The sequence below is a fragment of the Brassica napus genome, chromosome C7 (assembly GCF_020379485.1).
Source record: "Brassica napus cultivar Da-Ae chromosome C7, Da-Ae, whole genome shotgun sequence".
Lineage (NCBI taxonomy): Eukaryota > Viridiplantae > Streptophyta > Magnoliopsida > Brassicales > Brassicaceae > Brassica > Brassica napus.
This window is the reverse complement of record NC_063450.1, coordinates 29,204,975-29,348,756: the sequence shown is the minus strand read 5'-3', so window position 1 is coordinate 29,348,756 and position 143,782 is coordinate 29,204,975. Positions and strand designations below refer to the sequence as shown.

General features: G+C 36.7%; 12 protein-coding genes, 1 long non-coding RNA gene, 1 other non-coding gene and 1 pseudogene across 18 annotated transcripts in view; 8 read left to right on the top strand and 7 right to left on the bottom strand.

Moving 5' to 3' along the window:
- The window catches only part of LOC106395725 (precursor of CEP6), a 2,716-nt gene extending 1,989 nt beyond the window's left edge, over positions 1-727 (top strand). Inside the window, exon 1 of the mRNA XM_048762502.1 lies at positions 1-727. This exon is cut by the window's left edge and continues 1,989 nt beyond it. Within this exon, the coding sequence (XP_048618459.1) occupies positions 234-539 (306 nt within the window). The 5' untranslated portion in view covers positions 1-233 and the 3' untranslated portion in view covers positions 540-727.
- Positions 728-18,131: 17,404 nt separating this feature from the next.
- LOC125590818 lies at positions 18,132-18,238 on the bottom strand. Its single transcript, XR_007326820.1, has one exon. It is a non-coding gene; the product is annotated as a small nucleolar RNA R71 (small nucleolar RNA).
- Positions 18,239-46,531: 28,293 nt separating this feature from the next.
- Positions 46,532-48,789, top strand: BNAC07G16530D. The gene is made up of 2 exons (XM_013830803.3): positions 46,532-46,789; positions 47,204-48,789. Exons 1-2 carry the CDS (start codon positions 46,707-46,709, stop codon positions 48,642-48,644), a joined length of 1,524 nt encoding a protein of 507 aa, XP_013686257.1. The 5' UTR covers positions 46,532-46,706; the 3' UTR covers positions 48,645-48,789.
- A 9,430-nt stretch (positions 48,790-58,219) lies between these two features.
- On the bottom strand, positions 58,220-64,510 carry LOC125590540 (annotated as a pseudogene).
- Positions 64,511-64,709: 199 nt separating this feature from the next.
- LOC106390356 (mitogen-activated protein kinase kinase kinase 5-like) lies at positions 64,710-68,532 on the bottom strand. Of its 2 annotated transcripts, none has more exons than XM_013830801.3 (11): positions 67,661-68,532; positions 66,933-67,580; positions 66,749-66,836; positions 66,608-66,670; positions 66,342-66,508; positions 66,182-66,257; positions 66,016-66,075; positions 65,820-65,945; positions 65,506-65,733; positions 65,342-65,421; positions 64,710-65,210 (listed from the first exon to the last, which is right to left on the bottom strand). In XM_013830801.3, the coding sequence occupies exons 1-11, from the start codon at positions 68,089-68,091 to the stop codon at positions 65,141-65,143; spliced, it is 2,037 nt and encodes a 678-aa protein (XP_013686255.1). In that variant the 5' UTR covers positions 68,092-68,532; the 3' UTR covers positions 64,710-65,140. The 2 variants fall into 2 exon arrangements, with proteins under 2 accessions (XP_013686255.1, XP_013686254.1); XM_013830800.3 differs by having other exon boundaries at positions 64,710-65,181.
- A 101-nt stretch (positions 68,533-68,633) lies between these two features.
- LOC106390382 (50S ribosomal protein L25) lies at positions 68,634-70,308 on the bottom strand. Its single transcript, XM_013830833.3, has 3 exons — positions 69,814-70,308; positions 69,571-69,700; positions 68,634-69,099 (listed from the first exon to the last, which is right to left on the bottom strand). The coding sequence occupies exons 1-3, from the start codon at positions 70,198-70,200 to the stop codon at positions 68,870-68,872; spliced, it is 747 nt and encodes a 248-aa protein (XP_013686287.1). The 5' UTR covers positions 70,201-70,308; the 3' UTR covers positions 68,634-68,869.
- Positions 70,309-82,365: 12,057 nt separating this feature from the next.
- LOC106392396 (LOB domain-containing protein 36) lies at positions 82,366-85,484 on the top strand. Of its 2 annotated transcripts, XM_013833211.3 has the most exons (4): positions 82,366-82,876; positions 83,062-83,117; positions 83,404-84,496; positions 85,081-85,484. In XM_013833211.3, the coding sequence occupies exon 3, from the start codon at positions 83,426-83,428 to the stop codon at positions 84,434-84,436; it is 1,011 nt and encodes a 336-aa protein (XP_013688665.2). In that variant the 5' UTR covers positions 82,366-82,876; positions 83,062-83,117; positions 83,404-83,425; the 3' UTR covers positions 84,437-84,496; positions 85,081-85,484. The 2 variants fall into 2 exon arrangements, with proteins under 2 accessions (XP_013688665.2, XP_013688664.2); XM_013833210.3 differs by lacking the exon at positions 83,062-83,117 and having other exon boundaries at positions 82,496-82,876.
- Positions 85,485-88,989: 3,505 nt separating this feature from the next.
- LOC106390355 (serine/threonine-protein kinase SRK2I) lies at positions 88,990-91,157 on the top strand. The gene is made up of 8 exons (XM_013830799.3): positions 88,990-89,347; positions 89,563-89,637; positions 89,709-89,810; positions 89,893-89,946; positions 90,037-90,129; positions 90,192-90,284; positions 90,370-90,573; positions 90,648-91,157. The coding sequence occupies exons 1-8, from the start codon at positions 89,171-89,173 to the stop codon at positions 90,936-90,938; spliced, it is 1,089 nt and encodes a 362-aa protein (XP_013686253.1). The 5' UTR covers positions 88,990-89,170; the 3' UTR covers positions 90,939-91,157.
- On the bottom strand, positions 90,907-95,988 carry LOC106395130 (probable disease resistance protein At5g66900). The gene is made up of 4 exons (XM_013835652.3): positions 93,204-95,988; positions 92,759-93,111; positions 92,479-92,681; positions 90,907-92,257 (listed from the first exon to the last, which is right to left on the bottom strand). The coding sequence occupies exons 1-4, from the start codon at positions 93,324-93,326 to the stop codon at positions 91,413-91,415; spliced, it is 1,524 nt and encodes a 507-aa protein (XP_013691106.1). The 5' UTR covers positions 93,327-95,988; the 3' UTR covers positions 90,907-91,412.
- LOC125590539 (glutathione S-transferase T2-like) lies at positions 95,762-101,314 on the top strand. Its single transcript, XM_048764139.1, has 3 exons — positions 95,762-95,938; positions 100,499-100,991; positions 101,211-101,314. The coding sequence occupies exons 1-3, from the start codon at positions 95,762-95,764 to the stop codon at positions 101,312-101,314; spliced, it is 774 nt and encodes a 257-aa protein (XP_048620096.1).
- Positions 101,315-106,668: 5,354 nt separating this feature from the next.
- Positions 106,669-111,315, bottom strand: LOC106394490. 2 transcript variants are annotated; one of them, XR_001278878.3, is made up of 8 exons: positions 110,959-111,315; positions 110,531-110,772; positions 110,313-110,454; positions 110,004-110,089; positions 107,580-107,619; positions 107,330-107,465; positions 107,089-107,147; positions 106,669-107,015 (listed from the first exon to the last, which is right to left on the bottom strand). It is a non-coding gene; the product is annotated as an uncharacterized LOC106394490 (long non-coding RNA). The 2 variants fall into 2 exon arrangements; XR_007326063.1 differs by having other exon boundaries at positions 106,669-106,979.
- A 4,170-nt stretch (positions 111,316-115,485) lies between these two features.
- Positions 115,486-116,941, top strand: LOC106393538. The gene is made up of 3 exons (XM_013834230.1): positions 115,486-115,785; positions 115,832-116,320; positions 116,480-116,941. The coding sequence occupies exons 1-3, from the start codon at positions 115,486-115,488 to the stop codon at positions 116,939-116,941; spliced, it is 1,251 nt and encodes a 416-aa protein (XP_013689684.1).
- A 1,689-nt stretch (positions 116,942-118,630) lies between these two features.
- On the top strand, positions 118,631-121,370 carry LOC106390353 (L-ascorbate oxidase homolog). 2 transcript variants are annotated; one of them, XM_013830795.3, is made up of 5 exons: positions 118,631-118,943; positions 119,063-119,172; positions 119,359-119,726; positions 120,135-120,775; positions 120,873-121,370. In XM_013830795.3, the coding sequence occupies exons 1-5, from the start codon at positions 118,785-118,787 to the stop codon at positions 121,191-121,193; spliced, it is 1,599 nt and encodes a 532-aa protein (XP_013686249.2). In that variant the 5' UTR covers positions 118,631-118,784; the 3' UTR covers positions 121,194-121,370. The 2 variants fall into 2 exon arrangements, with proteins under 2 accessions (XP_013686249.2, XP_013686250.2); XM_013830796.3 differs by having other exon boundaries at positions 118,773-118,943; positions 120,840-121,370.
- A 2,907-nt stretch (positions 121,371-124,277) lies between these two features.
- On the top strand, positions 124,278-126,156 carry BNAC07G16440D (autophagy-related protein 101). Its single transcript, XM_013831606.3, has 7 exons — positions 124,278-124,425; positions 124,517-124,553; positions 124,833-124,918; positions 125,039-125,134; positions 125,291-125,444; positions 125,561-125,717; positions 125,909-126,156. Exons 1-7 carry the CDS (start codon positions 124,393-124,395, stop codon positions 125,985-125,987), a joined length of 642 nt encoding a protein of 213 aa, XP_013687060.1. The 5' UTR covers positions 124,278-124,392; the 3' UTR covers positions 125,988-126,156.
- Positions 126,123-127,414, bottom strand: LOC106391041 (dof zinc finger protein DOF5.8). The gene has a single exon (XM_013831605.3). It carries the CDS (start codon positions 127,005-127,007, stop codon positions 126,348-126,350), a length of 660 nt encoding a protein of 219 aa, XP_013687059.1. The 5' UTR covers positions 127,008-127,414; the 3' UTR covers positions 126,123-126,347.
- Between the last annotated feature and the right edge of the window lie 16,368 nt (positions 127,415-143,782).

Here is a 143,782-nt window from a genome sequence, read left to right as displayed (position 1 = left end):
TTACACAATGGATTTTCTTATACTACGGAAAATTGATACTGAACGGTCCAAGTTAAATCACTGGGCTCATTGTTCCACTTCCACTCATATTACACTTATAAAACGATCGCTCTTTCAAGTAACTTAAAAACATAAGCCAAAGTCGGGTGATCTCTTTTGTTAAAACACAGTCGTGTGATCTCAAGCGTCTTCTCTCATAAACCTAGAAACTAATCCCAGACATAAAAAATAACATGAAACTCTCAGCTTATATCATTCATACCATTCTCTTCATGTCGATTGTATTTGATAAAATAAAATACAATGAGGCAAGACAGTTGCAAACAGACGGTAAAGATCGTGATCATCAATTCACGGCCGGTTACACTGATGATTTCGGGCCTACTTCACCAGGTAATAGTCCGGGCATTGGTCATAAGATGAAGGAGAATAATGATACTGTTGAAGGGCTTAAAGATGACTTCATGAAGCCTACAGCGACACCAGGACATAGTTCCGACGTTGGACATGCTGTCAAGAACAGTGAGCCTAAGGCTTAAAAAGATTCATATAGTTTAGGGTACTGCTTAGTTGCTTTTACTAAATTACTATGTATGTATCCTTAAAAAAAAAGAATTACAATGTATCCTAAATTATTGTGTTAAGTGTAATTTCAATTTAGTCTACGTAGTTTATGATATGTCATTCATAAGTTGGTTGACTATGAGTTATTAGTTCATTAATAAAGTTAAATACGATTTGTGTTTTAATTCATTTGGAACCTTATTTCTTGCATGAATTTGCATGTTAATACTTCGTAGTGAGCTTCTTACTACTCGCCACCATGTGCAAATTAAAATGTAAAATTGCAAAGCATGGAGATCTTTTAGATTATATATATATAATATGTGTGTGTTTGTGTGTAAAAAGACATCTTATACAAAACTGGGACTTTAAAAATAATAGTTACAAATGGATGGCCGGCGATAGAAAAAGCAAGGTTTAAATATTTCCAAATTAGGGAGAATGAAATTAAAATGTCTTAATTGAGTTCTTTTAGCTATTACAATTAAGATAGCGCATTAAAAACTATTAATAGGAAAATATTATATTTCCTCTGTTTCAAAAGATAATAAATTTTAATTTTTTTACATATTAAGAAAAACATATTAAATTTTGATTATTAATGAATTGTTTTTTTTTAATTAACTATTTCTCACAATTTTTAACTAATAAATTTTTAATAAACATAATAATCATTTTTAAAGTTTACAATTTAACATTAAATAATGCATTGAAAAGATAAAAATAATTTTTTCCTAATTTTATTTTCTAAAACATGAATCTTTTCGAAACCGATGGAGTATTACATTTTTCTTCGGTCTCCATTAGCTGAAGTTGAAACTGTACAATATACATATAGAAAGTGATTGTAATAAATAATGGTTTTTCTTTGTTGCAGTTGCAATGGTGAACTCTGTTGAATAATATAATTTACATTAAACATTTCATATCATTTATTGGAAAATTTCCCAAGTACATATTCAAGGTAATTATTTTGTTGAATAGTAAAAATAATACATTTTGTAGGGTGGGCAAATACCGCTGGTGCAGGGTACTATTCTACCACTAGACACTAGTGCTTCATGCAGGGGCACTAACCAAGGTCTGGTAACTAATGTTGAATTTATGTGAGTATTTAATAAGCTTATTACTAATTACCATGGGAGAAAAATAACTTAGTGGGGGGCACATGCCACACCCCCTTCAGCCCTAGCTAGGTCCGACCATGGTTATAACTTAATTTTAATGAAATTTATATTATTAAATGACTTTTATGAATCTAGTAAACCTTAATGTAATTTGAGGCATTATCAAAATATAACCGTTTTTGTTTTGTTTACTAGAAATACTACAAGTTATTGAAAGATTTATAGAACATATAAGTCTGTGGTATCATATAAATTTTTAAAATTTGGTTGTAGTTCTGTTAAACATAAATGTATAACTTAAAAGGAACATCTAAGATAAAACAGTCGATAATTGTTATAATAGGTAGAACTTCTCTATCTGTCCATATATTTTTTATATAAAGCATTTATAGTTATATTATTAAACAATTCATGAATGGTAAAACCTTAAGTCTAAAATCGTCGAATCTGGTTCTTGCATTTTCAAATGGGAAATATTACAATGTGACATCCTAATACTAATAGTATAGCTAAACCTTTTTTGATTACTGTGAGGTTTTACTCAGCATAGTCAAGTATTATCAAATTGCATATAATACTTGAGGCACATACTACCCGTATTATCAAATTGCATATAATACTTGAGGCACATACTACCCGTTTACTACTTTAAATGTACAGAAATTAAACTATAATTAACACATTATGAGCACACTATGTCAAACTCATGAAGTTTTACTATATAAGTGTATAATATTTAAATTTACCCAAAAATGAATATATACACAGTAACATGCATATTATATAGCCGCAAAGCACCCGAACAGGAAGATCCAAAAACATTTCTTATGCATGTGCAGTAAAAACACTAATTTAGTACCAGTTGTAAAATCACGAGATCTCGTGAGAATCTTAAAAAGTTCTCTAAGAAACTAAAAACATTTATATAGTTAAAACTTAAAAGGACTTGGCTCCTTCTTGAATATTGACAGTCTAAACGTGCACTCATCTTCTTAATTAACACTTTTTAACGATGACCACATTCACATCAATTTGGTTCGAACTTGTATGGAGTCCGAGGAATATGCTTTTTATTATTCGGTGCAAATATTCACCAATCATTATATACGTTTTCCCTAATTAATGATAATATTATATACCGTATAAACTCTATAAATTGATATTCTATAAATTAATAAACACGGTAAATTAATAAAATCTTCCGGTTTCAAGTTAGGCTGGGGTAAAATATGACATAATTCGATAAAATAATAAGATAATAATATTTAGAAAATTTCTAAGCTAAATATATGGTCTCCTTAAAATCATAAATTAATAATTACGATATATATCAATTTTATATATACATAAATAAAGCATTTTATTGTTTATAAATCTTCAAAATGAATTGTATCTCTAATTTTTATTTTTTATTTCATTATTTTGGTGTTACTTTATCGAATTACATATAAAAACTGATTTGTATACTTCCATATGTATATGAGAAGTTAGAGAGACATTGCTCAAAGTGCCTCCGACTGGACCACGACATCAAAGACTGCTTAGTGGTAAAACACGAGGAGAGAGCTCTTAAAGCACAAGGCCCAACCGACAACAACTCATCACCAGGAGCTCAGGGAAGAGACAAGCCGCCAGGAACAGAGGTCTTCAGATTCTCAGCTTCAGACTTTGAAAACCGTACCCGGGAAAAAGCCTACAGATTTAGATCCTCTGAAGCTAGATATGATGCAAGACACACCATTGAAACCCAGAGACGATCCCGTTCCCTCCATGAAGAGAATCGCCATCACTACTCCAGAGAATCATCCAGAGATTGGCAAAGAGGACATGATAGTGGTTCTGTCCAAAGTCAGAGAGGGAGTCCTCAATATCGCAGAGACGAGAATTCTCGATCTCCACAGAGAAATGATAACGCCAGACGTAATTACAACAACATGGAGTCCAACACTGATATCGTAACCGCTAGGGGACGAGGGCTGAAGCGACGAGAAGGATCAGATTCTACTACAGGAGGAAGAATATTATCAGTAAGAGGGAATCCTCTTCAAAATGACAAAACTCCAGCACCTCAAGAAGCTTTCAATGAAGCACTTGAGGAAGTACACGAGGTTGTGGTCCAGTATACACAATGTGCTGACCCGTCGGAGAGTGCTGCCCGCAAGGAGAGGTTCCGGAGGGCAGAAGCAGAGGGTCAACTCGAAGAAACCGCAGCAAGAATGGTTCAAGCGTCCCTGGAAGATAATGAAGACGACTACCAAAATCTTAGAAGCGCAGAAGAAAATCTCTCAGCGGAAAGGATACCCGCCCAACTCAGACTCAAGCCTATGGCTCCTCCTTCGCTCCCCACTGATCAGAGTGTGATGACTGCGAGCGTAAAATGAAAACCAGGACGTCCCCCAGGAAGGAGAACAACACAGAACAGTCCTAAAACCAGAGGCACTACCTCCCTGAAGAGGAAGAGTACACAGTTGAAGCCGCCACACTAGCTCGGAAAACACAGAAGGCAGATGCCCCAACAACCCGGAACCCAAGAGCTAAAGTGGGTACATCCCGAGCAGGAAGAGAGAAGTCTTCATCGACAACCAACTCAGAAGACCAACCTCTGTGCAACATGATCCCAGCTTCTACACGAAGAAAGATGGATTTTCAAAATCCATTTTCTCTCGGTCCTTAAAAATCGGAAGTTGGAACTGTCAGGGGTTAGGGAATCCCCGGACAGTTCGTAGGTTAGGAGAGATGAAAAAACCATTTTCTCCGACGTTCTATTCCTCTCAGAAACCAAAAATCCCGATAGCTTCGTGCTCAAAAAGACGAAGCAGCTGGAGTATGAAAATAGTCATCTAGTCCCCCCGACGGGGCATGGCGCTGGTGGTCTGGCTCTCATGTGGAAGAAGGAAAGTAAATTAAGTGTACTGAGCGCTTGTGCTAATCTGATTGACACTTGCATCGAATATGAAGGAAATTTTTTTTATGCTTCCTTTATTTATGCTGATACTGACAAGCCAACGAGACGGATCTTCTGGGATCATCTCCTGTCCATAAACTCATCTCGTACGGCTCCATGGTTCATCACAGGCGACTTTAACGATTTAACCTGCAATGCTGAGAAAGTCGGTGGACCGGAAAGACCAGAAAGCTCCTTCTCAGACCTGCGTACATTCTTCTCTGAAGGTGATCTATATGACCTGAAACATTCAGGAGACTGTCTTTCATGGAGGGGAAAGAGAGGAGATTTCTTGGTCAGATGCAGATTAGACAGAGCGGTAGCCAATGGCGACTGGCGGAGCTATTTCCAAATGCGAGATCACAGTACCTGACCTATGAAGGCTCCGACCACAAACCCATTGTCTCCTTTTTCGAACCAGACAAAAGAAAGCGTAGAGGCATCTTTCGGTTTGATAGAAGACTGAGGGACAATCCCGAAGTGAAAGCTCTAGTTAGCCAGGTCTGGAACGAGGTGCATCACACATCTGTCAATGACAGAATCAGCGCTGTTAGGGCTGCCATCGCTGAATGGAGCAAACAACAGTACCAGAACAGCAGGCTCATTATCGAACAAAAAAAAGAAGAGTTGGAAGAAGCATTAACGAGTCCCGTCAATGACACTGACCTGATTACTAGAGTGTCAAACGAACTCAAATCAGCTTACATAGCAGAAGAAGCATACTGGAGACAACGCAGCCGTCTGCTTTGGCTTAGTCTCGGAGACCGTAATACAGGGTTCTTTCACGCTACTGCGAAGAACCGGAAGAGAGCTAATGCTTTTTCGGTAATAGAAGATGAAGATGGTACATCAATTTATCAAGAAGACCAGATAGGGAAAGTGATTGTCAAGTATTTTCAGAAACTATTCTCTTCAGTTGACGGGCAGAGAGAAGAGACGGTACAGCAGGCCCTATCGCCAATGGTGACTTCAAAGCAAAACGAAGGACTGATCAGAACCCCATCAGCGATGGATATTAAGGAGGCTGCTTTCTCCATTCACGTGACAAAGCGCCAGGGCCGGATGGTTTCTCCGCTTGTTTCTATCATTCCAATTGGGACACGGTAGGCATGGAGATAGTGAAGGAAGTGCAAGGTTTCTTCAACTCGGACAGATTGCCGGAAAAAATCAACGACACGCATATTCGGCTCATCCCGAAGGTGCAAAGCCCACATACAGTGGCGGAGTATAGAACCATTGCGTTGTGCAATGTGTACTATAAAATTATCTCGAAGATTATGACGAAGCGACTCCAACCTCTCTTATCTTGAATCATTTCCGAAAACCAGTCCGCCTTCGTACCAGGTCGGGCCATCTCGGATAATGTTCTCATTACGCATGAAGTCCTCCATTATCTCAAGACGTCAGACGCGGAACAGCGATGCACTATGGCGGTGAAAACCGATATGAGCAAAGCTTACGATCGACTAGAGTGGGAGTTCATTCAGTGTGTGATGCGTCGGCTGGGTTTTCACCCAGAATGGATAGCTCTTGTGATGCAATGTATATCTACTGTTACGTACTCTTTCCTCATTAATGGCACGCCTAGAGGAAAAGTCACACCGAGTCGGGGAATCCGTCAAGGAGACCCACTCTCACCATACATCTTCATCTTGTGTAGTGAGGTTCTCTCGGGCTTATGTAACAGAGCGCAATCGGAGGGTTCCCTACAAGGAATTAGTGTAGCTCGGGGGAGTCCCCGACTAAACCACCTTCTATTTGCCGATGATACCATGTTCTTTATAAGAGCAAGCAAATAAAGTAGCGAGGTCCTGAAAAGGATCTTAACTCAATATGAAGAAGCATCCGGACAATGCATCAACACCGACAAATCCTCCATCACATTCTCCAAAAGAACCCCATCGCTGCTCAAAGATACAGTCAAGGATATTCTCTCGGTACAAAATGAAAGTTGAACGGGCAAATACTTGGGACTGCCAGAACTCTTCGGTAGGAAGAAAAGAGATCTTTTCGCATCAATTGTTGACAGGATCAAGCAAAAAGCAGCCGGCTGGTCCAACAGATTTCTATCAACCGCCGGGAAGATGACGATGCTTAGAAGTGTTCTCTCCCCAATCCCGTCATTTGCCATGACCTGTTTTCAGCTCCCGGTTTCCCTTTGCCAGCAAATCCAGTCCGCCCTAACCCGATTCTGGTGGGATAACAGCAGCGGTAGTAATAAGATCGCTTGGATTGCATGGACAAAACTGATCCTCCCGAAGGAGCAGGGCGGATTAGACTTCAGAGATATTCAGAGCATCAATGATGCATTCTTAGCTAAGCTCAGCTGGAGAATTATTCGAAATCCTGAGAGCCTTCTTGGAAGAATCCTTCTCGGCAAATACTGCCCCACCGGTGACTTTCTGACATGTCATGTTAGCAGTGCTCCATCTCATGGATGGCGTGGGATCTTGGTAGGCAGAGATATCATATTAGAGAATGCGGGATGGGTTGTTTGTGATGGAGCAAACCTCAGTGTGTGGGAATCTCCCTGGCTCAGCCTCACCCAACGAGAAAGACCTATGGGATCGGCCCCGAAACACCTTACCAATCTCAAAGTAGCAGAACTTTTCCTGCCAGAGAAAAATGAATGGGATCTTGCAAGGATAAGCCAGTGGCTCCCGTTTGAAGAAGAGAAGATTAGAATGTTGAAGCCAAGCCTGAGTGGAGCTCCAGACAAGATCGTTTGGTTAAAATCTGCCAGTGGAGAACATACGACGAAGACAGGCTACGCGACTGCTCTTCTGCTCCATCTCGATCAAGCTTTGATACCTCAAGGAGAACCTGACTACAATTGGAAGCAAAATGTGTGGAACCTCCATACTGCTCCAAAGATTAAACTGTTTGTGTGGAAAACACTCCATGGAGCCTTACCAGTTAGTGAACAACTACTGGCGAGACAAATACAAGTTGATGGGAAATGCAATCTTTGTGGTCTTTCCGAATCTATTGATCATCTGTTCCTTCACTGCAAATTCGCTAAAGAGGTCTGGAAATCAGCACCGGTGTGGCCAAGCAGTGATTACAGCGGAACGGTAGATTTGAGAAGTGAATGGCGTAGTCTCTGCACTAGGAAAAATCTCCCCCCGACAGGACTCTCGTCGGGAGCTCTAGCGCCTTGGATTCTGTGGCAATTATGGAAAGCAAGGAACAGTTTGATATTCAAGGATAAAGGCTTCTCGGCAACAGAAGTTATCTCCATGGCTATAGCTGCAGCTCGGGAATGGAACGACAGCCAGCACAAGACCCCTGTTTTGAGCCGCTCGCAACCAATTAGAACGATCCCTCAGGAGAGGTGTGTCCTGGTAAGATCTGATGCTGCCTGGTCGGAGGCAAATAATATTGCAGGGCTTGGATGGATTGTTAAATCGCAGAGTAGAACATCTTCCTTTTCCTCGCCGAGGAGATTTGTAGGCTCCCCACTCGTAGCAGATGGACTGGCTCTGCGTGAGGTTGTGACAAAGTGCAAAGAGCTTGGTCTCACTAGGGTGAGATTCGAGTCTGACTGTGATCAACTGATCAAAGCCCTGACCTCAGACTATCCTATGGTTGCACTCTACAACATCGTCTCTGATATTAAGTATGTTGCTCTATCTTTTGAATGTATTTCATTTTCGTGGATCTCTCGTGAGAAAAACAGTGAGGCAGATTCATTGGCAAAACAAGCCTTGGTGGCTGAGGTTGCCTTAATGAACTCACCTAATGTTAGCTTTATCAATTAATGAATGAAAGTTTGTGTTTCAAAAAAAAAAATACTTCCATATGTATTCAACATACATAAAATCTATCAAATGATCTCATAAAAATAGATGAAACTCAAATATAAAGTTTTAATTAAATGTAATATTATGAAATAAAATATTCTTTCTTTCTCTTAAATAAAAACTATTTTTTAAAAATATAAGTTTAAAAATGGAAAATTTCTCTAAATTAATAATTATATAAATTAATAAATTATTATAGTCCCAACATTATTAATATATAGAGTTTTTACTGTATGTTGATTTAAAGGAAAACTTACATAATATAATTTATTTCAAAAATACTTATCTATATTATTAAAAGAGAAGTACCCATTAAAAAATACCCCTAAATATTCTAACTTATTTACCCTTCATTGCCAGTGAAAATTAAATTAAACTACCAATTTTAATGCTTGTCTTTTCCAGTTAGATTAATGAGGTTTCTTTAATCAAATTTAAACTTAATTTCATTAAATCAACTTCCAAAGGTGATTACGTAATGGTTAAGTACAACTTTGAAACTTAATGGCATTTAACCAAAATCAACCAAAAACGTACGAGGACGTCACAATAAAAATTTATTTTTATATATCGTATACAATTCTCTAATTACATGTATATGTTCAATTTTTTATATGATATCGAATAGCCGTCATAAATATATGGTTTAAGACGCCAAAAAAGTTATTTACTTAGTGAATATAATACATCAAATATTACAAATACATCATTTAGTTAAATAAATAATCAAAACCCGAAAATTCATACTGAGGCCTAGTTGAGTTTAAAATACAAGCTCACACGAAAAGTAATATGCCATAAACTACAAAATACCTGGTTATCTCAATTTTTAATGGGAATGTATATGGGGTTGTTTAGAGAGTTGTAGACAAGCAGAAGGTAATTTAAATGACAACATATCACTGATATCAACATAGATAAGAGACTAATTAGAGATCACATTCAAAATCAATTCAAATATACTTATCAGCCGTGATGTGGTTGGAAAATCCTGAACCATGTCGTGAGACATATGTATCTTCCTGTCCTAATTAAGGATGATTTTGGTTACATCTCGTACCCAAATTTTACAATTATAGCTAGAAGGATAATTAATTGTATATTTTTCTTGGACATGCATGTACTCATCCATACACTAATGCTATCTGGCACCGCCATTCTTGTTAAACGGTTTTTGCTATATGTTTGCAACTTTGAATATAATGAGCTCTATTCACAGAATATTCCTAGAAGCTTGACATTTATAACAAAACTCCTAATTGTTTTCCAGGAGTAAATATATTATGTATTATAAATAAATAATTTATTGCTTTATTTGTTGGAGGTTCACATGCATGGTCCAGCTAGTCATTTTTCTTCTCCATAAATAGCATCCAGAGTCGAAGTCATTGATACTTTATTTCAACTCTTACACAATAGTCTCCGTACATATATACTTCTTACGCTTATTGTTCGTTTCGTGCACTCTAAAAATTATAACTACCTCAGATAATTGTTATGGCTAAATGCACTTTGACAACCTTGGTTTTGCTATTAGTAGTGCTGATTCTCATCCAAGAGACTCACATCGTTGAAGGTCGACCACTGAAGTCTTTGGGGATCTCTAGTATCTCGAAGAAAGTTGGTCGTAGCCGTTTGAATACTTCAAGCAAGGTAGAGACAGAAGATCATTCCTTGGATGCGTTCCGGCCTACCAAACCCGGGAACAGTCCCGGAATTGGTCACTAGTTATATGTTGCTGTGACAAATTAAGAAGATGGAAGGGCTATCTTTTAGACATTTACTTGTGACAAAGTATGATGTTGTGGGTGCGTCGTGTATTGCCTGGGGTTTCTATGTATTGCTCGTTGTGACGTTGTGTTTCGCGTGATTGTAATCGATGACTCTTGCACTTTAGTTGAATTGCTTTGTGTTATGCTGCTTTATTTCTTTCCCTCTTGGTTTATCTAATATGAATTCCACCTTCAATGCGATGTATTCCCACATTACGATTGTCTGTGTACACGAATTTTGGTTTTTTTCCTCCCTTTCCATATACAAACAAAATGGAGCTTATGTATAGTTCGTAAACTAAAGGGTGCATGCATGCTTAAAATTGCAAGGCTCTTTACGTACTCCATGGTTTTTATTACCTGTAAATAATTCCATAATTCAACAGGTTACTAATAAAAATTGGAATTAATAAATTAAGAAAACTTATATTCGTTACTGATATACGAATTTTATCACTCGCGCACACATCAATCGAAAAAATTTTATTAATCATATTTAACTAATATATCTCAGATATTAAACGAAGTATATTTTTCCACATGCGAACATCGGTATCTTTACCACGCAACGGTGTAGTGACGGACAAGTTCCGGGTTGCTGAGTACGAAGGCACCCCACTGCACTTTATCATGTGGCCACACGAATATAGATCTATTGTTTAGGATCTATTTGAATACCGAAAAAAGATCCATATGTGGATTGCACCTCATTTTAAGAATTAGTTTGAGTTCTTTTATAGGTTTGGAATACCTACAAATTAATATATAGAAAAAATTGGTATATTTCTACCAACCATGAACATTTGCATCGATATAAAATAGTATGTTAATAAAGCATATCACATTTGAAAAAGACGTACAAGGAAAGGGTAACGCAGAAACTATGTGGATCCATTAGGGTAGCATAAACAAGGAGTTGTACCCTTAGAAAGGATGTTTCTCGTTGGGGTTGAACCAACTCTTAGAATCGTCTCAAAAAATGTGCTCACTTTCATGAGAGTTGACATTACTTCTTTTAATATTGATGTCTTAATCAGGCTAACTATATGCAATGCATCAACATAAAATGAAATTCATCCTTTTGTATAATCGTAATAGTAATTAGCATTACCAATTATTATATGTTCAGTATCCTGAAACCGGCTTGGATGCTGGGCAGTGATCACAGGTGCTCCACTTCTCATACAATATGGTGATTTGACACATAAGAGGCGTTATGTGACTTCCGCGAATTCTTAAACGGTTTCAGGCGGCTATTTTTTTTTAGAAATGATAAGATAACATACTTTGTGGATTTTGTATAGTTTATAATTTCCTATGAAAGAAACAGAAATATGTATATATTATATTCTTTATGATATATGAAAAATTAATGAACGTCAGCTTGTTCTAAGAGAACATATTAGCTCAAATAAACGTTGTACTTGTTAGGAATTCTTGTCGATTTTACCAGAAGAACAAAATTATTGTCGATTTATCTACACAACTCTACGGCCAAATTTTAGACACATTGGTTTCTATCGTTCTATGAGTGTTATTACCGTGTCACTTAGGTGATCTTAAAAAAAAAGGAATGTTTGAACAAAATATAAAAAATGAAGTCCGAGATTAATAATTTGAGATTAACAATCTGTCATAATCATGGTGGTGGGTCTGACCAAAGATTATGCGGTCTCTAGATCTTTAAATTGACGGTTGTAGCTGATTTGAACCTAAGAGCCAACTACCCTATTTTCCATATTTGGTTTAATCCTTAATTAATAATAAGCGGCCACAAGCAATAGTGGCCTTAGGGCATATGGAATAGTGGCAAAGGACACTCTGTTTTAATCTTATTATATAACGACAGCTTTTTTATGGTTATGTTTGATAACTCAAAGGTGTCGCTCTTGAGAAGTTTGAAGGGTGGTTTGAAGATAAGTTATTTATATTTTTACACAAAAAAATAGAATAACCACCCAGTGGTCTTGGAGTACTTAAAGCATGTTCTCGCTGTCGATCAATATGTACTTAGCCTTTTAACATTTAGTATAGGTCTCATAGGTAGGGTTTATTAACTTGCAAGTGTGGTTATATTATAATACTGTTGTTATGAACAATGTGGATTGCTAGTAACCATATCAAGGAAGAACGGACCGCGTCCAGGCCCAAGTCCAAGACCGCGACCAAGAATGAGAGAGAGGCGGCTAAAGATTAGACCGTCTATAGATTAGGATGATTTCCTTTTCTCTTCATGTTTATCTTTAAATAGATTTCCTATTTCCTTTAGGATAAGGATTTGTACTCTTTCTATTTATCTATTCCTTGTAATCCCTATATAAGGGAACACTTTGATTGAGTAATAAGAACACATGATTTCCCCTTTGTTCACAACACGTTATCAGCACGATAGCCTCTAAATCCCTGAGACCAAAATCGAAACCTAAAAGCCTAAACCGGCGATTCAAAACCTAAACCCTAATCCTAATCTTGTTCTTAGTTCATCCAAGAACTCAGAAGATCCATCTTGAATCCCAAAGCTTCTCAGATCACGTTCCAGCTCAGAAGAACCGCCATCCAGCTCGCGATCGAACCCGAAGTCCGCGATCGACCCGAGACGATCCGATCCCCGCACAGCTCGCAGCCGAGACGCCTCCAGCCCGCGATCGACTCCATCCGCGACCCGATAGGAGGCAGCAAGTGTCCATTCTCCTCAGCTCGAAGTTTCATCCATTCTCAGGTGGTCCGGTTCTATACCTCTACGAAATAAAGGTATAAACATAATCTGAGAACCTAGATAAAGAACATAAACCCTAATCCATCATTATGGAAACTATATTCTTGATGAAACCCTAAAAGAAACCATAAGATTAAAATCAACAAGTCTTAAAACTAGAAACATATGCGATTCCAATTAGAACTTTATTGTATGTTGATTGATTAAAACTGAAACATGACAAACCCTAATAAAGGAATCGAAAACCCTAAACCCTAAAGAAGCTAGAATCCGATTTTAAGATTGATCTTGCTTGTTTGATTTCTTGCTTGATTTGAGGTTTAGGATTATTAGATTGTTTGAAATAATCTAACTAAGTATACAAATACTTAAGGCCTTGAAACCTTAAACATAAGGTTGATAGAATTTAAAAGATTGAAAACCCTAGGTATTATAAGGAAGTAAGAATAAGTTTGATTGCTTTACATGAATCCGAACATGGTACTGCATTCATAACTGATTGTAACAAGATCGACCAGCATATAGATCACATGAATTTAGGTTGATTACATTAGTAAACCTATATAGCCGTGTGGCTCATGATTGATATCACCATGGTCGATTAGTATTGTTTTGAATATCATAAATGCTTAAGACGTGTTGTGGCCGAGCTTGCTTATATCCTGCGGCCACGTGATCACATTATGAATCTAAAATTTATATGATAATGTGAATCAGATGTCGAAAATAGCAAACAGAGACTACGCAGCCCTTAATCTCTCCGGAGACAATTACTTGCAGTGGGCGCTAGATACAAGGATTAGTCTAAAGTCCAAGGGACTCGGTGATACTATCACCGAGGACAACAATGAGAATGAAAAGAATAGATACAGGGCCATAAGCTTTATGCGCCATCATCTCATTGAAGGTCTTAAAGATCAGTACATGACGATTGAAAATCCACTGGATCTTTGGAATGCTTTAAAGCATAGATATGATCACCAAAAGATGGTGTTGCTTCCAAAGGCAAGGCACGAATGGATGCATCTCAGATTCATGGACTATAAGTCGGTGGATGAGTATAATTCAGCCTTGTTCAAGATAGTTTCAATACTAAGGCTTTGTGGTGAAGAAGTGTCCGATATGATGATGCTTGAAAAGACCTATACGACTTTCAATCAGTCGAATTCTGTGTTGCAACAGCAATATAGAACAAAAGGTTTTGCCACATATACTGATCTGATCTCATGTCTACTCTTGGCCGAGGCAAACAATGAGCTTCTTATGAAGAATAGTGGAGCCAGACCGGCCGGGACAACACCATTACCCGAAGCCCATGAGGTTGAAAAGAAAGATCCCAAAGAGACCTACTACACCCAAGACAACAGGAAACCATACGGCAATGGCCGTGGTGGGTACAAGGGGCGTAGGCGTGACAATCATAACGGTCGAGACAACTACTCAACCGGCCGAAAAGGAAACCACAATAACCGTGGTCATAGTTCCAATTACGGTCGGGGCCGAGGCAGTTATGGCCGTGGACGAGGTGGCATATCCAAACCATCTTACACGTCCAAGTCATTATGTCACAGATGCGGGATGGACAACCATTGGGCCAAGAACTGTAGAACTCCGAAACACTTGTGCGAACTCTATCAAGAGAGCCTCAAGAACAAGAACCCGGAGGCAAACATGATCCAAGAAAACGGTCATGATGACAAAGAATATGGATATGATGCTGACAATGAATCCGACAAGGATAACAAAGATGACCAAATGGATTTTGAGACATCCGATTGTCTAAAGGACTAGTTTTCGAATCACATTGTCTTATTGCTTTATGTCTTTGATTTGGTGTTTTTTTTTATTTTATGTAATGACATTTATAATAATAAGAATTTTAAAGATCTTATGAAGTCTCTAAAGTTTAGAAAATTTTATTTATAGAATGAATGATGAGATGAGTATACTTGTGGTGGATAGTGGCACAAGTCATACAATACTAAGAGACAGAAGGTACTTTATGAATCTCACAATGCAAAGTGCAAAGGTACATAGCATTGCGGGTGAGGCTAGCCTGATTGAAGGTCACGGCCAAGCCTATGTGTTAATGCCCAAGGGCACTCACCTAGAGATCAAAACCGTCTTGTATTCCCCAAACTCTAGAAGAAGCTTATTGAGTTTCAAAGATATAAGATTGAATGGTTTCCATCTTGAAACATGGGAAGAAGGAAACAAAGAATTCCTTAACATAACTTCGATCACCAAAGGCAATAAAAAGATCCTAGAGACTATGCCCGCAATGTCTACTGGTCTATACTATGCAAGGATCAGTATGATCGAGGCAAATGCCTCCGAACTATTCACTTTATGGCATAACCGGCTTGGCCATCCCGGAACAGGAATGATGCAAAAATTAATGATAAATTCACAAGGGCACACGTTTAAAGGAGTGATCCCACGAAATCTCACATGTGCAGCATGTGCACAAGGGAAACTCATAACTAGGCCATCACCAGCCAAGGTTAATAAAGAAACCCTAAATTTTCTGGAAAGAATCCAAGGAGATATATGTGGACCAATACACCCACCTTGTGGGACGTTTAGATACTTCATGGTCCTCATTGATGCATCGACCAGATGGTCGCATGTATGTTTACTATCCACTCGGAATCTAGCCTTTGCACGACTGCTTGCTCAGATGATAAGACTGAGAGCACACTTTCCAGACTTCCCTCTTAAGACTATACGTCTAGACAATGCTGGTGAGTTCACGTCCCAAGCGTTTAATGAATACTGTATGTCCATGGGGGTAAGAGTAGAACACTCCGTGGCACATGTCCATACACAGAACGGCTTGGCCGAATCCTTCATTAAACGTATCCAGCTGATAGCCCGGCCTTTGCTTATGAAGTCTCAACTTCCGGTATCAGCATGGGGACATGCGGTTTTACATGCAACGGGACTGATTCGCATCAGGCCATCTAGTGAGCATAGATATTCACCATCCCAACTACTTACGGGTCATGAGCCAGACGTGTCCCACATCAAAACATTCGGATGTGCCGTCTACGTTCCAATTTCTCCACCACAGAGAACTAAGATGGGACCACAGAAGAGGATGGGAATATACGTAGGATATGAATCCCCAAGCATTATAAAGTATCTTGAGCCAACAACCGGTGATTTGTTTAAGGCCACATACGAAGACTCACAGTTTGATGAGTCCATGATATCTTGCATATTTCCATTATCTTATCCATTCATCCATGTGCATTTTGATCATATAGACTAGGATTTAGCCATGTTTAGGTTACATTTTGCATACATGAGTCTCTATCAGGTGTTGGAGTGCCACATGGAGTTCTTGGGGCTATTTGGATGCATTTGGAGCTCAAAGGAGGTGAAATATGTGATCATTGGACGAGCAGAGCTGGGGAGCGAGATTACGCAGCGACGTCATGAGGTCGCTCCAAAGCACCTCTCAGAGCGACCTAGCTGGAGCGACCCCGTGAAGTCGCTCGCCATATTCACCCAGTGAAGCGACTTGCCCAGAGCGACGCGCCGAGGTCGCTCGCATCTCACACCCCTCTCGGAGCGACCTCCCAAAGCGACACCCCGAGGTCGCTCGCGTCTCTATGGCAAGACGACACGAAGCGAAGCCCAGAGCGACCTCTCAGACCGACCCACTGAGGTCGCTCCCGAAGGCCAGAGCGACCTCTCAGAGCGACATGCCGAGGTCGCTCCGCGTCTATTGTTGGGTCGATTTTCTATTTTACTTAAGGGCCTTTTGGTCATTTCATTATGCACGTTTTTATTTTCTAAACCTATGTTTTTTACTCGGGAAGCACCACCAGGCAGATGATCTTTGGATCTATTAAGAAATACACAAAAAACTCTCTTGAGAAGTTCATCTCTTGGATTTTGATTGTTATGTTCTTGTGTTATTGTTGATTTCTTATCTATTTCTCTACATGATTAATCTGAAATCCAATATGGGTTTAAGAGGAATCATGGAGATTAGTGAGTAATCACCTTTTGAATTCATGGGTTAGGGAGATCAAGGGTGATTAGGTTAGTTCTAGGATGTTTTAGTGTAGATCATTCTTGTTCCTTGCTAGTAGAGTATTCATAATGCATCTTCTGAGTTGGCCACTCAAAAGTTGATCAATAGGCATTTCCCACCCAAAAGGTGTTTGATGAAATGCCTGAGACAACTCTCCTAGGCTTTTAGTATACTTTGCCAAAGACATTTGTTGTTAAAGATGCTAAGATAGCTAATAGACTTGTTCGTAATGATTGCTTTCATATTATTCAACCAAAGACATTTGATGTTTGAGATATGTTAGCAAATGAGCATTCATCTAGACATAGAGCTTGCTTAGAATTGTGTCTAGGCTTAAGGTTGATAGTTTGATTGATCATTTGTCATCCTTAGTTCGATACTTGATCACCCAAGGTCTAATCCCTATGCCCATGAGTTCTCTTTTCCCTTAGTCAAGAAAGTATCATTCTGTAATTGCTTTCTAGTATTAGTAGTAATTTAAAACCCATCTAAATCATTGGTTGCACTTAGATTAAGTGAGTACTTGCATTCTCGGTGCTTTGATATCCCTCAGAACTGGTTCGACAATCATTTATACTACAACATTTGTCTTAGGAGCCTTGAAAACTCTTAACACCAAATTGGCGCCGTTGCCAAATTCTGAGTAGATTGAAACATTGAGATTTAGTCACTTGCTTGAGACTAAGTCATTTTAAATTTTGTTTTGTTACTGATTCTTCTTCTTCAGAGCTTTAGAGAGAGAGTGTGCTAGAGCTAGAAGAGAAGAAGAGCAACAAGCCCACTTGTAGGAATTGGACGTTGATATGGCAGATCCACAACAAGGGGCAGAACACCAACCGCGGGCAGCTCGACCCATTGGTACTTATGACCGGCCCAACATTCATGGTCATAGACTGGGAATCCGAGCACCGGCTGTGGCAGCCAACAACTTTGAGGTCAAGTCAGGCCTCCTCAACGTGATCGAGAACAACAAATTTCATGGCTTGGCTTTAGAGGACCCATTCGATCACTTGGACAGGTTCGACAGCTACTGCGGGTTGTCAAAAACCAATGGTGTGTCAGAGGATTCCTTAAAGTTGAAGTTATTCTCCTTCTCTTTGGGGGATAAGGCGCGTCGGTGGGAGAAGTTTCTACCCAGCGACTCTACTTCAAGAACTGCTAAGCTGAGAAATGAGATCTCCAGCTTTCAACAGAAGGGCTTGGAAGGATTCAGTGAAGCCTGGGAGAGATTCAAAGGCTACCAAGCTCAATGCCCTCACCATGGTTTCTCTAAGGAAAGCCTGTTGAGCACATTCTACAGGGGAGCTCTTCCTAAGTACAGAGCCAGATTGGATACAGCTAGCAATGGGTTCTTCTTGGGAAGAACTGAGGAAGATGCAGAGGAGCTGGTTGACAACATGGTAAAGAGTGACGCACTCTACAGTGGAGACCACGACAGAGGCAGTAGAACAGATGACAAGCAGACGAGGAAGGAGTTAAAGACTTTACAGGATAAGATAGACATATTCATTGCTGATAAATCCACCCAAGAGCAGCTGAACTTTGTTGGTAACTCAAACCAAGATGCACCACCTGGGATCAATGAGGTTGAGGGTTTGGAAGGTCAAGAAGAGATGTGTTTCATCAACAACAATGGCAGTTGGTACAAGAAAGAGCCCAACTTTCAGTACAACAACTACCAACAGAAATCCTATCCTAACAACCAACAGAGTGGTTATCAGCCTAGGAACAACCAGCAAGGCAACTATCAGCCTCAGCAAAACCCTCCTCCTGGTTTCCCCAACAAAGGGAACCAGTCTTCTCAACAACAAGTTAATCCTTCTACCTCTACTCCTCAGGAAAGCAGCACTGATGTTCTACTGAAACAGATCTTGGAGTCTCAAACTAGAAGTGAAAAGCAGGTTGGTTATGAGTTGAAGAACCTTCACTCCAAGATTGATGGAAGTTACAATGAGCTCAACAACAAGTTCAGGGCTTTGGAAAACCAGTTTGCTTCCATGACCACTCACCAGAATCGCCAGCAAGGGTCTCTACATGGAAAATCTGAGTAAACACCCAAGGAGTATTGCAATGTTGTCCTCTCTACCACTTCTTCAGGGATTGAATTGAGTAACCACAAGAAAGAGGTAGATGAAACTGAAAGATTGGTGTTTGGAACTGAGATTGAACAGGTTCAGCATCTGATTGTAGCAACAGCTGAAGCAAAGATTGTGGAGGAAGCTGACAAAATGGTTGAAGTAAAGATTTTGAAGGGAGATGAACCCATGGCTGAGAAACCAGTTGCGAAGAGAGCTAACCAGAAGCTGAAAGAGGTCAAGCTGGAGGACACCACTGAGGTTGAGCAGTCACCCTATGACAAGCTCCCATTTCCACAAAGGGTTCTCACCAAAGCTCAGAAGAAGGTGATTTCCAAGTTCAGAAAAGACCTAAGTGATATTGGAGTTAAGCTTCCAGCGATTTCGGGTATGCGTGAGGCTCATGTCCAAATGATGCTCATCAAGGACATTGTAGACCACCAAGCAGAAGTAGCAGAGCTTCTCAACATCTCAACTTTGAAACTTGATCCACCAGTCACACCAAAGTCTCTCCCTAAACAAGAATCCCAAAGGAAGTTCACCTTGTCTTGCTCTCTTGGTAAGCTCAACTTTGATGATGCTCTTGTTGATTCTGGTGCAAGTGTGAATGTGATCTCAATGGAGATGGTGAAGAGTCTTGAGATTGAACACATGGAGCCAGATACTTCCTCTCTCACGTTTGGGGATTCTTCTTCTACTACCCCTATTGGTCTCATCAAGGATTTCCCTTTGAAGATTGGATCTTGCACCATCCCCATAGACCTCACTGTCTTGAAGATGGCAATTGAGAAGAGAGTTCCATTGATCCTGGGCACACCATTCCTTACTACTGTGGGTGCTTGCATCGATTTCGCCAACAAGAAGGTCACACTCATCAATGTCAACGAAGCTGTCTCTTACCCAATTCAGTCTCCACTGGATGTTGAGTATTGTGGAACCATCACTTCTGGAGACCCCTACATTGAGAAGGATCCTCCTTCTCCACTTTCCACTTGAGGTACTTCTCTACTTTCCCTTGTATATACCATTTCATTTTTGCATATTAGCTTTCTCTTTTGGGTATCTCTCTCTACTTGACAACACATAGACTGTGTCATCTAAGTTTGGGGGAGGTACCAAGTATTTGATCATGTTTGCTTTGATGATTTTTCATTGAGTCCTGCATACATACCTTTTAGCATAAAGAAAAAAAACAAATCATATAGATTGCATCACTTGCATTTTTAGGGGAGTCTAGAGCATATAGGTTGCATTCACTTGCATTGGGAGTAATGATTTTAAACGCCTTGTAAAGAACACTACTTTGCACCTGAGTAGCTTATGCACCTCTCAAAAAGACTTGTATGCTTCGAGCCTTGAAAACTCTTCCTGAAACTAGTTGATTGTTGAAACTCAGTCTTTGAAGCCAACTACAAGCCCTATTTGAACTGAATGAACTTAATGTTTCTTGCTCATGGTCCCTTGTGTACTGAGTCATGGCTATACACACTTGAGTTGTCACATCCTTTATGCCAATCTTATTTTGACAAACTCTAGTGGTAGACCACTCCCAAAAATAAAAAAACCTTTCCCTCCTTTTAAGCTTTCATTGTTTGATGAGTGAGGCCTTCTTCGGAAAGTCTTACATGTGCATAATGTTGAGAGTATCGGGAACGACAATGCTTGATCTTCATTCTTGCTAGATTGGGCACTCTATTGTCTAGCTATAGGTGGGGGATGAGTGTTGTGATTATGATTTGGGAGCAATGAAAAAGGAAAAGAAATGACTCTTTGTGTTTAAGTGAATTGTTTTATTGGGATAAGTAGATAAACCTCTAGCTCATGAAAGTTTTGGGCCCCACCTAAAAAAAAAAAAAAAAAAAAGAAGAAAAGAAATAAAATATGAAAAGAAAAGAAAAAGAAAGAAAAAGGGGGCTACCAAAGTTGTTAGGAGCTAAGTAATGTTTTGAGGTTGTGAAAAATCCCTTGTAGATTTCAAAGAGAAGGAGTTAATGTTCTTAGGATCTTTTGGTGAGAGATGTGAGTTGGGTTTGACATTTGAGAATGATTGTGTAATTGTATGTTTGGGAAAAGGGTAGAACAATGGAGATTGAGCATTGTATGCATGAGTTGATCCATTTCTTAGATATATTATGTGCAATGTCAAGGCTACTTGTTTCGAGAGTAAACCACCTTAAAGATTTTATGTTTCGAACCTCTTGAATCACTTGAATAAAAGTCTTCCCTCACCCAACCAAATGACTTAGACCAACTGACTATTTGCAAGAATTCACCTGATGTTTTGTGCTTAATGAATGTGAGAGTTGGTTGATTTGAATGTGTGGATGCTTGATGATGAGTGTAAGGGCAAAAAGAGTTGAGATAGGCCTAGAGAAGCTAGAGTGTAATAAGAGAGTGTGCTCATGCTGGATTAGATGTTGAATCGAGTACTAGTTGTGTTTCTTTTGGCTATGAGCTCCCACCTTCAAACCTCTCTCCCTATGAGTTCTAGAAAGTTCACTTGTGGACAAGTAAAAGAACAAGTTTGGGGGAGTTGATATCTTGCATATTTCCATTATCTTATCCATTCATCCATGTACATTTTGATCATATAGACTAGGATTTAGCCATGTTTAGGTTACATTTTTCATACATGAGTCTCTATCAGGTGTTGGAGTGCCACATGGAGTTCTTGGGGCTATTTGGATGCATTTGGAGCTTAAAGGAGGTGAAATATGTGATCATTGGACGAGCAGAGTAGGGGAGCGAGGTTCCGCAGCGACGTCATGAGGTCGCTCCAAAGCACCTCTCAGAGCGACCTAGCTGGAGCGACCCCGTGAAGTCGCTCGCCATATTCACCCAGTGAAGCGACTTGCCCAGAGCGACGCGCCGAGGTCGCTCGCATCTCACACCCCTCTCGGAGCGACCTCCCAAAGCGACACCCCGAGGTCGCTCGCATCTCTATGGTGAGACGACACGAAGCGAAGCCCGGAGCGACCTTTCAGAGTGACCCACTGAGGTCGCTCCCGAAGGCCAGAGCGACCTCTCAGAGCGACATGCCGAGGTCGCTCCGCGTCTATTGTTGGATCGATTTTCTATTTTACTTAAGGGCATTTTGGTCATTTCATTATGCACGTTTTTATTTTCTAAACCTATGTTTTAATACTCTGTAAGCGACCAGGAGGAGAGAATCTTTTGGATCTATTGAGAAATACACAAAAAACTCTCTTGAGAAGTTCATCTCTTGGATTTTGATTGTTATGTTCTTGTGTTATTGTTGATTTCTTATCTATTTCTCTACATAATTAATCTGAAATCCAATATGGGTTTAAGAGGAATCATGGAGATTAGTGAGTAATCACCTTTTGAATTCATGGGTTAGGGAGATTAAGGGTGATTAGGTTAGTTCTAGGATGTTTTAGTGTAGATCATTCTTGTTCCTTGCTAGTAGAGTATTCCTAATGCATCTTCTGAGTTAGCCACTCAAAAATTGATCAATAGGCATTTCCCACCCGAAAGGTGTTTGATGAAATGCCTGAGACAACTCTCCTAGGCTTTTAGTATACTTTGCCAAAGACATTTGTTGTTAAAGGTGCTAAGATAGCTAATAGACTTGTTAGTAATGATTGCTTTCATATTATTCAACCAAAGACATTTGATGTTTGAGATATGTTAGCAAATGAGCATTTATCTAGACATAGAGCTTTCTTAGAATTGTGTCTAGGCTTAAGGTTGATAGTTTGATTGATCATTTGCCATCCTTAGTTCGATACTTGATCACCCAAGGTCTAATCCCTATGCCCATGAGTTCTCTTTTCCCTTAGTCAAGAAAGTATCATTCTGTAATTGCTTTCTAGTATTAGTAGTAATTTAAAACCCATCTAAATCATTGGTTGCACTTAGATTAAGTGAGTACTTGCATTCTCGGTGCTTTGATATCCCTCGGTTCGACAATCTTTTATACTACAACATTTGTCTTAGGAGCCTTGAAAACTCTTAACACCAGTCCACATATCCGTCCTTAGGGGGAGATAACAGCCGGTTGATAACAAAAGATTTGGAATGGTTTAGACCATCAACATCTTGGCAAGATCCTCGGACTAAAGATTGTGATTTAGAAGTCCAAAAGATTATACATCTTCAAGAGCTAGCTAATAGACTGCCAGATACATTTGCTGACCCAAATAGAGTAACAATATCACACATCCCGGCTTGTAATGCACCTATAAGATTAGACGTCCAAGATGGACAATGTCAAGTGGCTACAGAGTCTAAGCAACGTTTAAAACGTGGTAGACCAATTGGTTCCAAAGACAAACAGCCTCGGAAATCCAAGAAAGGTGCTGGATCCGAGAGCATCAAGGAAACCATCCAGGACATAGATGGATCGGTTGAGCCGACCAGGATGGTCGAGCCAAGCGTACCGACCACACCCGATGATCCAGCCGTTCCTCAAAGTGAGGTCCGGGAGGCTGGGCTTCACGGGACACAAGAGCCGGACAACCAAGAGATCTTTATAGACCATGTAATGTCTGGAAAACAATGGAACAAAAAAGATATCAACGTTGATGATTTATTTGCATACAAGGTAGCACTTGAGATCATGGATAAAGATGAGGATCTAGAACCCACGTCCATACAAGAATGCATGCTAAGATCAGATTGGATCAAATGGAAAGAAGCTATAAACGTGGAGTTAGAATCATTGAGAAAGAGAGGCGTTTTTGGCCCTATAATCTTGACACCAAGAGATGTCAAACCAGTGGGGTATAAATGGGTCTTTGTAAGGAAGAGAAATGAGAAAGGAGAAGTAGTGAGATACAAAGCACGGCTTGTAGCACAAGGATTCTCACAAAGACCAGGAATAGACTATGAGGAAACTTATTCCCCTGTGGTGGATGCGACTACATTAAGATATCTAATCAGTCTGGCTGTGAAAGAAAACATTGATTTGCGCCTAATGGATGTAGTAACTGCATACTTATACGGACCACTGGATAATGAAATACATATGAGAGTTCCAGAGGGTATTGAGCTCAAAGATAAGAAAGGTTCTCGAGAACAACATTGCATTAAGTTGAATAAAGCCTTATATGGTTTAAAGCAATCAGGTCGAATGTGGTACAACATATTATCAGAGTACCTAACGAAATAAGGTTATAAGAATGATCCAATAAGTCCATGTATATTCATAAAGAAATTCGACAGCAAGGGCTATGTTATAATGTCAGTTTATGTGGACGACCTGAATATAATAGGAACCCCTGGAGAGATTTCCCAAACCGTTGAGTGTCTAAAGAAAGAATTTGAGATGAAAGACTTAGGGAAAACTAAGTTCTGTTTGGGATTACAGTTTGAGTATAAAGCAAATGGCATCCTTGTGCACCAAGAAACTTATACAGAAAAGATACTCAAGCAATTTAATATGGACCAGGCTCATCCCTTACCGTGTCCTACGGTCGTGAGGTCCTTAGACATTGAGAAGGATCCATTCGGACCTAAGAAACCGGACGAGGAAGCACTCGGATCGGAAGTGTCGTACTTAAGTGCCATTGGGGCCTTAATGTACTTAGCTAGTCATACTAGACCGGACATAAGCTTTGCCGTGAGCTTACTATCTAGATTTGGTTCATGTCCAACCTTAAGGCATTGGAACGGAGTCAAACATCTGTTCAGATATCTGCAAGGAACAAAAGATCTTGGTTTGTTCTACACCAACCGGCCAGGAGAGAGCATGGTTGGATATGCAGATGCTGGGTACTTATCTGACCCACACCAGGCTAGATCTCAAACAGGATATGTGTTCACACATAGTGGAGCCGCAATATGCTGGCGTTCAACAAAGCAATCCTTAGTAGCCACATCATCTAATCACGCCGAGATCATAGCCATGTATGAGGCAAGCCGTGAGCTTGTCTGGTTGAGGAACATGACCGGCCATGTCTTAAGAGAGAGTGGTCTGGCCGTGGGACAAGAGAAGGAGGAGCCAATGATCATCTACGAGGACAATGCAGCGTGCATTGCTCAGCTCAAGGAAGGATACATCAAGGGAGACAGGACAAAACACATCCTGCCCAAGTTCTTCTTCACCCACGACTTGCAGAAGGCAAAGGAGGTCCAAGTAGTTCAAGTTCGATCCAGTGACAACTCAGCCAACCTCTTCACCAAGTCTCTGCCAACCTCAACGTTCAAGAAGCTGGTTCATCAGATAGGGATGCACCGGCTGAAGGATCTTCCGTGATACCTTCATCAGGGGGAGTGTCATGCGTTGTACTTTTTTTCCTGTCTACGGTTTCCATTTTTCCCACCTTAGGTTTTTGGTTTTTCCTAGAGAGGTTTTAACGAGGCAACATCGTGCATGATACGAGCCCATATGGTTATAGCATCCAAGGGGGAGTGTTATGAACAATGTGGATTGCTAGTAACCATATCAAGCAAGAACGGACCGCGTCCAGGCCCAAGTCCAAGACCGCGACCAAGAATGAGAGAGAGGCGACTAAAGATTAGACCGTCTATAGATTAGGATGATTTCCTTTTCTCTTCATGTTTATCTTTAAGTAGATTTCCTATTTCCTTTAGGATAAGGATTTGTACTCTTTCTATTTATCTATTCCTTGTAATCTCTATATAAGGGAACACTTTGATTGAGTAATAAGAACACACGATTTCCCCTTTGTTCACAACAACCGTACGGCTACGATACTATTTATTTGTTTTCTTTTCCGAACCGTACCGATAGCTAATATTTCGGGAATTTCTGAACGCACCACTATTATGTATTCAAACTGAACGAGCCAAAACGTATTTAACAACTAGTCATGTGTTTAGCTGCGGTGCTATTAATGCATAACTAGGTGATCACCCGCGCCCTGCGCAGGGTGAGGAAACTTAAATAAATTATAAGTTTGAATATATAGATATTAGAAATGTAAAAGTCATAGACACAAATATTACATGTTATTTATGTTAAGAGATTCAACGAAATTGTGGGTATGTAAATAAAGTAATCTTCAAAGTTTTTTTAAAACTTGTGTTATTTGTTTTGTGTGATTGAAGTATAGTTCGTGAAAATGAATATATGAAAGTAAACAAAAACGTATATAAAATTAATTATGAAATAAAGATAAAACGAAATATATGCAATATAATTATTGCTTTCAGAAAATAAAATATGAATATAAGATAAAACGAAACATAACGATAAAATAAAATAAAATGTGAAAGCATATCCTATATAATAAGGAAACAAAATAAATAAAAAAACTAAGAAAACTACGACTGCTGTGAAAAGTATCTTCAAAACTCTTCATTTACAATCCTATAAAGTCCGCCATTGGTGTACTTCTGGTTTTGTTAATGATGATTCAGAAATAGTGATGTGATGAGGAGTTGTGTTGCAGACACTGCGTATTTATATATAGTTTTAATGATGAAAAAATAGCCAAAATTATAGTAGCAAATATTTACTAATTAATATTTTCATACTTGCCGTACAATTTACTTTAAAACTGGTCTTTTCACATGTTGTTTTAAAAAACACAGCTCTCAAATTATGCAAAATTTGGATCTTGAATCGTATATGGAAACGTGTTTCTCAACGACTATAATTGAGGTAAATTACTTGATGGTTTTAAAAATTCATTTAGTGAAGATTATGAATTGATTATAAACTTGATAAATAGTATTGTACAGCAAGGTTTGCATTATGGCGAAAGAGAATATTCAGTATCCATATTCTTAGGTAATCCCAAATAAATTTAATTTGTAAAATAAGGAAATCTGAGGAGATAGAGTTAGCCGATGGCATTAATATTTTTGTAGTATATGACCAAATATTCACATTCCCTATAGCTTATAAATTACAAATATTTATACCATAAATAAGAAATTAATTCACACCATATAGAAATAGCTTAAATTTGGGACGTATAAAATAAGGAAATCTGATGAAGTAAACCTTGTCAATCTAAGCATTAAACTGTTTGTAGGCCAATGGAAAAATATTGACTTGATTTTCAAAATAATCGGAAGAAAATCAATTATGAATTGATTCCACACTTGACTCCAAAATTTAAGATCTGATTGATACGTTTGTAAAATCTAAACTGGCCAAATCCTTGATTTTCTTCCGATGATTTTGATAATTAATAATTTGATTGTATCAATTATGCATTGTTTACGGAAATGATAATTAATCATCGGAAGAAAGACATAATCAAATATTATGAATTGTTTACGGAAATTTAATGTATTTTCCTAAATTACTGTCGATTTTAATTGTTTTTCTAACTAAGATTAATAATTTTGAACATATATGTAGTTTCAAATATTGCATAGATTTATGCATAATTTGATCATGATCTTTGAAGTATTAAAGTATTAAAAAAATTGATTTTAAAGAATTCTTAGTTTAATATTGTTCACTTCATAGCTTTGTTATAAATATTTTTAAAGCAATATATTACATGTTTGAGAATTATTTTTTCGAATTTGATGTAAAACGGTTGTACTTAGTCTGTCACAAAATCAAACGATCTCTTCAACGAATATATGTCACAATATTTTGAAAAAAGAGTATTGAATTAAATATTGTTCACTTCATAAATCTGTTATATATATTTTTTTAAAGCAATATATGATCTGGTCACGCAAATTTAATGTAAATATATCCTCCGTTGCAAAAAATATGTATAAATCAACGATGGACAATCATGTATTCGTAATAACTTTGACGTGATGAAACCGTATTCAAATAACAACGATGCAATATCCGTTAAATCCCTTATATAGGAAACTCCTCTCTTCACGTCAATTTTGTTTCCATTATCACGCTAACGTTGCCATTGACAATAATTTATTTGATCTTGTTATTGACAATTCAAATTTGAATCATATATTATGGGAACAATTGAAATGGTAATGTATTAAATTGTGTTGCCTTGAATCTAAACTATCATAAAATGATCGTCGACTACAATTGCATTGATAATTATGGAAACAATAAACATGGTTAACATGCAATGGAGGAGATTTGAAACTATTATTAGCTCTTAAAAATATAATATATTGGATCGTTTTATGTCATTTAAAAAAAAAGTGTATGTATATATCTATTACATTTTGCCATTATGTAGTAAATTCTTGAACATTACGATTGTGATTGATATCTTTATCTAATATGGAGAAGAGTTGCAGCAACATATATAGAAGTAGATATGTAGATACATACATAGACAATGGATTTTATGTAGTCTAACTATATAGAAAGACATTGATATTTAAGTCAGGCTATATAACGAAATCGATCATTATGAAGAATCTCAGGTTATGGCAATAAAATCTCTGCGTATTTAAAGATCCAACCGTTTTTAATTGAACCGTAGAAAGCAGGGCGCAGGTTTATTTTTTTTGTTAGTCAATAAGCTTATAGTATATACCCAATTTTTAATGTAATGTTCAAAGGAAAATTTTGTAATTAGTCTAGTTAAAAAAGAGTTTTTGAATATATGAGGTGAAAAAGCTTGTGGTGCTGACACGTAGGAAATGACACACATGTAATAAACACATGAATGAAAGGTTAGTTATATACAATGCTCCTCAAATAATAAAAAAGGGATACGCAATAGATATTTCATGTATGATTACAAAAAAAATATCATATATAACGTTATGAACACACTACAAGAAAACACATGCTTAACGAGGAAATTTAACGAGGAAAAACAATCCTCGTAAATTTACGTCGATTTTACGAGAAACTTACGTGGAAAACTAATGTCATCGTTATTTCCTCGTAAAGTAACGACAAAAGCGTTTCGTCGTAAAGTGGATGTAATTTGACGAGTATTTTACGAGGAAATACTATTTCCTTGTAAATGCGACGTAAACTTCGCGTGTTATTTACGAGGAAATAATTTACGTGTATTTAGCGAAGAAATTTTGAATCCACCAACTTTGTAGGTGTTACACGTTTTTTTTGCCACCTAATTAATTTTCGCCGTAAATTCATAGGAAAATTACAACTACCAGATTCGAAATTTCCAATAAATATGGATGTTTGAACATCATTTTAAACACACCAACAACAAAAAACGTGAAATAAAAAAAATGGCTGGCTCCGGGACTATTTACGAGTTGCGGAAGTGGATGTATATGCATAGAGATGTTAACGGGAGAGTGACGAAAGAATACCTTGCGGGCCTGGAGACGTTTATGCATCAAGCAGATTCAACACCGCTTGCCCAAGAAAGTGGTAAGATGTTCTGTCCTTGTCGGAAATGCAACAATTCGAAACTGGCAAACCGTGAAAATGTTTTGAAGCATTTAATAAATAGAGGTCTCACGCTAAATTACTATATCTGGTTTCAACATGGAGAATGTTTTAATTATGATCAGAACGAAGCTAGTAGTAGTAATATCAATTTTCAGGAAAAAGAACCCGTTGATCATCATTTGCATAATGAACATATTTACCATCAGGAGGAGATGGTAGATTATGATAGGGTTCATGATATGGTAGCTGATGCATTCGTAGTTCATGATGAAGATGAAGAACCTAATATAGATGCAAAAAAGTTTTACGAAATGTTAAACGCGGCGAATCAACCACTTTACAGTGGTTGTAGAGAAGGTCTCTCTAAATTGTCGTTAGCTGCTAGAATGATGAATATTAAAACTGATCACAATCTACCTGAAAGTTGCATGACCGAATGGGCGGACTTGTTTAAAGAGTATTTGCCGGAAGACAATGTGTCTGCTGATTCTTATTATGAGATTCAGAAACTGGTTTATAGTCTTGGGTTCCCTTCGGAGATGATAGATGTTTGCATCGACAACTGCATGATCTATTGGGGAGATGATGAGAAGCTAGAAGAATGTCGATTCTGCAAGAAGCCACGATTCAAGCCGCAAGGACGGGGACGTAATAGGGTACCGTACCAAAGGATGTGGTACCTACCAATTACAGACAGATTGAAAAGATTGTATCAATCAGATCAGACTGCTGGAAAGATGAGATGGCATGCCGAGCATACTCAGACGGATGGTGAGACGACTCATCCATCAGATGCAAGAGCCTGGAAACATTTCAGCAAAGTACATCCGGATTTCGCTAGCAATAGCCGGAATGTGTATCTCGGACTATGCACAGATGGATTTAGTCCGTTCGGAATGTCAGGGAGACAATATTCATTGTGGCCAGTCTTTCTTACACCATACAACGTGCCACCAGAGATGTGCATGCAACGGGAGTTGCTATTCTTGACCATATTAATACCTGGTCCGAACCATCAAAAAAGGTCCCTGGATGTTTTCCTACAACCACTGATAAAAGAGTTGAAGGATTTGTGGTCAACAGGGGTGAGGACGTATGACTGTTCAACGAAGATGAATTTTACGATGCGAGCGATGCTTTTGTGGACCATAAGTGATTTTCCTGCCTATGTGATGTTGTCTAGATTGACTACACATGGGAGATTAGCTTGTTCATATTGTAATGGAACGACAGATGTGTTTCAACTGAAGAATGGTAGGAAGACAAGTTGGTTTGATTGTCACCGTCAATTTCTTCCCATTGGCCATCCTTACCGAAGAAACAAGAATATTTTTAGGCACAAAAGGGTTGTGAGAGACACTCCTCCTCCATATCTAACTGGAGAACAAATTGAAGCGCAAATCGACTACTACGGAGCTAACGAAACAGTTCGTTGGGGTGGTAATTGGCATGTCCCTCGTAATATGCCTGATTCTTACGGTATTCATCACAATTGGCACAAGAAGAGTATATTTCGGGAGTTTCCATATTGGAAGGATCTTCTTGTGCGCCACAACCTCGATGTGATGCATATAGAGAAGAATTTCTTTGAGAACATCATGAAAACAATATTGAATATCTCAGGGAAGACAAAAGACAACATAAAATCGAGGTTGGACTTGCCGGATATTTTCTCAAGAAGCGAGTTACATATTAAAAACAATGGACAAGTTCCCATTCCGATATTCAGATTATCTTCAAAAAAAAAGTCGGTGTTGTTCAACTGGGTGGCATCAGAAGTGAAGTTCCCCGATGGGTATGTTTTGAATCTCTCTAGATGTGTTGAAAAGGGTCAAAAGTTCTCCGGGATGAAGAGTCATGATTGTCATGTCTTTATGCAACGACTACTGCCCTTTGCATTTGCGGAGGTACTTCCAACAAACGTACATGAAGCACTTGCAGGTACGTAGTATATTATATCACAATAATTTTATAAGGGTCTAATTTGCAAAATAATATATGACTAACAATGTTTTTAATTTTTTTTGGAATATAAAAGGCATTGGAGCATTTTTCAGGGATATGAGCACACGCACTCTTAAAGAAGAAGTTATGGAACAGTTTCAGGAGAACATTCCCATCTTATTGTGCAACTTGGAGAAAATATTTTCTCCCGGATTTTTTGACGTCATGGAGCATCTAGCTGTCCACCTCCCATATGAGGCATTGCTTCGTGGACCTGTACATTACGGATGGATGTATCAGTATGAGCGAGCCATGAAATATTTGAAGGGAAAAGCAAAGAACCTCGCCAAAGTTGAAGGTTCTATAATTGCTGGAAGTTTGACGGAAGAAGTTTCTCACTTCACATCGTACTACTTTGCGTCAAAAGTACGTACCCGAAGAAGAGCTCCAAGAAGATATGATGATGGTGGTGTTGCGCCAACATATGCAGTTGCTGGTGTTCCAGACATCTTCAGCCAGATTGGGCGACTCGGTGGGAAGTCTAAAGAGGTTTTGTGGTCGAGTGAACAAGACGCTCATAGTGCACACACCTATATTCTACTCAATTGCGAGGATCCATTGATGCGTTATTTTGAAAGGTAACATATATTGACACTTCGAAACACATATAAGTATAATTAGTCATATAATTGCGAGAGATTCATTCCTATAAAATGTGATTTTACAGCCTATTTATTTCTCAAGTCGAAGAAACATTTCCTGGTATATCCACAAGTGACGTAGACAAAAGGAAAGATCAACACTTCATTAAGTGGTTGCGGAATCAGGTATTAACTCAAACTTTTTTTATACATAATTTGTATTTCATTAACATTCTCTTTACTTTTGCAGGTTGATTATAACGACGACGATGCAGATTATCCTAAGTGGTTACACGAAGTAATTCAATCTCCACTTGTAAAGGTCACCACATCACAGATGTATTTCACACGAGGCTATACTTTTCATACATATGAGTATGGTAGACAGCGGGCGACCAGTAACTATGGAATATGTGTGAAAGGGGAAACAGATTTCTACGGGATCTTGACGGAGATTATTGAAGACGAATTTCCAGGGATACTGAAGCTGAAATGCGTCATCTTCAAATGTGAATGGTTCGACCCCGTCGTCAACAGAGGTGTTCGGTCTAACAAATTTGGTGTAGTTGATGTCAACGGTGGACGAAGGTACAACAAATTCGAGCCTTTCATCTTAGCTTCACAAGCATACCAAGTTAGCTTCCTTCCATACCCTCAGATGAGAGATTCAGGTATAAATTGGTTAGCAGTGATCAAAGTTACACCTCGAGGACGAATCATCAGTGGAGATGAACCACCATTGCAAGAAGAACAGATAAATGAAGTCGAGGAACCTGAACAAGAAATTGATGACATCCTTCTCATTGATCCGCATAATCACGAGTACGAAGATCTTACCGATGATGCCACAGATGAAGCTGTAGAAGACGAGTTTAATGAAAACGATGATGTTTCTAGTGATGACGAGAATGTCGATGTATCCGATTGATGTATTTTATTTTGTGTAGTGTGTTTTATGAATAAGATGTGGGAGTTTGTTTTATGAATAAGGTAATGTGGGGTTTGTTTTATGAATAAGGTAATGTGGGAGTTTGTTTTATGAATAAGCAAATGTGGGAATTGTGGTTTGGAATGGAAATAAAGATGGGGTTTGGAATATATGAAGTAGAAAATAAGGAATATGGGGTTTGGGGTTTCGGATTCTAGGGATTTAAACATAACACTCGTTAATTCCACGTAAGAAAAAATCGTCGTAAAGGACTCGTAAGCCAACGAGGAAATAACGACGAAATATAAAAATAAAGAACGCGGGGCTCGTTAATTCCACGTAAGCGCAAATCGTCGTAAACACCACATATGCGCAAATCGTCGTAAATACCACGTATGCGCAAATCGTCGTAAACACCACGTATGATGAAATCGTCGTAAATACCACGTATGCGCAAATCGTCGTAAACACCACGTAAGCCAACGAGGAAATAACGACGAAATTTAAAAATAAAGATGGGGTTTGGAATATATGAAGTAGAAAATAAGGAATATGGGGTTTGGGGTTTCGGATTTGGGGTTTGGGGTTTGGAGTTTCAGATTTGGGGTTTGGGGTTTCGGATTTTAGGGATTTAAACATAACACTCGTTAATTCCACGTAAGCAGAAATCGCCGTAAACACCACGTAAAAGGATTTAAACAAAACACTCGTTAATTCCACGTAAGCAGAAATCGTCGTAAACACCACGTAAGCAGAAACCGTCGTAAACACCACGTAAGCAGAAATCGTCGTATATACCTCGTAGTGTGAAAACTAGCAAAAAAAGAAAAAGGAGAAAGATACCAGATTCACATGTGGCAAGACTTCCAGCAATTATAATACGTAAGTCTCGCCCACATAAATTCCAATATCTTCTCCTTTTCTTTTTTTTCAAATATTTATAATTTGAATAGGATTTTGCTGAAGAATGTGATTTGAGATAGAGTGTGATTTGGGATTTTGTGTGTGGTTTGAGAATGAGAGTTGTGGGTATATTTATAGGAAAGCAAGGCTCGTTAATTCCACGTAAGCAAAATTGTCGTTAATACCTCGTATATAAAAATACGGGCCTTTGTAATTCCTCACAATTTTTTCGTACAAAAAACACGGGCCTTTGTAACTGCTCGCTATTTCGTCGTAACCTTACGAAGAATTTGCGACGATATGTAATCTTATATATACCCCCGAACGCTCACTCTTTCTCTCCTCTCTACTTCCTCTCCACTTCCTCTCCATTTCGTAGCAATGGTAAGCCTCTCTAATTCCTCTCTAATTTTGTTAGTTTAGGATAGATTAGGTGGTTAGTATAGGGAATTTAGATAGGTTTACGGATTTTATGTTATTTAGTGTTGATTAGGTAGATAATGTTGAGAAATATACTGTTGATGTTAATTTTAAAAATTAAAAAATTTTCCCAGGTTCGAAAAGGAAGACTTACTGCCCATTACAGAGAGATGTTCGGTGAGCCGGGTAGTCGTTTAGAACCGGCCTCTTCTTCAGCTCCCGGTTCTTCGGGTCAGGAGACTGTCCCCGAGACTCAGTACACTCAGAGAGTTTCTGGGTCTACTTCTTCTAGTGCACCATCGGCTCCTCATGTGCCTTCCCCGATGGCTCATCCGACGATGCCTCCTCCTGTGCCTCCTCCGATGGCACCTCCGATGGCCGCCGATATTCATCCCGATTTGATAGTGCCTCCGAGTGCTCCTTACTCGCAGTACACTGTAGAGGACATTCTCCGTCTACCAGGCAGAGAAGGTTTACAAGTCATCGACCCCGACCGACTGGACGGAACTTTGTGGTATATTGCATTAAAAATTTTTTAATTCGTTTAAAATTTTTTTATAACATTAAAAAATAATTTATATTTTAAATTTGTATTTTCCAGGTGGGGGGTTGACAACTGTCTTGCATCGGACGTAACCGACACGATCAAAGGTTACTTCTCCATGGCACATCCAAACTGGAGTAAGACGCCTCACTACGTCAGAAAGACGTGGTTCAAAATTTTCGCTGTAAGTTTCTATTAATTAATTATATATACTTTAATTTTTTTCATGATTTATATATATACTTTCTAAAAAACTAATTGTTAATTTATTTTTTCCAACAACAAAAATATAATTGGGCCTTGGGGATCACTGAGAGGGTGAGTAAGAAGTTTAACGCGAAGGCGAAAGTTCGCTTGTTGGACACGGTCTCCAACTGGAAGGATGACTGGATCGTGAAGGGATATGAGTGTGGCAAACCCGCTGAGCTCACCACGGATGTGTGGGATTGTCTCATCTGTTATTGGCGTCTTCCTGATTCCATTAGAATCGCTCAGTCTTGCTCTAACTCCCGTAACACGGTCGATGAGCACGGAAACGGGCCGATGCTCCACACTACGGGCCAAAAACCCCACGCCGGTGTCCGTTTGGAAATGGTAATTAAATATTTTATTAAATAAATTTTTTAATATATATATTTTTATTCTAACTTTCTTAAATGTTTTTTAGGCCAAAGAGACGGGACATCTCCTGTCTCTTATGGAACTTTACGAGAGGACCCACAAGAACAAGGTGGGCGTATTTGTAGATGGCAAGTCCGAGCAAATCTACAACGACGTGGTTGCTCGGGTTGAAGACCGCCAGACCCAGCTGACCCAGCAGTCTACCGACGGATTACCCGTCACCTTATCCACACTTGAAGTGGATAAGATTTACGAGGAGGTAAATTTTCTAAACTTTTAATTTTTTATAATTCATTTAATTTAACTTTAAATTTTTACTAACAATATTTATTTTTTGTTTTTAAGGTTGTCCCTAAAAAAAGGGACGGACGTTGGGGATTGGTTCCGTCAACGATGTTCCGAGAGCGACATCGTCTTATGGTCAGCGACGGGATGATGAAGTCACTGAGCTGCGTAACGAGTTGGCCGTGACAAAATCTCGTATGGGTGGAGTCGAGGGTTTCTTGGACGTTATTGCGGCCACAAATCCGGAATGGGAGTCCATGTTGAGGAACATGCGACAACAACATCCCATTCGAGGCGAGTCATCCGACATACATACCAAGGCGGATGTTGCGAGGAGGAGTGATGAATTCTACCAGGCGATGAACGACCCTTAGTTCTTTTTTTTTCGGTTGTTGTATTATAAATTCAAAACTTATTTATATATAAAATATTTTTCGTTTTGATTTATTTTTATTTTAAATTATAATTTTATTAATAAATTAAATAATTTTCATTATTTTTTTAATTATATTTTTAAATTCTGTAAAATAATAAAAACGAAGTAAATTCGTAGCTAATGTACGACCTATTTACGTGGAAAACTTACGAGGAAATGACGAGAAAAAATAAACTAGTATTTTACGAGAAAACATTTTCGAGGAAATGACGAGGAAAGATAAACGAGTATTTTACGAGGAAATACTTTCGTGGTAGTTACATGTATTTTGCGAGGAAACACTTTCAAAGTATTTACGTGTAGTTTACGAGGAACTCGTTTCGAGGTATTTACGAGGAAATGTAGCGACCTCCTTACGTGGAATATTTACGTGGTCTTTACGACGAAATGATATACTTCTTCTTTACGACGAAATATTTTCCTCGGTAAGTTACGACGAATTGGCGAGGAAATATGTGTTACGACAGATGAGTAACGAGCAAACATGTTTCCTCGCTAATTCGTCGTAAAGTCTCTTTTACGACGAACTCACGAGGAAAACCGCCCCCGTTAAGCTTATGTTTTTTTGTAGTGACAACTGTATGAAATGACTTCTTCTCCCCTGTTGATTATTTTTTGCAGATTAAGTAACATAAGAGATATAGGTCAAATACTCAATCCTAATTGATTTTAATTCAAAATTCATGAAATTAAAAAAAAATTAGATTGATAATATAACCACTTTATACTTATTATATAAACACATTTTGACAAAGATTATAATGAACGCCAATTTTCTGTTAAATTTTTAGATATAGAGTAGATGACAAATCATTTTTGGCACGAATATGGTAAACAAGATGAAAAGTGAGATTAGAAAAGAAAAAGGTACTCATTTAACCTACATTCAATATATCCCCTATATATTATTTGTGAAACATTACAACTTATTTTTGTAGGCACGTGTCATCACTAGGATGATTCTTAGAATTATTAGAGAAATATGTTGGTCCATCTAATTATATAATAAGCTTTTTATTAAACTAATCATAAATTCATTATTAATGTCATTTATTATTTCCTTAAATAAAGATTACGGAATTGCCTAATGTGGCTAAAGTATATATGACAATTAATGATTTTGAACAATAAAGATCTGATAAAAAAATAATGTATCTTCTATCAAATTTGTTTAATTTTAAACTATTAAAATAATTTAAAAAAATTACAATAACCATATTATAAAAATTTAGATTTTTCTTTATATGTTATATTTTGAATTTTAAAAAACGACTATAAATTACTAAAACTGTTAAAAGTCTCACATTCAAATTTTGCGATCCATGGTTTAAAATTTTTGTTATGACAAAATACAAATGATTACAAAATCATATAAATAAAAGTTTAATTTAATTAATCATTAAGATTTAAAATATATATGTATATATATCATTCTAAATTAAACTATAAACCATATTGAATAAATAAATATTTTAATTTCAAAATTTACTTTGAATAATTTTTTTTGATAAAATTTTTGAACTAACATTGATAAATTTTTTTAAATTATAAATTACTAAAATTATTAATCACACAATGAAAATTTTGTTATCAGTAATTTAAAGTTTTTGTTATTAAAGATATACATGATCAAAAAAACATATGAGTAGCATCATTTAATAGACATTAATATTAAAAATATACTATGTATGTTAATATCATTTAAATTTAATTACATATCCTATCAAAATTTTTAAAAAATAGTTTGGATTAATAAAATTGATTTATACGTTCGCACCAATTTAATTATATATGTAATAGTTACTGACTTTTAATTATTCAATATATATTTATTATTTCATAATATGTAAGAACATATAATACATAAAATAATTTATATATATAATATTTATTCCGCGCAAGCTTAATGTAGTATCATGTTATAATTGCACATTTTCCTTCCTTCGTGGACCACATTAACCTGCACATTTTCCTTCCTTCGTGGACCACATTAACCTATAGTATGGGTAAGTATAATATAAAAATGAAATATCTCTACTTCCCTGATAGAAAATATAGCTATTTCAGTTCAATTTCGATATTCGGAAACTAAAAATTTACACTGCATCCATTTTTAAATGCGTGGCGAAAGTAGTCCAACCTGACAACCCTAAAGTTAAGTATCACAATAGTATTTTTTTCCATTACTTCATGTTTATTTCTTTATAAATTTATGACACTCATTGTATTTTTCTCTCTATATACTCCTTCTGTTTCTTATTATAAGTAATTTTAAAAAAAATCTTTTGTTTCAAAATGTAAACAGTTTAAAAATATCTAGATAATTTTTACATTTATTGGATATAGCATAACCAATTAAATAATATCAATTTTTTTATAATTGATTGAACTAATTAATTAAATATTATTTTTCTTAAAGTATCAATTTTCTTAACATTATTGGTTTTAGTCTAAAATAAAATAAGGGTAAGGAGGCAAAGGGGAATATAGACAACTAATTAAGCACACTGTGAAGTGGTGGCAGTGGTGGACCTTTTAGCTCATCTGAGGCGTTGAGAGCTAGATTCCTTCTCAAGTCACATGAGATATTATTATATTGTTTACATTAATTTGTTAATATGGACATTATAATTTAGTTTAAATATATTTCCGGAGAAAAAATAATATAATATGTGTTAAGTAGCCCCATACGTCTGAATGTGGTTAACATATTAATTTGGGTGCCTATATATAGACACCCTCACACCCAAGCTTCCTTAAACATTTTAAGATTCAAGACTCTCCAGACATCTCTTAACTACTATTTATATGTTTTTTTGTACAAGCTTAAAGACACTTGAAATCATCCTTTAAAACCTAAAGAAACGGAGAGGCTTATCGTTCTTGTGTACTTCTTTGCATTCATTATTAACATAAATCCATCATCAGCAATGGCGAAAGCTGTGTTCTTGAATTTTTGCATAGTTCTTCTTATTATTAACATAATCGTATGTCATGGGATCCTACCGACGGAGGCAAGACACTTGGGAACTCATAGAAAGCCAATCAAAAACAGAAAAGCTACTTTTAGTGTACACGACAACTCCAGTGGCTTGAGCACAACCGCCGTCGGCTCAGTGAAAAAAAGTAGCATTAGCAACGAAGAACACGGTGTTGATCAGTTCAGGCCAACAGCTCCTGGAAACAGCCCCGGCATTGGCCATTCCATTAAAACCTAATGAATTGAAGGATTTACACACTTGCATTGTGTCAACAAGCATAATTTGTTTCTCTTTTATATCAAAAAGAAATTGTTTCTCTTCTTCTCTTCTCTTTTCAAAATATTTGTTTCTTTAATTATTAGTTAATGTCGTCATCTCGTACATATAATCAAATGGTTATTCATATCAGTCTCCATCTGAATTTTACGTAATCATGATGTTTGCTAAAATAAGAAATCATTTTTGAGAGGGTATTTCTTTTTCAACTTAACGCGGGAGATATATAAATTTGTTTAAATAGTTTTGGAAAATAAGGTTTGGATTTTCTTACTACGATCTCAGTTATAGTTGGCTACTAAATATTAGTATAAATGTCCTAGATAGTAAAAGTGTTCAGTTTCTTCCACATGCCGTGATAAACTAATCTAGGTTTTGGTTCAATATCAACCGGTTATAAAAGACAGAAAGCTTAAATAAATAACCCAAACTTAATTAAAACAAGATTTGATACAGACAGAAAACATTCCGTGGACTATAAAACCAAAGTAAATATATAAGATCTAAAAGAAAAGAGTGAATCATGAGGTTGGTGGGCTCTTTGGTGTTATGACTGAGTGATATAAAAGTACAAGTTGGTTGATATCTGTATATAATAATACTACACACGATGATTAAAGCTGATTCCATCTTATTAATAATAATCAGTACTTTGTTATTTTGTAACGATCTTATAAGACTATGTTTTTGGAGTTTACTATTCCAATCGCCTTAACAATATATGCAGAAGAAACTGCGAAGTATATCAAGCAGGCGACAATGCCTTTCATGTTTGATATGCTTCTACGTTGATTCTTAATTACTTGCAATGACAATTTTTTGTTTACAAATAGGGCAAAAGTTACACATACAATTAAACTAACTAGTAACTGATGAATTATAGTAAATGGTTTCGACGGATATTTCCACTTTATTGCTGAAACTTGAAAATTTAGCTCAATCTTTAAGGGATTTTAAATCAAATTGGCTTGACTTTGTAATTAACTTAGAAAACTAATCTATATTTTCTTAAATTAATAAAGTAGGCTATAGAATTTATACCCCTAAATAAAATATCATATGCTTCATTGTCTTCTATTCATGACCGGTTTTGCCCTAAACACTAATACAAGATTCTGTACCGTAAAAATGAAGCTGTACATATACAAATTTGATATTTGTTAAGTTTAAAAACACGAGATAGTTTCTATTTTATAATTTACGTTCTATCCCAATTTATCCTACGAATTGATTTCTTTCCATAGTTGTTAGGTTGTTCCTCGGAAAATGTTGACAAAGTTTTGCTATCTTATAACCCGGATAATAATACTAATACACTTTGTTAGCCCGTTATTAGACGTGAAGGCCCGTTACAACCTAAATCGTGAAGCCCGTTAAGTTTGGTCAATGTGAGATTTTAGTAAAACCCATTAGTCTAGTATCTACATCCTAAACTTTCTCGTTTTCACTTGCTATGATACATCTTCAAGGATTCAAGTCTCGAGACTTTCACTATTCAGTGTGCAGGTTTCATCATTATATTTCAATTTTTCAGCTCTTTACAACTTCATAAATTTAACTCACATACTTAAAAAAAAACTAGGGATTTAATTCTTAAAATGATAACTATTTCATATCCCTAGTTAGTATTAATATTGTTTGTGTAATACTTACATAAACGAAACTTAAATTGTTTGTATATATTGTGGGCTGGATTCTGACTGACAAGACTTATAGGTCTGTGGGGCCTAGAATATTGGTCGCTGTCTTATACATGATTTAATGGCTCGGTTGGTGTAAGCAGTTAATTAATAATGAGAATCTTTGGCTACAAATTATTTCCACAAGTTATAAATTATTGATGTGTGATTATTAATACGTCAATACATTTTATTTTATTTTTGTTGGTCAGATGCACATCATATATATACGTCAATGGCCTTCGTTAATTTTAAAACGTCTTCATGGTCCACTTGATCTTCAGCCGTTCGATCATCATGCATCTTTAGAAAGATGTGAGCTTTTCGTGGGCCCAGAAACGCGAATCATAGCAAGTGGGCAACACGTCGAGAGGAATCTCTTAGACGACGATAAACGCCGTTAAGCATCGAGATTCCCCGTTATTAACTCTGTTAATGAGGCAACCGTTTCGCAACTGTACCGGACCGTACCGGTTTGTCGTACGCACAGAAAAGTCCGAAACACTCGCCTTGCACCTGTTTCATTACGATTTTACCCCCAAAAGTCCAACGATTTCCATGCCACGCCTCAAGCAAAGTGTTTATGCCTTTCTTTCTGAAATTGTTTTCTTAATATTACTCGTTTTACCACGGAACCTGGTTGAAAAAAAACAAAAAAGTTATTCACCAAACATGGTAAAGGTCTTAAAATATGTTTGTTGTAAAGTTCTACTACATAATCGGCTGACAACATAATTTTATATATGCGTAGTATACATTGTTTATGTCTACAAACTGATGGTTAAGGACTTAAGGTCTCTAGTTAGTTTGTAGCTTTTTTAATTTGTTATGTCAGTATATCAGTATACGCGAGTGGCAGTGGCAGTGGCGATGCTACATGGAATAAAGGAGGGGCAGTTTAAAATTTAATGTAATTCTTTTCCAGTTTTAGTAATGCCCCTATAGATATAGTATACTTGTGTTTATTGTTTCATTTCTGCTTCGGATCAAAAAAAAAAAAAAAAAATTCTAAATCCATCATTATATGGGAGCAGAACCGGGCTTGTGAAAATTTTGTTAAACATTTTAGTGAACCATTATATAGGGGTCCAATTTAAAATATATAAATATATGTGTGTGTGTGTGTGTGTGTGTGTGTGTGTGTGTATTTTTTGGTATAGCAACATAAACATAGCTATTGTAAAAATAAACAAAAACTTTAGTTATGAAAATGATAAAAAGTATTGATACGTTTTATGGTATTACGATTTAGATATAAATAAATAGTATACGTTTTATGGTATTACGATTTAGATATAAATAAATAGTATACTATAAAACTATGTTTTTAAAAAATCATCAACAAAATTTGTAAAAAATTTCAGAATCTGTAAATATTTTATTTCAAATAGGGCTTTCAAAATCTAATAATCGGCTTGGTATGCGAGACTCCAATGCAAGATGTCTCACTTTGAGTATTGATTGTTACTAAACAAAAATTATTCTCAACATATATATTTTTTGCTAGAGGATTCTCAGCATATGCATTCAGCAGATACGTTGTTTGTTTCGTTCTATGGCCAACACGCATTCTTGGATATAGAAAACATACAAGGAAGTTTAACACTCTACATGATGTATGCAATCTATTCGAGGTAGGTATAAGGTGGACTTAAACGTATTTCAGGATTAACAAACTTCCTCAAACTGGGAATGGACACATATCTAATTTTTAGTTATGAACCTACATGGTGATTTTGAATTTTTTTTTTTAATTTATCAAATATAAAAAACATACTCCCTCCGTTCCCGAAAGTAAATTTTTTTAGATTCTTTTCTTGTTTCATAAAGATAGATTTTCTATATTTTAAGGTACTTTGGTATACTTTTAAAAAATATTAATTACAAATATTTAAATTGATTAGATTTAATTGGTGGAGAGTAATTGGAAAGTGTATAAAAATAAATAATAAATTAAACTATAAACATTTATTATATTCTTAATAAGCGTGAAATCTCTAGAAAATCTTACTTTCGGGAACAGAAGTAGTACATTATAAGAAAATTAAGATTTACTCGATAAAACAATATATAATAAGGAGTAATAAAACAAAATGAAAAATACCATACGATAGCAATAAAAAGGTTTTTGTCACAAAATATAGATTCTAAGGATCAAAATGACCAAAATATTTCATTAAAAAGGTAAATACACATTTATACATCTAGGGTTAACTAATCCAAACCTTAGGGTTTAGAGTCAAGGGGTGGAGATTTGGGATTGAGGTTTAAAATTTTATAAAATAAAAATATATATTAAAAATTTGAAAATAAAAATTTAAAAAATAGTTTCAAAAAGTATTTTCGAATTACAAAAAGAAAATTTCATAAAAAAAATTTTATAAAAAAGTTCGAATTTGAAAACATATAATCTAAAACTATAAAAAAAAAATTATTTTTTATTTTTTTTATTTTTTTTGTTTTTTTATATATCTAGGGTATTAGTGTTATTTTACCTATTAAATGAAACATTTTGGTTATTTTCCTCTTTGTGGTCTATTTTTGTGACCAAAACTTGAAAATAGTCTATTTAGGAGAATTGCCAAAACAAAATTGAAGATAATATTCTACCACTTTAGTGATTAAATCAGTTGTCAAAAGAAAACTGGTTTGATATATAGTCTAATGAAAAGATAAAGTATATACGAACTATGTTTGAGAAGATGAGTGGTCAATGAATTGGAGGAATGCATATATTGTTTTATTATTGTTAAGAGTATGATTTTTTTGATAATGTAATTTTGTTGTCGTTTTTATTTTTTAAGAGCATTACTTAGTATTTTTAGTGTGTTTTATAGTAGTAGGTGATATATTAATATATTTTGTGTTTGCTTTTTTGAATAATTTTTTTTTGTGTGTATAGTACTTGTTAGTAGTGAAGTGAGCCTCTAACGTAAAAGAATATTTAATTTCAATAACTTTGTATCTACGCATTTGTTGATTCTAAGATTAACGGTTTCAGTATCAAAATTGTATTTTATTTTTATTTTTTTAATTATAACTGTGTTTTTTGCCCTATCCCCGTATTTTGACTTTGAGTTGTCACCGTCTATGTATTTCGTTACCTTTCTGGTGTGCGATACTTCTCACCATCACCGGAAAAATATTCACCTCTTTCTCTTGTTCTTCCTTGCCTTATTCACCTGTGAGATTATATGGTATTTGTTGTAGATCAGGTTTATGAGTTTTCAGTTGTTCGGTTGATTCTCACGACATTGTAGGCTGTTCTAATCAATATTGACAGGTCCTCATTTTCCTTAGATTTCAGCTGATGTTTGGAACTGTGTTTCTTTGGTTGGACCAGAGTTTAGTCGTCTTTGATGTTGTATTCATCGTTGTTGGCTTACCGTCAATAGTGTCTCTGTTCGTCTTGGTTTTCAAGATCTATTTTTGGTGTTCTGATTTATATGCTTTTTTTTATAGCTCGAGGACGGTTCTATAGTTTGCTGATTTCGTTTCGTCTCTCTTTCCCTCTCTATTCTCGCATCTCTTTGCAGCTTTCATCGCATCTATGGTGGCTCTCCCTTTCACCATGTTTGCCACTTCAGGTTTGGATAATGTTTTCGTTCGTGTATGCTATGTGGGCTTGGAAGGTTATTTCTGGTCTCAAGTTTAGTCCATGATTTTTCAGTGGTTGTCTTTTATTCTCTCTTTCTCAAGTTGTTTCTGTTTTTTCTATATTTCTCTTGGTATAGGTGTGCGGAGTTAGTCTCTTGAAGCTTTGGTCCCTTCTATCCAGTGCTTTATGGTTTTGCACTTGCATGGTCGTCTTGTATGTTCTTGTTTAGTTTGTGAGGTATTTCTTACCTTTTAGCTACTGGTTGTGATTCTGGTGCTTTAGGCATATATCTTCCTGCTTCTTAGTGGCTTTGGCCTTTCGATTATTATTCTTTCTTTGGCCCGCTTTCTTGGTTATTTGCGTTGATGCTCTAGTTTCTTATTCTTAGTTTGATTATCTTATGATATTAATAGTGAAATAAATATATAGTTTGTAAATGAAATATTAAAAATTAGTAAAAATAATTAAATGGCGAAAGTTTATGCTATTTTTATTTGTGAATAAATTAAATATTTAAAATATATTTATATTCTTTTATTTATTTCTTGAATTTTAGGGACCAATAAATATGAAAAAGATTAGGTAGTACATAATTAAAAATTGATAGAGTAAATTGCAATAATTTAAATGAAGAAAAATTTAAAATTATAAAACAAACACGAAGACACATGTCAACAAATTCCCCTTCCACATGTCATAAAAAGGGGAAAAACCAACTTTATATATATATATATATATATATATATATTAACCTTGGGCAATATTTGAAAGCATCCATATTGTCTATTGAGGACCGTTTGTTGAATATACAAGTGACACATTCGCACATTTTTGTTTGGTACTAAAACTATGCTTTCAGTAGGTCTATAATTTATACAAAAGAAACAAATCTTCTAAGTTAGCTAGCTGACGTATGCAAGAAAGGTTGTTGATATTTTCAAATATTCATAATAACTAAGATATTTTTAGATTTAAATTTGGCATACATAGATAATAATCATAACTCCGATGTATGTCTAAAGTTGATTTCTACAAACTAGAAAATGTTATAAGATCCGATGATAAAAATCTATGAAACTACTATCCAAACAAATATTCAGAAACTTGAGAAAGAAAAAGAAAGGTTTATTAAAAATAGCTATAAACATACTATAAATATGGGAATAAATATAAAAATAACCATATTCTATAATGGATAATCTATATGCTCTATTTTTTTAGAACTAAAACAAATAGCTTTTAAAAAATTTGACCATGAATTTTCTGTAAAAGTATTTTTTATCAAAATTTACAGAAATCATACTAAAAAAACTCCAAAATTATTATTGTAAACATATTATTAGTGTAAACATGTTACGGCGTAATAGAAACAAGATGGATTCTATCCTTTTGCGAATGGTTTTCATACAACTATTTATTTCATTTGGAAGGAGCATAACTTTCGTAGACATTTGGGTCTTTGAATAACTATAGAAGCGCTCACTAGGCAGATTGATAAAGCAATCCGTAATAGGATCTCTTCGCTGAAGTACACTGGAAATCACAAGTTGGAAGATTTGTTCCGACGATGGATGGAAATATATGTTCGACAATAGGAGCCGGAAGTTTTTAAAATGATCACAAAAGAAACTTTACTTTAGAGCTTAGCTTACTATTTTTGATTAATAAATATAACATTTAATAAATTAAAAAAAACATATTACTAAATCGCTTAATCAGTAAAGAAATCTGGACAAAGATTTATAAATTAAATGACAATAATGGTTTGGTCCCAAAAATACATGTCTGAAAATGCCAATTAAATTTTTTTTTTAAAGTAAAAGAAAGTAATTTGTGATGACAAACACAGACCATACTATTTACGAACGGACCAGCCTTTGAGGGATTTTAAACAGCTAGGTCAGTAGAAGAGGGCAAATAGGTAATTTCGTAGGAAGAGTATGTCATCTTGTTGCTCTCCTTTAATTTTACCAGTCTATTGGTCCTCAGCCTCCCTTCGCCTCAGGTGGCGTTTGCTCTCTCATCCCCACCCCACCCCACCCAACAAAATCGCTCCCTTTTTTTTTGATTAATTCTTACAAACAAAGGAAGAAAAAAAAACTGAAAAAGCTCCGAAATTTCAGACGAAAAGTCTCTGTCTGTAGATGATTCGATGCTTCGGGCAGACATGGACCGAAAAGCCCTAGCGATTACGCCTCCACTCCTACTCCTTTCCTCCTTCTTCTTCCATCTTCGGTACCATCCATTTCTATATAACTCACCTCTTTCTTTTTCTTTTTTTTTTCTTGCTCGCCAACCTTTTTACGATGATGGGTCACTGTTGTTTCTTACCGAAGCTCACCAAAGTTTTGATTTTTTTTGTTCTCACGAGCTCTGATTGTCGTGGGTTCATCGAAAAGTCTACTCTTTTATGCGCTCTACTGCTGGGTTTTTAGTTTCGCTATCAATAGGAATAGTCAATCTCTTCTTTGTCGCTTTACTGTTTCTAGAACGCTTCTGATTTCTTCAAATGACACTCTCTCTTTTTGGGTACTATTTTGAAGATTGCATTTTTTTTGGGTATGTTTCTAAGGTGTAAAGTAGTTTGGTGAACCCTCCCCCTGATTACATATGTTTCTCTCTTGTGTGTGTGTGTGTGTGTTTTTGCAGAGGAGCAGCATTTGGTTCATCAAAGGCCTTTCATTGTCTTCTGCTTCTCTCATGTCTCTTGCTCTCCTCAGTTAACACACTACATAACTTGGCTGACTATGACTCTCTTGGTTCCAACTTTGCTGAAAGGTTTCAGAGCTTTAATGTAGGGGTTCAGAATGTTTGCCCCAGTTCAAACCTCCTCTTCTCTTTGCTTCCGGCTTTAGGATCAGAGTATCATCAGTTTGATCCTGTTGTCACCTTCTTTAGTCCTGGCAAATCATGGAGTAGTAGCTCTGCTCTGACGAGTAACAATAATCTATCTGGCGTTGTGTGGCTGTCTCTAAAGCCTGTCCACATCATAGAGTTTCAGCCTTTTACTGGATTCTCACGCATAGGAGGAGGTACCAAACCTTTGTCCAAAGAGAACACAAGGGAGTGGAGTATCTCTGTCTCGGGAAATGGTTTGATGGAGCAGAAACGGTGTGAAGGGTTGTCTATAGAACCAGGGGACTCAATCAAGTTCCTCTTCTTCTACCGGACCGAACTCTCTTGTGCATCTGGAGTTGCTGTTTTTGCAGTGCCTATGAAGTCCACAGCGCCTGTTCTGATGCTTAGTCTTTACAAAAGGCCAGTCTCTTGGTGGCTGCGGGCCAAGAAACTCTTGATCGCGCTTCTTATTGCCGTTGCGTTGCTTGTTCTGATATTCTGCTTCAACGATCACTTCATCGAAGAGAGAAACAATGTTGCGGTTAGAAAAGCTGAGAAGCCATCTACAATCACAATCTCCCTTGAAATGGATACTCTGCTAAGATCCATAAGCAAAGAGACGTTGCAAGGGTCCAATGAAGTGGTTTCCGAGAACAGTATAAAGCCAGTTGCTTCTGTTTCTTCTTGCCAAGTAGAAGAAACATCAGAACTCACTGTAAAGACTGTGAAAGACAAGAAGAGAAGGCGTAACAAGAAGAAGAAGAAGAAAGGAGCAGTCAGCGAGTTAACAACAGATGTTTCAAGCAGTCAGAGCGGAAACTCAACTCCAAGATCTCCATTGTCACCAGAACCGCCAGCTGTTGTTGTTACTCAAGCAGCGATGAAGCCTGCTACTACTCCAAAACCTGTGCTATCACACTCAGCAACGTTTCCTGTTTCAGGTACCAAGTCAATGGTGATCATACAAGGAAGCTCTCTGGCTCCAAATGCGAGAGCTCCTGGAGCCAAGTCAAGAATTGAAGTGAAAGACGAAGAAGAAGAGTATAGGTATTATGATATATGGGGAGATCACTTGACGGGGCTACATTTGATGGATAGGTTTAAGGAAGTGAGAGAAGGTAGAAGCAGCAGCAGCAGCTCATGTTTTGGTGAAGAAGACGACGAGTTTGTGAGTCTTTTTGTTAAGGGTCCTCATCACAACCTTTTACCAGGCTGCTCTCTTGCCAAACCAATGGGTCTAATAAAGAAATAAAAAAAAGAAGATATTATTATATAATAATGCAAAGCCCAGTGGGCTTTATGATCAGGGAGCATTTTTTGTATGGAGTATCATGTTTCTCGTTTGATCGCTGTGTTTATGCTTGTAGTGGCAGTGAAGCTAAAATGCCTTCGAGACTCTTCATTAACCAATGATAGAAACAGTGAAAAGTCTTACAACGGTAGATCATATACTAAAGAACAGATTGAAAAACGATTTTTTCTTAAAAAAAACATAATTTGAAAAAGATGATTTCTCAATCATTTCTCCTCTTCCTCCACCTCCTCGAGAACAGCGAGTCCACCAGCAGCATTGAGCTTGGCAACAAGGTCTTCAGCTTCTTCCTTTGTGACATATTGTTTAACAATGGAAGGGACATAAAAAAAAATCTCATAACTCTCGCTCAGGTAAAACTGGTACAATAATGTCTTTTCTTCTTTAGTTTTGGCCCATGCAACTTCTCTAAGCACATCATCAAAATTAGACTCTTCAAACTTAATCAACTTTGGAGCACCGTTGGCTGCTTCCGTATTAGGCAACATGAGTTTCAACTTGTTATGGGGCCTTTTTTTTTAATTCGTAGTATTATCTAACGCAATTAGGTAATATAACAACTCAGAGAACGTTAACGACATATATAGAAAACAGTAAAGACATATTCGTAGTATTATCTATCTGAAAATGACCTCTTTGATCTAAAACATTCGGGAAACGTCTTCTCCTGGAGAGGTAAAAGAGGTACACACCTCGTACGGTGCCGGCTTGACAGAGCTCTGAGCAATCCAGAATGGATCGAGCTCTTTCCCTCATGCCGCTGTCAGTATCTCAAGTTTGAGGGATCTGACCACCGCCCCATCATCTCGTATCTCGACACAACAAAAAAGAAAGGTCACAACTTATTCCACTACGACCGACGCTTAAAAGATAATAAAGATGTCAAAGCCCTAGTAACGGAAGTCTGGAACAACTGTGATTACCTGGGAATGCAAGCAAGGCTGGCCTTATGTCGCAAAGCCATCTGCAAATGGTGCAAAATGTTCCACGAGAACAGTAGAAAGGTAATAGAGGAGCTGCGGGAGGAGCTGGACGAGCAAATGTCCAAGGATGAACCTAACGAAGAGAGAATCCAAAATATAAATAAGCTCCTCCTAAAAGCCTATCTATCTGAAGAAGCCTACTGGAAACAAAGAAACCGCCAACTCTGGCTGACCCTTGGAGACTCAAATTTAGGATATTTTCATGCAGTGACAAAGTCTAGGAAAGCAAGAAACAAACTAACGGTTTTGGAAAATGACCACGGCGTACCTTATTTCGAGGAAGAACAAATCTCAGCTGTTGTCTGCTCCTATTATGACAGGCTCTTCACTGCAAATCAGATAGAAGATAACAGTGTCACGGTTATCCAAGCACTCAAACCTTGTGTAACAGAGGAATGGAATGATACCCTTACCAAGGACCCGTCACCCACAGAAATAAAAGAAGCACTCCTTGCTATTCACGCAGACAAGGCACCACGTCCCGACGGCTTCTCTGCGAGTTTCTTCCATTCAAACTGGGAGACAATCGGCTCCTCAGTCATAAAAGAGATTCAAGAGTTCTTCTCAACCGGAATCTTGTCACCTACGCTGAATGAAACACACGTTAGATTAATTTCCAAGATTCAATGTGCAAAGAGAGTGGATGAGTATCGACCTATCGCTCTGTGTAACGTGTATTACAAGATTCTATCGAAGCTTCTCTCCTTGCGACTGAAGCCTGTCCTGAGCTCCATCATCTCGGAGAATCAATCAGCTTTCATCCCTGGATGCGCAATAACAGACAACGTGTTAATCACACATGATGTTTTGCAATATCTAAAGACTTCACAGGCTCAGAAACAGTGTGTCATGGCGGTCAAAATGGACATGTCTAAAGCCTACGATAGAGTTGAATGGAATTTTCTCTCTCAAGTGATGACTCGTCTAGGTTTCCACACCAAATGGATCAATTGGATCATGCAATGTGTGACAACGGTCTCTTACTCCTTTCTAATAAATGATTCAGTGTATGGAGCAGTAAGTCCTCACCGTGGTATTAGGCAAGGAGACCCCATCTCGCCTTATCTCTTCATCCTTTGTGGAGAGGTTATGTCGGGCCTGTGCAGAAAGGCGGAACTAGAAGGCACAATGAGAGGTGTGCGTGTGGCTAGAGGCAGCCCCCGAGTAAACCACCTTCTCTTTGCGGATGACACAATGATCTTCTGTAACTCTTCATCGGAGAGTTGCCTCTCCCTGCTCCAAATCCTGCGAGATTATGAAAAGGTGTCAGGGCAGAAAGTAAATATCTCCAAATCCTCAATCACCTTCTCTGTGAAGACTCCTCAGGAAACTAAGAAAATAGAAAAAGATCTACTGGGAATTCAAAAGGAAGGAGGCGTAGGTAAATACCAAGGCCTCCCAGAGCACTTCGGGAGAAAAAAGAGAGACCTCTTTACCTCGATAGTAGATAGGATCAGACGACAACCCTCAAACTGGTCCACAAGGTTCCTCTCCCGTACAGGAAAGCTCACCATGGTAAAGGCAGTGCTCACCGCCATACCCACGTACGCAATGTCTTGCTTCCAACTCCCACAAAGTCTCTGCAACAGAATACAGTCTGCTCTCACGCGGTTCTGGTGGGACAAGTCTCCTGACAAGAAAATTATGTGTTGGTTAGCTTGGGAAAAATTAACAAAACCCAAAGCAACAGGCGGCCTTGGTTTACGAGATATTCAAATCTCTAACCAGGCTTTTTTGGCAAAGATTGCCTGGAGAATATTAATGTCACCAAGCTGCTTATTAGCTAGGGGGCTTACCGGAAAATACTGCCACAAGAGGAACTTCCTCGACGCTCAAACCCCACCTGTCTGCTCCCATGGTTGGAGAAGCATTCTCTACGGCAGGGATCTTCTCCAAGAACACCTAGGAAAAGCAATTGGAAATGGTCAGAATACAAAGATTTGGAAGGATTCGTGGATCTCTCTCAACTCCCAGACAAAGCCCTTTGGTCCAATCCATGAATCAGCTCTGGATCTTAGAGTCTCTGATCTCCTCACAGATAACCTCCAGTGGAACAAAGATAGAATAGAAAAACTCTTACCAGACTTTAGCAAGCAGATACAAAGTCTAAGGCCAAGCAAGGAAGGGGCCGAAGATATATTCGTGTGGCTCCCTCTTGACTCAGGGATCTATTCAACGAAGTCTGGCTATAACTCAAAAGCTAAGACCACGACGTTCCTTGGTCCTCAAGCGACAGCTATACAACCCTCCCCTGACCTGGAATTCAATTGGATAAAAAATATTTGGTCCTCCAAAATGGCACCAAAACTTAAATTATTCTTGTGGTCGTGTATTCAAGGAGCCTTACCATTAGGGAGTGAGCTACAACGACGAGGCATGAAATCTACAGTCCTATGCCCCCATTGTAAGAAAGAAGAAACAGCGATGCACTTCTTCTTCCAATGCTCGTTTGCCAAAGAAGTGTGGCGTCTGATTCCCCTTAAATCACCGGTTCACATAGCAGATGAGGCAGAATTTAAAGCGTTGGTGGTGAAATCCAGAGATATTATCTGCCTCCCACCTACAGGCATTAGAGCACCAGTACTCTCGTGGATCTGCTGGTCCCTGTGGTTGGCAAAAAACAAGTTAATTTTTTAGGACAAAACGACTCAACCTTCGGAAGTAGCAACAAAATGCTTAGCTACAGCGTTGGAATGGGACCAAGCTCAAAGTCCGTACCTTTTGAGTGGGAGCGAAGCCTTACAGGTCAGATCAACCCATCGACAAGCCTCTAGACTTCCCCAGACGCTATGCTGCTTCGTAGATGCCGCTTGGGACGCTTCATCAAAGCATGCAGGTATCGCTTGGCACTTCACCATTGAACAATTGGGATCCCTCTCGACAGGCACAAGCATCATCGACGATGTTAACTCTCCTCTCATGGCCGAATCACTGGCCCTCCACAAAGAAATCACAGAAGCAAGGAAACTGGAACTTCCCTCTGCCACGTTCCTCTCCGATTGCGCAACACTCATCAGAGCAATCTCCACCCCGAATCAGCTGAAAGAAATCTATGGTGTTCTCTAGGATATGAAGAGTCTATCTACCAGTTTCGATTCTATCGTCTTCAATCACATCTCCCATTCTCAGAACAGCAATGCTGATTTTTTAGCTAAGCAGGCCCTTATGGCCCATGTTTCTCCTCCTTGTTTTTCTATGGGCTAGCTCCTTTTGGCCTGAACCTCTATTTGCATCTCTACTTTTAATTTATAAAATATCCAGTTGCTCAAAAAGAAAACAGTAAAGACAATACATAAGGAGTCACAACACCAGATCATATAAAGTAGTATCAACACCAAACTGAAAAGCGAAAAAGAAGAAGATGATAATAGTCTTCGATGCCAAACACACACAATAAAAGACAAGCATCCACATCCTTAGGACAATTTCTCGATCATCCCTCCTCTTCATCAACCTCCTTGATAACAGCCTCCTCTTCATCAACCTCCTTGACAACAGCCTCCTCTTCATCAACCTCCATGATAATAGCGACTCCACCAGCAGCATTGAGCTTGGCAGCAAGGTCTTCAGCTTCTTCCTTTGTGATATATTGTTTGACAATGGAAGGGACATTGTCAACAGGGGCGGATCTAGGATCAAATATAATTGGGGGCACACACAATTTTTTCACTAAACATATTTCTTGAGTTGGGGGCACTTGTACAAATATTAAGCTAATTGTTAAGAAAATATAAAAAGTAGATGGGGGCACGTGCCCCCGTAGGTCCTTCTTTCCGTCTGCCCCTGATTGTCAACAACCTTATAACTCCCGCCCAGGTAAAACTTGTACATTGATGTCTTTTCTTCGGTAGTTTTGGCCCATGCAACTTCTCTAAGCACACGATTATACTTAGTCTTTTCAAACTTTATCAACTTCACAACAAACCTCTCATCTGGTCCTTTTGGAGTTTTGGGAGGTGGAAGCCCCAACACTTCACTAAACATAAACCTAAATTCGTGTTTTTCTTCTTTTCTTAGGCGTTTCATACTCTTAATCAACGACAATATCCACTCAGAAGGCAATGGTCTAGCAAAGGGATCTACCACCACGAGTCTAGGGAAAGGCCTACCATTTGAATCCCTAAATTCACCCACGGGTCTAGGGACTTTATGCAGCAGACGTCTACTTGGTGCATATGCAACCGAGGGAAAGTAATTCCTTACAGTTGATGTTAGGAAGAAACGACCTTTTCCAGACTTCACAATATTATACATTTGTTCCTGTAACGAGACCAACAAAACAAACGGTTAAAGCCATACAATTTCAGACATTCATTAACCATAAAGACCAAAACCTAGAAAGTTCGAGATAAAGCTTGATAACAGCCCCGAATTCAAATGGTATTCATATGATCACAGAGTAGTCATGTGAAAAGAACAGTGAGACAGTAAACCTGTAACGTAAGTCCCAAGCTAGTAATCCTACTTGCGGATTAGAAGAACGGGGATGCACAGACCTAGAAGATGATCACTGAGGTAGAAGGATCAATCGAAGAACCTGAGATCTTAAGGATAGTTGTGTTGCTTGCACATAAACTAATTGAAGAGTTTAAGAGATTGTAAAAGTATTCTTATTATTAAAACTCTGTGAAGGCAACGTGTAACGACCCGCTCCCGGAGTATTTTTAAATTTGAAGGAAATAAATCGTGAGAGGTTTTTTTCTACAAGGAGAGTATTTTTCTAAGTGTGGATACACTTGTAATCATGAAGTTGGGTATGAAGATGTATTTTAACTAAGTGTCATATCTTAAGTGAGCTCATGGAATAAATTTGGAACTGGCGGAGCGATGATAAACTGATCATGGAGCGATCAGAACATACATGAAGCGAGATCAAGACCAATTAAGGAATGTTCGGCTGTTGGGCAATGCAGGTTCCAAGTAAGGAAAGTTTGACTAGCCATCATTGCGAGATAATACAAAAGGAAGGTCGGATCTGCGGGAGTCAGCTAAGGAAAGAATCAAAGATATCAAGTCAAGCCATTGATGGTGATCTTTGACCAAGCCAAATATGGAAACTGGTATTAAGTGCCCGGCTTGGTGAGAAAGCTTGGGAAATCCTATAAAAGGACTCCTTGAACTCTCATTTCTGAGACACAGCCAAGAAAAACATATTTAGAGAGAAGTCAGAGCAAGAACGAGTTGGTAGAGAGAGAAGTTTGAGAAGAGGGATCAAACGAGGAGGAGCTAAGGAGTTCTTCGTCAGAAACACTAGGAAGTTCAGAGTCTTCGAATCCTAGAGATTCAGCTAAGGTGAGGACGTGATTCGTGATAATCCAATAAGAAGTATTTGTCCTGTTTTGATTCGATATGATTGTGTTTATGCTTGGATAGAATTGTTTATGGAAAGTTCGTTCATCGTGTTCATAGGGAAATGTATGATATGAATTGTTTATGGAAAGTTCGTTCATCGTGTTCATGGGGAAATGTATGATAGGAATTGCTTAAGAAAAGTTTGTTCATCGGGTTCTTGAGAAATGCATGCTATTGATTTGCGGGATGGATTATTGAGTTATGTTAGGATGTTTATGTGAGAAATGAATGTTTGATCTTGAGAACCTAGGCCAGGAAGTTATAATGTGTTTAAGGAAAGAATAAATGAATTGAGTTAATGTAAGGAAAAGGTTAAGGAAAAAGGTTAAGGAAAAAGGATTAAGGAAAGGTAATGAACCGACGGGTCACAGGTTGGCTACGGCCGCAGGTTTGGCTTCGGCCGCAGGTTTGACTTCGGCCGCAGGATTATGAGCATTCAGGTCGAAAGGTTAAGAAATGTTAAGAAATGAAAAGGATTTAACTAGTTACATAAGGGAATGATACGACCGGATGCTAGGGTGTTAGTTTGATTTAGTATTGCTTATTGGGCTATAGTGGGCGGTATTGAGCGTCTTCACTGAGTACTTTTGTATGCTCATGCCTCCTTTTGTGATGCAGGTGACGAGTAGTTGATTGGACCGGAGCGCGGGACAATGAAGACCATCGGGCGGGTTTTATTTTCTTATAAACTTGGGATTTCTATTGGGTATTTTATGAATCATATACTATTACTGTACATTATTTTCTCGGATTTATTAATAAACTGGAGTTTTGTTTGAGTTTATTCTTGGAAAATTTCATGAATTTTTAGTTAGAATTTTTCAAGGCTTTTTCAAGATTTCCGGGTCGGGGTGTTTCACTACGCCTTATATAAGAAACAAAAAATCCTAATCTCAAAACATAAAGGAAATTTATCGTAACAAACCGATAATTATCCAAAGACAAAGAAATATAAATAAAACCATGTGTAAAGAATTCTGGATAAAACCGGTACGAGATTAGTTTGAGTAACCCGTGACATAATCCTGTCGCAATACTCCCCCGTTGAGAACATACTTGGCCTCAAGTATGAAAATCTGGATACTTCACTGCAAAGTCTTGATATAATTCCCAAGTAGCATTGTCCGGGGACTGTCCCTTCCAATGAACCAGCACCTTAGCGACAGCACGATTCCGGCGATTCACCATTTTCTTCTCGAGTATTGCAGCAGGTTCTTTGTCTTTACCAATATCTGTGAGGTATTGAGGCAAAGTTGGAGGTGTAGTTGGTGGATTCGGGCAGAACTTCAATTGGCTGACATGAAAGACGTTATGGATAGCAGCGCCTGGTGGGATAAGAAGCTTGTAAGCCAGAGGACCAACACGATCCTGTATTTCAAAAGGGCCGTAAAACCTTGGGGAAAGCTTGTGTGGAAGGTGCCGACCCTTGAGAGAGTGTTGTCGGTATGGTTGGAGTTTTAAATAGACGAAGTCACCAATCTGGAACACACGATCAGAACGACGAGAGTCTGCGTATTGCTTCATTCTGTTTTGGGCCTGCAGTAGATGAAAATTCATCATATCGATAAGTTCTTCCCTGCGTTGTAGAGTTCAATCAACTGTTGGTGAAGTACTTTCTCCAAGCAGATACGGAAGATGAACTGGAGGAGGCTGACCGTATATGACCTCAAAAGGAGTGATGCGTATCGCAGTATGGTAGGTAGTATTGTACCACCATTCGGCAAGGGGAAGCCATTCACACCATGTGTGTGGTGCGTCGGACATCATACAGCGGAGGTATGTTTCCAAAGTCTTATTAGTGACCTCGGTTTGCCCGTCTGATTGAGGATGATATGCAGTTGAATAATTCAAGTCCACTCCATGTACTCGAAACATTTCTCTCCATACCTCGCTTAAGAAGGTGGGATCACGATCACTAGTTATATCTTTAGGCATTCCGTGGAGGCGAAAGACCTGATTCAGATAAAATTTTGCGATATCCAGAGCTGTATATGGGTGTGAGAGTACGAGGAAGTGAGCGTTTTTGCTCAGTCGGTCGACGACTACCAAGATGCAGTGTTTGCCGGCTGATGGAGGAAGGCCTTCTATGAAATCAAGACTGATGGATTCCCAAATTCCTGCAGGTACTGGAAGGGGTTGTAGTAGTCCTGGCTTAGCGGCTTGATCATACTTGTTTTGCTGGCAAGTAAGTGCAATTGCGAACATAGTTTTGTACCTCCAAACTCATTTTAGGCCAGTAAAATAGCGTTTTGATCCGGTGCAAAGTAGAGTCGCGACCAGAATGGCCACCGATTGCTGAATCATGTAACCATTTAAAGATGTGGAGTTTCACCGAGGGATCATTGCCAACGACCAGTTTTCCACGTCGTCGAAGTTCGCCATTGACAAAAGAGTAAGAGGCGTGGGATGAAGGTTTAACCTGCAGTTCTGAGATGATTTTCTTAAGGACTGGATCAGAGTCCCAGAGCAGTTCAAGTTCCTCATAGAAGCCATGGTGAATCTGAGAGAGCGTTATCTGAAGCAATTGAGAACCAGATACCCGTGATAGTGCATCGGCTGCGATGTTTTCTTTTCCTTGTTTGTATTCGATGTTGAAGGTGTAACCCATTAGTTTCGATAACCACATATTTTGGAATGACGTTGTGATCTTCTGCTCCATGAGAAACTTGAGACTTTTCTGATCTGTCCGAATAATAAACTTGTTATGAGCCAAGTAGGGACTCCACGTCTGTACTGCATGAACAATGGCAAGGAGTTCTTCTCATAAACGGATAGTCCTTGATGGTGTTTCCCCAAAGCTCGACTGATATAGCATATGGGATGATTGTCTTGCATTAGTACAGCTCCTATGCCGGTGTTAGAGGCGTCTGTTTCGACGACAAGCGTCTTCTTAAAGTCTGGTAACGCGAGGACAGGGGCCGTCGTAAACGCTTCTTTGAGTAATCTGAAAGCCATAGATTCATCTGATCCCCGTATGTAACCATCTTTACGTAGTAGCAGAGTAAGGGGACGTGCGATAATACTATATCCCTGGATAAATCGTCGATAGTAATTGGCGAGACCCAAGAAGCTGTGAACTTGTTTCTGGTTCGTTGGAGTAGGCCAGCTCTCGACTGATTTTATTTTTGTGGGATCAGTGCTGACGCCCTCATTAGATATAAAGTGGCCCAGATACTCTATTCATGTAGCGCCGAAAGTACACTTAGACATCTTGAAGTATAGCTGTTGGTGTCGCAAGATAGAGAAAACCATGGCCAAGTGAATGAGATGATCTTCCCAGCTTTTACTATATATGAGTATGTCATCGAAAAAGACTAGAAGAAACTTTCATAGTACTGGCTCAAAGACGTGGTTCATGAGACCTTGGAATGTGTAAGGGGAGTTTGTAAGGCAACGGCATAATAAGGTATTCGTAGTGACCAGCGTGTGTCTTAAAAGCTGTCTTGTGCACATCTTCTGGTGCCATACGGAGTTGATGGAATCCCGCCCGCAAATCTAGTTTCGAAAAATATGTAGAGCCTCCCAACTCGTCAAGTAAATCTTCTAGTAATGGTATCGGGTACTTGTCCTTGATAGTTTATTTGTTTAAGCCTCTGTAGTCGACGCAGAGACGCCAAGACCCGTCTTTCTTTTTAACGAGCACCACAGGGGACGCGTAAGGACTAGAGCTATACTGAATGATGCATTGAGTAAGAATCTCTTGGATCATCTTATCGATTGAATCCTTTTGTAAAGCAGAGTACCGATAAGGTCTGAGGCTGACAGGGTTTGCTCCTGTTTCCAATGGAATTTTGTGGTTAAAGCCATCTCGGTATGGAGATAGGTGAGTTGGTTCCTCAAATATGTCAGCGAAGAAAGAGAGCAGTTGTTGTAATGATCCGTTTTCATCCATGTTTTCGCCACTAGCTTCAATGTGATATAAGATTGTTGCAGGGTCGAGCGGTTGTTGCGTCTTTACTGTACCATCCAGTTCTCGGAGGTGGAGAAGAGCAATTTGGGGTTCTTGTAACATGATTTTGTTAAGACTGCTGCCCGTGATTACTTTTGCGCTGTTAGGTGAGATTCCTCTGAGAACATGTTTCAAACCCTGGAAATTGAACTCCATGCGTAAGTTAAGAAAATCCCATAGGATTGGTCCCAACGTTAATAGCCATTGAACACCTAGAACCAGATCGCTACATCCCAATGGTAAGGTTCTTATTTCATTACCAAATCCATAACCTTGCATCTTCCAAGAGAACGGATTGCATTTGTATTTAGTAATCAAATCTCCGCTTGCTGCAACTACAGCCATCGGCTTGGTTGGAATCAATGAGCATCCCAAGCCTTTAGCGATTTGTATGTCCAGGAAATTATGAGTACTCCCCGGGTCGATCAAGATGTGCAGCTTCCTTTTCCCATATTGTCCCATTAGACGCATACAATTGAACGCCGTACAGCCGTTTAGGGCATGTACAGAGATAGTAGGGACCTTGTCGTCGTCATGATCATCTGCGAGGGTTGTTTCTCGTATCTGTTCCTCTAGCGCAATTTCTTCGTCGAACTCTGTATCATCTTCCAAGAGTAAGAACTCAGCACGCCGGTGATTGAGTTGATGTCCTGGTGTGAATGTTTCGTCACAGAACATGCATAAACCTTTACGCTTGCGCTCCTGCATTTCTTCAAAAGAGATCCGTTTTTGAGGAGTATTAACGATGATTGGTTTATTGTTTTGATTGCCAACATTGGTGGTCGTTGGTGGTGTTGAGTTGTTGTATTGAATCTTGTTTGATGGTGAGAAATTTGATCGTTGAAATGAATTGTGGGAGGGTCGAACTGTTCTTGAAGGTGTATGCGAAAGGGCTAGCTCGTGTAGTTTAGCTATTTTCGCGGCTTCGGGAACTGAGTTGACCTTGAATTGGCGCACATGAAAAGCTAGGTGCTGATTTATGTTTGTCAGAAATATGCTTAGTGCATGGGCCGGAGCAAGCGTGATCCTAGTCATGGCACAATCGAACTAATCCAAAAACACATCAATGGAGTCGTTTCCCTGTTTCAAGCCTACTAACTCTGATAGGGGGTCATCGTATAGCTCGCTAAAACAGTCAGAAACTGCAGCAACATACTCTGGCCATAGAGGGAATTGATTGTAGCGATTTGCAATGTAAGAGTGATGCCATTGGAGAGCCTTCCCAGTCATGTGGAGAGAGGCAAGCCGAACTTTTAATTCTGGTGGCGTGCTATCGATCGAAAAGAATTGTTCACAGCGATAAATCCATTCTCTGAGTTCAGAACCGTCGAACATGGAAAAACCGATTTTCGTCAGTCGTGACGATAGGCTATGATGGACGGGTGGTTTGTTGTTGTCGCCGTTGGTAGGTATTGTTTTTGATGTGCTATGCACTGGATTGAGGCGGTCTGGTGGATCCGTCGTTTGAGGTGATCCATCGGTAATCACGGAAGTTGCTTTGGTTTGTTTCCCTTCACGCTGGGTAAAAGGTTGAGCTTCGAAAAACTTCTCTATAATTCCTTTGAGAGCGTTGATTTCGCCACCGAGTTCCTTGCGGATCTCTTCTGTTTGTTGAACTTGTGATGATCGTAGCTCGTCAATTTGCTTGCTCATATCGCTTAGAGCAGTGGTTGATCTTGTATCCATAGCGTGGTCCTGAGGAGTTTATGCTCTGATACCAATGAGACAGTAAACATGTAACGTAAGTCCCAAGCTAGTAATCCTACTTGCGGATTAGAAGAACGAGGATGCACAAACCTAGAAGATGATCACTGAGGTAAAAGGATCAATTCGAAGAACCTGAGATCTTAAGGAAGTAATTGAAGAGTTTAAGAGATTGTAAAAGTATTCTTATTATTAAAACTCTGTGAAGGCTACGCCTTATATAAGAAACAAAGAATCCTAATCTCAAAACATAAAGGATGTTTATCGTAACAAACCGATAATTATCCAAAGACAAAGAAATATAAATAAAACCAATGTGTAAAGAATTCTAGATAAAACCGGTACAAGATTGGTTTGAGTAACCCGTGACATAATCCTGTTACAAACAGAGATCTAATACCTGACAGGATGATGAGCCAATAAAAACAAGAGAGATGGATTAACTACGGCTTTGTGTTGAAGATGATTAGGGCCACGTCTAGAATATATAGGGTTACGCATAGCCTCGGGGTTCCAAAGAAAAGAAGAAAAAAAGATGAGCTACATAGCCTCTACCAGCCCAATAATTAATATCATACACAAATTACAATCATATGTTATATACGTAATCGTGTGGCATGTTTTCTAGTTGATGCGAACTGTAATAATGGACAAAGGGGAAATCGAATTTGTGACAGCTGAGAGGGGTGCACAACTCCATTAAACCATTAAACATCTCATCTAGCTGATTTCTCTGTATTTTCTCTGTATCTTCAATATATAAGACTCTCACGGGATAATGAAGAATCATATTTGGCTTATTGAAGAAATTAAGTTCCAAGTGAAACGGTTGTCAAAGAATTTAATCAGTCAGTTTGCATAAGAGTCACCTCTTTTATGGAAAAAAAAAAAAAAAGCTGTAAGTAGAAGTTACAAAATGTCTGTAAGATGATCCTTTGTATCCACGACCAGTAATAAGGGGTAACCTTGCTGTTGGAGCAGTTTTGGCATGATCCTCCAATAAAATACTGCCAGTGTGATAAAGGTTTTAGATAATAATAAAAATACAAATCATCCAAGGAACATATCGGGTGACAGAAATTAAAGCTTCAAAGCGCCATACACTATACAAGAATGTCTTCCCTGCAGTGTATGATATTCTTAGTTTTTTTTTTGGGTGTAAATGTTCAACTTCTGATATTCTTAGTTCATTCTGGCTGCTTAGATGAGAAACAAAAAACTGCATTATATGTAAGTTGCAAACACTGATTGCATATGGTAGCATCCACCTATCCTATGCTCTTGTAGTAGAGCTTGGAGTTGATGCTCAGCTAGCAAAGAAGGTGCATTGATGCTGAAGAGCTTCAGGTCACACTGTAAAATCTGACCATAAGATCCCTTGTACATCTGCTAGCTGAAGGCCTCAACATGAGTTTGTCTCAAGACACACTTAAGTTGTCAGAGACTCTTTCCAATGTGATTCCATAAGGACCTTTAGTTCCGGCAAATTTGCCGACAGAGTAGAAAACACACAAAGTTCCATGAGATCACCTTGACTCCAGTACCATAGAGCGTAAAGCCATATCAGATTATACTTACCACCAGGTACGTGACCTCTAGACAAAACCTCCACTGAACCATTGATCCCAACACTCACTTTAACAGACAATTTCACACAGATTCTCATCAACCTCCTAAGGTGTCTCCTAGCAACCAGAATCTGAGTTTTTCCAACAAAACATGAACACTACAATCCAACAATGGAATTGATTCCAAACAAAAAAAGCAGATGAAAGAAACTGAAACAACATTATACAGTTGCACACAACAAAACATTATTCAATCAGATGTTATAACTTGTTATGGGGAGTGGGGACTTCTTCTTATACGTATGGAATTAGGCAATATCACAATTCATAAAACGTTAATGATATAGAAACAATAAAGACAAGTGAGGAGTGTTTACAAAGCTAGTCACAGAACAAAACAAAAACAGATCATATAAATGTAGTCTCAAATATACATAATTAGAAAAGGATCATACTAGTCTTCATGACAAAGAAGAAGACTTCAAAACTCCATAACACCACAGAAGTGAAGCATTCACCTCCTTGAAACAGCTTACGTTGATGATTATAACTTCTCTTGTTCGAAGATCGAACCTCACGTAACTCATCTTATATATGAATCACCTCAGAAAGTGCATTCACTATACGTACTTCAACACAGAACTTTTCAAACCAATCGCCCAGCAAAAGATGTGTAGCAATGTTTATCTCATCTTCCGGTACCTAAAAATACATATACAGATTAAACTCATGAAGACCAAAACATCATTAAAACTTGGTCAGAAAATAGCGAAGGAAACCCACACAAAACCTGTGAGATTTTGACGCCATAAATATCATCTGTGAATACAAATCCGGCAAAAATAAAATAGTTTGGTAGACCCTTATCACCACATTCCAAGTAAACAATCTGATTAACAAAGTGAAACGAAATGAACAAAAAAGATGAATTCAATGGCACAAAGCAAAGATAATGTCTGGCTGAATTGAAAAAGAATAAAATTTTCTTATGAACTGTTTCTAATGGACTCACATGTACGACTTTAACTTTGAAAATGTGGACTACTCATTTCCTCAAAATTTTGAGACGAATGATTTCTTCTGGACTTTTAAGCGAGATGTAACCATCCAAATAAATTTTATATCCTCCACTAAAATAAACTATAAATGAAAAAATTATGAAAGTCAGTCCCAATATATAAATATAAAACAATATGCATAACAAAAACTTACTTTCCCCATCGTTTCCAACTATAAAACCGTCCACTGCCAAAATTACATCATCCTACTTGCAACTTGTAAGTCAACAATATAAAGATAGAAAACAAAAATACAATTTGTTTTAAGAAGCATACCTATTGGATAGCCAACAAAATGAACGACTCTAGAGAGTTTAAGCATTCCAATTTGAAATACAAGAGGAATCAAATTGATCCAGAATTCTACTAAATACAATGATAGGATGAAGTTTTTTAGATCATAAGTGTAACCTTGTGGTTTTAGTTGTTAAGTCTGATGAATTTTTGATGGATTTGAAGCATTTGAAGCATACATAGCAGATTAGCTTTGTCTTTGGTTTTCAGTTTTGGTTTGAACACAACTTGTGCATTAGTTATTATTTTTCTCCCAACAATAACAAAGCCTATAAATTAATAGCAAAAAGAATTAAAAAAACAAAACAAAACTAAACTAAAACAAAAGAAATAATAATTGATCAAAACTTAAATTTGATCTTATATTTTTCTCTTCTAGGCTCATGTTGGGTTTAAACTTGTAACTGGGTTATTAATCTCTCTTTAAACTCTGCATGTAATCGGGCATTTAGTGCCTTTATTAATCAAATGGACGACAAAACGAAAAAAAACTTAAATAGAAGTTATAAAAAACAGGACTAAAACATAGTATAATGTCAAACAATACATTTAGTATTGTACATACAAGTTTGATTTTTTTAAGTTTTGAAAAATATAAGAGAATCTAATAAGAAACATATAGCAGTCAAAGATTCATGATACCAGATCCGGTCTTAATCAACCCTAAAGATCAAAAACTAGTAAGTTCAAGATAACGTTATCACAACACTCCAAGTTAAATAGCATCATATGATTTCACAGACTAGTTATGTGAAAAAAGAAGAGATCTAAGACTATATAAGAAGATGAGGAGAGAGCAAAGATATATGAAGGATACTTACATCTAGAGATAATTAAAAATTTGAAGGGTTATCCTTAATCATGAAACTTTCTTACCATTTAGGATTACAGAGAAACTCCTAAGAACCGACTTTGTTAAAAGCTGGTTGTGGTCTTTGAATTGATTAGTTTTGATATGTTAATGAGTTTGAAGAGGAATCATATTTCTGGATTCTTATGTCCCTGTGAAGGATGAGCTGGGATGTCTTGTCCAAACATATTACTAACCTAAGCCAGCTACTGTCAAGAGCGAGACTTCAAAATCAGAGAGAGAGAGATTGAACTTTTAAATGAATGGATCCAAATCTAAAAAAATGATGTATCCGAAACCAAATGTACACATGACGTCGTTTATACACAACTCTTCCTCTAAAAACCCCCGGAAAAGAAAGAATCAAGCCTCTTCTCTCAATTCCACAGTGGAATAAAATGTTACATACACAACCCTTCTACCCTCTACCCCCAAACTACCTACGTACATTGATACACACATATGTGCATGAGAATCCATAGTACTTCACATGATATTTTAACAAAAACAAAAAAAAAATCTTCATATGATATCGTTGCGTCGGTGCAAATCAAACTTGATCTGAAGGGATGCAGATTCTTCTTCGCTCAGTGCTTGGCTTAGGTCGTTGGGATGATGGAGACGGGCTCGGAATAGCCTCGAGAGTGGATCGAGGGGACAGACGGGGCACTGTCCCGGTTAGATCAGGAGACCGGTACTGTTGCTGCTGCCAACTTTCACTGGAGAAAAAGAAGTACGTTTGAAGAAGCTGGAGAAAGCCAACACACAAAAACAAACAGCACAGAGGAAAAAGAAACACAAAAACACAGGTTTCACACATGTTTCGGTTTTGATACAGGGAAAAACTAATACAAACAAGATTGTGATGAGAATGATTACCTCTCTGAGGATGTCACGTTTCTAGCGCGCGGAATTTGATCTAGTTTGAAATTTGGTTTCTCCCTCCTAGTGTTTGGTTCCTGTCAATGAAAGCAGAGAAAGATTATAATTTAATACATAGGTCCATGACAGAGATGCAAAGCTTGGATTGAGGTTGTGCTTACCTTTATGTTCATCCCGTTAAGTAAATGAGAGCAATTTGACACATCACTGTTACGTGGGGAGGTTGATTGCACAGAGTTCTTAAGGAACCGGTGTTCTAGCAACATAGATGCGGTTGGTCGCTCTGCCGGGTTTCTCTGAAAACATAGTCTTAGAAACTCTTTGCCCTCCGGTGACATCGATTCAGGTACCGGTGGGCTATCTCTCATCACCTTGAACATAGCTGCAGCCTATGGTAAGGCAAAGTTGACACAAACAGTTTTAGTTATCAAGAGAAATCTGTCTTAAGTGTAACAAGGCATATGTGTGTGCTTACCCCTTCAAACTCACTCCATGGAGGCTTTCCAGTGAACATCTCGATGATTGTACATCCTAAACTCCATATATCAACAGCAAAAGCGAGATCCGGGTTGCTATCTTTTTGCATCACAGCTTGCATGAGCTGTGTGAGTAAAATATTATATTAGTATAGGTATACGTAAAGGTTTCTAAGATCATTAAACAAAGACTACCTCTGGTGCCATCCAGTACGGGCTTCCCTTCAGCGAAAGATCAGCTCTTTGTCCGGTAAGCTGAAGAACAAAATAGCAACTTCATTATTATCAAACAGAAACCAAACAAAGAGCCTTGATCACTTGTTCAGCAACAGTAAAACAGTAGACAGAATATAGAACTCACGTGTTTAGCCATGCCGAAGTCAGCAAGCTTGACAACACCAGAGGCATCGACAAGGAGATTAGCACCTTTGATATCCCTGGTGAACATTAAAGGAAAACAATATGCGTAAAGCTTCAACATATACTCACCAAGATTAATTACACTAATATTGAGACTTTACCTATGTACTGTCTTTTTGCTGTGCAAATAAGCCAGCCCGGACAAGATGTGACGAGTAAAATTGCGAACAACAGATTCTGTCATGGTACCGCCGCCATGGTCTCGAATATATTTGTTAATTGAACCCGGGTGAACATATTCCAGGTATATAAAGAAACGATCTTCTACCTGTAGATAAAAAATAAAAGACAATTTAGTCCAATGAATCTTCAGCCACACTGAACTAGATAGGTAGATTATATGCATGGAAACAGAGGATATACTCACTATCTCACTACCAAAATACTGCACAATGTTTGGATGTTGAAGGTTACTGAGAAGTTTGATTTCCTGAAACAGAAACAGATGGCGGTTTGAGAACAAACCAAACACAGACGATCATCCTATAGTGTCTCTCCTGGAGCTTACCTGCTCTAATTGCTTTATACACTCTGCAGATTTGGGGTCATCAGGAAACAACTCAACTTCCTTCATCGCACATAATGCTCCAGTTTCACTACAATTGAAAAAAACAAGTCAGGATTCAATAAAAAGGGAGCATTGTTGACACCCAACAGCTATAGGAAAGAGTGAGAAAAAAAAAACAGATTACCTGTTACTGGCGACATAAACACTTCCAAATGTACCACGACCTATTAGCTTCCCTTTCTTCCACTGAGAATTCATCGGGAACGAATCCTGTTTGAGAGTAGCCTGCGGGTACGGAACAGGAGAAGCAGCAGCTGATGGAGAGGGACAAGCAGCTCCAGGAGGAAGAGGCAAAGGATGAACATTGGAGCTACGTCCACTGGCAACATCAGTGGACATCCTGGGATGCAACGGCGAGGAAACACTATCCCTTGGTGCAGCCAAATGCTCAGGCGATAGCATCGGGTGCAACGGTGAAGTTGGTCTGCTCGGTTGTGGACTTCTGATCTGTCTGCGGGGACTTCGAGGCTGTGGGCTGTTGATTGGAGAGTTGTCCGTGCTAAACGCGGTGAAGTCGTAAAACGCAGGAGGAGGAAGCCCAGAGGTGTCAAAGGGCATATCAGGTGCTGACCATGCTTGATTGCTCTTAGGAGGCAGATTAAAAAAGGGCAAATCGTGGCCGGTGCTCTTCCTTTGAGGGCTGGGGACGGGACTCATGTAGGGACTCGTCGGAGCACTCATGGTTGGTATGTTCACCCAATAACCGTTTCTAGTATTCGGACTATTGTTACAGCTAGAATTCTCCGAGGCTCTTCTCGAGTCATGTGCAACGCTGATTAATAATAAATTCAAATCGATTCAACAAAAAAAAGCGATATCGACAGATATAAATTCAAAATCAAAATCTATTACCTGGAGAGAGGAGGACCACCAGAGGAGGCGCGATCAGCAATAACTCTACCGGGATCTCGATTTCTCTCCTCCAATCCTCTAACGTTTACCGCATTCCGATTCCTCGAGTCTCCTTCTGGTAACGGCAGAGGTAACGGTAAGGGAACGGCGGAAGGGGAGCGGGGACCCGACGTGTAAGCGCTTGGAGATCGATTTAACCCGACGTCGACGGTGGGAGAAGAAGAAGAAGATGTTGAAGCAGGGCGTTGTACCAAAACATCGTCGTCGGTCAAGTGACGGAGCTTCCTCTGACGCGTGAGCCTCCCGCGGTTGAAGCGAAACAGACGACGATGGAAACGATCTCGATCCAGATTGCGATCTGGATCCGGGGATTCAGAGTAAGAAGCCACGGGTTTGAGAGACGAGAAGGAGATTTGTGGAAGCCAACGCATAGCGAGAGATCATGGTATGCTCATAACAAATATCAATAATACATGAATCCCTTAGTTCTAACGATTAGAATCGACCAGAAAGAAGGAGATGGAGGCGATGAGCGTCCATGGAAACAACCCCAACGGAATTAACAGAAAACAAACAAACACGCAACCAAAACGAAAATCAGCAGAAAAACAAATTATAACGAAGAGTGAAATGTTACGAGGACAAATTATTTCGGGGAAATTGTTATTCGAGAGAAGAAGACGGTTTGTGATTTTTCTTGCACGGTTTACAACGGCTTTCTATTTGATCAGTGTAAACCATGTTGCGGTATAGTTTTACAAATATTGTTTAATCAGTTTGAGAAGACATATTGATTGCATAGTAGTAGTATTTGATATTTTATTTTATTTGTATTTCTTTCTATTTCTCTACTTTTATATCACGATGGTTTCGTAAATCAAACAAGTCAACGGTCAAAATAAACCAAAGAATACGTGGCTGGAATCTTCCGGTCACGTATCATTCTCAGCTCCCAGATCTCACTGGTATGGAATGGACCAAGTCGTTGTTGGGGTTTTATTTTCACTGGTAATGACCAAATTCACATTGTTTGGACTCTTGCGAAGAATCGGATACTACTAGTTAAAGTAACATTCCGAAAAAAGACTCAAAAACAGATATCTTGATCAGCAATTCAAACTGAATTTGCTTCGTTCTAGAACAAAAAAAAAGTAGCTAGAGAGAACTTGAAGGGTGCTTTCTCTCCTTCTAAAGTTGAAGGACTTAATTCTATGCTTGAACAGCTTCTGGTTCTTTGACCGGACTTGTGGCAACAATCTTACACACAGGCAAGGTTTCATTCTTGCTCAACAGCTTCAACGATGGATGGAATTCAACTTCTTGCATCAACACTTTGTCCGCTATGTCAAGTTTGCTCACATCTACTTCGATTTTCGATGGAATGTGTTCCGCTGGGCCTAGAAGCTTCAAAGTGCTTCGCATTGACCGTAGATTTCCCCCTGATCACATCAACAGACACAAAGATTGAAATATCAACATAGCCAAAAACAGTAACAATGAGTTCAAACGCTAAACATTCAGCTTGCCCTTGCTTGCTAAAACGGATTTACATAAGAACATTTATGGAAGTAGTCTATTAGTCCCAATGTGAATAAACTGATCCACAGGTAAGAACACTACAAACATACTGACTATCTCATTTCTTAACTCCTTTTGCCTTTGGGAAACAGACATTTCTATCGGATTTACGTGAAATACCTGTCTCTACACGATTTAGCAAACGGCACAAGACAAGGAATGAGAGCCTTATCGAGCAAAAGAAAGACAACACTAATCTCCAAAGTTGTCATCAGTCCAGATAACAGCATACAAATCACAGTTGAAGCAAATCTTCACAATGCTATCTCAATCAAAAGAAGAAGCACCAAGACTAATACACAATACTCTTCTACCAAAAAGAGTGTACTTACCTTTCTTAAGACCGGGACAATCATCTAATCCTTTGAAAACAATTGGAACATCAACCTTCAGCTGCTCTCCATCATTAGCCCACACGAAGACTAAATTAAGTATCTTCCCACTTTCTTCATCTCTATGAATCTATATTATGAATAACCAAAACCCATATCACTTCACTCACAATATTCCTAATCGAAATTCATCACCAATTTTTCTAAGTTCATGATGTGATCACGATTTAAATTTTGGAATACCTTGAGGGGAAGTACACGACCCGACTCAACCAGCGACGAAGAACCTTGACCAGCTCTGACCTGGAGCTTGAAAGTGGTCGAGCAGAAGAACGGGAGGCCCACAGAGTCAACAATGGACTTGATCTGCTTTCTATCGGCCGTCAAAAGCTGCTTCCTCGAAACGCCCCGCTTCGAAGCGTCAGTCTCGAGAAGCGATTGAGTGAAAACCACGGCGGGGATCCGGCCAATCGTCCGATCTCGAGCCGATACTCTTCGCCCCGTAGCCTCTCGTGGTATCGCCTGAATCGTCTCATACTGATGTAAACACCGAATCGATCGACCGAATGAGTATGCTGGCAGATTAGCTGCCTCCGCCGCGGATCTCAGGCCACGCCACCATATCGCCATCTCTGTTTGTTGGAGTTCGAGTGACAGTTAGGGTTTCAGGCGATGGAGGAGGGGTTTAAGCTTGTGGGCTTCCTCTGGTATCGGCTCATTTACTATTGGGCTTTTTATCGGCCCATTGTGTAAGTATAGCTACAATTTGTCACCTGTTTTTATCCGGTTTCGCCGTATGTCATTTTGATTCGTCATGCAGCATTTTATTATTGTGATGTTTGTTATCTAGCTATAGTAGCTACCAAACTCAAAACACACAAGTCACATTTGTATGATTAATTAAAATATCAGAACAATTTTTGGTCGTGCTTTGTATTTCTCTTAATAACAACATTCTTTCGTTGTCTTATTCTGATTTTTCAAGCCGTATCAGTATGCAGTTGCGCACACGCTAAACCTATTTAGCCCATTTGCCAAAACACAGCCGTCAGCTCTTGTATAATTATTTAATTTAAGTTATTTTCTTGCCAACCAGTATTATTTTAAAGAAATTCACTAGTCATTTTTATTTCCACAAAAATAACTTTCAAAAAAAAAAATGACCAAAATTTTTTTTTATTAAAAGGTAAAAATATATTTATATACTAGGATGAACTAATATAGACTTTAGGGTTTAGAGTTAAGAATGGAGTTTTAAGTATCGAGCTTCAAATTTTTAAAAATTAAAAATTAAAATTTTCAAAATAAAAAAAAAACTATTTTGGTCATTTTCTTTATTGAGAGATATTTTTGTGACAAAAACTTAAAAATCATATTTGAAAGAATTGTCTATCATGTTACTTTGACTCTATTTTTATCCTATGTTTTGTTTATGGAAGTAACCGTCTTTTGTCGTTCACATGAATGTAGATCATCCGGTTTGGTTTACAAAGTCAGTATAAGTCTGTATTGGTTGATGACAAAAAGAACACTGGTTATAGAAAAATAATATTTAGGCTTTGAGAGCCTATAATAGTATAAAATTCGATTATATGTTCTTGTCAAAATAAAAGTCTATTGTAAATGAGAACTAACCAACAAAAAGGTGGTGTAGGGTGGTTGAACCGCATGTTTTTCATTTCATTATCAGTTAAGAAAAGCATGTATAGTATATAAAATGTGAGAGTTATGTATATATACTATTAAAAAAGAAACATTATGTATAAGAGGTTGTTGCATTGTTTTATTAGACTACTAATCATTTGGTCTTACCTTAAATTTAGACTAACAATATATTATCGTATATTTCTCTAACAATATTTATCTTAATCAATAAAAAATATATATCAACGTGAATAAAATATATATTTTCTAATATTTACTCCTACAATTTTGGTATCTAACAAACTAATTTTTGTAATCAGTCGAATTAATTATAAATTTGTCTCTGTTATTTAACTAATCATCAGTATTATTTTACATATATATATTTCCACGCCATCTAACATATAGATTGTTCGATCCATGCATAAATATTGTTTTATATCATTAATTAATTTAACTGTATAATGTTTTTAAATAGTTTTAACTGAATTATATTATTACTTCTCATTTCATGTGATATACTTTTCTCTAAATATTCTAAATTGATTTTATAGAAAAATGGTTATTAAAGAAAAAAATTAAAACTATTTAAAGTCATATAAATCTATACTATTAATTTGCCAAAAATCTGCCAAGTAAATCTTAAATCTCACCAACTCAACAAATATAATTCTTATAAAATGCACACAAAATATTATGAGAGAGAGTAGACATGTGCATTTGGGTCTTGGGTCGGGTATGGATTGGTTCCTTTCGGGTCCGGATCTTTTAGGTCTTAGACATTTAGACCCAACTAGGTATTTCAAAATTTTTAAATACAAAATGGGTCCGAATATTTAAGACCCAACAAGATAAGAAGTATCTGAAAACTCAAAAATACCTGAAAACCCAAATATATACCCGAAAATATTCAGATACCACCCCTCCCCCCCCCCCCAAAAAAAAAAATTTTTACCCGAAATCTGACAGAGAAACCAAAAAAACACACTCAAAATTTTACCCGAATACCCAATTTTTTTTTAATTTTAAATGTTATTCAAAACCAGAAACTATACCTAAAACCAAACCCAAACCCTTAAAAAATATTCTTATACAGAAATATATTATAAATACCTAATATACACAAAACATTTAAGGTATTTTAGGTACCCGATCGGGTATCAATCATGACCCATAATCGAACCGAGACCTGACCCATACTCAAACCGAGATCCGCGGGTCCAAAAAAATACCCAATATGTATTTTACCCTGGACCCGGATCCGAAACAAATATGTATTTTCTCGGCTCCGGACAATATGACAACCTAAAAATAGTTATATAATAGTGTAGATACGAAAATCTTAAATTATATTGATTCATAAATTATATAGTTTTAAACATATTCGCTTTTTCAATATAATACTAACTTTGTATCATAAATATATAACAATTTCAAAATACTTATTCATATTAAAAAAAAATTATTCGAAAAAAAATCTGCAGTTACGAACCGCGGGTCAAAATCTAGTGAAAGACATGTTAGATTTTTTTTTCTTTTTTTTATGAACCGCATTTTAATTGCATGTTCAACTATCCGAAATAATAGAGTTCAAATATGATCAATGAAAGAGCTCACAAGTTTTAGAAAAAAATCGCATAGACGTATATGCATTAATGGATGTTTGAGTGATGTCGTATTCCATAAAATCTACCAGGACACCGGGACTGTAGAAAATGTGTTGAGTTTGTTGATTAACGTATATGCAAATGTTTTATTTTATTATGATCCTCTTTACACTTGTATTATAACCTCTATTACATTCATTATATTCTGTATTAATGTATATGCAAATGTCCAGCAGCAGTGGATGGGCATTGGATGCAATCACATTTCGGGTTCGATCATGCTGCTGCGGAAATTAAGTCACATTGTTCTGCTCACCGCAGCTACGGATACGTCCGTATGAAAACTCAGAAGAGGGCCTGTCGTGACACTCCCACTCAGAAGTTAAATCTGTGTATTTAATAGACTCGAGTTTAATTTTTTTTTAAAGAAAACTATGTCCGGTATAGTATTTTTTTAAGTTACAAAAGAAAAAAAAATGTTTCGTATAGTTTTCTGTCTAATATAATCGTTATGCATCGCCTAGTCTAGTGTCACCATTCGCACCTTAACAGTTTTGTTGCCTTTTGAATGATGACAAGTGGCAACGAGAGAGGGGAGACAATAAGAATATACAAATAAATATGATCTGATAACAATAATGCTTGGCAAATGAGAGACGTTCCGATGCACGTGACAATGTCTAATCTGTTCAAATGACAAAGTCAACATGCTGAGAATAACATAACAAACCGGACGAGCATTAACTTTCACTGCAAGAAAACAGCGGTATTCTGACGGACAATCCGACGGAAAATAAAATCCTCTGAATATCCCGAAGAATTTCCGAGGATATTCCGAGGAAACACAAAAGTTGGTTTTCTCGGAATTTCCTCGGAATATACCGACGGAATTCCGAGGAAATATTAATCCGTCGGAATATTATTATGGAATACCGAGGAAAAATGTATTCCTCGGAAAAAACTGATGAATTCCGAGGATATATTATAGCCGTTAGAGAGCCGTTGGGAGATTTTAAAAATTCCGAGGAAATTCCGACGAACTAGCCGTTTCCGTCGGAATTCCGTCGAAATTTCCTCGGGCTGTCGGCAGGATTTCAACTATAAATACAAGCACCCTTCTTCCTCTTCATTCACTTCATATCTTCATCCTCCCTCTTACTCTCTTTACACACGAATTTGATTCATAAAAAACATGTTTTCTTCAAATTATTTTCGTTCTTGGATCGATCGACCTCATTTGGATCCGAACACGAGATTGCTTACGAAAGAATACCAACGAGGTATAACCGAATTCATGGGGTTAGTTCACCGACAACCGGAAGCAAAAACAGGTATGTTAAGATGTCCTTGCTCTAATTGTAAAAATAGAAAGGTTATTAAATAGTTGGATGTTTGGACTCATCTATATTTGAGTGGGTTTACACGAAGTTACAAAATTTGGTATCATCATGGGGAAACTGATTATGAACATGATAGTACTAGCGAACCTCAGCCAGCGGTTAGATTAGAAGAACCAATTAGAACGGATGTAGATTATGGTGTAGGTACTGAGCAGATGGTAAATGATCATTTTAGAGGGGAAGATTTACCCAATGCACAAGCTAGGAGATTTTATGATATGTTGGATGCTGGAAAGCAACTATTGTACGAAAGATGCAGAGATGGTCATTCAGCTTTATCATCTGCTACAAGATTGATGGGCATTAAAACAGATTATAATTTGGCTGAAGACTGTGTAGATGCGATTGCTGATTTTGTAAAAGGTATTCTACCCGAGGATAATGTAGCTTCTGGTTCATACTACGAGGTTCAGAAACTCATAGATGGTCTTGGTTTATCGTATCAGGTAATAGATGTATGCAGCGACAACTGCATGATTTATTCGAGGGCGGATGAACAGCGGGTTACATGCAAATTTTGTGGAAAGCCTCGTTATAAAGATACGAGTGGAAGAGTTCTAGTGCCATATAAAAGGATGTGGTATTTGCCTTTGACGGAAAGGTTCCAGAGGTTGTATCTGTCTGAACGCACAGCGCAACCAATGAGATGGCATGCGGAGCACTCAACAGATGGTGAGATCAGACATCCTTCAGATGCAAAAGCGTGGAAGCATTTCCAATCAAAGTATCCCGACTTTGCGTATGAGAGAAGAAATGTCTACCTTGGTGCATGTACTGATGGTTTCAGCCCGTTTGGCAAGAGTGGAAGACAGTATTCTCTATGGCCAGTCATTCTTACACCATACAACCTACCCCCAAACTTGTGCTTGCGACGAGAGTTTTTGTTTCTCTCGATTCTCGTTCCAGGACCAGAGCATCCTAAGAGATCACTTGATGTGTTTCTTCAGCCACTAATATATGAGTTGCAACAACTATGGGCTCAAGGTGCTGAAACATACAATGTTTCGTGTAAAGAAAACTTCCAAATGCGGGCAGTACTAATGTGGACAATAAGTGATTTTTCAGCATATGGTATGTTATCTGGATGGACGACGCATGGAAGGCTATCATGTCCATATTGTCAAGATAACACTGATGCTTTCCAACTAAAACACAGAAGGAAAACGTGTTGGTTTGACTGTCACAGGAGATTCCTACCACCTGATCATCCATATCGTAGGAGTAGGAATTTGTTTACGAAGAACAAGAGGGTTTTTGACAGTCCACCTCCGGAAATTTGTGGGAAAGATTTGAAGACACAACTAAGAGATTTTGGTGCAGAAAGGACGCCATACGTCGGTGGACATGAGCGTTTTCCGGTAGATGCTGTTGGAGACCTACATAACTGGCACAAAAAAAGTATTTTCTGTGATTTGCCATACTGGAAGGATCATCTCCTAAGGCATAATTTAGATGTCATGCATATTGAGAAGAACTTTTTTGACAATCTCATGAACATGATCCTTAATATTCAAGGTAAAACAAATGATAATTTGAAGTCAAGACTGGATTTAGTCAATATATGTGCTCGTTCAGAACTTCATGTTGATGAGAATGGTAGGGCTCCTTTTCCCATATACCGACTTGATGCAGAGGGAAAAGATGCGTTCTTTGATTGGATTTCAAACGATGTGGAATTTCCAGACGGTTACGCATCTAATTTGCGTAATTGTATCGACAGAAAGGAAGGAAAGTTTACTGGCTTGAAAAGCCATGATTGCCATGTAATGATGCAACACCTCCTTCCGTTTGCCTTCAAGGAACTATTACCACGAAATGTTCATGAAGCAATTGCAGGGATAAGTGGTTTCTTCCGCGATTTATGCACGAGATCAGTGACTCTTGAAGGTATTGAAAATTTGAAGACTAACATAGCCGTGATTCAGTGCAACCTTGAGAAGATATTTTCTCCCTCATTTTTTGATGTTATGGAGCATCTTGTTATTCACCTGGCAAGAGAATTGGAACTTGGTGGTCATGTGGAGTATAGATGGATGTATCTGTATGAGCGGTATATGTTCCATTTGAAGAAGATGGTGAAAAATTTAAGTAGGGTGGAAGGTTCTATAGTCGCACAGATGATCAATGGAGAAACTTCAAACTTTGCCGAGTACTACTTTCCAGCCGAAGTTCAGACCAAAAACAGAAGACCTGCTCGGCATGATGATAGAGGCGAACGGGCAACATATCATGTTACGGTTCCAGACATTTTCACAGACGTTGGACGACTTAGCGGAAAACCTAAGGACCGTCGACTTACTGAGCAGGAGCGCAGTAATTTGCAAACATATTTGATCACCAACTGCGAAGATGTTCTTCAATATGAGAGGTAAATAAATTAGCTTACAAATTTTTATTTTAACAAGTTGAAATTTAAATCTTAATTAATTACATTATTGTCATCATATGTACAGGATTTTCATGGCAGAAAAGCGGTTCGAATATAGATATGCCACAGAGGACGAACTAGAAGAAATTAAGCAGATAGAATTTTCTGGATGGATGTTTACTTATGTGAGTGCTTTAAACAAATTAAAATATCATTTATCACATATTTATACTAATTCATATTTATTGATATAACATATATATGTGCTATTTATATAGGTGTCTGCTGGTTTGGCCAGAGGTGAAACATTTGACGATTGGATACGCGAGATGGTCGTTGGATCAAAATTTGTTGTGAAGTCATATCCGAGATTTTGTACTCGAGGATATGCATTCACAACTCAGAAGAGGAGACGTTCGAGTACGACTTATGATGCTGGCGTTTGTTCTGCATCAGGAGATGATGTATACTACTGACACATACATGAGATTTTGGAAATCAAGTATTTGGGCATGGTTGGATTGCGCTGTACTGTTTTCTATTGTGATTGGCACGACAACACTCTAGATCGAGGTATGAGAACAGATGCATTTGGTGTTACATCAGTAAATTCGAGTCGAAAGCTGCAATATTATGATCCTTTCATTCTTGCTTCTTAGGCCGATCAGGTAATTAAATGTTAATTATTTAGAATGATTCATCATCATGTGTATTAATTAATAATTTTACTAATAATTTTTTTAATGTTACAGGTTTGTTATATCAAGTACCCCCGGGTAAGGAACAGAGATGATCCATGGGTTACTGTTACAAGACTCAATCCGAGAGGCCGAGTTCAGGGAAGTTCTGAGCTGGAAGACCCACTACAACCAAACACATCCGGCAACTTAAGTGCAGAAGATTTAGCTGGAGTTGGCCTTGTAGTCGATTTAACTGACTTCGGAGAGGAAGCCGTCGTTCACGTAGAGGATGAACCAGTGATTGGAGAGTTTCACCAAGATCCAGATTCAGATTCATCTGGTGATGATGACTCGGAAACAGACTAGCGTCGACTTTTTTTTTTTTTTTAATAGAAATACCGAGGAAATTCCGAGGGAAGATAGGTTTTCCTCGGAATTTTTTCGGAATAGACCTTGTCGATTTAGGGATTTGATTATAGAGTCTTTTTCCTCGGAATTCCCTCGGAATATTCCGACGGAATTCCGAGGAAGATAAGGGTTTCAGTCTGTTCCAAAGAAGAAGGGACGTTTGGTCGGTTTGGGTCGTCGCACCCGGTCGGTTCCTCCTTCTTCTGCACCACCGCCCTTTGTTGATCCAGAAGTACTTACGGCTCAGTTGAAGGACAAGGATGATCGCATATCTTTGTTGGAGACCCAGATGGCGGCTCAACAGGCGGGCTATGAGGCACAGAGGAGGCTGAACCAGCAAATGATGGAGATGATACAGAGGATGTACCCGAACGAGGTGTTCCCGAACGTGTCAGACCCGTAGTTTTTTTTTTTCAAAAACTCAGAATGTTTTATTTTTATTTGTACAACTTTGAATATTATCTAATATGTTTTCAATTTTAATTTTAATTTTATATTTTCGAATTTAAATTTCAAAAATTTTATTTTTTTAAAAAAAAATAATTTTTTTTTAAATTCCGAGGAAATGAACATGTTCCTCGGAATATACCGAGGGACTTATTCCTCGGAATATACCGAGGGACTCGTTCCTCGGAATTTTCCGAGGGCTCCGTTCCTCGGAAATTCCCGATGAAAATTCCGAGGAACATTTCCTCGGAACTTCCGAGGATTGGACCATCGGAAAGTCCATCGAAATATCCCGAGGATGTTCTCCCTCGATATATTCCGAGGAGCTTTCCGACGAACTGGTGGTCCTCGGAGTTTCCTCGGAAATTTGTTTCCTCGGAATTCCGTCAGAAATTTTCGAGGGATTTCCGAGAAAAAATGAATTTTCGAGGAGTTATTTCCGAGGACTTGTTTCGTCGGTATATCGTCGGAATAACGTTATTCCGACGACATACCGACGATTTTTTCCCTCAGTATGTCGATGTTTTCTTGTAGTGTTTGTATAAATATAGAACGAGACTTCATTTCAATTTTCCAAATTAGTAACTTTTTTTTTGGTAAAATGTTAAATTATTATACCAGTTTTCAAATTTGTAACAGAAATTACATAAAGAACAAGTAGCATAATGCAATAATAAAATTAAACAACAGATTCTAAACAGAATGAAAAACAAACCCAAAAAGAAAGACAAAGTTAGAGAACCAGACTAGTAACGAGTCAAGTTCGGACTTTACAAACCGAGACCAGTCGAGAACAAGAGTCAGACACCACGAGCTACCGAGAGAAAGGCACCCTTAAACCTTGAAACAACAGCTCATGCAGCTTCCAACCACTCTATCGAAACCAAACCTGGAAGAAGAATTCGAACACAAAACAAACTCAAAACACCCGACAAATAAACTTCCGACGGCACGAGAGAGAACCACCTAGCAACGATGCCATCGTTCGTCGAGCTGTCCATGAGATTGCCGCCTCCATTCCAGCTCGCCGAGACCGTTTACACCCACTGAACCGAAATCTCATATAGAGAGAGCAGACCAAAAGGTAGCTAACCCTCCGAAAGCCCAACCACAGGCGAACGAGCCATCCGCTAGACCAACAACTGCTCGAGAACAAGACAAAGTCCAAACCAACTATCGGGTTCATTCAAGAGCCGCAATACCTTATTTGAGAGAGAGATGCAAGTGTGGAGGACTCAGGCCACGAGCCATCCGCTAGACCAACAACTGATCGAGAACAAGACAAAGTCCAAACCAACTATCGAGTTCATCCAAATTAGTAACTTGACAAGTCACAAGAAAGATTAACCAAAGAGGCAAAGACAAATAAACAATCTATGAAAATTTCAACGTAATTATCCACCAGTAGAAAAACAAATATACATGTTTGTCCCTGTAACTAAATTGTAGTTACGAATTTAAACCAATTTACTAATAAGATTTATTTCGCGGTTGTAAAAATATCGTACTTGTATACATTTAAAATGGCTAAACCACATACTCTAAACTCTGAACTAGGGGTCTTCTGATTACAAAAATCGACAACTAAAAATTAGATACGATGGATTGACAAATGAGAAGCATAGCATAATATCGCGTTAATTTACGCTATGTTGCATAATAAACTTATACTAATTGTAGATATATAACTAAAATCAACATAGTTTTTCAGCAGTATACGGTGTAGAAAATGATCCACCAAAGAAGTTTGAATGACCTAATCAACAAAACTTAGGTTCACCCCCTAAGGTGAACCTTTTAAATTCATCTCTACTTCTAAAACCAATTAAAGTGCCACGTAGATAATTAATTAAAAAAATATTAAATTTATTTGAAAATAACTAAAAAAAAAATAACGCCAATTTTAACGACGATGACACCGCTAGCTAAACCGTAAAATCTAAATCTTAAACTCTAAACCCTAAACCTTAAATCCTAAACCCAAATCCTATATCCTAAACCCAAATCCTAGACCATAAACCCAAATTGTCTACCCTAAACCCAAACTGTATACCCTAAACCCAAACCATATACCTTAAACCTAAATCCTAGACCCTAGACCCAAACCTTATAGCGTCTAGGTTTAGGGTTTGGGTTTAGGGTATCCGGTTTGGGTTTAAGGTATATAGTTTGGGTTTAGGGTTTAGGATTTGGTTTAGGGTATAGGGTTTAGATTTAAGGTTTACGGTTTGGGTTTAAGGTCTAGAATTTGGGTTTAGAGTATATGGTTTGGGTTTAGGGTCTAGGAAATGAGTTTAAGGTATAAGGTTTAAAATTTACGGTTTAGGGTTGAGAATTTAAGATTTCGGGTTTACAGTTTTGGTGGCGGTGTCAGCGTTGTTAAAATTAGCATTATTTTTTTTTTAAGTTATTTTTGAATAAATTTAATATTTTTTAATTAATTATCCACGTGACATTTTGATTAGTGATAAAACAAGAGGTGAATTTAAAGGTTCACTCTGGTTTTGTTCCCTGATCACTAATAAACAAAAGAGAAACAAAACCAAAAGATGAGACCCTACGTGAGCAATAACTTAACTGAAATAATAAGTATGGACTTTTCTGTGGGCTAGCTAACGTCATCCAGTGGCCCTCTATTTTGTTCATGTAATAAGCCATCGGATTTGCACGACAGAAACAAGCTTCGTAGTACATAGTCTACCTCTTGTTGTCAAAAAGGTCTACGTCTCGAAAGATCCGATCTCAACCACTAGATTATTTTTGTTTCAGTTTCTTCTTTATGGTGAAGGTTTTTTTTAACATGGAATGTTTTTTATGGTGAATGTTCTTATGATAAATTTTGCTAGTTATAATTAAAAATAAAATTTAGAATACATAAGTGGTATTAAAAATAAACGATTGCATGTGTAATTTTTGAAACTCAAGTTCAAATACGTAGAAGCTTTAGTCATAAAAAAAAAACGTAGAAGCACATAGAAAAGTGCCGTTGTACACCAAATTCTAACGTCAGTCTCTTATTCTTCGTATATATTTTTCGTATGCAACTTTTCTACGTTTGTACGTTATTTTTTCGCCTAGGTTTCACAAAACAACAAAAAACGGAAGAAAACAAATGAAAACCAATACTGTATTATCTGTATATGGGTATTTGTGCACCCTTGAAAATTCGGGTTTTTTTTTGCTATAATCTTTTTCTTTTGGTTATAATCTTCAGCAATTACAATTTTCGGTGAAGTGGTAGATTCCTTTTTGTCACTATGATTCAAGTGGTAGATTCCTATCAGTCACTATAATATAATAACAACAAAACTTATTTTTTTGAAAACAAAATCTTAACAAATGTAAACAGAAACAAAAAGAATACAAAAATTATTAATCGATTCTATTTTATTTTGGGTGTATTAAATCTTAAATATTTTGAATAATCTTACTTGTTTTGAAGGAAATATTTAGTGAGAACGATATGTTTGTTTGAACGTATCTAGTTTGTTGCTCAAAAAGAACGTATCTAGTTTGGAATCATCAACAATATTAAATGAATTAACAAAATTCTTAACTATTATCATTGCAGCACAAATGAGGAAGTTTACGGCAGTAAAATTTGACCTAACTAACGTTAGTTGTGTTGATTATTTTGGCTTATGGCGCACGTGCGGTAACTCGTAGTGGGCTTGTAATGTAACTACGGTAATACCCCTGCCATGGGTCAATCAATTTTATAATTAATTAGCTAGTAGGAACGAGAATATTAGTATAATCGACTTCAAGTTTAAGTTTTACATTTTCCTCTATTATATCCTCCAATATTTCCCATGCAAATTTGTTGTCATTAAAAACATTCAAATTTCTCAGCTGTGAAAGCTTAGATACATTTATTTTAGGGGTTTTGCCTTAGTAAAAGTGCATTCAATGAATTAAGTTGGACAAACAAAAAATGAAATAATCAGTGATGAAAGAGCCAACCATGTGCAACACTAGACTTGTGTTGAACATAACGAAGCACTTTAATTCCATCTCCAGTTGGCATGTGACCTTTGACTATTTACTAAAAAAAGTTTTTAAGTGCATCTTAAAATTTTCCTATAATTATTGCTTATATATTTGAGTAGTTAAATAATTCAATAATTGGACGTTGGAGAGCATTGTGTATGTAAAGATAGTGAGAAAATAAAAGAAAATGGTTGTATTCGTGGGGCTGACTTTTTCAGTAACTGTTTGAGATTTCGTATCAGTTTGAGATTAGAGATGAAAAGGACTTATCTAGAGACCGAGACAGCAGTTCGAGGGTAATTTAGACAAAAACAAATGAATAATACATGGACAGTACTGTAATTACGTACGCGGTTGCTTAATAGTATTAAAACCCCAGATAATAATTATGAGATCGGACGGCTGTAAAGCTCCCTCTCTAATCTCAACGGTTATAGTTTCTGGCGTGTATATAAACGATCGTCTCCGTCATTAGAAAAGCCTCTTTTCTTTTTCCCAATTTCCTATTCCTCTTCTTTCTTGAGCGTTATTCTCTTCTCCACGGTTTATAAATCTTGGGCCTTAGGGCGGAATAAATCTGAGACCAGATCAATAATCAGGTTCTCTCAGAAACCCTAAAACCCGATCAGTAACTTCTTGCTCACTCAACCTATTTGTGATCATGGAATCATGAGATGAAGAGAGTGAGATACGAAGCTAGCTAAAAAGGATATCAGAGTGAAAAGGTTTTGAAAAGGAGAAAGATTTGTATATTTAATTGAGGTAAGACTGATTTTCCTTTTTCGATCGGTGATTTGCTTCAGTTAATAGTTTGATGGACATAGATTGATATTGATAGATTTTTCTTTTCTTTATTATCATTTATGATGATTTATATTTTGTTTTATTTTGAAATCTGTTGATCTTCTCTCTTATACTACTACCCTTACACTTTTTTAAATAAACAGATCTGTAATCGAAATAAACATTTGAAAGTCATACGGTCGCCATCATCTCTACTCTGGTTTGTAACCATTTCTAGTTTTCTCATATTATTAGAGAGCACTAGTATAATACACCATTAGTTTTTTTTTTGAAATATTCAGATTTTATTGTTGTTTCACTATTGTATTTCTTGTACGGAACATTTTTGTATGCACTACTCACGATACCCCTTTTCTCGATGTTATCTCTAATGACTGTGACATGAAGCTTCCTCGATGCATTTACTTTCACGATCCCTATTTTCTTATATTCAAAAAAAGAAACTGTTTATTTAATCAAACAAACTGAATATTTTCTTCTTCCAGGCTTTTCCAGAGAGAGACAAAAATGGCGTCTTCAAGCTCTCCCTGCGCAGCTTGTAAGTTCCTAAGGAGAAAATGCACACAAGAATGTGTATTCGCTCCATATTTTCCTCCAGATAACCCTCAAAAATTCTCTTACGTTCACAAAGTCTTCGGTGCAAGTAATGTCGCTAAGCTTCTCAACGAGATTGCGGCTAACCAAAGAGAAGACGCTGTTAACTCTCTTTTCTACGAAGCCGAAGCTCGACTCCGCGACCCTGTTTACGGTTGCGTCGGTTTAATCTCGATTCTTCAACATCGGCATAAACAGCTTCAACAAGATCTTGAAAACGCCAAGAAAGAACTCGCTGCTTACGTTGGTCCTCAAGCTATGCTTCCTATTCTCCAAACGTATCATCATCCTCAACCGCATTTCATGTCTATACCGCCGCAGCCGCAGCGACCGTCTTCCTCCTCTTCTTCAGCGTCTGTGCTAACTCAGCAGCAGCAACTGCATCATAACTTGTTTCCAATGATGGCTATTCCAACTGGACAACTGTACCATCAGCAACAGCAAAATATTTTTGAGGCTCAGCAACTAGCGGCGGTTAATGCGGTTGCGAGAGAGCAGCAGCAGAATGAATTGTTTAGAGCGTTTGGAGCAGGAGGAGGATGTAACACTAGTCCACATCATTATCATCAAAACCAACCTCAAGTTGAGGTTTTGAGGTTTGATAATGGTTTTGACTTTGTACCGACCGGTTCAGTTACAGTAACCGGATTTAATCAATTAAGCTCCAGCGGTACAACGGTAACCGGAATGTCACCGTCTTTGGCTCTTGGTGGTAACTTTGTTGATAGTCCTCCCACGAATGATAGTTATCATACGGATCAGCAATTACATCATCATCATCAAAAGCAGCAACATCATGAGGCTCAGTTGTTCATACCTACACAATCTTCCCAACCGCTACCACTTCAAACGCAGGAGACTCAGACGCAGTCAAATTCAGAGAGCGGGGAGGGTAGAAGGAGTATCATTGATTCATCTCGTTAGTTGAAAAAAAAAAAAAAAGTTACCACTTTTGACCTTCTCGCTTGCTCAAATTTTCCTCAGGTACGTAATAACAAAAAAAAATTAGAATTTTAATTTCCCCACTAATCATATTAGGGTTTCGATTTTTTTTCTGCATTTTGATTATTCTTTATGGTATAGCACAGTTACAATGGTACAGAGGAGGTTTTCCTTTATATAACATTTAAAGATAAAGCCTTGTCAGCTCTTCTTGTTCGTCTAGCCATATATAGCCCATATTATTATAAAACTTCCTTTTTGTTGGATTCTCTGAACAATAATGCATTAACTAACCTACTTGTTAAATTCATGGTGGGTCACATCACTTCACCGATTCTTGGTCTACTCTAGTGTGATGATATGGTAGTAATTTACGACGTGTATCAGCTTTCTTCTACCTAATAGGGATAATTTGTGTACGTTAAGAGTCTAAGATTTGCTTACACCTTTCTGTCTGGAGATCTTTAAGTGTTTTCTCATTAGATACACTTTATTCATCCATATATTAGCTTCAATCACATCGATCAACTTCTTTATATTAATTATTATTATTATCGTTTCTTGAATTTTGTAGTCTTGGATCCATAGCTTTTTATTTATACTTATTTCCTCGACTTTTCTTGCAGTTGGAAACTCTGACTTTGCTCAATGCATTACGGACATGATCGAGTTCTTTTTAAATTTGTCGCACGTCCAACAGCGAAAAGACACCCGCGATGTAAAAGTCAGCGGTATTTGGTTGATTTTGAGTTTTGGTGAAGAGTATTATTATAACCCAGAGGCTCGTATGAAATTGAACAAAAGCTCTCTACTGCATATCCCTCTGGTTTTTCATTACGGAAACATATATTAGTTTACATTTTTCTTGTATTTCCTTTTTTATATTTGTTTTGGCTTTAAATGAAAATGAGAAATATTAGTGTTTTTGGATGCAATTATATTTGTAAATTGTAAATGGGATGCTAAGAGCAGGGTCACTTCTCCTAGTGGTTTATCACAACCAATTTATATGATATCATTGAACAAGCTATCTTTGTTTTTGATATACAGTAAAAACTCTATGAATTAATAATGTTGGGGCTAAGAGATTTTATAAATTTATAAAGTTATTAATTTACAAAAAAAAATTTAGATTTTATTTCTAAAATACGAAATAGTTGATTTTACTGTATATACTAATTAAAATTTTAGAAATTAGACTTTCATATTGTTTTACTATATTATTTGGCATATACTTTTATGTTTTACAGAATTCAAATGTGGTATTCCATATAATTTTACTAAATATTATTAAAATATATTGAAATTTTAAGAAAGTTAGAGATAATTTCATTGTGAATATAAAACCAACAATATAATGTTTAGTTTCTACTTATATAAAATGTATGTATAGATAAATTATTAATTTATGATTTTAATGATACTATATATGGTAATTCTCTCAAATAGCCATTTTTAAGTTTTGTCACAAAATAGGTCTCAAAAAATAAAATGACCAAAATAACCATTTTTTATTTTGAAAATTTTAATATTTATTTTTTATTTTTAAAAATTTGAACTCATCCCCAAAATCCAATCCCTTAACTATAAACCCTAAGTCTTAGATTAGTCAACCCTAAGGATATAAATGCATATTTATCCTTCAATAAAACATTTTTTGATCATTTTTTTTAGGACTTATTTTTATGAAAATAAACTAAAAAAAGTTATGTAGTGAATTTCTCTACTATATATTTAAATAGAATTTTCTAAACAAATATTATTTTATTATTTTATCGATTTGTGTCATTTTTAAAATAAGTCCAACTCGGAACCAAAAAAAATTATTAATTTATAGTATTTATTAATTTATCTATTATTAATTTATAGAGTTTATATGGTATGTTTATTTCTGAAATTTGGAAACTCCTATAGCCTGGTTAGATGGTTTAATAGCTTACTTTTTTTCCTTTTCACAACTGATGTCTCAGAGATCTTTCACGATATTGTAAACATGTTATATAAGCATATTAATTTTGAGTATTGTATTATATTAACTTTAAGGTATACAAAAGTAAATGAAGAAAAATTGTTAAACATTATGATATTGACTACAAAAATTCTACATCAGTTTTTACTGAAGGAATGTGTTAATAGATATATATATATATATATAATTGTTAGATACATTTAACTAGGCCTACATTTAATATACTTATAAAAAACGCACATACCTCCCCGTTTCATTAAGACATACTTTTTTGAAAACAAAAATTGTTTCACAAAGATTTATTTTTTGTATTTTCTTTGAAAAAATTGTAAACTTCAAAAAAATTAATTGACTTTATTGAATTAATATTGTTTAAAAGTTATTGAAAATTGAAAATTACAGAAAACGATACATTTATTATGGTAGTTTAATGTGTTTTTTTAGTACGTGTGAAAATATTAAGTAGATGAAGCTAAAGAAGTAGTTAAGTGTGAATGCTTGGCAATTAAGATTGTGTTGGGTCATTTATTAACACTCTTTGACCACCCATAGTCTTGGCTCTCTCTTTCATAGCCGTTTCCTCTATATACTGAATCAACAGCAGATGGATTACACGTACAACACCATCTAAATACATAGTCAAACCAATCTGAAAGACATCAACTAGGTTACATGTAGATGTATGTATGCGGGTGAGCTGTAGATATTTTATACATGATGGTTCATTAGAAACATGGATACCTAAATGTGCATGTGCATATAATAGTATACAAATCACACCAGTAGGATGCTTGATATAGCAATAAAGAGAAGGTGATGAAATTGATGAGCATCGGTCATTAAATTAAGCACTGACCCATTAATTGCGCACTTACCCATAAACCAATACACTCCTTTTTATTAACTCAAATACTTAAAATGTTTGTATATACCTCTCTCTCTCTCTAGTGTGGTACTCTTAAAAATTAAATGGCTCGTGTCGCAAATGTAGATTTCTAACTAGTAGGTCAATACAATAACCAGTGTGGTCTGTAAGTAATGGACCGACAAAATCAAGAAGCTAAAGCTTTGACTCATACATCCAATCAAATCATGCATTGTAAAACTAGGCTGGTCTTTTTAATACATTAAAAGGCCCAAAATTTTCTATAAGAAAGAAGAGGCCCATCATCAGTCCATTATTATATCGTGAGGTCAATAAATGAAGAAATCAACGAAGTCGCCACGTATCCGTCATCCTCGCCATTCTGGTACAGTGGTACGCGCGAACGATCTGCTCCTCTTTGCCTCACACCGTCTTTGGAGCTCCGTTCCGTTCCGTTCATATCATAACGCCGTGAGCTAACGGCGTAATGGTAGAGAATATTCTTTCAGCACATGGGCGCTGCAAAGCTTCTGTTTCCTTCTGATCTAAGTTTTTCTTATTCTCCCCCAAACTATTTAAAAAAATATATCTCTGTCACCAAATCGAAAAAAATATCTACCTTTCTTTAAATGATCTGTTTTTTAAATTACAAGTAATTACGTAATTCTTTTTTTTTTTTTTTTTTCACAGGAAGATTTATTAACGGGTCTAAGCCCAATAAGAACAAAGTCTAAAACAGTATAACATTAATACAACGAAAGGTCCAAACAGAAAGGGCGAACTTAAACAAACGCTTAGGGCCGTCAGCCCAATAAACGCAAACCGTTGGGAAGGAAACGACGAACACGTCACCCACCACGTGCAGGAACGCCCAGCATTCTCAGGACACGCGTCAAGGCGAGCAATCACTTCCTTCGCCGGAGTCAGAGAAGATGAGCGCCGGAGCTCCGCCATCAGCGAAGAAACGAACCTGTAGAGAACCAACAGAGTACTTCTCACAAAAGTTCTAACCGGGATTTCTAGTCTGACGAATCGTCTCATCTAGAAGGATAACCACCGTCTTCAATCGATCCAACAAGCTCCGATCTTCCGAAGGAAAGGAAGAAAAGAGAATCGGATAGAGAGTCAGTGAATAAGATGAAGCAAGACGCGACGATCGAAACAAAAGCCGGCGAAATCGGTGTTTTATAAGCCACCGTTTCCCGGAATCGAAGCCGGCGAAGCAGTGCTATGAGAGCCACCGCAGCCCAGAGTCAGAAACCCGAACGTTGGGAAGCAAAGCCGGAGAGAAACCGGCAACAAAAACGGCAAGCTTTCTCTCTTTCCTGTGAAAAGTACGAGAGCGTGAACAGAGATGAGAGAGAAAGGTTTTCACCGTAAGTAATTACGTAATTCTTATGTCTGGTTGATACAATTTTCGTCTAATAGAAAAATAAATCTAATGGATAAATACAGAGCATTTAAAGACAGAGCATTTAAAGAGAAGAAAAGATTGTTGTTTTTAGCCGACAAGGACAAGTGAAGTCGCGCTTTAATTTTTATTTTTCCTTTTAATAAATTTCACTTGTTGGGGGGTTATAGTTTCTTGAGAAGCAACATCAATGATCAAAACGCGGCGGCTACTGTCGTATCAACCAACAGAACGTTGTCGTTTCGAGACTATCCTTATCTCTTGGGACGACCAATAATTGCCTTTTATTTCTAATTTTTTAATTTCTTTCTTCTCAGCTCTCATACGCTTTTTCCTTCGTCTTGGAGATATATTTTCCCTCATTTCGCGAGTCTTCCTCTTCCTAAGACTCCAGATTCTATTCGTGGGAAGATTCGAAATTTGAATCGAGGTTTTTAAAACTCTGATGTGATTGGAGGAAGAGAGAGGGAGATGGATCGAGCAGCAGCGGTGAGCACAGGACCGATGGATATGCCGATTATGCACGACAGTGATCGATACGACTTCGTTAAAGATATTGGGTCTGGTAACTTCGGAGTAGCTCGTCTCATGAGAGATAAAGTCACAAAGGAGCTCGTTGCTGTTAAATACATCGAGCGAGGAGACAAGGTTCTCTTTTTTTTTAAAAAAAAAAAAGCTTAAATTTTTATTTTCTATATTTGGAAAGTTGATGTTTTTTCTTAGTTCATTGATCAACTTGCACTTTCCAGATTTAGGGTATTTATAAATCATTCGACTTTTTATGGTTATTATGGTTTGTTGATGATGATTATGCTTTAAAGTGCTGAGCTTTAACTAAATGGTGATGGATTACGAGTTTTCAGATTGATGAGAATGTTCAGAGGGAAATAATAAACCACAGGTCACTCAGGCATCCTAATATTGTCAGATTTAGAGAGGTAAAAGTTTCATCTTTGAGTGTGGTTTTAGTAGACTCTTTTAACACACGGTTTCTTGTGACTGAGGGTAGGTCATTTTAACACCGACTCATTTGGCTATTATAATGGAATATGCTTCTGGTGGTGAACTTTATGAGCGGATTTGCAATGCTGGACGGTTTAGCGAGGATGAGGTTGTTTGCATCCCTCTTTAGCTTGATTCTTTAATTCATGTCTAAGGCGCTTCTGTTTCTAAATTAATTTATTCTTGTATAGGCTCGATTCTTCTTTCAGCAGCTTATATCTGGAGTCAGCTATTGTCATGCCATGGTATGCAGAGATATAATGTTCTTGTAAACTCAAGTTCACATGTTTTATTTTTTATGATTTACTCTGTTTGTTCATGTTTCTTTTATGAAGCAAATTTGCCATCGTGACCTGAAGTTGGAGAATACATTATTGGACGGAAGTCCTGCACCTCGCTTGAAAATATGTGATTTTGGATACTCAAAGGTATATGATGAATGTTGTCTTCTTCTTCCATTCTCTGTTTTAAGGTCTTTGCTTTTTGACAGTCTTCTGTTCTTCACTCGCAACCAAAATCAACTGTTGGCACTCCTGCTTACATTGCACCAGAGGTGCTACTTCGTCAAGAATATGATGGCAAGGTAATATAGCTTCCTAAAGTAAGAAAGAATCTGCTGTTTTTACTCCACATGGATGAATAATTAATAGAGATGGTTACAACACCAGATTGCAGATGTATGGTCGTGTGGTGTAACCTTATACGTCATGTTGGTTGGAGCTTATCCATTCGAAGATCCAGACGAGCCTAGAGACTATCGTAAGACTATACAGAGAATCCTTAGCGTTAAATACGCGATCCCTGAAGACGTAAGGATTTCACCTGAATGCTGTCATCTCATTTCAAGAATCTTCGTTGCTGATCCCGCTACCGTATGTCATCATTTCCTTTTACTCTTATCTCTAAATCTTTTAACTATAAGAGAATTGACATGTTTGATGGACAGAGGATTAGCATACCGGAGATCAAAAACCATGCTTGGTTCTTGAAGAACCTTCCAGCTGATCTAATAGAGGAGAGCAACACGGGAAGCCAGTTTCAAGAGCCTGAACAACCGATGCAGAGCCTCGACGCGATCATGCAGATCATCTCCGAAGCCACGATTCCCGCTGTGAGAAACCGTTGTCTAGACGATTTCATGACGGACAATCTTGATCTTGATGATGATATGGACGACTTTGATTCCGAGTCTGAGATCGATATTGATAGTAGCGGAGAGATAGTTTATGCTCTGTGATAGAAAAAAGATTGTTCTTTTTGTCTTCTTTATGACCAAAAGCACTCACTTCTTCTCCTTATGCCTTTTCTTCAAAGACCAGTATGTCTGATCCTCTGGTTTCTGTTATTTTTGTATTGGGCTCATTGTCTGTTTGTTTGTCTGTCTTTTCTTCTTACATACACATATATGCAATGTAAAATATCATTATCTATATATAAATATATATTTTCCAATCTTCTCACAAACTTGCAAGAGATATCACACAAGACTCAAACATACTTTACAACAGGTGAAGCCAGTTGAGGTCGTCCACTGTTTCCTCTTCTGCCATTTGTAGCTGTTTAAATTATTGTCTAAAGTGGATGGAAACTCAAAATCAAATATGTAAATGTAGACAAGTTTTATTAGTAAAAACAGAAGCATGATGAGACGAATAAACAACATTACAAGACGCACACAAAAGGTAGTGACAGTGTTCTTTTCACTCACAACTTACAACAGTCGAAGCAAGTTCAGGTTGTGCTCTGTTTCCTCCACTTGAACATTCAAGTTTATCATTTTTTCCTCTAAACCTTTCCACAAGACCATCTCAGTTTCTTCATCGCATTTCACTTCCAGATTCTCTAGATTCCTCACTGAATCCGGCAGTTCACATTTCCAACACTTGTTCATGGAGATCTTCTTCAGCTTATCCAGTCTCCCTATCTCTAGAGGCAACTTTCTCAATCCTAAGCAATCAGAAATATCCAGAAACTGCAGGTTGTTGAGTCTCGCAGTTGTTTCGGGTAGCTCAGAGAGACTAATACAAGAACATAACCTCAGCAATTCTAACTTACTCAAGTTGCCTATAGCTTCAGGAAGTATAGAGAGCTTATGACAGTTTGTGATGCTAAGTTTCTCCCACGAAACGGCTTCAGAGATCCAATACGGCAACTCATCAAGATCATAGCAATAGTCTATGTCAATCTCCTGTAAACTAGGAAGGGCTTTAGAGGCATCTGTTTCATCAGTGTCATAGAAAACCTCACCGAAACTACACATAACCAAAGACAACTTCTTCAGTCTGCCAAGCTGCAACTGGAGAATGTCCAGAAAAGTGATTTCAACTTTCTCCAGTCTGATCCGTTTCAGATTAGGTAACGAGTTGAGACACGACAAGTTGGTCAATTTTGCAGGATCAGGACCGTGATTTATGATAATCACAACCTTGAGTTTCTTCATTGTAGCAATGAAGCCTGGTAGTGCATAGTTTGATGAAGAGATGTTAAGAAGTAAAGCCTCAACCTTAGGGAACTGAAATGAATCCATTTCCTCCCAACTAGATGAGAACAAATCATCTGTAACAAAACAAACAAAAGAGAAGCAGCATAGTTGAGTTAAAGGAGGAAATCATTACTATTAGAGACAAAGTCTCCCATATATCGGCAGTTGAAGTAGCTTATAAGATAGATGAGCTAATCCACTTATAAACAATCGGTATCGGTTTTATGTTGGAAGCTCATCTAACTTAACGATCTCTTATATAAAGAGAAGATATAATCGCGGTAAAAAAGTTGACCTGTAGAGATAGAGAGGAAGCGGACAGACTCCCTTTGACTCAAAAGCAAGTCGTCAGGATAGTTATCGCCTTGTATCACCAAACTGTGTCTTTTTCTTTCCAGGACTGCTTCTTGTTTGCTTTGATGGATAGCAAGCTCCCTCAGGACATCATGTTGAGTGACTAGGAGCTCATTGTAGAAACCATCTTCATGCTCTTTTCTCCTGTAAAAGCAAATAAACAAGTTTATCAAAAAGGTAGATGGAAAAGAGACAATGGTTGAGACATAATTACAACATACCCGAGAGGAATAAGTTTAAGCAGGTTCTGGGAAGCAAGGTCATCGAGGTATTTCATGTATGCGAGACTACTACTAGTAGGACTTTTACCATATAGTTCCACCCATATGTCAATTATAACGGAAGCACGTATCTTTTGGTCCTCCAGAAACGAACCCATGTCCATGAAACACTCTTTAAGATGAGGTTCCAGGGCAGTGAAGCTAGGCTGCAGAAGTTTTAGCACACCATCGAGATTTGTTTCTTTTTCAGACCAGCTTTCCACCTGCCCTTTCCAATAATAGAGAGGTTTTCCTTTAAGTGGAACGCCAAGTACTTCAATTAGTAGTGGGAGTCCATTGCAACGTTTCAATATCTGAAAAAAAAGACCAAGATGAGTTTTAAAACTTGAAGGGTAAAGAATCTAGAATCAGGAAGTTTGTAAATTGTTAGAGATGAAACTGAGACCTTTCGGAGAACTTCTTCATACTCAGCTTGAGGCGCGTTATAAGGCCGCGGTGCAACGTGAACGAGAAGGGCTTTAGCATCTTTTTCATTCAAAGATGAGTAACGTGGGTGGTCTTTCCGCATCCAGGGAAAGCAGACACCAGAGGACCTTCATTTTAAGCTTCATCAATGGCCAATCCAGTCCAACATGAACCTTATCATCAATCTTGGGAACTGGACAAAGGTTTGTGTAAACGCGCGGGCGAACATCCATAAGATCGATCCTGTTACAGATGGTTCGGATACAGATATTAATGGCTTCAAGCGTAAGAGAGTGCTTCCCTTGGTTCCTAAGCAGAATTAGCGGTAGTTGAACCTAACAGAAGTCGAGCATCTTCTTGTTGATTTTATAAACTCTTCTTGTATAATAATGTTTTAAGTGTATCTCCCACTTCTTGACGCTTTTACACTCCTCAACCACCACACGAGCTTTGTCGATAGTATCCTTCAGCGTCTTTAGTTCCCCAACGTCTTGCATCGATTCGACCTCTGTGACTATCGGAAGCAAATCCTCCATGGTCGATGCGAGCTCCTTAGACACATAGCCGAAAGCAAACACCAGCTTCGCCTCTCCAATCGCAAGTTTCAGCACCTCAGAGGCAAAAGCTCCCGCAACAGCACTAACCACAATCTCAGTCGCCTTGTTCATCCTTGTTTCTCTTCTTTTAATTTCAGTGGTCAGACAAAACTAAACTCAGAATCTTAAAAATACTTTTCAGATCGTATTTGATAGATTCTGAAACTCTTCTCTTGTACTATGTTTTAAGTTTTTAGCTTACTTGGAAAGCAATCCTGTCGTGGTTGACTTTCCTTCCTCCCGCTTGCCGCCCAATTAATTACATGTAAATACTCTTTAGTTGGCCCAGTACTCTATGCATTTCTAATGTGTACTTACTTCTAGTAAAAAATAATACATTATATACACCAATTGATTCCATTCAAGTTGGATAATAGCATCCACATCAGCGGTTTTAAAGAGGTTCATGGGCTTGGGTTCATAGGCCCAAAAATTAGAAAGAAAAGATTAAATGAGTTTAAATCGGTGATCCGGTTCTTGCGAGTGAACCCGTATGATACGGGTTCAAGCCACGCGTCGAATAGGCAGTGGCTACGCGTTATCGCGTCGAATGCGAAAAAAATAGGGTTTCGCGTGAGAGGAATCATTTTCTCTTCTATTTTCCAAAGCTAGGGTTTCTTTCTCTCGGAGGCGATTTCTCGTGCGACGCGACAGCCGAAGATTTTCTCGATCTAATCGACGTCGGACTCTCTCCTAGACGATCTCAGGTCAGTATCGACTACTTTGACGGTTTGATTGAATCGACTTGGGCTCGAAAGCGTTCTCGGTTAATGAAAATCGATTTGGGGGTTTCGATGTAGGGTTCAAAATCGATACGGGGGTTTCGATTTATGGTTTGAAATCGTCATGCGGGTTCCATTTAGGGTTCGTTTATCGGGGATTTGAAATTAATTTGGGGGTTTCTAGTTAGGGTTCGAAATCGAGTTTCTAGTTTCGATTAAGCGTTGATTGTGTTCTAATCTTTGCTTTTTCTAGTACAGATGAATCCCGCAGAAGAGAGAAGAGAGACAAAGAGGCAAAAGGAGTTCATCAATATGCAAGGATACGTGGCTGATTCAGAATACGAGATTCCGACAAGGTGTCCCTGTGGTGGGAGAATCATTGACGAGGTTCGGGGGAAGGACGACTATGACACCCTTCCTGGGAAGCGGTTCTTCACCTGCAAAAAGTACGAGGTAAGCGCTTCTTATCAATTAAATTCTTTCCATTTATTTTTTTTTTCAAACGAGATTCTCATATGTGTTTTTGTTGTTAACAAGGCTGATGGGTTTCATTATCGTCAGCCTTGGGTGATTGGTGTCCAAGAGCATATCGAACGCCTCACTGAGCGTGTGGAGGAGGTTGAGCTGGTGATCAAGTGGGTGTCGGAGGTCAATAATCAGATTGAGAGACTGGAGGTAAAGTGACTTCCAAAATTTTGTTTTAAATTTGTAATATCTTCCTTCATTTTTTATTAACTGACTAAGAAAGTGTGATTGTTGTTTCCATGTCCAGGCAGAGGTTAAAGCTCTCAATCAGGAGGTTGATAACCTCACTGGGCAGGTTTATAACCTCTCTGTGCAGGTCGCGGACTTGGAGAAGCTCTGCTTCGACTGAAAACAAAAGGTAACACTGAAGCTTAATTAGTTCGAGTGCTAGGTAGAGTTGAAATTGAACTGAACTAGGTAGTTGCGTAATGAATGTTAATGAATGGTTGAGTTTCAAATCCGTGTAGTTGTGTTTTGGTTGGTTGCGTAATGAATGGTTGAGTTTTAAAAACTGATTTGATGTTTATTGAATGCTCTCTGTGTAGTAGTTGTTGTCTAATTAACTTTAATCAATGTTTGGTAGTTAGAGTATGTTTAATTTTTTGTCCTTTCAAAGCCAAAACTAGATTAAAATCATAGGCAATCCACATCTGAAAACACAAACCAAATTTTAAACCCATTTATCAAAAATCAAAATGGATCCTTTTTCCCTTAACTCTCCCGGGTTGGTTAACCTACTAGCTTCCCAGAGCAGTCAAACAATAGACTTAGGGTGTTCTGAGGTTCCTAAACCTGCGTCAAAGCGAAAGTGGACAACCAAAAAAGACATTGTGCTGATCAGTGCTTGGTTGAACACCAGCAAGGATCCAATCGTGAGTAATGCACTACAAGAAAACAGCAAGGATACTGAGGGAAAAAATCGTCGGAATTTCGTCGGAATAACGTTATTCCGATGACATACCGACGAAACAAGTCCTCAGAAATAATTCCTCGGAATTTCTTCTTTCCTCGGAAATTCCTCGGAATTTTTCGACGGAATTCCGAGGAAAAAAATTTCCGAGGAAATTCCGAGGATCACTAGTTTGTCGGAAATCTCCTCGGAATATACCGAGGGAGAACTTCGTCGGGATATTTCCTCGGAAGTTCATCGATCGATGCGTTTTTGGACATATATCCATCGATCGATCGGAATATACCGAGGGACATCTTCCTCGGAATATTCCGAGGAACATGTCCCTCGGTATATTCCGAGGAAGATGTCCCTCGGTATATTCCGAATGTTTTTTTATAAACAGATCGATCGATGGATATATGTCCAAAAACGCATCGATCGATCAAGTAAAAAATATAATTAATTTCCTCGGAATGTAAAAAATATTAATTTTTTTAAAAAATAAAATTTTTGAAATTTAAATTCGAAAATATAAAATTAAAATTAAAATTGAAATCATATTAATTAATATTCAAAGTTTCACAAATAAAAATAAAACATTCCGAGTTTTTGGAAAAAAAAAAACTACGGGTCTGGCACGTCCGGGAACACCTCGTTCGGGTACATCCTCTGCATCATCTCCATCATTTGCTGGTTCAGCCTCTTCTGTGCCTCATAGCCCGCCTGTTGAGCCGCCATCTGGGTCTCCAATAAAGATATGCAATCATCCTTGTCCTTCAAGTGAGCCGTAAGTACTTCTGGATCAACAAAGGGCGGTGGTGCAGAAGAAGGAGGAACCGACCGGGTGCGACGACCCAAACCGACCAAACGTCCCTTCTTCTTTGGAACCGACTGAATAGAAAATAGCCAAATTTACAAATTTAAACCAAGAAATAAATGAATTGAACATAAAAAAAAAAGAACTTACGGATTCAACGATTTCGTTGATTCGAAACCGGGACAAGTTGGTCGAAGCCGTCGAAGCGTCATCCTCGGTTTGAAGCTGAGACACTTCGTCTACCACCTGAGTTTGGACCAGGTCGACCACGTCCCTCACAAGACCGTCATCAATCTAGCCGGTCTTCTTGTTGGTATACGCCATCCTCATTAGGGCGAGATCATCAACCGGCTCCCCATCATTTTCTTCCGCCTTGAAAAAAAACATAAATTAAAGAAACATTAGAAATTAGAAGAAATGCACAATAAATTAAAATTCTGAAACTCAAATAATTGAAGAAAAAGCGGTTGAACTTACCATGCGATCTCCCAGAGTGGCAATAGATTGAGCACCCAAGTTATGCTTGTAGATGCCCTTCCCTTTACGGTCGCTCCTGCGGTTGGTGGAGTTGGTGGAAGAAGTTTCTTTCGTCTCTTCCTTATCCCAATGCGCACACAACTCCTTCCAGACCGTGTCGTTCATCGACTTTGGGACCTTTTAATAAAAAAAGAAAAGAAAATAGTTTAATAAATTAAAAAATAGTTTAATGAATTAAAAAATTGTTTAATAAATTAAATCAAACCTTATTGGTTTCCCACTTCTTCTTCCACTCGTGGATCTGCTTCCCATAGTTGTCCGTAACTTTATGGACGAAGTGGTGATAGATAAAGAGCGTCTCATCGGAATTCCAGCTGAACTCTTGCTGAAAAAAAAACACAATTAGTAGAAAATTTATATTAAAGATTAAAAATATAAGTAAAAAATTAGAATACTTACCGCAAACTGACGAAACCACAGAACCTGCTTGTCGGTAGGGAAGTGAGTGAAAGTCGGATGTCCCCTGTCGAGGGCCGAGTACATCATACGGTTGATCCATGCGCTGATCCCGTTCCCGGATCGATTGAACCTAATAAAAAAAACAAACGGTTAATAATGAATCCAAATTTAAAGAAAAAAAAAGTTTAATTACCATGTTTGACCCCGTCCATGTGGATACGGAGTGAGATACGGAAGATGGTCACGATCAGACTGTTGAACCAACTCCGCAACACTCATCACTCCCGGAGGACCCGGAGGAGCAGGAGCGGATGCAGCAGCGGGAGCGAGAGGAGCAGGAGCGGGTGCAGCAGAGGGAGATGTATGGTTGGAGCTGTGGGGCGAAGGGGAATCCTGAAAATGGCTGGAATCCCGAGACTGGCTCCCCGTACCACCACGACCACGACGCTGTCGAGGCCGGGTCTGATCATCATGAGACCTGTAAATTAAAAAAATATATTTAATAAATACAGAAATATATAAATTAATTTTTTTTTAAAAAAAAATCCCAAATAATTTAATCACAAAAAATTTTTTATAGATATTAAAAATATTTAATAAATATATAAAAATAGTTCTAATAAGCAAAAAATAGTTTTAATAAATAAAAAATAGTTTAATAATTACAAAAAATAGTTTTAATAATATATATATATATATATTAAAAATATTTTTAAATCCCAAATAATAGTTTTTAATCACAAAAAAAGTTTTATAGATATTAAAGATGTTTTGTAAAATCCAAAAAATTGAATTTATATACAAAAAAGATTTGGTAAAATCCAAAAAATCGAATTTATATAGAAAAATCGTTTTGTAAAATACAAAAATCGATTTTATATACAAAAATCGATTTTATAAATACAAAAAAAATAAAAAAAATTATAAAAAAATTCTAAATCAATTCAACAAAACAAATTATTCAACCAAATCACAATTCTAAACCTATTATACAACCAAATCACAATCCTAACCAATCACCCTAACAAAAATCTATCAAAACTACACAAAAACCTAACAAATAGAACCTAAGAGAGTGGGATAGGGTCCTTACATGATTTGTGTAAGAGAATGGGGAGATCGCCGGAGATATCGTCGGATTTCAGGGGGAAATCGCCGGAGAGAAGAGAGGAGTCGCGTAGAGGAAGAAGAGAGAAATGGGGAAGAAGAAGGGGCTCGTGGTTATAAAACCTAGGATCCGACGGACAATATCCGTCGGAATTCTAATTTCAATTTTTGCGAAATATTTGCCCGGTAAAATGAAAATATTCCGAGGCAATTCCGACGGATAGTAAAATATCCGTCGGAATTTCCTCGGAATATTCCGAGGAAATACCGAGGAACTAGTGTTTGGGGTTTCAAAACATCAATTTTTTTTGCCGTATTTCATTTCTTATACAGTTGTAATGCATACCATTGAGGATTCTTTGTATAGATGAGCATAAACCATGAAATAACAAATTTCAAAACTAATTGAAAGTATTCCCTTTACCGTTCATTAAAAGGTATAAGTGTTTCTTTTATGTTGTGGGATTTCGTTCATAATGAACGTAAGACACTTAATAAGGGTTATATAGGTGTTATTCAAACCGTAAAACGTTGTTTTCGGTTTAAAAACCCTATTTCCTCGGAATTTCCTCGGATTATTCCGAGGGAATTCCGAGGAAACCCTCTTCTTCCTCGAAATTCCGTCGGAATATTCCGAGGAAATTCCGAGGAAATAGTGTTTGGGGTTTCAATACGTCAATTTTTTTTTTATAAACGGATCGATCGATGTATATATATCCAAAAACGCATCGATCGATCACTAAGATGGACCAAAGCGTAACAATGTGATCGATCGATTAGATTATCCCATCGATCGATCGAGAATCTCAAGCGTTCCTCGGAATGTCCTCGGAAAATCTCGTAGGTTTTTTTATAAACGGATCGATCGATGTATATATATCCAAAAACGCATCGATCGATCACTAAGATGGACCAAAGCGTAACAATGTGATCGATCGATTAGATTATCCCATCGATCGATCGAGAATCTCAAGTGTTCCTCGGAATGTCCTCGGAAAATCTTGTAAGTTTTTTTATAAACGAATCGATCGATCGATGGATATATGTCCGGAAACGCATCGATCGATCACTAAGATGGACCAAAGCGTAACAATGTGATCGATCGATCCGTATTTGTACAAAAACGCATCGATCGATGCGTGTGCGGGAAACAGAAGTATAAGGCAAAACCCGAACCTTTTGGATCAAAACCTCATAACTCTCATCCCCTCCGATTTCCCCTATAATTCGACCCCCCCCCTTTTTCTCTCTCTATAATCATCCGATTTGAACAATTTTGGGCTCTATTCCCCTTGACTTTTCGAGCTCTACCTGATTCCTACACTCGTTTTCACCCTAAGACAGGTATACTCCGCGAATCTCCACATTCTCAAATCGTGTTCTTGAGCAATTTTTTGGGTTTTCGTCGGAATTTCCTCGGAATTTTGTAAAATCCCCCAACGGCTCTCCAACGGCTATAATATTTCCTCGGAATTCATCGGTTTTTTCCGAGGAACACATTTTTCCTCGGAATATTCCGACGGATTGTTATTTCCTCGGAATTCCGTCGGTATATTCCGAGGAAATTCTGAGGAAACCCAATTTTGTGTTTCCTCGGAAATTCCTCGGGATATTCCGAGGATTTCATTTTCCGTCGGAATGTCCGTCAGAATACCGCTGTTTTCTTGTAGTGATGAGCAGAAGGCAGCTAAGTTTTGGAAGCGAATAGAGGAGTATGTCAATGCTAGCCCTCTGCTCATTGGCTCCGTTCCTAGGGAGTGGAGTCAATGTAAGCAGAGGTGGGGAAGGGTGAATGAGCAGGTGTGCAATTTTGTGGGAAGCCATGAAGCCGCTTTGAAGGAGCAAGCGAGTGGCCAAAATGAGAATGATGTCATGAAGGCTGCCCATGACATCTTCTTTAATGACTATCATGTCAAGTTCAGTCTTGAACATTGTTGGAGGGAGCTTAGGTTTGATCAAAAATGGAGATCACACTCATTGTCGAAAGATGGTGCAAAGGAGAAAATGAAGGAACCTGCAGAGGAGGTGTCTGCCGAGGAAGATGTTAGGCCTCCTGGTGTTAAGGCTAGCAAAGCAGCCAAACGCAAGAAGCACGCGAATGAAGCAGCTTTTGATCAGATAGAGAGCATATTAGCTGTCAAAAATAACATATCCAAACAGAAAATCCTTGATCGTTTGCTAGCAAAAATTGAAGATACACTTTCTGATCAAGAAGTGTCTCTAAAAAATAAACTCATTTCTGAAATGCTTTGATTTGGTCAGTGGCTTTAATTTTTTTTTTTGAATTTTTGAGTAGGTTAATGGTTTATATGAACTTGATGGCATTTGATATCTGTTGAATATGTTTTGCTTTAAGTTTATTGAATAAGTCTGAATCTGTTTTGCTTTGCAGGTCACGGGTTGCATGAGGTGGATGCATGTGGACGTGGATGCTTGTTCTTTATCTCGGTTTCTTTAGGTATCAGGTCACGGGTTGCAGGAGGTGGATGCTTGTAGTAGTAGGTAATGTCAGTTTGATTCACAGGAGAGTGTAGAATTTTGTATCTTTCTACACTTCTTTTAACTTCATCGGCTTTAATGGGTGTATGTACCCACAGGTTCTGTTTTCTACTCACGGGTGTATGTACCCACGGGTTCAGTTTTGTACTCACGGGTGTATGTACCCGATCAACTTGATTCACGAAAATGTAAAATATGTCTCTATATATAAACTATGTCTCTCACTTCTGTTTGTGCAATTCCTCTTTCACTCCTCTATATATAAAATGTTGTTTGATTCTTCTCACAAAACTATGATCACTCCACACTAGCTTGGATTCTTCTCAACCATCACCACACTTTCATACACTTTCATACAACCATCACCACACTTTCATACACTTCTCAACCATCACCACGATTCTTCTCACTATCACCACACTTTCGTACAATCATTATCTTCTCCACACTAGCTTTGATTCTTGTCAACATTACGATCACTTCTCCTTGTCATCAACCAATCCATAGAGGTTAGTTCAAAACTTTTCTTCACTCTTTTTTACATATCCATAAGTTTTTATAAGTTTTAAAGGAAAAAAAATAATGTTGTTGTAAGATAGTAATGTTTTTATAAGTTTTAAAGAAATTAAGTTATGGAATTTAAAAATAATATTTTTAAGTTTTAAATTCAAAAAATGATAAAAGACAACAATACATACCATATAGACAAGAAAAAAAAATTAATGAAAAATATCTAGCCCTAATAAAAAAATATATATATAATGAAAATTTAGAAGAAATAAAGAAAATAATAATAGGATTAAATATGATTTACAAACCCCCTTTTGCCTTTTGTAGGAAGGAAAAGAGAAAAAATTGCTTCAACAATGTCTTCCTCATCAAGTAATGAAGTAGATGAAGCTTTAGAAGAAATGGTCGACCAAGTAGTTGATAATTTCACCGACTCAATAGTTGATGGTCAAGCCAACAACCCGAAGAGACGAGCTTATATCGAAAGAAATCGGGAACGAGGACACAATCAACTATTGAACGACTATTTCAAGGAAAATCCTACATACCCAAAGGAAATGTTTAGGCGGCGTTTTCGAATGAACAAGCCATTGTTCCTTCGCATTGTCGATCGCCTAAGTAGTGAAGTTCCATACTTTCAGCAAAGAAAAAATGCTCACGGAAGGTATGGGCTATCTGCATTTCAAAAGTGTACGGCAGCTATACGTATGCTAGCATATGGTCAATCGGGAGATACATATGACGAATATCTCCGACTTGGTGAAAGTACAGCACGTTTATGTTTGGAAAATTTCACTAATGGGATAATAAAATTGTTTGGAGATGAGTATCTAAGAAGACCTAATGAGGATGATCTTCAACGATTACTCGATGTTGGAGAGGTACGCGAGTTTCCAGGGATGATAGGCATCATCGATTGTATGCATTGGGAGTGAAAAAACTGCCCAACGGCTTGGAAAGGTCAGTACACACGTGGTTCAGGAAAGCCGACAATTGTCTTAGAAGCTGTGGCATCACAAGATCTTTGGATATGGCACGCGTTTTTCGGATTACCAGGTACCCTCAACGATATCAATGTTCTTGATCGGTCACCAGTTTTTGATGACATTTTACAAGGTCGAGCACCTAAAGTTAAGTTCAAGGTCAACAACCACACTTATCGTATGGCCTACTACCTTACTGACGGAATTTATCCAAATTGGTCAACATTTATCCAATCCATCCCACTTTCTCAAGGTCCTAAAGCAAAGATATTTGCTGAACGTCAAGAATCTACCAGAAAAGATGTCGAACGAGCTTTTGGAGTATTGCAATCAAGGTTTTCAATAGTTAAAAACCCAGCTCTACTATGGGACAAGGAAAAGATAGGAAGGATTATGAGAACTTGTGTCATATTGCACAATATGATAGTAGAGAACGAACGAGACGGATACACTCAAATTGATACATCTGAGTTCGAGTCAGGAGAGTCAAGCAGAAGTTTCAAGGTGGAAAGGAGAACAAGTTTTAATATCGGTAATATGTTAGGCATTCGCAATGAAGTTCGAAATTCAGAGAAACATGATCGTTTGAAAGCTGATTTAGTTGAAAATGTATGGAAAAAGTTTGGTAATGTAGATGAATAATCTTTATATGTTCATGAATATTCTTAATGTATTGAATAAAAACTTTTAAAATATTTTAAAAATTATTATATTTTATTCATGTATTGTCAATATATTGAAAACTTAAAAAAAAAATATTTTATTCCTATGAACCTCTTATTCAGGTTCACCAATACAGGAACACAATAGATAGAAATTCATCACTATTCATGGTCCCACTAAAAATATATAAAAAAATCTTTATGAACCCCAAGAGGGGATTCATTGATGCAGATGGTTAACATGAGAGACTAACCACATTACAGAATTAACTACAACTCCACAAGCTATGCAAGTGGTTCTTTAATTCAACTTGCCACGCAGTTACTTAGCAACTGTGAAAGCGTTTGCGTCTGCTTCTACGTTAAGCCTCCGCGTAATCACATTAAATAATTCACCACAACTCCACAAGCTATGAAAATGGTTCTTTCTTTCACAAGTCACTCTACTTTAAAAAAAGGTTATTTCCTTCAACTTGCACTTACCTAGAAACTGTTGAAGCGTTCGTGTCTACTTCCGCTCTAACTAGTGTTTTAAGACCGGACCGACCAGTGGTTGAACCGAGTTCGACCATGAACCAGTTACATAACCGGGTTGGGTCTGATAACTGGTTCGACCATAAGTCGGTCACGTAGCCGGATTGGATTTCAAAATTATTAAACAGATAAAAACATTAAAAATATTAAAAATCTATAAACCATCCATATAAACATAAAACTAGTTTACATTTATAACTAGATTTTGACCCGCACGTCCGTGCAAATATTTTTTATTTTATAAATGTATTTGATATTATTACAATTTGTTTTAAATATATATTTCTATTTTAGTGTTATATATATTGTGTAATTCTATAATAATATTGTTTATATTTCTCTGGTATTATTAATATATAGTGATTTTTTAATACATTTTACTTTGTTATTAATTTTATTTACTTACGAATCTATTTTTGAGTTAGGTACAATAAAATAACAATCTGAAATAATAAAATAGAGAACCTCTTCAAAATATTTCTTTTCTTTAATTTATACATTTTACATATAATACATTTTTAAAATTTATTTATTTATATTATAGAAAATATAAATAAATTATATTTACATTTACATGTTTAGGATAATTTATATTTACATGTTGTGTTTAAAAACATACTTTAACATATATCATTTTAGATTTTACGGGATTTATAACTAAAAACATTGTTTTGTTTAAATAATATAAACATATTTTAATTTATATTTACATGCCCTATTATTTTCCTAAATTTTATATATAGTAGCATCTATCGTATTATTTTTAGTAAATTGATAGAGGATATTGTTTTACTGTTACGATACTAAGTTTTCTTTTTTTCTAATTAATATTTAAAAATTTTAGATTACTTTAATTTTTACAGCATATACAATTTATCTTTTCGTAAAATTATTCTTTATTATCATGATTTTATCATGGGCTTTTTGAAAATATGACTCAAAACTTGAAGTAAAACACAAAACTAACCCATGTTTCTTTTGGAACTTTGACTTGCCTCTTTCACCCCTAAAGTTCAGATTATTTACGAAAATGCCAACGCTTTTTTTTTTTTTGGAAATGCATATTTTACTCTATCACCCTCATCTTCCTCAAGTATTCACAATATTGTCATTGCCATCAATACACCAACCACCATGAACAACCAATTTGAAGCTCTTAATGCACCTAAAAATCGATTTACACTATTTCTTTCTCAATTTTTATGAACCAAAAACAACATCTCTTTACTTTCTCTCCATATTCATCCAAAAAAACCCAAGATTTTGATTCTAAATTTTTAATGGTTCATAGAGCCATTGAAGCTTACGATTCTTGGTGGGTCACTTTTGTTTGAGATTCTGGGTGCTTGGAGAACACTTTTTTGTGCTAAACAAGTTATCTCACTAGTTGAAACTATGAAATTAGTTTTTTTCCAGATATGTTCGTTCAGACGACTTCCGGGTAAGTCGTCTGGCTGTAGACGACTTATATGGAAGTCTTCTGGTCAATGCAGATGTTAATTTTACAATTGACTTTTAAATGTGTTTTTCTAGACGACTTACATGGAAGTCGTCCATCTTTGTTTGTTAAAAAAAAATCGATACGACTTCCATGTAAGTCGTCTAAGGTAAACGGGTTAGTTTTGCATTTGACCGAATTGTGTCAAAAATTTGACTTTTCCTAGACGGTCCAGTAGAAAATTAAAAAATCAATATTTTGTTATACCTGGACGACTTCCATGTAAGTCGTCTCAGGTTAGTTTTGCAATTGAAAAGTAAAACAAAAAAATTATTTTTGTCTAGACGACTTACACGGAAGTCGTCCATGATTTTATTCCGAGATTCTGGTCAAACCTTGCTTATCTTGGACGACTTTCATGTAAGTCTTCGGACGGACGACTTCCGTGTAAGTCGTCTAGAAAAAAACAATATTTTTTGTTTTATTTTTCAATTGCAAAACTAACCTGAGACGGCTTACATGGAAGTCGTATAGTTATAACAAAATATTGATTTTTTAATTTTCTACTGGACGGGACGACTTACATGTAAGTCGTCTAGGTTAAAAATCAATTGCAAAACTAACCTAAATGGACGACTTTCTAGAAGTCTACCAGATGACCTCCGTGGAAATCGTCTGCGTCAGTGTTTAATAAACTTTCATTTTCTCTAAAACTATAAAGACTTTTTAATTTTTTTTTGTTAATTCATGTATATTAGTCAATATTGGGGATACTGAATGAAATTTATAACTTAATTGGTGATATTTATAAGGTTACCAACATTCATGCTTAGTAAAGTTTCTAGCTAATTGAGAAGACTTCCGCGGAAGTCTTCTACGTTAGTTTTTGTAAATTTGTTAAGTAACTTTAAGATATGTTTATTTAATTTTTAAAAGTGTTAAGTAACTTCAAGAATATCAAGTAACATGGTTTAATGTACATGTCTTCTCAGATCATAAGATATACTTTTTACTTATGTATCTAATGAAAGTGTTCTAACTTTGAACTTATGTAATGTTTTATCTTTTGTGAATTTGACTAAGTTTTCTTGAGGATTCTTCTCCCTTAGTTGTAATAAATTTGATTAATTTTTTGTGTTATTGTGTTTTGCTATTGAAGTTGTATCAATAACTTCAATTATGTCAAGTAATTTTGGCAAGATAATTTCGTGGAAAATGAACATATTTACCAAACTTTCTATATTAATATCTCTTCAAATTTACAAACAAAAAATCACAACTAAAGGAGTACACATGCAAATCACAAAATAGACCACAAACAAAACTATTATAAATCATTCCTCTACAAAGACAAGCTTAGACTCCACTTGATATGGAAAAAGACCCCGTCAGAAGACTTCCTGGAAATCGTCTGAAGTCGTCTGGAAGACTTCTTTGAAGTCGCCTGGAAGACTTTCTGAAAGTCTTCTAGCGCATTATATTTTAGAAGACTTCCGAGAAGACTTCCCATAGGTCTTCCAAAGTCTGATCCAGATCTGAAAACATGTATATCAAACCCAGATCTATAAAACCTGCATATCATATCAAAAAACGTTCAAATGGTTTAAAAACAGAGAAAATGAGTGGGAAATTAGATAGACATACTTTTATAGAACACACAAAGTACATATCCAAGTGGAAGATGAGAACCATCTGATTAAAACCTGCAACAAAAAGATAGATTAGTGAGAAAGACATGAGACAAAAATGAAAAATTCATATAAAGTTTAGTCTTTTCAAGTCAAAGAGATTAGAGTGGGTTTGGAGAATTTTAGTTTCAGAAACAAATATGAATTTTATGCAACATGAGGTTACCAAATGAAGAAAAATCAGCATAAGAACTTACCAAAACGCTCAGATATATTATGAAAGGGAGACATGGGAGAAGACTCTGTCAGAAGACTTCCTGGAAGTCGTTTCTTCTAGCCCAGAAGTCTTCCAGATCTGAAAAACCTGCATATCCAAATCCAGATCTGAAAAACCTGCATCTCCAAAAACGTTCAAATGGCTTTAAAACAGAAAAAATGAGTGGAATACTAGATAGATCTACTTTTATAGAACACACAAAAATACATATCTAAAATTAATAAATATACCTTTAAATGAGTGGAAGATGAGAACCATGTGATGAAAAACCTGCAAAACAAGATAAACTAGTGAGAAAGACATGAGACAAAAACAATAAATTGATATAAAGTTTGGTATTTATAAGTTCAAAGAGATTAGAGAGAGGTTTGAGAGTTTTAGAATGAGGAACATACCATTTTTGTTGCAGCCATTTTAGAGGAGAAGAGAGAATGTGTAAATTCTTTTTTATATATGGAGACAAAAATTCCAATAAGGTTAAATATTTTCGATCAAAAGACTTACTAGATGACTTACTTGTAAGTCGTCCAGAAGACTTCAATATTTTTAGTGGGAAACTAAAATATTTTTAGCGAGAGTTAGAAGACTTCCCAGACGACTTACATGTTAGTCGTCTAGACCCTAGACATAACCCTTAAAATAATTAACTAACTAAACACTTCATAAAATCAAATTAAACTTAAAAAGTGTTTACTATACACAGAAATAATCACATGTAGATTAAAAAAAATTCAAAAAAAGATTTAAGCTTTCTAAAATCTAACCCTAAGAATACATACAATACTACAACTTATGTTGTCAAACCCTAGACCAAAGAATATCATGATTCACTACTTTCACTCATCTTTATTGAAAACAATTCAATTTTATTATATCTTAATTTATATCACTTAAAACTGTTTATAATTACATGATTTTAATTTTTCGTTTATCAAAATATTTTTTACAAAATTTATAAATTATTTTTAAGATCAACTATACCTGACGACTGGACGTCATCCAGAAGATTTAATAGAATCTCAGAAGACTTAGCGGGGATATATTCGTAAAAATGAGTTCTGTTTTTTTGTTTGGTCACAAGGGGCTGGCTGTAATTTCACAAGGCTTTTGGGTTACTTTTGCATTTGATTCAAGTTTGGGTATACTTTAGCGATCAAAATCAAGTTTCGAGTAATATTTGGTAAATCCTCCTTTTATCATTTGTAAAATTTAAAATATAATCATTTTGAGTTTGAATATTTATTTCCAAAATTGAATATTTTGTCAAAAAAAACTTTGAAAAAATACACAACTATTTTTGAGTTTGGAAGATTACATGAATTTTGAATTTATTTTTTGTTACTACATCAATACATTATTTTATGAAAAAAATATTTGAAATTTTGGTAATATTTTCTAAACTTGTTTTAACATATTTTGTAATAATTAAAATAAATTTTTTTTTTAATTAAAATTTGATTTGTCATTAATTTTTTTAATGAATTATTACAATTTCATAGTTTTCTAATAACATATTTTTAAATAGTATATGAACTAAAGGTTATTATAAAGTATTATATTTTTGTATATAAACATTTTAAACAATATATTGTTGATATTTTCAAAATAAATAAAAAGATAATACATAGTTATGGTTATAAATGTTTAACCTATGTTAATACATTTATTTTTATATAAAAATATTATATAGTTTACAAATTTTAACATATTTTAATGATGAGTGATAATTTATTTAAGTGAAATACTTTTTAAAAAATAAAATTTGTTAATTTACCTAATTTATATAATTTTGTCATATTTAATTCATAAATCACTTCTATTTTTATATAATTCAAAATATAATTATAAAATTTATAAGAAAAAATATAAATTTTATTTCTTGTTTTATAAAAAAATTAAATTAACATTGATTTATAATAATATTATATTACTAATTACGAAATTAATTAATGTGTTATTTTATAAAAAAATATTTAAATTTTTAGTAAGATTTTGTTAGATTATTTCTTAACAGATTTTGTTATAATTTAAAAAATAACATTCAAATTTATAGTTGATTTATTATTAATTTAAATAATCAAATATGTCATATTAATTAATTCTTTAAATGATCAAATTATGACTTATTAATAGTAGATAAAATAGGATTCTAAATTAATAGATTAGATGTATTATGTGTTAGATTCATTTATATTTAAGTATGTATAATATTTATTAATATTACTTTAAATTTATATATCAAAATACATTAAATCAGATTATTGAATAAGTTTGACTCAGTCTAATCATATTAGACTGTGATCTAAAAACTATCCGGTTCAGTTTCCGGTTAGGTTCTAGAAACACTGGCTCTAAGAGCATCATTAACCCACAAACCCCCTTAGAGGTGCTTAATGGATATTTTAGTATTTAAATGTAATTAAAAACTCTAGTTAAGAGACACCTTGATTTTTAGCTCCAATGCTAGTTTCTTATTTAGAGATTCTTAAAAAAAGTTTGGCAATAGAGAGTTTGCAAGCAACCAAAATTCAAGACAATCTTATAGTCATATAGCAGGAAGATAAATCTGTTCAGAGCTGAGTTCTGTTCATATTCTATGATGCAATGAAAAACATTCTAGATGAAAAATTTGGCAATAGAGAATTTGCTTTTACCTTGCATCTCTGAGCGACATCTTGAGCAGCAAGCATAGCAGCATAAGGTGAGGACTCATTTCTGTCGGCTTTCACCTTTATACCACCTACACAAGATAAAACTCAACAATTTAAAAGCCAATGGATATATTTTAATCAAGAACAATGCAATTCCCATAACGATAACAACACCAATTTAAAGAAGAACTTAATAACATACACTAGTTCATTTAACCATGCTCTATCTAGCATCCAAATATGAAGTCACAGGAAAGCAATTTATATCAAAGAATACATTAAAGTTCTCGTGTGATGCAGATAGATGCTTACCAAAGACTTGCTCTCCATAACCATGATCTATTATCTTCTTCATCCATCACACTACTCCAATCAAAGTAAGTGTCAACACCTCAACCGCAAACTCCCTGATTCCTTGAGCACCATTACGGTCAAGTTGCTTGATTGCAACAGCCTATCCACAAATAATTTTCACCATACTCTTCAGAAAACAATCACACCCAACTTGTTCAAAAAAGATAAGAGTTTACCTGATCAATTTTCTCTATAGTTCCTCTGAAAACTTTACCAAAACCTCATTCACCGAGAAAACAATCCGACCTAAAGTTCCCTGTAGCAACCTTAAGCTCCTCGAATGTAAAGGTCTGTGCTTTTTTCCCTGTGGGTCGGTCTTCTAAATTCAAACCCTTCACGTCAAGAGCTAACTGATCCTCCTCCTTACCAACAACACCTTCCTTGTTTACATCTCGATATGGACTAACTTTTATGGAATCTACAACATATGGAAAGAGTATGACTTTAAACCAAATCAAATTAAAGATTCGGATACTTAATGCAACATACAAGAAAAAAATCAAAACTTTGACATGTTGTCTCCTTTAAGAGAACACAAAACCTAAAACCCAGAATCAGTTATACGGCAAATAGAACAGCATGAAATCGAAATCACACTCGGTACCTGAACAGAGTTGAGTCTGATCGCTTGTACCACCGAGGGTCTTCCTGGTTTTCAAAGTCTCTGATCGTTTGCTCGATTTCTTACTGCTTCCAAAACAACCCATCGGGGAATATCTACAGAGAAGAGAGCAATCTTGCTTTGTTGCTATGATCTTCGTCTTACTCTTCTACTTCCTCTTCGGAAAGTCAGAAACTTTAGACAGTAAATCCAATACGGAAGATCGAGAGAAGCAGATTGATGAAGGTTTCGTCAAGAGAGAGAGAGAGATGTATCCAAAATGGAACACTTGTCCCACAAGAGCCGGTTCTTCTAACTCCTGATTAAGCATCACTTCTTCACACTAAACTTATTATTTTTTTTTAAATCCTAATTAAAATAAGCACCCCCTTAAGCAATCCGGTTGATGATGGTCTAACGGCTCCACGTCATTATTTGAGTATCCCACGCGCCACAAGTCGTGATTCGATAGACAGAGCGTGTTTCGTAGTTCCTCCTCTTTGTGGTTTGTGCGCGTGCGTACGTGGGAACGTATGCCTTTCTTAGTTTTGGGCCACCATTTAAATCAGCCCGTTTAAATAAGCTTTATATTCCAAGGACCCATAAAACATAAAATAAATTGAAATCGCTCCAAGACAATGGGTGATTTTACTTTCAGAGCCGCAGAGAAACAAGGTAAGAGACATAGCATGTGACAGTCCATTATCATGTGACATATTCCACATGTCCGAATTAGGGTCAGCTCTTGTTGACTCTTGTATATATCATAAGCCTGGACATTTTACTCGGATCTATAAACCCGAACCAGAACCAACTCGAAATAGATTCGGATCCGGGTCCATGCTAAAGTACATGTTGGATTATTTATCTTTGGACCCGCAGGCTTCGGTTTGGGTGCAGATCTTACCCGAAATCTGATCGGGTACCCGAAACAAATACTATATTATGTATATTTGGATATTTTGGTATTTTTTTGGTACTGCAGCATTTTTTAAGTTTTAGATTTGAGTTTTCGGATATAGTTTCGAGATTCGGATAAAAATTTTGATTTTCAAAAAAAAATATAATTCGGGTATTCAGGTAAAATTTCAGGTATTTTCTGGTTTTCTGATAAGATTTTGGATAAATTTTTGGATATTTTTCAGCTATTTGAATATTTTGGATATTTTTTTGGTTATTCAGATTTTTTTTGGGTTTTCAAGTCTAGTTCGGGTATTTCGGGTCCAGTTTGGGTCCTAAATATCTGAAACGACCCGAACCCGAAATATATCTGAATTTTACAGATATTTTACGGGTATTAAAATTATAGATTTGAAATTCGGACCCGACAAAAACCAATCCGGACCCGAACCGAAAATTTCTAAATGATGTGCCCTTGGGTAGCGCACTGGACAAAACAGACATGCATGGCTTAATCATGGAAAGCAGTAAAGATATATGTTAATTGTTTGACTCATATCTTCCAAACCATGAGACTTCTACCCATGAAATCACTTGGAGAATGTTCTCAGCTCAATTACGGAGCTCCTCGAAGAAGAATCAGATCAAACGGAGTTCATATGTGACAGTTATGCCATTTACAAATGAGGTGATCTTCAGTTCTCGCGAATTCAGACCACCCGAGAAGCTAGAAATGACTAATCTTCTTTCTGATGAACCAACGACCAATTCAATCATGGCAAAGGTGATTATTCATGTTCTAAATGTCCAAGAAAGTCTTGGGCTTGATGGTTTACAAAAAAGAATCAAAAACAGACTTGTTTGAGCCAAATGGAGAAACCGATAAAAATTGGCTAAGGAAAAAAGATGGATTTCGACCAGGCCTTAAAAAGACATGTCTTGGCCCATATTAGGAGCATATTCTTCATTTTTCAAAGTCCTGGTCGTGGCTATATCAAGAGGCAGTCTAAGTTTCAGTCAAAAACTTTATTTAGTCAAGTCTTTGTTACTATTTTCAATGTCTTGTTTTTAACACATTCTTCTTTGGATTTATTCAACTTGTAATCCTATAAATAGGGCCTATGAGCCACGAAATAAAGCATTTCTTTTTCCCTTTTCTTTGAGTTTATCTCTTTGTTCTTTGTAGAACACTTTTTGTTTCTTGGTGAGGTTATCTGAGAGTAAACAAATCTCTATTTAGTTGGACATGTGTGTCATATCAGGCAACGTTTAGAAATCCTTCTTTTGGTGGAATTGTGAGTCATATCAAGCACCAACTAAAGTCTGATAGTATCATTGCTCTGATACCATTTGATACGCCCTAAATAGGGAAGAATCACTTAGCCGGACTTTGGGATATGATCTCAGACGGATCGAATGAGAAATGGTGGATTGTAGGGTTGCACAACAGTTGCGGAAGGCTGTTGATATTCCCAATTCCAGATGATGCTTGATATGACGCACAAATCCAGCAATAAGGAGAAATGCGTGGATCGAAGGGTCACACAACAAATGTGGAAGGCTGCTGATATTCCCATCTCAATGTCCTAGGATATGATGCTCCTAGACGACAAAGAGGATGATTCCCTGGATATGACGCACCAGGACGAGTCAGTTTGATCAATGGATATTACACACCATTGAAAGAAAAATGAAAATCACTCTCAAGGTTCCAAAAATAATCACTCAAAACTTATTTTATTTCATTGATCAAATGACCTTTATATAATAGGCAAAGCATACAAAAGACTAGTCAAGCATAGAAATTAGCAACTTATAAAAACAAGGAAGACTTGACCAAAGACCTTGAATTGACCAAAAATCATAAATATCTTGACTTGACCGAAATTGAAAGATTGTGGTCGCCAAACTCTTCGGCTGATCTCGTGCTTCTGTATGGTCGACGGTCTCTGAATTGTCGTCAGATTGATATATTATTCGACCATGACTTGTATTTTCTTGTTTGGCCCTTCTTTCTTTGGGCTGAAACATATTCATAAACACATTTTCAGTATACTTCAAGCTCATCTCGTTTGATCTCAAACCCATAAACCAAGCCTTCTTGATTTGTTTCTGCTGCTGATTCGGAGCGCATCACTAAGTACCTAGTTAGATCCAAATGTCTAGGACCCGAAAAACCCAGACCTGATAAAAACCAACTCAGATCCAATCCGAGAATTCGAATACCCGGGCCTAATATATCACTTGATTTTGTATATAAGTAGGTGATTAGAAGACAACCAAAATGATTAGTGGTTGTTTAATTTTTTTAGAAAAACAATAGTCTCCCACATGCTTCATATTTTTCCCTGATTTTTATTTCCCGACACATCATTCATTATGCTGCCTAAACACGATTGGTTTTACTGTCTTTTTTGGTTGGCTCTTTTTCTGGTATATGTATTATTCAACTAGGAAACGATCAAATTTCATTGTAATTACATTATAGTTTCTACCTTATTTAACTGTACGTAATACTTTACAATGGAGTTGCGTTTTCTGATTTGCATGCAGTTTTTCATATGATCCGTTAGTTTATAATTTGTATATTAACATATTTTTCACATATCTTGCAAGCCCCACTGAAGAGAACTTTCGAAAAGAAAAAGAACTCCATGACAAGTGGGACTTTCTGCGATCTATTGAAGAAAGCTACTTCAGACAACGATCACGCATCAATTGGCCCAAGGAAGGAGATCATAACACCACCTTCTTCCATCGGCTAATGCAAGTTCGCAACTCCTTCAACTCTATACGATCCTTCACTCTGTCTACAGGGGAAGTAGTAACTGATCCTGCGATCATCGGAGCAATAGCAATCACTCACTTCCATCAGCTCCTGGCTCCGTAGACAACGCTTATCTCCCCCTACCCTCTTAGTTGGTTCCAAGCTCTATCAACTTTCCGTTGCCCTGAAGCAAGTGCCCGATCAATGATATTGCTGCCTCCCGATGAGGAAATCTGAAAACTGATGTGCAAATTAAATGCAAACAAGGCACCAGGCCCAGATGGTCTTACCTCGGGGTTTTTCAAGGCTTCCTGGAATCTCCTAGGCTCAGAGGTAATTGCTTGCGTAAGGCGCTTCTTCCTAACAGGCTTCCTCCCATACTCCATCAACTCCACGATCCTCACTCTGGTGCCCAAAAGGATAGAAGCCTCCGCAATCACTGATTTTAGGCCCATATCTTGTTGCAACACCCTTTACAAGCTGATCTCTAAACTGCTGGTGAAGAGGATCAAACCTTTCTCCCATCTCTTATACTCCCAAACTAGACTGCCTTTGTCCAAAGTCATCTTCTTGTGGAAAACACTATCATTGCTTCTGAAATAGTACACGGCTATCACAGGAACAAAGGCCCAGGCAGAATCACGATCAAGGTTGATATTGCGAAAGCTTTTGACACTGTTGATTGGGGCTTTATCTTCAGCATCCTGCAGGGTATGGACATGCCTCACTCGCTTCTCGTCTGGCTCCACTCCTGCATTACCACCCCAAGCTTCATGATAGGTTTCAATGGAACAGTACAAGGTTATTTTAAAAGCACTCGTGGGCTAAGGCAAGGGGACCCCTTGTCACCATACCTGTTTGTAATGGCAATGAACTGTCTCTCCCTCCTCCTAGACAGGGGCACTGCTGAAGGACAATTTGGCTATCACCAACACTGCAGAGACTCCAAGCTAACTCATCTATGCTTCGCAGATGATCTCCTTATCTTCTGTGATGGATCGCTGCAATCGGTAACAAATGTTTTGAGGATCTTGAAGCAAATTGCTGAGGTTTCAGGTCTAACGGTTACCATATGCCTAACTGAACCTGAAATCAACAACATCTCATCAGCAACGGGGTTGGTTCATGCCTTGCTACCGATAAGATATCTAGGGGTGCCCCTGGTAACAAAAAAAACTATCCCTAGCAAACTGTGAACCCCTGATTCAGCAAGTGAAAAAGAAAATTAATAGTTGGAGTGCACGCTCTTTATCCTTTGCTGGTCGATTACTTCTCATCAACACAGTTATTGCAAGGATCTCAAATTTCTGGTGTTCCACCTTCACGATCCCAAAGAAATGCATCAAAATTACAAACTCGTTATGTGGAGCATACCTGTGGAGAGGAACCACTGAGGAGCACCATTTTGCTCGAGTATCTTGGGATACAGTCACTCTATCGAAAGAGGAAGGAAGACTCGGGATCAGAGACCTCAACTATTGGAATAAGGCATGCACTCTCAAGCTGTTGTGGCTATTGTTCTTCAGATCAGGCTCCATCTGGGTCGCTTGGTTCACTAAGACGATCCTAAGCGACTACAAAAGCAATTTATGGACTATAAAGGAGAAGCAGAGCCATTCCTTTGCAATTAAGAAACTATTGAGAGTGAGAGATCTAGCTTACCCCTGGATAAAGATCAAGATAGGCGACGGGCGTTCGGCAAGGTTCTAGACCGACAACTGGAGCAGTTTTGGCAACATCAGGGAACTTCTCAGACTACCCTCCTACTCGGCACTAGGCATCACACCCACTTCAACTCTTCATGACATTCACCGAAATGGTGTCTGGCTAATATGGGCACCAAGATCTGATGTGCAGGTAGAAATTCATGCCCTCTTAACAACCATCACTCTCAACACTGATGAGGACAGGTATGAATGGTGTCCCAACGGCTCAACTACCTCAGTCTTCTCCACCGGTGCGATATACCGACTCATAAAGCAACACCAACCTCTGGTCCCTTGGAATAAAGTGGTCTGGAACCCGAGAAGAATCCCTAAGCATAGCTTCCTCACTTGGCTAGTAGTTCTGAACAGATGCCCCACTAAAGATAGAATCCTATCTTGGGGCCTCCAAACTACCCTTATATGCACCCTTTGCAACCTGGCGGATGAGACAAGAGATCACTTGTTCTTCGACTGCGTTTTCTCATCAGTGATCTGGGAGACACTAGCACGGAAAGCTCGATGTAGACCAATCAGCACTTGGCACCAACTCCTTCAGTACTTGCAACAACGATCATGCCCAAAACCTGAGCGAATACTTGGTCTCTTAGCATGACAAGTAGCGATCTACTACTCTTGGACTGAGAGAAACAATCGCCAGCACAGACAATGCTACCGCTCCTCGAACTCTATCATCATCTCCGCGACATCGCTGATCAAAAATAAAATCTCCAGCTTCAGGGACTCTAATCCAAGACTAGCTTCAAAGATGTTCCAATTATGGGTCAGCAGCTAGCTCAACCTCGCTCCTACAACCATCACGGGAACCACCACCATCTATCATCGGATCCCTCCTCCTCTTCATCCGATCGATCTCTGCTTAGACTTTTCCGTTATGACTTCTCCTCTTCTCTTCTGTATTGGGCTTTACCCTTAACCACTATTGGGCTTCGGCTCTTTTTGTATTGGGCTCCGCTTTAGAAACTGCCTGATGGGCCTCGATGAAACACACACATATATATATATATATATAAGAAGCATTTAAAAAAAAAAAAACATATTTTTCACATATGTCTAATGTATACTACTTTATATTTCTATAATGATATTGAATAGTAGTGAAGTTTAAAAAAATATATAAATAGGTCAGTCGGTGGACGCTTGGACGGTGGACCATAATTCCCAGCCGCGCGTTCTTTTTTGAACTCAAAATGCATGCAAAAATAATAAATGTTATCTTTAATCAAATTTGCAGGAAATCAGCAAAAGTGGCACAGTATTCAACAAGGCAGATGACCATAACGATTGTAATAAATAGACAGATACTCTTTTGTCAAGAATAATATTTTACTCTTTTTTCTTTCAAAATTTTTCATTCTCATTGTAGAAACTAGAACGTTCGTTGCCTAGAAAAGAAAAGCTTCGCTAGCTTGGCTTGGCCGTTGGCCGTGCGTGAACACGAAGGAACTACAAAAATGCGAATCTAATCAGCGGTGGACACGATAATCTTTTTGCAAAGTCTCTCTTGTCTTTTACTAATTTTATTTCCCTCTCTTTATTCGTTTTATCATTTCAATTTAATTTCATTTGCCTTTTCTATGGCAATCGTTATCGGAATTGTCGAATAAAGAAAGCTAAGCTTTGGCTGGAAGCAATTATCATTAACCAAAACGCGTTAAGCGATTCAATTCACTGCATTATCCACTCTCTTTTTTGTTTTCTCATTAACAACTTTATTGTGACTTTCGGATAAAACACTGTGTTGTAGTTTTAATTTCCTCAGTAATTTAACCAATAAACTAACCCAACCTAATTCAAATGTGAATGATACTATGAGTAAAGTCTAAGATCTATTTTGCCGACGAGCATTGAAGATGTAAAAGTTACTAGTAGTACATAATAGTATATGTTCGCGCCTAACATTTAAAAGGTGTAAAAAGTTGTTGAAATTAATTTACGAAATGTTGGTGGATTTAATTTCTTTTGACCAAAACGAGAAAATAAAATACTCTCTCCGTTCCTAAAATATCTATGTATTAAGAAAATAATTTGTTTCGAAAAAAATATATTTTTTACATTTTTAATACATTAATTAATGAAAAATTGTATTTTTACACTTGTAGTTTAATAAAATTTTATTGGTTAAAAGTTATTGGAAATAATTAATTAAAAAAATAATATATTGAAAAATATAATTTTATATATTTTCCTAATAAATGTAAAAAAACTATAACATGAATATTTTAGGAAGGAAAAAGCAAAAAATCACTCATTTGATTGGAACTACCTTTGTTACTTTTTCCTCTCACTTATTTATGTCACCCTCAACTTTCGTTATCTAAAGATCAAAGAAGTCCCTTCATTTCTCAAACCCATTTCAGGAGAAGAGCTTCTTTTATTTCAGCTGTCTTCAGTCTCTTTCTCTCTTGTCTGTATCATTCTTTTAGCAAGCCATAAAAATGGCATTCAGAACAAGATTATCTTTGATTCATCTTCTTCTTCTTGGAGCTTTAGCTCTACTGAGCAGTTTTGTGACAGTGAAAGGAGAAAGCCCTTACAAGTTTTACACTTGGACTGTGACTTATGGCGTTATCTCCCCTCTTGGCGTCCCTCAACAGGTACGAAATACACAACAATAGATTCTACTCACTTACAGTCTAAGATCCATTTTTTTAATGGTCAGTACCCTCTTAAAAACTCTTTATTGATGTCCTGTTTGTTTGTTTGTTTGTTTAAGGTTATTCTGATCAATGGTCAGTTCCCTGGTCCAAAGCTTGAAGTTGTGACTAATGACAACATCATCCTCAATCTCATCAACAAACTTGACCAACCTTTCCTCTTGACCTGGTAATTTTATACTATTTCTGTTTATATTAAACCAATAAATATTTAAACTTTACCATGTTCACGTAGAATGAATCCTCCTCTGTTTTGTGTAGTTCAGTTGATTAATGTGCCTTGTATTAGATGACTAGAGTTCTCTCAGTTCCTCTGAAAGGTTTGATCTTTATTTCCAATGTTTGCGATTCATAGGAATGGAATAAAGCAAAGGAAGAACTCATGGCAAGACGGTGTTTTAGGAACAAACTGTCCAATCCCACCAAACTCAAACTTCACTTACAAGTTCCAAACCAAAGATCAGATCGGAACTTACAACTACTTTCCTTCCACCGCTTTCCACAAAGCCGCCGGTGGATTCGGAGCTATCAATATCTATGCAAGGCCTAGAATCCCTATCCCTTACCCTCTCCCTGTCGCAGACTTCACTTTGCTCATTGGTGATTGGTTCAAAACCAACCACAAAACTCTCCAACAGCGTTTGGATTCTGGTGGGGCTCTTCCATCTCCAGACGGAATGCTCATAAACGGACAAACCCAAACTACATTCACAGGAGACCAAGGTGAGCTTTGGATCCCTCGGCTTTCCGTAGCTGACTAAAACCATGGCAATAACTTTTTTAATTGTCTAAACAATTACAAATAATGTTGCAATAACAAATAATATATAATTTATTATTCATAAATTATAATAATTGATAATTATTCATATATTATAATATAGAATTTTATAAAAAAATAAAATAATATAATTTTATAATTATAAATAATGATATTTAATTCAAATGTTATATATTTAGTGTATTGTTATAATTTATAAACGTCTAAACTATATAACTCATCATTTAGGCGTCTAATTAAGTGTTCTAGGTGCACGAATCACCTCCAGCTTAGCTTCTAGTGGTTTAACAAGGATTATCTCTTTGAGTGAGTTCTGGTGTTTTACTTACGGTTTGTGTTTAATCTTTCAGGGAAGACTTACATGTTGAGAATCTCTAATGTTGGATTATCAAGCACTTTCAATTTCAGAATCCAAGGACATACAATGCAAGTAGTCGAAGTTGAAGGCTCTCACGTCTTGCAAAACGTTTACGAGTCTCTTGACGTTCACGTTGGCCAGTCTTTATCAGTTCTTGTTACCTTAAACCAACCTTCTAAAGATTATTACATCGTTGCAAGCACCCGGTACACAACTTCCAAGCTTTCTGTTACTGGTCTGTTGCGTTATTCCAACTCCGGCGTCCCAGCTTCCGGTGACATGCTCCCTCCTCCCCCTGAAGATCTTGATTGGTCCTTGAACCAAGCCAGATCGTTCAGGTGGAACTTAACGGCTAATGCAGCTAGACCGAACCCTCAAGGATCGTTTCACTACGGAACAATCACTCCAACCAAGTCATTCGTTTTCTCCAGCTCAGCTCCTTTGATCAACGGGAAGCAACGCTATGCGGTGAATGGACTCTCTTACGTTAGCTCGGAGACGCCTCTTAAACTCGCTGATCACTTCAACATCCCCGGAGTGTTCAGCACAAATGCTATTCAGAGCGTTCCTTCTAGTGCTCCTGCAACTGTTGCTACATCAGTTGTTCGAGCATCTCTCCATGTATATAACCTGGTACGTAACAACAATATTCTCTCCAATATACTCTCCTATGGATATATCGGTTCTAGACCTCTAGAACCTTAACAAGAACAATGAGGAATCGATGCAGTCTTGGCACCTTGACGGTTATGACTTCTGGGTCGTTGGATTTGGTTCTGGACAATGGACACCTGAGCAGAGACCTCTTTACAATCTTGTTGACGCTCTTACCAGACACACAACTCAGGTGTACCCGAACTCTTGGACAGCAATCTTGGTGTCGTTGGACAATCAAGGAATGTGGAATATGAGATCAGCGATATGGGAAAGACAGTATTTAGGACAGCAGTTTTATCTGAAAGTGTGGGATCCAGTGCAGAGTCTTGCCAATGAGTACAATCCTCCTGATAATCTTCTTCTTTGTGGCAAAGCTGTTGGGAGACGAGTTTAGAAAGATGTCTTTATAGTGTTCATTTGGTCTTTTTTATTTAAGTTCATTTGTTTTGAGGGTTTTTTCGATTCAATTTGGTTGAGGTTTTGTTCTTACTGGTCATGAGAGTATGGCTTGTGTGACATTTGTAGTAGTAACACATGGAAGAGATGAAAAGTCAAATGTTTTCGGATTGCAGTTTAAAAATATTCTAGTACTAAAGTTGATCTTACTAATATCCACATACTAGATGATAATCCGCGTCAGCACGGAATGAATTTTTTTAAAATGTAAAATAATTTATTATTATAAATAATACATATTTTTTAACGATAATTTCTTTTTTACATTTGATTGGAGATGAGCATTCGGGTACCATTCAGGTTCGGTTTGAGTTTATTCGGGTTTCATGTATTTGGGGTTACATATTTTGGTCCTTTTCGTGTATTTATAAATTCAAATTTTTGTAATCTCTTTCAACCAGCAAAGATTTTTTAATACATTAAAAGTCGTAAAACATGTAAGGAAAGATTTATAAGGTTAGTTATTTACATATTAAAATAAGGTTCTATATTTTATAGTTTTTAGTCGTCCATTAAATGTTCCGCCCTTGCTATCCTAGCTAGTAAAATCGGTCGATTAAAAAAAAGGGGCGAAGAGCTCTCTAAGCTTGATACGTAAGCATGCTACTCAAAGTTGTCATTTAACTAATGCTCTTGGATTAATATATAGGGGATAATTTATAAATGTTCTTGAAAATCATTGCAAACTTTGAAATTATAATATTTATGTATTCTTATATGGTATATAGTTATATATATATATATATATATATATATATATATATATATATATATATATATTTTAAATATCTAATAAATGAGACTTTTTACACATATGATTTTAAGATCATGTATATCTTGTTATTTTAAAAATGTTAAACCATTGATCATAAATTTTTTAACATAATTTTTTTTAAAACAATTTAAGTAATTTATAGTCATTTAAAAAAAAAATCAAAATATAACATATACAAAAAAATCTAAATTTTAGTTTTATAGTTAATTTATTTTAATAAATATAAAATTAAACAAAAATGATGGAAGAGACACAAATTGTTATCAAATCTTTATTATTAAAATTATTAATTATCATATATAAATATATATCAGTCATATTTGGTAATTTTGTAGTTTTTATTTAAGGAAAGAAAGAAAAAATAGTAATTGTACATTTTTAATTAATTTTATTATTAGTTTAATGAAAAGTATAATATATATATTTAGATGGACCAACATATTTTTCTAAAGATTCTGAAAATCATCTTGCTGATGACACGTGGCCACACTCAAAGGTTATAATGCTCTTCAATTAATATATATAAGTGATTTAAGCAAATTGTATCCTGACTATACAACTATAACCCAAATATACGACCGCAGACCCCCAAAAAATAAAATCTCGTAGATATAATTATTCTAACACCCTTTTGTAGTCGGGGCAGGTGGTTTCGATTATGAGTATGTAATGGTATTATCGACACACGTCCATGCACTCTCAGGTTCAACTTTGGACCAAAAGGTGATGTTTTTTATCGTTTTAAATACCAAGATCTGAAATTATCTTCAAAAACCTCAAAGTGGAGCTTCTTGGTTACTTTGTTTGTAACCTTCACTTTGTTGAATCGGACAAAGAAGTTAAGTTCGGAATTGAGAAGCCTTGCTTGAAAGTTGAAAAGTATGATTCTATGGTTTGTTAAGATACGATGTTATCCACTCACATCATTGGAATGCTACAAACAGTACATTCTTTTACTTACTAAATCATCATACAATGCCAAAGAACACATCCACTGTAACTCACTCCTTTCGGATTCTAAAATCATCTGTTGTTTTACTGTCTTCCAAGAGCCTAAACCTATTTTGGCTCTCAAAATTCAGAAACTTGATAAAGTGAAGTAATAAAGAAGCTGGCTGCACCCCGTTCCATGCACGTGGGTCATCAGCAAGTTCATTGAGCCTGTTGTTGCGGCTTTCTTGTATGTATGCTACACCACCCCCCAAAGTCCCCGTATATAATCATTGTTTATTCACCTGACATAAATGAGATTATACGAAGAACCATCTTAAAGCCGGTTAGTGACTGAGAAAGAGCTAAACGCCAATATGTTCGTATTTTATAGATAGCTTTCAGTTTTGAGTGTTCAAATAATATAATGAACCGTTTAATTGAACCAAAAACCGGTTCATTCAGCTAATCCTCATAAACCGACTCTTATATGTCGTGAGTTTGCTCCGATGGAAAAACTCTTTGACGATCTAAAGAAAACCGTCTTCCTCCTCAAAACGGAGTCTCTCCCATCTTTGTGGATCCCTTTACTGTTTGTGCATCTATGAACTCCAGAACAATGAGATTTGATTTCTCACCCACGTCGCATTTGATATGAAACCACAACTGCTCCTCTGATCAGCAATTCAGTTCAACATCGCCGGTGCGGTCATCATTATCCTATCCAAGAAGAAACCTATAGAGCATAAATAGCATATTAGCTAACATAATGGTCGATCAAATATCCAACACCAACATTCGAAGTGAAGGTTGCATTTGAAGTTGATAGTTTATCACTTAAACGTGTTTGTCCAGAAAACTAAGAAAAAAATACGTAATGAGTTCTTTAAAAGGAATGTATTTATTTGCGTTAAATTCATAATTTCCGTGAGAAACGTTTTCTGCATGACACCTCAGCGTTTTGCGAAATAAAAACTTCTCATGAAGCCACGTCACACACTTTTTCAATAACTTAAAAAAAAAAATTAAAAGTGCTTCTCCTTTGATATATAGGGTATCTTTATTTTACTGTACCTTTTCAATAAATGTTAAAATTATGAAAATTCTTACAGATGATGATTCAAGATCATGATAGACAGATAAAAAGAAAATTGGGTAGATGAGAGGAGATGTGGTGAGATTTATAGTGAGATTGTGTTAACTTATTTCTAATTCTCTAGCATAAAAAAGAGATGTTGACAGATAGTGGGCCGGATTAGGCCCAATAAGAGAGATACGAAGAATAGTGTAGTAGTAACACATACAGGGATTTGAACTAAACTGTGTTTTATTTTGGGGGTAGTTTTGTCCAAATCACAAGGTTGCTGTTTCTTCCATCGGAAAATCACCCACTGCCTTCTTCCTTGCCTAAGTTTTGTCTTTGGGGTGAAATATGAATTGCGAAGTTTGTCAGCTGAAGGAACTGGTAAAGATCAGTCTTACGTCGAGTCGTCGTGTTCCTATTTCTGGAATTGTATCTGATGTTTTTGATACTCTTCTTTTTTGTTCCCTCGCAGGAAGTGGAATCCTTCGAGATACGCGAGGTTCTACGCTGTAAGCCTTCTCTTGTGTTTAGTTGGAATTAGGTTTGCTTCATCTGCGTCTGGGCTCAGTTAACTGGTCGGATCCTACTGATCAAATTATGTTTCATTTTCATATATATATATATTAGATGTAATATCTTAGGTATCTTTGTAAGCTTGAGTTAATCTTGCCAGTGCTGCTAGCTTTCTCGTTGTCTGAAACGACCGTTGACTTGTCTTTGTCAATTCTATGTTCTTCTTCTTCATGCAACTCTTTGATTATGACAAGGGTTCAATATATTGATGGCAGGCATTTTACATACTATTGTCTTTCACCGTGCACTTGGTCTTATCCGCCCTAAAGATATTGATTTGGAGCTTTTCGACATCACTTATGTAAGTATTCAGTATCTTACTTTCTCCTCCATGATTATGTTATGCTACAGAAGAAAGGTTACGGGTGTGACTGTGCTTTGATTTTGATATTTTTGCCTCATTTCCCCCGCGTTGTCACAGGTACAATGTGGTGAAATAGAGGTGGAAAAGAAAATTGATGAGACGATTGAGCATTTCATAAGCTGGATTGATAAACATCCCAACAAGAAAAGTCAGGTATCTCCATTTCCATTCACTCTGTATCTATATACTTCCATCCTAGTACTCACACGAGGATTGAACGTTTGGTAGCATATAGGCTAGTGTTCTTTATGTATTGGTCTAATCTTTTCTCATTAATCTCTTCCTTTATTTTCTTTTGTCATGGCCAAGATATGTGTATCCTTTTATGAAGTCAAAAGCAAACAACCCTCTTGGTTCAATAATAAACAACGGTCCTATTGGGAACAATGGTACGTCAATCTCAATGTTCTTCACCAGACTAAATCCCCTTCCCACCACTCCAAACTAGTTATGGACACTGGAGGTAAAGATTATTTTTATGAATTTTCTCCTTTCATCTCCAAAAATGATTACACTTTTATTTTCTTAGAATAGTTGGGTTAGTACATTGACATGTTCTGTTTAATCCAACGACTGTAGAGACGTCTGAGGAAAGAAGTTCCCGTAGGACAATGCTTGAGCAATCCCTTCAAGAAGTCTTGTTTCAAATCATAAAATTCGTGAATGAGAAAAAGGACCACGTCCCTCCAATCAACGACGGTGTAATCTACTGCCCTTTTGAGATCACTATGCCAAGGTACATTAATCTCTACTTATTCAAACACCAAACTGTTTTTTTTTAAGTGAATTTTTTTTCACTTACGGATTATCATGTACAAGAAAATGGACACTTAATTACTTAAAGACTGTGTTTATTAGATGCAACGATCCTTAAGGACATAGATGAGTTGAAGTGTTGATTGAATCCAACCTTTGTTTTTGTTTCAGCTCATCGGACTCAACCTTTGGGATGGATATTTTCAAGAGGATGCTCCACAGTGGTGGCCATCCATCCATGCTCAGTTGATTCAAAATTTAATTAGTATATATACGGACGTATACACTTGGTGTTACTTGGTCCAATCAACACTTTCCTCTGTATATAAACATTACGACTATTATACACTTGCCTCTGAAGTTGTTTATAGATAATGTTTGGAAGTGATATAAACACAGACAATGCATTTCTTTGAAAAAAAGAGTTAGGCTGCTGTTTTCCAAAGTTGGGATTAACGTTAGAATTTGTAGTTTCGTTCACAACTAACATACCTAATAAGTAACCAGATAAGACTACTTTTAAGATCACTAAACAGAAATAGAAACTAAAAGAGACATTGAAACCAGAGACAAGACGCCGGTGTATAGATAATATGGTCTCCCACGCTTATCAGTAGTCTCCAGACACGAACCCCACTTTGCTCTCTGGACCTTCGAACTGCCACGTCGCCGGTATTGGACCCACGTGGCTTGTAACAGCTGATGTAGCATCAGTAGCGCCAGTGGAAAACGGCCAGACCGTTATCCCTTGTCCAAACCTGACGTTGTCGAAATACGACCCTTGACCAAGCCCAAGTCCAAACCCTTCCAGCCCATTAAAGCGGCCACCAGGCCCATTTCTGCTTGCGGCGGCGTTGTAGCTGAGCAGAGAGGTGAAACCTCCGAAGGCCGACGACGCAGTTCCCTTCGCCGCCGTGACACCACCATCGTTAGACGACGGAGGGAAAAGAACAGGCGTCGCTTGTAAGGGGAACTCCCGGCTTCCGACGGCTGTGGAAACAGGGACGGAGGAGCAAGTGCGAGAGCGTTTGGAGCTTTTACGGGAAACGCCACCGACGGGAATGTCACGGAGAGTACCACCGTGAGTCCAGTAACGGCGACAAGCTTTGCAGAAATGGCGAGGCTGCGAGAAGTTGTAGTTGTTGTAGTAGCAGAACTTTGTGTTGGTTGATTCGCAGCGAGGACAAGGAAGCTGGTCTGGCTGATCCGCCGCAGCTCCTCCATGGGGAATCTTAGTTAATCGACGCGACTCGTTGACATCAGAAGGCATCTTGAAGATAGAATGAACGAAAGTTAAAAAAATTGTAAGCTAGCTTTGGGGTGTGTTTTAAAGGTTGGAACTTTCTGAGAGAGTATGATGGTTCCTTTTATGGACGAGGGAGAGATGGGAGGGGGAGGGGGAGGGAGGAGAAGAGAGTGTGGAGCTTTGTGACAGAGTTGTGTTGGGTTTATTGTGAACATAGAGAGACAGAGATATGCTCTGTTTCTTTCTCCTCTCTCTCTCTTTATTCTCATGATACGTAGGTGGTGGCTCTTCTTTCAAGATTCTCTATTTTTAAGAAAATTAGCATATGAATAACCCACAAACAATTGAATTCTCTAAGTCTCTCTATCCTTTACTTTGTCACATGGGTCGCACGTATAACAAAATTCGAAATAATACAATTTACCAGGCATAAGTGCTGATTGAGTACCTTAATATGTATATATATACATGCACGTAGGAGAACATTTTAAAACTGGATTATTATTTTTTTTGTCAGCAAATGGATCTTATCATAAAATTCAAGGTGAATTAAATTAGCACAAGATTATTATTATGAAGACACAATAATTGTATGAATACTGACTGAACATGCTCTTGCGCGGGACAGGACAAATGGTGGATGTTTAAGAGTAAAGCAAGAGAATCTGATGACAGCTGTGGTTCTGTCCCAAACGCAGGATCGAAGAGGGTTACAATTGTAAATAGGGTGCTAAAACGGTCAAAAGAGACAGAAAGAGATTCGTTTTGGGAAGAGACAGAATCAAGCCAAGCTTGTCGGATAAAGATAATGGATACGGAGAATAGGAATGGATAAGAAGCAGAAGCATGCAAATCTTCACCCCAAAACACACAACAAACATTTTTGAGAGAGAGAGAGAGACATGTGAGAAGTGTGTGTGTGTGAAGACGTGTCTACTGGTTCAGAGCCGTCCTTTTACTGTGTGCCCACCGGTCTACTCTGGTCAAGCCCTGACACACACTCTTTATCCGATTCCTTTGGTCATTTTCCTAGTCTGAGTCCTCTCTCCTTCGAAGGGCATTGAGAGGCTACGTTTATCTTTCGGTCCGTCTGAATAATGGGCCTTTTCTTTTGATGTATGACTGGGTTAGGCCATGGGCCTTGATATTATTTGGGATTTTGTAATCATATGTTAATGGGCCATCGGTTGTTGCAACTCACCAGAGAAAAACGCATTGTCGGGCTTATGATGATTCTCTCTTCTTCTTTCTTTCCAGCTATTTTTAATCATTGGTTTAATTTATTTTGTATCTATCACAACCTTATGTTTGTTTTATATAAATATTTTGTTTTCAATTCTAAATTGGTATATATTATAATATATATGTGTCTATCAATTTTTAAAACATAATAAGTTTACGATATAGTTTTTTCATTGAATAGATTGTTTCAAACTTTCACATGTATTTGTATCTTCTTCTATATATATATTTTTTGATTATTATTTCATTATTAAAATTATAACTATATATATAAAGATTAGTAAAATATTGTTTTATTATCATATTCAAAGATATTGTAACATTTCAGAAATTTAGAAAGTTTTTAAAAAATTAAACATTTCCTTCATAGATTTATATTATCGAGTAAATAATTGAACATTTAGTTTTTGTTTAATTTTTAAAATAAACTATATAGTTTAAAATTTGTTTTCGTTGGTTTAAGGTAGTAAAGATTAATCATTGTTAGATAATACGATTTTTGTTATTTTAAAAAAAAATCTTTCTAATTTTAAAAGTTAACATCGACAAATATTTAAATATTTAACATATGGAGGTATAGTATTACAACATTAAATTATATATATTTAATATATACTATCTATAAATCCAATGGATCATTTATCGTTTAAATCCAATTATTGATAGCCCAATAAAAATTTCTGGTAGACCCAAAATTTAAATGATAAGATTATAGATTAAATGTAACATGACTTTATAGAAATATGTCCATTAGGTACATTTTTAAAAATATCACACATGAATTAAGGTTATAACTTCTGTTTTAATATATAAAATATCACACATGAATTAAGGGTGTGACTTCTGTTTTAATATATACTAGGATTGGACCCGCGCGCCCGCGCGGGTAGTTGTTCAATTTTGTATGGTTAACATTTTAGAATGTCCATATTTATATGTTTTTAGAATTTCCTCAACTTGTTTGTTAATGTTTAGCTAATAAACTTATTTCTTATTGAATTTTTTTTTGTCATCTTAATGAGATTGTTTGTTTTCAACAGCCTGAGTTCCTTGCTTATTTTATTTTGACAAAATAACACTAAAAAGAAGCATATTAAAGTTCTAAGTATACTTTTTATTTTATTAAAGATAAATTTTCTTAGATAGTTTTTTTGGTTTATTTTCACAAAAGTAGTTTTCTAAAGAAGAAAATGACTAAAATAGGTTTTATTTTTTGAAGACTATTGTTGTGACAAAAACTTTAAAAAAACTATTTGAGAGAATTGTCCTTTATTAAATCTAAAGATGGTTATTTGAACTTGAAATTTGTATATATAGTTCAAATTTTATTTTAAGACAATTTATATATGATTTAAAAAAATATTATTATTTGTTATATGTTTTGATTGTTTATATTTATGTATAATTGTAAAATTAGATAGTTTGTATATGATTAAATGTGATAAACTTATAGTATTAGATAAATAAACTTAGGTATTGCTTTGAAAATTAGTTATATTATAATATATTTTAAAATTTCGCCCAATATATGAAAAAAATTGTCAAACATTGTGGACCTCATTCATTTGTAATGGCCAAGCCCAAAATGTTTTTTTTTCAATGTTTTTTTGGGAAAAAAAACAGAAAGTAGGTTACCGTCGGTTGTTTCGTTCCACTGACTTCCTTTTTTACATTGAACTCTTTCTTTGTCTTGTCTCTTTCTCTTCACCGGATCCTTTGCTCCGCGATCTTATTTATTATACGCTTTAGAAATATGGCTAGTATTGTATAATTAATCAGATAGCTATTGCTATATACCATCGCTTTTGACCTCAAGGTTAGACATGATGAGCAAACTAAACCCGAAAAAAAAATCATGCATGTCTCAGATTAGTAACGAATCAACTAAAACGCTTCCGCTTTTGGTTTATTATGCTGACTGATTTTAACTCAGTTTAGTTTACCCGTATCTATTTCCAGGACAGGGTCTGAATTACTGATAGATATATATTTTCTTAGAAAAAGAAGAATGTAAGAAGAAACCGACAACAAAAGCAAACATCAATTGTGTCAGAATGGAAGGAGATCATGCTTATCTATGGATTATTGCAGTTGATCGTATCTGACCAATAAGATGGTTAGTATACAATACTAAACTAATTGTTTTACATTCTCAAACCAATTCTGATTTCTTTCTGTGCAAAATATTAACAGGACCTTCATAAAGTGATACATTAAGATCGTTTGTTTTTTAAATATAGTAAAAATTGAAATTGTTTGTGAGGCGAGATCAAAATCGTTATAAACATTGCAGCTCGTTGAACTCGGTACATGTGAGTTCTTTTGCAAGTAGCATAGATTTTGTTACCCTTCAATCAAAACACGTATCATATTAGATAATAGCAAGAAAATATTAGATGAAGAAAGTGCAGAGAACGTAACAAACTTTTAGAAACATAAGATACCAATTGGTTGGCTAAAACAATCTTGAAGGTACTTCCTCCAAACGATGTGTGTTACTTCCATGAACGTAAACATTTAACTTGAACCTGCCATGAGTTTTTAAAAGGTCTGAGTTTTGTGAGGAGTAAAAGCTGTAATCTTAAACATGTGTTTAGGTTTTTCTGCTTAGAATGATTTTCCTTTTACTCAATAGATATGAGATGTATATAGTTGGCATCGGAAAGTGTAGGGTAAATGAGAAATTATAACAAAATATTTAGTTAGTTATGATATGATTTGAATGCATTCAAAAGAAAATATATGTTTTCAGTAATTTAATATACGTTCCTTTTAAAGAATATATGCGATTTTAAAGATTACCCACACATCTTCATAACGTTTTTGTTATGGTTATTCCGTAGCAATAGGAGTATATTTTGGAATGTTATTGAGTTAACTAAGAAATAATAATTATATATAGTATATTTGTTTTTAGAGATTATCCATACTTGATTTGCAAGTTTTGTCAACTTAATAATAAAATTGTGTTAATTGATTGATATCGTTTTTGTTTTTTATTTTTGCGTAGAAATAGGAATATTTTTAGAATGTTATTAAGGAAAAAAAAATTAGTATTGATTAATTTAAATATTTTCACCGTGAATATATAATGATATGCACTATATTATTTTAGGTATTAACTAACCGAATTAAGTATATAGAACCAAATAAATTATTTTATACATATTTGATGAACCATACGATTGTTCATACAAAGGAACATGAGAATTGAGAACAAAACTTATATGAGAAACATGTTGATAATGTTACTATCATAATATGACAAACAAATAGACCAATGAACACAACTTTGTTTTTAATGTAATCAAATGAATTTGTATCTATCTAATATACTGGTTTTGATTCTGCAGATCAAGATTAGAATATTATTATCCCAATGGAAATTGATGGTTTAGTCATGTTATGAAAATGTATGTATAAATGTATTTATTGATGGTTTTGATTAAGTAGACCAAGAGACACCGAGGTCTTATCACGATTGCATTAATTGTTTTAGTAACACATAAGTAGATAGTGCAAAGTTATGGTTTTTAACGAATTTATGGTCTAGGAATGTAAAACGATTTGGTTAGCGAATTTATAGTCTAGGAATTAAAACGATTTGGTTAGCGATTAATGTAAAACGACCGTGTTTTACAGTAATGGCATAGAATAGTAATTTTTGAGGAAAACGTAGGGTCAAGTACTAAATGTACTCCTGTTTTAATAGTTTAGAAGTTATGGTGTTATGTAACTTGTTAGAAATATGAGAGAAGTGTTGTTGTGAAAGTTGTGTCTTTCTCATTAGCTCTCACTATCAATATATAGTGGAGGTTCATAAGGGTTTACACAAAGGAGAGAATCTACACATTTAATACATTTGACTACAAATATCTAGACTTGGTCAAAGCTCATAAATGCTCCGGTTGAATGAGTCTTCATCTTGACTAGTCTTGGACGGATGAGACGAACCGGAGACGGGTGTAGACGGACCGGATAGTCGGGTCAGATGTAAACCTCCTTGATGGTTAATGGCAATCCACATATCCATATCATGGATTTATAACACTCCCCCTTGGATGCCATAACCATATCGGGCTTGTAATGTGCTAACGTTGCCTCATTAAAACCTCTCCCGGAAAACCCAAAACCCAATATGGTAAAAAGGGAAACCAAGGACAGAAAAAAGAGTACAACACACATTACTCCCCCTGATTTGGACATCACTGAAGGTCCTTGAGTCTTCGCATGCCAATCTGCTGCGTGAGCTTCCTGAATGTGCTGGTGGGAAGTGACTTGGTGAAGAGGTCGGCTGAGTTCTCACTTGACCGGATTTGAGTGACGCTGACCTCCTTGGCTTTCTGCAACTCATGTGTGAAGAAGAACTTGGGTAGTATATGTTTGGTTCGGTCACCTTTGATATACCCATCTTTGAGTTGAGCAATGCAGGCTGCATTATCCTCATATATGATGGTCGGACCATTGTCCTCGACCATTCCACTATCTGATCGGATGTGTTGAGTCATAGACCTCAACCATACACACTCACGACTTGCCTCATGCATGGCTAAGATTTCTGAGTGATTTGATGATGTGGCTGCTATAGTTTGTTTCATGGAACGCCATGATATTGCAGTACCACCATGAGTGAACACATATCCGGTTTGGGACCGAGCATGGTGTGGATCAGATAAGTAGCCTGCATCAGCAAAGCCTACTAAACCATCTTTGGTTTCATTGGTATAAAATAGACCCAAATCCTTAGTTCCTTGAAGGTAACGTAGGATATGTTTAATTCCATTCCAGTGCCTTTGGGTCGGACATGAACTAAAACGGGCTAGGAGACTCACGGCAAAACATATATCTGGTCTAGTGTGGCTAGCCAAATACAGTAACGCTCCTATGGCACTGAGGTAAGGCACTTCTGGACCCAGGACATTCTCATTCTCGTCCTTAGGACGAAATGGGTCAGTGTCCACTCCAAGGGACCTCACGACCATTGGGCTGGTCAATGGGTGAGCCTGGTCCATGTTAAATCTCTTGAGTACTTTTTCTGTATATGCCTTTTGATGCACAAGGATTCCTCCTTTTATGTACTCAAGTTGTAACCCCAAACAGACTTTAGTTTTACCTAGGTCTTTCATTTCAAACTCTTTCTTGAGATATTCAACTGTTTGGGCGATTTCCCCAGGGGTTCCAATGATGTTCAAATCATCAACATACACTGCTATGATAACAAATCCTTTGTTTGCAAACTTCTTTATAAAGATACATGGACTGATAGGGTCGTTCTTATAGCCAACTTTGGCAAGGTATTCGCTTAAGCGATTATACCACATTCGACCACTTTGCTTAAGTCCATATAAGGATTTGTTCAGCCTTATGCAGTGTTCTTCTCGAGAACCTTTATTAGCTTTGAGCTCAACACCCTCTGGTAATCTCATATATATTTCGTTATCCAGTGGACCATAAAGGTATGCGGTTACAACATCCATTAACCGCATATCCAAATTTTCTTTGATGGCCAGACTTATTAAAAATCGAAATGTAGTTGCATCCACCACAGGGGAGTATGTCTCCTCATAATCGATGCCTGGTATTTGTGAGAATCCTTGTGCAACAAGCCGTGCTTTGTATCTTACAATTTCACCATATTCATTTCTCTTCCTCACAAATACCCACTTATATCCCACTGGTTTAACATTATAAGGTGTCCGGATAATCGATCCAAAGACATTCCTTTTCTTAAATGATTCTAACTCCACGTTTATGGCTTCTTTCCATTTGAGCCAATCTGATCTTTGAGTGCACTCTAGTATAGACGTGGGTTCATGATCCTCATCTAAGTCCATAACATCAAGGGCTACTTGGTATGCAAATATATCATTGATGTCGACATCATTCCGGTTCCATCTTGTCCCAGACATTAAATAATTAATTGAGATCTCATCATTAGCACCTTCAGTACCATGAGGCTCGGCGTCCCGAGTCTCATTGGTTGGTACCTTAGGCATGGCCATTTCGGCCTTGTCTGGACAATCTATGACCTCGGTTTCTTTTGCACCTTTCTTTAGTTTCCGAGGTCTTTTATCTTTGGAACCAATTGGTCTACCACGCTTAAGACGTGCTTTAGACTCTGTAGCCACTTGATTGTGTCCATCTTGGACATCAATACTTATTGGTGCATTACAAGCTGGTATATAGGACTTAGTCACTCTTTTCGGGTCAGCAAAGGAATCAGGCAATTGATTAGCTAGCTTTTGCATATGAATTATTTTCTGGACCTCTAAATCACATGATTGAGTCCGAGGATCTTGCCATGATAAGGATGTTTGATTCCATACAATTTCTTTGCCCAGCTTGTTATTTTCTCCCCCTAATGTTGGGTACTCTGATTCATCAAAATGACAATCAGCATATCTGGCCTTAAATAAATCTCCAGTAGTAGGCTCAAGATATTTAATAATGGTTGGAGAATCAAAACCAACATATATTCCCATCCTCCTTTGAGGTCCCATTTTTGTTCTCTGTGGTGGTGCAATAGGGACGTACACAGAACATCCAAATGTTTTGATATGGGATACGTCTGGCTCATGACCCGAGAGTAATTGGGATGGAGAATATTTATGTTCACTGGATGGCCTTATGCGTATTAATTCAGCAGCATGTAATACCGCATGTCCCCAAGCTGATACTGGTAGCTTCGACCTCATGAGTAATGGTCGAGCAATCAACTGGATTCTTTTAATGAAGGATTCGGCCAATCCATTCTGTGTATGTACATGTGCCACGGAGTGTTCCACACTTACCCCCATGGACATACAGTAATCATTAAAAGCTTGGGAACTGAATTCACTTGCATTGTCAAGACGTATAGTCTTTAGTGGAAAATCTGGAAAATGGGCTCGCAGTCTTATGATCTGTGCCAATAGTCTTGCCAATGCTAAGTTTCTAGATGATAATAGACAAACATGCGACCATCTGGTCGATGCGTCAATGAGGACCATAAAATATCGAAATGTCCCACAAGGTGGGTGTATTGGTCCACATATATCACCATGTATTCTTTCCAGAAAGTTTAATGTTTCCTTACTCACCTTTCCAGGTGATGGCCTTATTATTAATTTTCCTTGTGAGCATGGAATACATGTAATGCTCATAGGGATAGTTATCCTATCTTTCAAGGAATGGCCAGTTGAGCTCGAGATTATTTTGCGCATCATGGATCTGCCAGGATGGCCAAGCCTTTCATGCCATTGTTTAAAGGCTTCTCTGAACTCATTAGGAATTGAAGTGTTAGCCTCACTCGATTTTATATTGGCACAATAGAGGCCTATTGATATAGCAGGGATAGTCTCTAGGACTTTCTTATGGCCTTGGGCATTTTCATAAATCAAGAGGAATTCTTTCTTTCCCTCGCCCCTAGTTTCAACATGTAGATCATTCATGCGAATGTCTTTGAAACTTAACAGATTTCTCTTTGATTTTGGAGAATATAATGCATTAGAAATTTCTAAATGCGTGCCTTTAGGCATCACTAAGTGAGCCGGGCCATGGCCTTCAATAAGGCTGGCCGTGCCTGCTATAGTATTGATATTGGCACTCTTTAAAATGAGGTTAACAAAATATCTTTTGTCTTTTAATATAGTGTGACTTGATCCACTATCCACTACTAGCTGGTTCTTGTCTTCTTTCATTTCTGAAAAATAGACAAGAGTCAACACCTTAGATATTACATAAGGTTTAAAGTATGTTTTAATGGCTTTGTTTTATGTTCTTAATAATTTCGACTTTGTATAAGGCATATATATAAAGTAAAAACTTTATTTCATAAATAGAATTGCCAAAGTCATAGAACATAAAGCCAAATCAAGAATTCAAAATGCAAAGACAAAAGCAATATGATATCGAAATCTTCATATTCAGCCACTTGTAAGGAGGTCTGAAGTCTCAAAATCCTCATGACCATCTCTGCCATGGGCTTGATCATCCTCATGGTCCAGATCATTCTCATTATCATAATGGACGAAATTTGCCTCAGAGTTCTTGCCCTTTATGCTCTCCTGGTAGAGCTTAACAAGGTGTTGGGGAGTTTTGCATTTATTAGCCCAATGATTGGTCATCCCACAACGATAGCAAGCAGATTTGGTCGAGCTCGAGCCATGGGTTTTGAAGTCGGACTTATACCCACGGTTAGCTTGATGACCTCGGCTGTAGCCTCGGCCTCGGCTGCGACCAAGATGGTCTCGTGGTTGAAATCCACGGCCACGTGGTTGAAATCCACGGTTACGACCTTGCCATCTACCACGGCCTCTCATGCGACCATGGTATGACTCTCTTGGAGTCTCATCCTTTGGCTCTACGGCCGCATGTGCCTCAGGCAATGCTTTAGCACCAGGAGGCCTTAGCTCACTGTTCATCATGAGCAACTCATTGTTTTGCTCAGCTAGCAACAAACAAGAGATTAAGGCAGCATAAGTGGAGAAACCCTTCTCTCGGTACTGTTGCTGAAGCACAACATTGCTGGTGTGGAATGTGGAGAATGTTTTCTCCAACATATCAGCATCAGTAATAGTCTCACCACAAAGTTTCAACTTTGAGACTATTTTGAACAAAGCCGAGTTATATTCTTCCACAGACTTATAGTCTTGGATTCTCAGGTTTCTCCAATCATAAAGGGCTTTTGGCAATATCACAGTTTTCTGATGATTAAATCTGGTTTTCAACTCTGTCCAAAGTTCCAGAGGATTCTCAATTGTGAGATACTGGTCCTTGAGACCTTCAGCAAGGTGATGGCGAATGACAACAAGTGCCTTGTAATTATCCTTGTCTGATGGCTCAGTGCCTTCAGTGATAGTATCACCAAGGTTTCTGGACCTTAAGAGGATTTTGGTATCAAGCTCCCATTGGAGGTAATTATCTCCGGAGAGATTGAGGGAAGCATATTCAAGGTTGTTGATTTTCGACATCTGAATCAAATATCCATAAAGGAGTAAGGATTCATAATATAATTCAGGACTTGAATTTATATGCCAAGGAGATTGATGATTTATTATGCATTTTATTTTCAGAAAATATTTTATATGTATTAAGATAAAAATTTTGTCAATCAATGTGGATGGATTTAAAATGCATCATGGACAAGACAAATAACTTTTATAATGTTCAAGATATTTGTAAACCAAAGTAGATTTTCAAAATCGGTTAAAACTTGGTTTATAATTTTGAATAAAGCAAATGTACTAAATTTTAAATGGAAACCGATTTTGTCTAACTATATGCAAACAGTGTGAATCATTTAGATGCAAACAACATGAACCACTTCAGACGCACTAGTATCATCATTGCTAAAGCTATGCGAACATGTATGTTTGGTTTCAATTATGTGATACCTATGTCCAGTTTTAACAATATGATAGTTGGATGCATGCAAAGGTCAGTTCATGGATGATTCAAGTTCGATCTAATGATTTACTAAATGATGCTATCAGGTATGCAAATGATCAGTACATAATTTAATCATAGAATCAAGTTCAAGGATGAAACTAGATCAAGTTTTATTTTAACTAGCAAACTTATGTGATCAAAATTCAGTATGATATAAAATCGGTTCATGGTTGGTTTAATTAACAATATGATCAAATGATTTCAACCAGATTTTATTCTACCTTATGACATATCAATTTTAAAACAAGACTATGGCTTATAAAACTTTAGAAATAATTTTCAGTCAAAGATATGCACTTAATAAATTCAAACAAGCATTTATAAAATCGATTATGCATTTATAAAAATCATAAAAGGTTTTTAAAACTTTGATAGTTACAAAGAAAATATTAATAGTCAAGGATATGCAATGAATGATTTTAATTTCGATTTTATTGATGGGTTGACTGATTTTAGGAGATCTGGCCGAAAATGGCACAGCAAGGGATTGATGGAATTTTGTTTTGGCCAGATTATACACTTATGTTTATCACATCTGGTAAAATGGCCAAACAAAAGGATTGAATCAAAAAGGTTTAAGCTTTCTCTAATAATTTTATGATTCATAAGTTTTTATAAACAAGATTCATGTAGATCTTTAGGTATTTTGATAAGTTTATAAGTTTTTAGAGAAACATAGAACCTTTAGAGAATTTTAAGTTTTATGGATTCAAGATACTTTTAGAATCAAGTTTCATATGGATCATATGGATCATAGAAACAAGATCAATATTTTAAATCCATAGATTGTTTATAAGTTATGGATTCATATAGATCCTAGATTTCTTTCAGATATAATGGTGTTCTTTAGATTTCAAGGTTTTGATTTGTTTACCTTTTTCACCACAAGAATCTGAGAGGACCACCGTGAGAGTTGGCCGGAATTTGAGAGAGAGAGGAGTTTTCCGGCGGAGAGAGAGAGCTGGCCTGGTGGAGCGGAGGCTGAGCGCCGGTGGAGCAAAGGCTGAGCACCGGAGGAGCTGGCCGGAAAGGGGATCGCCGGCTGAGAGAGATTTCTCAGGTGGAGAGCACAATCGTGCTGATAACGTGTTAGAAATATGAGAGAAGTGTTGTTGTGAAAGTTGTGTCTTTCTCATTAGCTCTCACTATCAATATATAGTGGAGGTTCATAAGGGTTTACACAATGGAGAGAATCTACACATTTAATACATTTGACTACAAATATCTAGACTTGGTCAAAGCTCATAAATGCTCCGGTTGAATGAGTCTTCATCTTGACTAGTCTTGGACGGATGAGACGAACCGGAGACGGGTGTAGACGGACCGGATAGTCGGGTCAGATGTAAACCTCCTTGATGGTTAATGGCAATCCACATATCCATATCATGGATTTATAACATAACTGTATTAAATTGTTATGCAATCTGATATGACAGTGTAAAGAAAACATGCAATAATCGTACATTATTATAAGGGCCTAAATGTAAGGCTTTTAAGTTTGTGTTTGTGCATGTTTCACCAAACATCTCATTATTCAAAGCTGAAAATAACTTTACTGATGCATGCATGATCATATGAAAAACCACCATCTGTGTCCCATTTCGAAAGTGAAAACTCGGTCATCATCACAACTAGACCCTGATCCGCGCGCCATCGCGGATATGAATTTTCAGTTTTTAATTATTTATTTTATTAAATGATGTATTTGTAATATTCGTTCATATTATATTCATTAAGTAAATATTATTTTTTTGCATCTTAAACTATCTATTTTTTACGAATGTGTGATATCATATAAAAAATATAAAAAAATGAGTATAGAGTTAATTAGATAATTTTAAAAACAGAAATTTTTCTTTCATGTGCGATATCGTATAAATAATGATCCGTCCAGTTAACAAAAATCATGATTATTTTATGTGCAATTTTTTTATTTTGACCATTTCCTTAAAACTATATTAAATTTTACATATTTTAATTAGAATATTTTTAATATCTTTACATTTTTATTTGAAATGCAACTCAATATTTTTTTAACAATTATAACAAAATATTTAAAAAATATTTTTAGAATTTGTTTGAAAAATATGAAAATTACATTTTAAATTAAAATTATCCTAAAATATGATAAGTTTTGATGTAAACGAAAACTCAAATTATGTCAAAAATAATGATATTCAATGATAATAACAATTTTAATTGATTATTTTTTAAAAAATACATTTACAAAAATATTGTTTGAAAGAAAAGTCATTTATCTTTCAAATATAAAATGAAAATATTATAATTAAATAATAAAAAATATAAATAAAAACCATAAATTTAGCAAATGACAACTGAGTTGTATTATGCTAAAATTTTCTTTCTAACAATTTATCAAATGACAAATGAGAAAACCGTATAATTTTTTAAAACATAGTCATTCTTAAATATTTTTTGAATAAATAATTATTTTTAAATTTAATCAACTGAAAATAATATCCGTACAATTGTGTGAGTCAAATTCTAGTTTTATTGATGCATGTTATATATTAGTGCTGCATGTTTTAGGTAACATTTTAATGATGCATGTTTTTAAAAATCTCCATTATTAAAATTATGCACGTAAGGATAACTCATGAGTTTTTTGGGTTGATTAAATGACATTATGTTCAAATTTATTTAAAGATATTTCATTAAGGTAACTGAAAAAGACAAACAATAAAATAGAAAATTTAAATTCATTTAAGCATATTTCATTAATGTAACTGAAAAGACAAGTAATAAATTAGGCAGTTTTATTCGTTTTAGGATATTTCATAAATGCAACTAAAAAAGACAAGAAAAAAAAAGAGTTTAATTAATGAATTAAGAACATTTTTAAATGGGTACTTCTATTTTAATAATATAGATAGTAAAAGGCGCCAATCACAAATATAAAAGATATCAAAAGAAATAAATGCGAAAGAATAAGTAAACAAGAAAGAAACTATAGTTAGAAAAAAACATTAATAGAATAAAGGGTTTTTTGCAAAATTGACCTACAACTTAAAGTCAAACACAAAACTAATCTCTTTTTTTTTTGAAAATTGGTTTTGCCCTATTCACCCCACAAGTTCATATAATTTACAAAAATGCCATCAATTTTTTTTTCTTTTTTTTCTTTCGAAAATGACATCTTTACTCTCTCACCCTCATCATCTTCAAGTAATTACAAGATTGCCATTGTCATCAATACCACAACCACCATGAAAAACCAATTTGAAGCTCTTAATGCTCCCAAAATCGATTTACCCTTCTTCTTTTTCCATTCTTGTGAACTAAACACAACATATCTCTCACTTTCTCTCCACAATGAGCTAAAAAACCCAAGATTTTGATTCTAAAATTTTTATGGTTCATAGAGTCATAGAAGCTAACGATTCTGGGTGGGTGACTTTCGTTTGTGATTCTGTGTGCTTGGAGAAGCCTTATGTATGCTAAGGAACTTATCTCACCAATTTAAGGTATGACATCGAGTTTTTTTCCAGATCTGTTCGTCAGACGACTTACTTGGGAAGTCGTCTGGCTGTAGACGACTTAACTGGAAGTCGTCTGGTTGTAGACGACTTACCTGGAAGTCGTCTGGTCAACGCAAATGTTATTTTTGCAATTGACTTTGAAATCTGTAACCTGAGACGACTGAAAGTTAAGTCGTCTACTATTGTTTGGTTTCAAAAAAATTTCCAAAGAACCTAGACGACTTACATTTCAGTCGTCATAGGTTAGTTTTGCATTTGACTGGATAATTACAGAAGTTTGACTTCCCCAGACGACTTACATTTCAGTCGTCTGTCGAAAATTAAAATAATAATATTTTTTTAAAAGTAAACGACTTACAATTAAGTAGTCATAGGTTAGTTTTGCAATTGAAAAAAAAAACTTCAAGATTTAATTATATACAGACGACTTATAATTCAGTCGTCCACGAGACGACTGAAATGTAAGTCGTCCAGGATTTACGAGGTTTGACCAGAATCTCGGAAAAAAATCCTCGACGACTTACAAGTAAGTCGTCTGGTGGATGACTGAATTATAAGTCATCTGTGTATAATTAAATCTTGAAGTTTTTTTTTTCAATTGCAAAACTAACCTATGACGACTTAACTGTAAGTCGTCTACTTTAAAAAAAAATATTATTATTTTAATTTTCACTAGACGACTGAAATATAAGTCGTCCAGAAAAGTCAAACTTCTGAAATAATCCAGTCAAATGCAAAACTAACCTATGACGACTGAAATGTAAGTCGTCTAGCTTTTTTGGAGTTTTTTCTTTAACCAAACAATAGTAGACGACTTATTTTCCAGTCGTCCGAAATAACAGATTTCAAAGTCAATTGCAAAAATAACCTCTGCGTTGACGAGACGACGTATAGTTTAGTCGTCTAGACAACTTAGATTGAAGTCGTCCGCGTCTTCTCCGCTAGTTTTTAAGTCTTCTACGTTAGTTTTTGAATAACTTGTATTTTTAAGAGTGATAAGTAACTTCAAGATATGTAAAACTCATATTTACAAAATATGTTCTCTCCCTTAGTTTTACTAAATTTGACTAAGTTTTTCAACGCAAACTTATAAAAAAATATGATATGCTTTGACTAGTTACTATTGTTTGTTTCTATCTCTTAAGTATTATTGTTATAGACAATAATGATGACTATTGTTATGAGTTGGAAGAAGGGTTAAATGCTTCTTAAAATGTTGTATCAATATGAAGCTACCAACATTCTTGTTTATTAAGATGAGAAAAGGCCATTCGAGTTTATTATTGCATATGAGAGATCCAAAGATAAGGAAAAGGCTACTGAAGTCTATTATTTCATTGATTTGTAAATGTGTAAACACATTGTTAGCACATTTAATACATCTTGGAAAACATTATTACTGATTTTACAAAAAATTCACAACTAAAAGAGTAGACATGCAATTCACAAAACAGACCACAAACAAAACTATTATAGATCATTCCTCTACAAAGACAAGCTTGGATTCCACTTGAGTAGACAAGACCAGACGACTTTTAAGAAGTCCAGACGACTTCTAAGAAGTCCAGACGACTTCTAAGAAGTCCAGACGACTTCCAGGAAGTTCAGACGACTTTGTCAGAAGACTTTTAGGAAGTTCAGACGACTTCCAGACGACTTTACAGGAAGTCCAGACGACTTTTAGGAAGTCCAGACGACTTTCAGACGACTTCCGGACGACTTCCAGACGACTTCCAGACGACTTTCAGACGACTTTCAGACGACTTCCAGACGACTAACAAGTAAGTTGTCCCAGAAGTCTTCCAGATCTGAAAAACCTGCATATTAAATCCAGATCTGAAAAACCTGCATATTCAAAAACGTTCAAATGGCTTAAAGACAGAAAAATGAGTGGAAGATTAGATAAATCTACCTTTACAAAACACACAAAATACATATCTAAAAATAATAGATCTACCTTTAAATTAGTGGAAGATGAGTACCATCTAATTAAAAACCTGCAAAAAAGATAGATTAGTAAGAAAGACATGAGACAAAACTGAAAAATTCATATAAAGTTTGGTGTTTTCAAGTCAAAGAGATTAGAGTGGGTTTGGAGAGTTTTAGTTTGGGAAAAAAGTAAGAACTTTATACAACAAGAAGTTACCAAATGAAGAAAAATCAGACATAAGAACTTACCAAAACGCTCAGAAAAATCCAGACGACTTCCTGGAAGTCCAGACGACTTCCTTGAAGTCCAGACGACTTTGTCAGATCCAGACGACTTCCAAGAAGTCCAGACGACTTCCAGACGACTTCCAGACGACTAACAAGTAAGTCGTCTCAAAAGTCTTCCAGATCTGAAAACCTGCATATCAAATCCAGATCTGAAAAACCTGCATATCCAAAAACGTTCAAATGACTTAAAAATAGAGAAAATGAGTGGAAAATTAGATAAATCTACATTTATAGAACACACAAAAATACATATCTAAAATTAATAGATCTACCGTTAAATTAGTGGAAGATGAGTACCATTTGATTAAAAACCTGCAAAAGAGATAGATTAGTAAGAAATACATGAGACAAAACTGAAAAATTCATATAAAGTTTGGTGTTTTCAATTCAAAGAGATTAGAGAGAGGTTGG

Coding starts and splice junctions, on each gene's coding strand:
- LOC106395130 (XM_013835652.3), bottom strand. CDS start 93,326: ATGCGGAAAGACCACCCACGTTACTCATCTTTGAATGAAAAAGATGCT. Junction 93,112..93,203: donor ATGAAGAAGTTCTCCGAAAG/GTCTCAGTTTCA, acceptor CTTTTTTTTCAG/ATATTGAAACGTTGCAATGG. Junction 92,682..92,758: donor CTTAAACTTATTCCTCTCGG/GTATGTTGTAAT, acceptor TTGCTTTTACAG/GAGAAAAGAGCATGAAGATG.
- BNAC07G16530D (XM_013830803.3), top strand. CDS start 46,707: ATGCTTCGGGCAGACATGGACCGAAAAGCCCTAGCGATTACGCCTCCA. Junction 46,790..47,203: donor TCCTTCTTCTTCCATCTTCG/GTACCATCCATT, acceptor GTGTTTTTGCAG/AGGAGCAGCATTTGGTTCAT.
- LOC106391041 (XM_013831605.3), bottom strand. CDS start 127,007: ATGCCTTCTGATGTCAACGAGTCGCGTCGATTAACTAAGATTCCCCAT.
- LOC125590539 (XM_048764139.1), top strand. CDS start 95,762: ATGGATCCTTTTTCCCTTAACTCTCCCGGGTTGGTTAACCTACTAGCT. Junction 95,939..100,498: donor ACACCAGCAAGGATCCAATC/GTGAGTAATGCA, acceptor AGTGATGAGCAG/AAGGCAGCTAAGTTTTGGAA. Junction 100,992..101,210: donor CAAACAGAAAATCCTTGATC/GTTTGCTAGCAA, acceptor TTTGCTTTGCAG/GTCACGGGTTGCATGAGGTG.
- LOC106393538 (XM_013834230.1), top strand. CDS start 115,486: ATGGCAATGAACTGTCTCTCCCTCCTCCTAGACAGGGGCACTGCTGAA. Junction 115,786..115,831: donor GATATCTAGGGGTGCCCCTG/GTAACAAAAAAA, acceptor CCCCTGATTCAG/CAAGTGAAAAAGAAAATTAA. Junction 116,321..116,479: donor AGATAGGCGACGGGCGTTCG/GCAAGGTTCTAG, acceptor TCTGATGTGCAG/GTAGAAATTCATGCCCTCTT.
- LOC106390353 (XM_013830796.3), top strand. CDS start 118,785: ATGGCATTCAGAACAAGATTATCTTTGATTCATCTTCTTCTTCTTGGA. Junction 119,173..119,358: donor CAACCTTTCCTCTTGACCTG/GTAATTTTATAC, acceptor TGCGATTCATAG/GAATGGAATAAAGCAAAGGA. Junction 120,776..120,839: donor CTCTCCATGTATATAACCTG/GTACGTAACAAC, acceptor CTAGACCTCTAG/AACCTTAACAAGAACAATGA.
- LOC106390382 (XM_013830833.3), bottom strand. CDS start 70,200: ATGGCGATATGGTGGCGTGGCCTGAGATCCGCGGCGGAGGCAGCTAAT. Junction 69,701..69,813: donor GTCGTGTACTTCCCCTCAAG/GTATTCCAAAAT, acceptor TTCATAATATAG/ATTCATAGAGATGAAGAAAG. Junction 69,100..69,570: donor TTGTCCCGGTCTTAAGAAAG/GTAAGTACACTC, acceptor TGATGTGATCAG/GGGGAAATCTACGGTCAATG.
- BNAC07G16440D (XM_013831606.3), top strand. CDS start 124,393: ATGAATTGCGAAGTTTGTCAGCTGAAGGAACTG. Junction 124,554..124,832: donor GATACGCGAGGTTCTACGCT/GTAAGCCTTCTC, acceptor TATTGATGGCAG/GCATTTTACATACTATTGTC. Junction 125,718..125,908: donor TTTGAGATCACTATGCCAAG/GTACATTAATCT, acceptor TTTTTGTTTCAG/CTCATCGGACTCAACCTTTG.
- LOC106390356 (XM_013830800.3), bottom strand. CDS start 68,091: ATGCGTTGGCTTCCACAAATCTCCTTCTCGTCTCTCAAACCCGTGGCT. Junction 67,581..67,660: donor GGTGGTCCTCCTCTCTCCAG/GTAATAGATTTT, acceptor ATTATTAATCAG/CGTTGCACATGACTCGAGAA. Junction 65,422..65,505: donor TTAACGGGATGAACATAAAG/GTAAGCACAACC, acceptor TTTCATTGACAG/GAACCAAACACTAGGAGGGA.
- LOC106392396 (XM_013833211.3), top strand. CDS start 83,426: ATGGCGTCTTCAAGCTCTCCCTGCGCAGCTTGTAAGTTCCTAAGGAGA.
- LOC106390355 (XM_013830799.3), top strand. CDS start 89,171: ATGGATCGAGCAGCAGCGGTGAGCACAGGACCGATGGATATGCCGATT. Junction 89,947..90,036: donor TCAGCTATTGTCATGCCATG/GTATGCAGAGAT, acceptor TCTTTTATGAAG/CAAATTTGCCATCGTGACCT. Junction 90,574..90,647: donor TCGTTGCTGATCCCGCTACC/GTATGTCATCAT, acceptor TTTGATGGACAG/AGGATTAGCATACCGGAGAT.